This window comes from Geotrypetes seraphini, chromosome 1 (genome assembly GCF_902459505.1).
Source record: "Geotrypetes seraphini chromosome 1, aGeoSer1.1, whole genome shotgun sequence".
Taxonomy (NCBI): domain Eukaryota; kingdom Metazoa; phylum Chordata; class Amphibia; order Gymnophiona; family Dermophiidae; genus Geotrypetes; species Geotrypetes seraphini.
This window is the reverse complement of record NC_047084.1, coordinates 234,079,070-234,223,248: the sequence shown is the minus strand read 5'-3', so window position 1 is coordinate 234,223,248 and position 144,179 is coordinate 234,079,070.

Below are 144,179 nucleotides of genomic sequence, written 5' to 3'. Positions count from 1 at the left end.
GATTTCAGTGTTAACCACTTAGCTTCTACATCATCGGTCTCCGCTTGGTCCTACAGCGTCCGATGGACGAAATCTCCCATGCGTGCAAAGTCTGTGCCCCGGAAATTAAGTACCTTTGTTTTCATGTTTGATCTAGGGAAGCCTTTCCTAAGGTTGAACCATACTATGTTGTGGTCGCTGGAGGCTAGCATATCTCCTACTGAGACCTCTGAGATGCTTTCCCCGTTGGTGAGTACCAGGTCGAGGATCGCCTGGGCCCTAGTGGGCTCCGTTACCATTTGTTTGAGAAGTGCTCCCTTTATGGAGGTTAAGAGCCTCCTGCTACTGCTGGTTGTCGCTGAAAATGATTTCCAGTCTGCATCAGGCATATTGAAGTTAATCTACATTTTATTTATTTATTTGATACTTATTACACTGTTTTAACTAACAAATAGGGCAAAGTGGTTTACAGAGTAAATTATAAATGAAGGAAACGTCAGTATAAAAGTAGGAAAGTCAAAAATTCATCCTAGCAAACAGTATAAGGTGATGTCAAGTATATCTTAATCTGGCATAAATTCCATTGGCTTCCTGGAAAAAAAAAGAAAAGAAAAAAATACATGTTCTAATTCCAGCTTTCAAATGCTTTAAAATAGTTCACTATGTACTATAGAGTCAATGTAGGGGCAGCATTGAATATCTGGTCTATTTTTTGTTGCTAAAAATAGAGGCAGCCATGTTGATATTCAGCACTGGCTGGTTCAGTTAATAGCAGTCAAATATAAGTCAGCTATTTAAGTACCCAATTTGGTCACTCGACTTAGCCAGCCAGCGTTCTGAATTTGGTAGGCATTTGGTTCATAGAGAAAGAAGAACCGTTCATAAATTTCAAAAAGCAATATGAAATCATAATGAAGGCTGTCACGTGGAGTAGTTGAGAACATATACAATTGAAGCCACACGGCCCCTGAGGAAACTGAATAGTGGAATGGTTGGGTTACCATCGGGCAGAAGTTAAGTGCTCTTCTTGTATACTTTATTACACACATTTATACCACTGTTCTTCAACCGCCGGTCCATGGACTGGTGCCGGTCCACAGGAAATTTCTGCCGGTCCGTGCAGGGCCGGCAAGATTAAGGTGACCATAGGTCCCGTTTTCAGACCTCCTGTCCCATTGTTCCCACACACAGCTTCGGGAAGCTGAAATGTCCCATTTTCAGGGACAGCATCCCGAAGCTGTGCTCGGAGACAACGGGACAGACGATCATTTCCTGTCCCTATCTGTCGCACAAAAAAAAAAAGCCTCCCTCCTTCCTTTCACCCGGTCCGTTACTATCTTACCGCCCTGCTGCTGCTAAAGCTGACAGGAAATCTTCTTTCCGACGTCAATTCTGACATCGGAGAGGACGTTCTGGGCCAGCCAATCGCTGCCTGGCTGGCCCAGAACGTCCTCTCCGACATCAGAATTGACGTCGGAAAAGAGACTTTGTGTTGGCTTTAGCAGTAGCAGCAGCAGGGCAGTAAGACAGCAGCAGACCGGGGAAAGGAAGGAGGGAGGCTTTTTTTTTTTTGCGCGGCAGGGAGGGAAGGAGGTAGGCAGGCAAGTAGGCTGGCTTTGGCCAGGGAAGTAGACAGGCAGGCAGGCAGACTGGCTTCAGGGGTGGGGGTGGGACAAAGTCTGGAAGGCAGTGAGAGGAACATAGGAAGGAGGCACTGGGGGCACTAAAGACATGGGAAGGAGGCACTGGGGGCACTGAAGACATGGGAAGGAGGCACTGGGGGCACTAAAGACATGGGAAGGAGGCACTGTAGGCACTAAAGACATAGGAAGGAGGCACTGGGGGCACTAAAGACAAAGGAAGGGGCACTAAGGACATGGGAAGGAGGCACTGGGTGCACTAAAGACATGGGAAGGAGGCACTGGGGGCACTAAAGACATAGGAAGGGGCACTAAAGACAAGGGAAGGAAGTACTGGGGGCACTAAAGACATAGGAAGGAGGCACTGGGGGCACTAAGGACATAGGAAGGAAAGAGGGAGGGAATAGAACGGGACAATTCTTGGGCCAAAGTGCAGAAAGAAAGAAATAAAAGAAAGGATACACAGACAGAAGGAAACGCAACCAGAGACTCATGAAATCACCAGACAGCAAAGGTAGGAAAAATGATTTTATTTTCAATTTAGTGATCAAAATGTGTCAGTTTTGAGAATTTATATCTGCTGTCTATATTTTGCACTATATTTGTCTATTTTTCTATAGTTACTGAGGTGACTGAGCTCGCGGAGATGGGGCGGAACCGGAGTTTTAAAATTTTTAGTCCTAGTAGTTTGCCGGTCCACGGATGTAAAAAGGTTGAAAAACACTGATTTATACTACAGCCTAAAATTTTTTAAAAAAAACATCAAATATGCAATTGCCTAAAAGACCAATGATGAATGCACCACCCTAGTAAGGACACAAAATAAATCAAAGTAGTGCTTTGGGTGTATGAGATCTTGTGAAAAAGTTAGTTATATTTTATATGTTTGCTTTCTCCATATATGTGTAAAAATAGTGGCGGCCATGTTGATATTCAGCGCTGGCTGGTTCAGTTAAGTACAGAAATCACTAGTTCCTCTTTCTTCTGGTGCTAGGTTCAAAATGGTGCCAGCAACTCCTAGTGGAAGTCTTGCTGTACTACAGTTATGGTTCAAGCTGTGTAATCATGTACAACCTTATATAAATATTTATTATACTAGTATTAAGAACATTGTTTCCATGTAAAGTGCATTAATGGGCAAATAACATGGTTATAGCCATAACATACCTGAATAATTACCCCTTAAAAAAGCATACTTTTACAATAAAACCTGGTATAGACTCATATTATTACTTTAACAATCTGTAGGGATAGTCATTAAGGCCCTCTTCTATCAAACTGCACTAGCAGTTTTTAGCACGGGGAGACACGCTGAACGGCCCGCGCTGCTTCCAATGCTCATAGGAACTCAATAAGCGTTGGGAGCAGCGCAGGCCATTCAGCGCGGCTCTCTGCTAAAAACTGCTAGCACAGTTTGATAGAAGAAGCCCTAAGCTGCACAAAATGCAATATTTTTACTGCAGTGAAATTTGTTATGCAAGTAGTAACCTGCAGGGTTGAACTAGTAAGAAACAAAAATCCCCCGAGCTAGTATTTTGATACAATTCACTCCTGATAACACTGCAAATTCTTCTAAATTACAGGCAAATGTTCAAAAGACACAGTCTTATGGTCTCACTTCTACCTCCTTTATTGCTTTGGGTTATTCTTTATAAGTTAAGTTTCCTCCAAACTAGAATCTATAACCACCTGCTGACAGGCAATCACATATAAACCCACTTTCAATAGAGAAACAAACTTTTCCATCTGTGCTGCATCTGGTTACAGTTACTACGGACTTCAGCTCCTCTGGGAAGCATCTCTCTGATTTCCACCATTGCTTGGTTCTGAGACTGACCCCTCCTCTCTAGTCTTCCTTTCCCAGTAGCCTGCTTTGTGTTACCAAGCTCCAGGCAATTGTAGGATTTGAAGTCTTTCCTCTCTTTTTCTTCTTCCTTTGAAAACTAAAAGAGGAACCAAGAGAAAATGAAAAATAAGCATGCATGTTCAGTTTTGCAAACTGAAAAGACAGAAAGATCCTATATATATATATATATATATATATATATATATATATATATATAATATGTTGATTGAGTCTGAAGCCTGAATGCTGATGAGATATACAAGACTCTCAGAGATTCTCCCTACTAGAAAGAGCAGGGGGGGAAATTGAAATAGAGAAGATTTCAATGGTTTATGCTTACCTCTTGATTTCCTTTAGTTATATCCTCAGTTCTATGAGTCTATTTATCTATGTATTCAATTTTCTATACTGTTCTCCCATAAGAGCTCAGAACAGTTTACATGAATTTAGTCAAATACTCAAACATTTTCCCCTATCTGTCCCAGTTGGCTCACAATCTATCTAATGCACCTGGGGCACTGTGTGTGTGGGATTAAGTGAGGGGGGGGAATTAAGTGACTTGCCCAGGGTCAAAAGTAGCAGCATGGGTTTGAACCCACAACCTCAGGGTACTGAGGTTGTTGCTTTAACCACTGTGCCCCTCTCTCCCCAGCAGGGGCACCAGAATAAGTGCACACATGGAGGAGGATAGTTTTTTCTTCTTGTTATTTACAAGTAAAATTGATGCTAAAACAGGTACAAGAAAACCAAGCTTAAAGAAAGAAGAATTTCAAAGCCAAGACAGAAGAATAAAAGAAGATATGAAAGCTAGAAACAAAGATGAGTTAGAAACCAGAGCACATGCATGGACATTTATTTCTTCTTTTTTATTGAATTTTAAATACAACAATGTATAACAATAAAACAGTTTTTTAAATACAATAATAATATTTTTTTTTTTTTTAAAACCAAGGAAAAATGCTCAAGTACCTGAATAAACTCATGTAAACCGTTCTGAGCTCCCCTGGGAGAACGGTATAGAAAATTGAATGAATAAATAAATAAATAAATAACAATAATATAGTATTACAATACAAAAAAAACATTAAACAACAAAACAACAACAATAGCTGCATACAACTGGAATACAATAGGGTCAATTAGAGTTATCATTAATAACTTCATAAAACTTATCTAGAGGGGCCCACGTTCTAGTATAACTAGCAAAGTTATTTTGTTTGATTGCTATTATTTCCTCATACTTCCTAATGATGCACAGATGGTTCCACCATTCAGGAAAATTAATCTTAAGACTTATCAAGTTTCAAGTTTTATTACCATTTGATGAATCGCCTATACAAACATTCTAAGCGATGAACAATTTTAAAAAACAACAGTTTAGAGGACAAACATTTAAAACACAAGTAAAAAGTTAATATACTTATAACACATAACAAATTTCTTCATACATGTGGCTTAAGGACAGACATGATAAAGGAGGATAAGAGGGATAAAGTTACAATTCTCTCAGGTAGAAAAACATAAAAGAGGAAAGAACAAGAGGAAGGGAAAAATTGAATTCTGCATTAAATAACAGGTCTCAGAGGTTAATTGATAAAAGCATCATTAAATAAAAAAGTTTAAAAGTTTTTTAAAAGAGATAAGATCTTTTTCTTTTCTGATGTAGAGTGGCAATGAATTCCACATTTGTGGAGCTATAACAGAAAACATGTCATTTCTTCTTGTGCCCACAATTTTTAAGGAAGAGACAGTTAATAAGTCTAGTGATGATGATCGAAGAGAACGAGGGGCATAATAGGGAATGATCATTCTAGACATGAATTGAGGTTCATTGAAAGCTAGTACTTTAAATACCAGGAATAATATCTTAAAAGTAATACGGTGGCTGATAGGAAGCCAATGGGACTTGATTAATAGCGGTGTAACGTGGTCGTATTTTTTTGCTTTATGAATGTTTTATTGCAGTATTTTGGATTATCTGAAGTCTTCTTTTTTCTTTTTGTGATATATTGGCTAACAAAGAATTACAATAATCTAGTTTAGTTATAATCATAGAGTGAATGAGTATATTAACGGATTTAGGTTCTAGAAATGTTGAAATGGACCGTATCAAACGTAGTTTATAGAAACAGGATTTAACTATTTGACTAATGTGGTTATGAAAAGATAGATTAACGTCAATAATTACTCCTAAAATTTTTAGCATAGGTACTGATTCGAGGGGAATATTATCGAGTACAAATGAGGATCTTGGCGTTACGTCTTTTTTCCAAGTGAAAAACATGGTTTTAGTTTTTTGTATATTTAGTGATAATTTATTAAGGCTAAGCCAATTTTTTATCGTATCCAATTTAATATTAATTGTTGTGATTTCTTCGTCATTTTCCGGATCAAATGGGTGTAGAAGTTGAATGTCATCTGCATAAGAAAATGAAGTAAAACCCAAAGATTGACAAATTGTAAGTAGAGGAGAAAGGAAGATATTAAATAAGAGAGGCGACAGAATAGATCCCTGGGGTATTCCGAAGGATGATGAATAAGAGTTAGAATAATCATCGTTAAATCTAACAGTAGAGGAACGGTTTGAAAGAAAAGAGATAAACCAATTTAGGACCTGCCCACCAATACCCAGAGATTCTAACCGGTTAAGTAAGAGGTCGTGATCGATAGTATCAAAAGCCGCAGATAAGTCTAAAGAAAAAAGGGCAACCGATTTATGGTGATCTAAGTAATAATGGATATTAGTTATGAGACCTAGCATCGAATATTCTGTGTTATGGTGTTTGCGGAAACCAGTTTGGTTAGGGTGCAATGCATTTGAGGATTCGATAAAATCTGAGAGTTGTTCAAAAACCAGTTTTTCAGTTAGCTTTGCCAAAAAAGGTAAGTTAGAAATTGGTCGATAATTGGATGCATCTTCCTGACCGACTTTATGATTTTTCAGTATTGGAGTAACAATAGCTGTTTTCCAATTAGTGGGAACAGTGGCTGTAAGAAAACTATTTTTAATGAGTGACTGAATGAAAGGGCCAAAGCAGGAGAAAAATTTTTTCAAATAGAACGGAGGAATAATTTCTAAACGAGAACCTTTTATATTGATTCTTTGAAAAGTCCCTTCTATTTCTTTTAAAGATGGAATTCTAAAATTAATACATTTGGACGTAGGTATAGAAGTATTAATGCAATTATCTAAGGACTCGCCTGTTGTGCTGACGTCAAAAGTTTTTCGGATAAGAGCAATTTTTTCGCAAAAGTAGTCCGCCAGATCTTGTGCTTTTGAGATTGGATTTTAGATTAGAATTATTGTTTTTAGTCTCCGGTGTGATGGATTTTAGAATAGCAAATAATGCAGAGGTATTTTTAGCTTTATAGATTTTGTTGGAATAATAGGTTTTTTTTGCCTGATTGATTTTATTTTTATAGAGAAACGCCTTTTCTCTATAACGTTATAAATTTGTAGGTGTTTGGATGATCGCCATTTCCTTTCCAGTGAACGGAGTTGGGTTTTTGTCAAAGAGAGGTCTTCCGAATTCCAAGGGTTGCGTAATTTACAGAGGGAAATGGTTTTTGAGATCATTGGTGCTTTATTATTCAGAAGAGTTTCAAGTGAGGAATTCCAAAATTGTAATTGCTCATCAATAGATTCGAAATTGGGAATGTTTGTAGAAGAACTGAAAAAAGGTATGATTTCAGTGGTTTCTAATTTTAAAAATCCCTAAACATAATCTTTTTTTTGTGGGGTTCTGAAAAAGGTTTTATCATTGTTGAGTTGGAGTAATAGCAGTTGAGCGAGATAAAAGAATGATCTGAACAGGGTACAGAAGAGATAAGCGGTACTGAGTGAGTTATCAATCGAGATTTGGTTGTAAGAATCATGTCCAAAGTGTGTTTTGAAGAATGTGTGGGTTCCTGGATGAGAGTTTGCAGATCTAAAGTCTTAAAAAAGTTAAGTGTATCAGTTGTATATGAGTTAATTAGGTTATCAAAATGGATATTAAAATCTCCCAAAATTATAGGACAAGTGGAAGCTGAACAGAAGTCGAATATTAAATTATGGAGGGAAAGTAACTTAGTATGGTCTCTAGGGGGAGGAATATAAAGTAAAAGAAGGTCAGTTTTAAGATTCAGATTGATTTGAACATGTAGAAATTCAATAACAGTGTTATTAATGGATTGGTCACAGATCTTGACTAAGTTCTTTTGGAAAATAATATCTTTCCAGTTGCATATAATTTGATGAATGGCTAATGCAATCATGGAATCAAAAAGTTTTTTAAAATGATGTTGGTAATGAGACCTATGGGTTTGAAGAGTGCAATATGATCGATTTATAAGACAAAGGCAACAAATTATTATTATATGCAATATTGCTTGAATTCTGGACCAAACACTTGACCAATAAATTTGCATGTTGGGGCATGTGTAAAGAAGATGCAAGAGGGTTCCTGATTGCTGGTTACAATACCAACACACATCAGAAGACAAATGTAGTACTCATAGAACTTCACGATATTGCGGTATATAAGCTGTTATTATTATTATTATTACTCTAGACATCTTAGCAGGGGTCCAATAAGCTTTATGTAAAGTAAAATAGGTGGATTGACATATAGATGCCGACATAGTGAGCCTAGCTGAGTGAGTCCAAAATAATTTCCAATTCACCTCCCCTGGGTTTAAATTTAGGTTTCCCAACATTTATTTTTTCTAATAGAAAAAAAAACCCCCAAAAACAAGTGAGATCAGTGCACACACAAGTTTAAATGAAATAATTATGTTCGATTCTTATAGATTTATTGAAAAAATATAAGAAAGATTTAAATTGATACTTATCTGGCTGGTGCTCATTTTCAGAGCAGATGGACATTTTAAAATGCATAAAAAGGTTCATCTGTTAAAAATGTCCAAATCCTGGTTTTGGAAATTTGGAGTTTACATGTTTCACACTGTAGTTTGTCCAAATAGAAATGGGGCATTTTGGGGCGTGTTTTAGGTGGGACTAGGGAGGGCCCAATAGTAGGTTTTTCAAATGGGATGAAATGACCATTTTATCTAGACCTGCTTTAGTCACACCAAAGTTATGAAAAAATGTTCAAATTGGGCATTTGCCCACTGGAGGGATTAAGGCAAGACCCTCTTTAATTTGTTGTCACCTCCCTTCTCCCTGAAAGTGAAACTGAAAAGTTAAAACTAGTCAGGTATTATGGCTATTCTAAATAAAACAACAAACAAGACACTTTGGGCTCCTTTTCCGAAGGCGCGTTAGAGCCCTAACGCGCGGAATAGCGTACACTAGCTGCTACCGCCTCCTCTTGAGCAGGTGGTAGTTTTTGGGTAGCGTGTGCTATAGTGTGCGCTAATCTGGTGCGTGCGCTAAAAACGCTAGTGCACCTTTGAAAAAGGAGCCCTTTATTAATTTCTGCTATCCTGAGTTTAAAATCTATTTTTGTTGCATTTAAAAATAAGAAGGATGTGTTCAAGGTTAAGACAGTCTGTCCAGAATTCAGAGCTATTTAGCTGACCAGGAATGGCTTCTGGCCAGCTAAATAGCACATGGCTGCCTTAGCGCTAATTTTCAGCACAAGATAGCTGCTGAATATTAGCAGTTAACAGTTAACAAATAGCCAGCTATGTTGTACGATTTAGCCAACTATCTGAAAAATTCAGACCGCTGATTGGCTAAGTCGAGCGACCAAATTGGGTGCTTAAATAGCTGATTTATATTTGACTGTTATTAACTGAACCAGCCAGTGCTGAATATCAACATGGCCGCCTCTATTTTTACAAATATATGGAGAAAGCAAACATATAAACAGATCAAAGGAGTATTTTAGTGGTTAGGGCAGTGAACTATGACTCAAGGGACCCAGGTCCAAGTCCCACTACATCTCTTTTTTCCTTAATCTGTGAGTCTTCAAGAAACAGAAAAATGTCTACTGTACTTAAATATAAAGTATAAGACACTTGGAAGCCTGAAGGCTAATGATGTGATATATATTAAGGTACAGTAGGTATCTTTCAGGTCCTGGAGGGATCACATTTACCAAAAGAAAAGTTATGGTGCAGTTTGAACCCATGACCCTTGGTTTATAGGCTACTGCATTAACCAGTAGGATACTACTCTGCTATGCAGTTCGTGTTCCTATATTTTTGTCATTCAAAACTTGGATGTTTCACTTTGGAAAATTGTTTATTCATTTTGACGTTTTCAGTGCAAAAATGTCCATCTCACAGCCATAATCAAAGACACTTTATTAATTTGGAAATATTAATTGGGAAAATACATACTTTGTAAATGGGTCTCTATCAGAGCCTCTAATGTAAATATAAATACTCAAACTGATGAGGACCTTCAAGCTATGTCCACTGAGAACATTCTTTGAAAGTGGCCGGGGGTCCCGTCATCCCCATTCCCATGCAGCCAGCTTCTGTAAATACACTAATGGAACAGCCTATCTTCTCTCCTCTCCTGTCCTTTATACTTTACAATTGTAGTTAATTTTTCTACTTGTTTGTTCCTTTTACTATTTCTTATATAAACCACCTTGATGGCATGTTTAAGACTTTATATCAAATCAAATGGAACTTGGAAATTGAACATATCAAAAAAAATATGCCAAACTGTAGTTTCATTTTTCTTTTGGTCTTGGAGTCAGAAGAATTCTCCTTTGTTGTTGGAGGTGCAAGGCAGACTTTGTGATACATTTAGTTTAGGTTTTATGAGGGAAAATGTCATAGTTCAGGGCTGCTCAGTTCTGGCCCTCAAGGTCCACAGCCAGGCCAGGTTTTCAGGATATCCACAATGAATATGCATGAGAGAGATTTGCATGTATTAACTCCTTGGTATGCATACCTCTCTCATGCATATTCTTTGTAGATATCCTGAAAGCCTAGCCTGGTTGTAGACTTCAAGGATTGGAATTGAGTACGCCTGTCATAGTTTGTATAATACAAGACTTTATAATGAATCTGCTTTTAAGAAAACACATGCCTTTATTTAACACTTTTGCTATATCACAATAACATAACATAAAAATTCATTTGTATATCGCTATACCTTTCAGTTCAAAGCGGAGTACAGAGTAAAGAAAGTTGTACAAACATAACAAATTATAAACTAATTTAAAAAATGTATCAAATAAGTGTGTCTTCGGTATCTTTCTAAAGATCTGATAAGAACCAGAATCCTGTATTAGGTTACCAAAACTCTTATGCCAAGACGTCACTTGATAGGCTAGAGTTCGTTGAAAAAAAAAGAAAACCACAAGTGGATATGTCCTAATAAGATTGGAGAACATAATTAATTTCATAAAAGTCCTTTATTCATCAAATTAATGAATAGCTCAAACTCAATGACTCGACATGTAAAAAGGATTCCAAGAGGCTTAAGAATCACGAAGGAACCTCGTAAAGAATATAATATTGTAAGTTTATACAGTGATAATTTTCTTTCAGTAAAATTGAAATGATCGATAATATAATTTGGCATAAGGCCATACAACATTTAAAAACAGAAACATCCCATTTTAAAGAGTACCCACACCTTGACTGGCAGCCAATGCAACATCTGATAATACTTAGTCACATGCTCTGATTTTTTTTTTAACTTAAAACTTAATCGAACAGCTGTATTCTGGATAAGCTGCAGCCTTTGATATTCCTTTTATGGGAGGCTAAATAGATGATATTACAGTAGTCTAAAAGATTCACAATCAGAGATAGTACAAGAAGTCTAAATGCAGAAGAATCAAAATAAGCTCTGATTGTCCTAAGCTTCCAAACATGAAATAGCCTTTCTTAAACAAAGCCCAAAGCATTTCATCAGTTTTGCTATATCACAATAAATCATTCATATGCAGAACGTCTGTATTCCATCCTTTCAATTGTCAGTGAATGATTAACCGAGACAGAGACGGGTGTGAGTATTCCGTAGACATAGTCACTCCTCAATGTAGGTCAGAATAAACAGGTGACTGACATACCTGGCTCAGAGCATGCTGACAGGGAACTTTATAAAAATTTAAGTGCCTATGTAAAATGAGAAATATGTGTATATTTTCTTGAACCGTCCAAACCCCATTCAGAGTATGCAATATTTTAATCAAAGCATCCTGTGCCATCTGCATGTATAAACAGCAGCATTGGCAAATCTGAATTTATTCATATAATATTATTTGCACATGCTAGGCAATCCTTCTAAAATGATATCTTTAATCTATTAGAATGTTGGCATGCAGCTAATCTACCTTTCATTGTGAGCTTGCTTGACTAGCATCCAGGCTGTCTTGTATTTAGTTTTTTGCAGCATTACTGTATCTACATTTTTCTCCAATAAATCATTGAACTACTAATAGAGGGTGTTTTCCATGACTAAAGTAAATAGCATTAAATAAATAATACATTCAAAAACTGTACATCTTTCTATAGATCATTATTTTGGTACCGTACAGAATGCAGTAATTTTCATTATGTTTTTGCTTCATTTGGTCCTGTCGAGGTACATGCTTATAGAGAGGGAAGGAGTGGCCTAATAGTTAGAGCCACTGCCTCAGCACTCTGAGGTTGTGAATTCAATCCCAGCCTGCTCCTCATGACTCTAGGCAAATCACCTAAATCTCTATTGTCCCAGGTACCACAGTGAGATTGTGAGCCTGCCAGGACAGATAGGGAAATTGCTTAAAAATACTTGATTACTATTCAATGAATTGTAAACCACGTTGGTTGAATCTATTCATGAAAAGGCAGTTAATAAATCCTAAATTTAAAAAAGGTGTTCAAAATTTTCCTAGAGCACACATGACAAATACAAGGAGGAGGGGGGGGGGGTGTGCTGAAAAGTTCTCAGCTCAAGCAAGAAGAAAATGATGTGGATATGGTTCAATCAATGATCTGAAACAATGCAAAAACAAAGAATTTTGTTTCTGCAAATTGGCACTTAACAAAATAAGATAACTCTCTTTTCAGCTACAGTGGCATAGTAATACTCAGAATTTAGGAAGTTGGTTGGTTTAAGAAATTTGCAGTTCACCCTTATATTTATTTTTCAATTAAGTAATAGACCAGAAAAACACATGGAATAAGAGATTAGAATCATAAAAATGGAAGAGTGCTGCAGATAATGCTTTATGAGCCAAAAGTCAGATTGTTTCAGAGGGTTTCTCACTGCCTAGCTGAAACAAAACCCTTCACCCACCAATAGCCAACTCTACAGTAAGAATGTTAACCATGACAACCGTTGCCCTTAATTGCTGGCAAACAAAAAGGGAATGGGTTATTGCTGAAGTATTTAAATCCTAAGATGGGTAATTAAGTAATTAACAAAATATTTTCTAACTAGAGTTTGCTTATCAGCTGCACCTGTAAAAACCAGAGGAATAACTCAGCAGGGAGTGAATTAGTTGTATATAAAAAGCTCATAAAACTTAAATGCAAACTGCATTTACTTGTATAATGCAGACTATATTTCTACTATGTTTTAAGAGCAACTGGAAATAACAAACAAAATCAACCATTCTACAGCAGAAAATTAAACTTTCTAAACAACTACAGTTAAAAATGAAATAGATTTTTATTTAATTAATTTCTAATAAATTTGAAAATAATTTCAAAGGGATCTAACTGGCCAGACAAGGGCTTACCTTAGTTTAACCAAGGGACTATGGGCTATATTGGGACAGAGATTTGTTAGAGAAAGGGATATAGATGTATGCATTTTTCTAACCTATATATGAATTTTTAGTTCAAATATTTTGTAAGCAAATGCATAAAGAAAAACAAAACCAATACAGAGAATCTGTAGGTGGCAAGAATAATATTAATATCAGCACACTGAGCTCCTTTTACAAAGCCATGGTAGAGGTTTCTACTGTGGGCTGGCAAGGTAAATGCTCCAACACTCTAAAGAATTCTATGAATGTCAGATCATTTACCATGCTGGCCCATAGTAGAAACCTCTACTTAATCTTTGCAAAAGCCAGCGATTGATAGTTAATCTTGATAGCAAGATATTTTTCCATAACTTTCCATCCTTAAGGGCCAAATTCTATAAACAGCATCCTAATTGTAAGTGGTGGTAGGCATCCTTCCAGTGGCATACCTAGGGTATGTGGCACCCGGGGCCCATCATTTTTTGACACCCCCCATGAAAAAAAATATTTTTTGTAATGACCATGAAACGGATTAAATGGTCAGAATAGAAACAGGCAGTGAAAATTTTCTTTTATTGAACTTTATATATGTAACCATTATTCCAAACATAACATAACATTAACATAAATTATGTCTGAATTGTCATGACATCAGAAGTACATATGGAGTAGTTGCAGGTGATGCTTGGGACAGTTCTGATTGTATTAGTTCGGTTTTATGTGTTTTTTGAATAGAAGGGTATTTATTTCTTTTTTGAAGGTTTTGTAGTCTGTGGTCGAGGTCAATAGGTTGTAGAGTTAGGGGTCGAGTGTTGCAGCTCGAATGGCTAGGAGGTTGTAGAACAGTTTTTTTTTCTTTTGATGTTTTTGGTTGGAGGATGTGTGAATGGTGCATGAGTTCTCCTATGTCTGGTTGAGGTGGATTGAATTATTTAGCTGAAGAAATTAGTTACCCCCCCATTCCTTACACATTAATTTTCTTTCATTTTTGTTCCCATTATAAAAAACACTGATAAGTTCCCAGAAAAAAAATACATTAAAATAAGAAGTGAAAAGAAAGGCCCCTACAAATGAGAACATAACATAAGAATAGCCTAACTGGGTCAGACCAATGGTCCATCATGCCCAGTAGCCCATTCTCATGGTAGCCAATCCAGGCCACTAATACCTGGTCAAAACCCAAAGAGTAGCAACATTCCATGCTACCGATCCAGGGCAAGCAGACACTTCCCCCATGTCTTAATAACAGACTATGGACTTTTCCTCCAGGAATTTGTCCAAATATTTCTTAAAACCAGCTACACTATCTGCTTTTACTATAACTTCTGGCCACTTCATTTTTAAGTTTAGATCTTTCCTTCCAAACAGAAACCTTGCTAGATATCAAATACAGCACAAGGTAACTTCACACGGACTTAGCTGTGCAGAAAATGTAAATCTCCTCATACACCCACCATATAGTGCAAAAATGTGCAAAGGTCTGGTTTCTTCTTTCGATCACTACATAGCCTAATGCCACACAAGCAGCACTGTTATAAACATATTCTGAAGGTCAGTGCTAAGGTTAACAAAGTTTCCTTCCTTGGACCAGAAGGAGATACTGACAAACCACTGGAAGAGATCCCAAAACAACTACCCAGGAACAACACCCAAAGACCCACTCAGTTTGTGAACCAGTTGAGTGGAGTGGACTAACTGGGGAGGGGTGGAAATGGGCCCGGAGTTTGCTCAGCAGAATTTCCCAGACCACCTCTTCCTCTCAACACATTGACACGCTGCCACCACCACCACTAGGAACACCTCACCGGGTAGGCCAGCAATGCTATAAACTTTATAAAACACATTATTATATTTTCTTATAAAGCACATATTTTAACTGAACTCTCTGACATCCTCAGCCTTTCCATTCACACAAATAGAAGGAAGAAAAGTTCCCATTTCCTGCTGTCTCATGTCCCCAGCCTATACAATATTTTTCTTCTGCAAAAGTCTGACCAAATCCTCATTTCACTTGCATTATAAAGTACTGAGGATGCAATCTCTCCCCAATCCCAGGTCCTAAAGTCTAAGACAGTAGCGCAAACTAGTGCTGCCAGATTCAGGAAAAAAAATTTGATTCGATTCAGCCTATTGAATTGGTTTATCGATTCCATTTTCCTGCCCAATTGGGTGTTTTTTTCAAATATCCTGGTGGGTTTATTTTATAGCTTTTTCACCCCCCTTTGGCTTCTCCTAACCACACTGGCGCTGTGGTGTAAATAAAATAAAGAAACAAAAAGGACTTTTCCTCTCTCTGTTAAATCCTAGCTCATGTTTGCGGTCTAACACCAGCTCTGGCAGGATACACATTTCAAATCTGTCATATTGTAATCACAAAACAGAAAATAAAATTAGTTTTTCTACCTTTTGTTGTCTGGTTATTTTTCAAATCTTGTTGGTCCAAGGCTCTGGTTGTCTTCTGATAACTTGCTTGCCAGGGTCTCCTTCTTTCTTCTTTCTCCATGCTAACCATTCATCTGCCATCTCTGTTCTCCCCTTCCATTTCCCTTCCCTTCCCCGGATGTCTGGCATCGTTCCTTTTTTTTGTCTCCCTCCACACATCCACCTTTTCTTAACTATCCTTTCATCCAGCATCTCTCCCTCCTTCCCCACCACCAAAGGGTCACCATCTCTCCCTTTCTTTTCCCAACTACCCTCCTAACCAGTATCTCTATCCCCCCTCCACACCATCCCTTGTGTCCAACTTCTCTCCCTTTCTGTTCCTTCCCTCCCTAAAACCCATGGTCCATCATCTCTTCCCCTCTCCTCTATTTTCAGACCCATTATTTCTTCCCACCCAAAGTCCGGCATATGCACGTCTCTTTGAACTCCTCCCCTTCCCTCCGTGTACTTCTACACCAGAGCCCCCCTCCCCTGAAGGCCTGCCACCCCCTTAGAGGTCTGCATCCCACCCCTGAAGGTCTGCACTCCACCCCAAAGGCCTGTCCCCCTCTTGAAGGCCTGCCTGCCTGTTCCCCTTGAAGGCCTGCCTGCCTGTCCTCCTTGAAGGCCTGCCCTCCCTTGAAGGCCTGCCTGCCTGTCCTCCTTGAAGGCCTGCCCTCCCCTTGAAGGCCTGTCCCCCCCTTGAAGGCCTGCCTGCCTGTACCCCTTGAAGGCCTGTCCCTCCCTTGAAGGCCTGTCTTCCCCCAAGGCCTGCCTACCTGCCCCACCCTGAATGCCCCCCGAAGGACCACTCGCCCCCCCCCACCACCTCGAAGGACCGTTCGCCCCCACCACCACCACCACGAAGGACTGCTCATCCCCCCGGCCTCCCCGCACCATTTACCTGGGGAAGCAGCCTGCAGCAAGATCGCGGTGCCAGGGATCTTTGGGCTGCTTCGGCTCTGTTTCTTCCGCCACGGTCCCGCCCCTCCTCTGATGTCAGAGGAGGGCCATGACCAAGGCGGAGGAAACAGAGCCGAAGCAGCCCAAAGATCGCTGGCATTGTGATCTTGCTGCAGGCTGCTTCCCCAGGTAAATGGTGCGGGGAGGCCAGGGGGGGGAATCCAGACGCGAGACCCGGACGTCGGGGGCTGAACCTGACGCAGGGGGGAACCGGACTGGGAGCATCCCCTCAGGGCTTGCACCCGGGGTGGACCACCCCCACGCCCCCCTCTTTGGTATGCCACTGCATCCTTCCACTGTCAAACCAGCCAATTGGGACACACAATTTTTTAAAAAACGCCCTGAGGCAGGCTGCCTACACTGTAGGTATCTGTCTCGGTTGAAGGAGACACGTAAAGATACATAAGCTCACCCAAGGCTAAGCATTGGTGTAGTTTCGCTTGGAAGTGACCTTGTATGAGCTTAGGCGGCCCTAGGTATCTCCCTAGGGCCCTGATAGACATCTGAAATTTAGAGAATAGAAATGCTAGCCTACATTTCAATTAGATGCAGCCGCTAAATTGATCATGGCAAGGAAATTTCCCTGCCACGATCAGCTGAGTGGCCGCAGCTGCGGCAGGGAACCTGTCCTCCTTGTGAAGTTGGCCAGCAGGAGGATGCCCGCTCCCTCCTGCCACCACCCTCCCAAAGCATTACCCCCTAAAATATCCCCAGGCAGGAGGAATGCCCAATTACTCCTGCTGCCACCCACCCAAAGCATCACCCCCAAAAGCATCCACCAGCCATCCTGCAACCCCCTCCCCCTTCCAGGGCCCCAACCACCCACCCACCTGAAGACCCCACCCAGCATCCCCCTAACAGGAAGATCCCCTCACACTCCTCCGTACCTTTTAACATGAAGGTCTGGCTGGAGGAAGGCATACACCCTCTAGCCAGCAGGCCCGCCACTGCAAAATATGGGCCTTCACCTTTCCGGTGCATTCTGGGATACACTGGGAAGGAGCCTAAGGCCATGATTGGCTTATATGCCTAAGGCCATTCCCATTGGGAGGGCCTTAGGTACCTTAGCCAACCGGAGTCTTAGGCCTCCTTCCCAGAGCATCCTAGGATATACTGTGAGTGGCCTAAGACTCAAATTGGCCACATACCATGGGGGAGGGTTCAGGGGCTTCCTGCTGCTGCCACTGAGCTGATCAACCAGGCATGTGAGCTCCTCCCCCTATATCCCGTTTAAGAGATCAATCTACCTGCTTTAAATATCAGCAGCAGTAGAAAAACAACTGCTTTTACATACAAGCAGCAGCGAGACCTACCGCAACCACCAAGAGCCCACAGACCCGATCCTGCCAGGAGTGTGAACTCCTCCCCCTGCAGTCCATTGGAGAGATCAATCTGCCTGCTTTTAAATATCAACAGCAGTGGAGATCAACTGCTTTTACACCTAAGCAGCAACGGGACCAACCACAACCACCGAGAGCACACAGACCAGATCCTACCAAGAGTGTGAACTCTTCCCCCCATGCAATCCGCTAAGAAGATCGACTGTCGGCTCCAGGCGGCTTTCCCGCAGAGGAGAGAATCCTGCATTCACCGTGGGCCTCATCTGGGGCAGCCTCCTTGGAGCGGCTGGGGCACGGGCAGTGTGTCTGGGAGGGAATGCATGGATGGGAGAACATCGCAGGGGAGGAGACATAGGGATCCTGGGACTGTCTGCCAAGTCTCTTCCCTGAAGAAGCCCTTTCTGGAAATGTCAATCGCTCCTCCTAAACTTACTTGCTCCACTTCATCACTGTCGCTGAAACCGTGGATTGAAGACAAAGTTTTATTTTATTTTTCTTTCCAGCTTATGATTTATCTTTAATCTTATCTATTGTTTTGCCTTTTGTCTTTGTTTTGTTCTATTTCTATCATTTAAATTTCTCCAGAATTCTACTGTTCAACGGCTCCCCCTTCTGCTTCTATTCCTTTCTCTCCTCTCTTCTACCTTCCAAAGTATTTAGATCAATGCTGTCTTGTTAAAATGTTTATTTTATTTTTATTTTTCCTCTAACTCTACTTTTCACTTCTCTATTACCCTCCAGGTACTTTAGTTAGATTGTGAGCCTTCGGGACAGTAAGGGAATTTTTCAAGTACCTTTCTTATTTCTAATCTTAATGTATATTTTCTGTAAACCGCTTAGAACCTAACGGATGTAGCGGTATATAAGAAATAAATTACATTACATTACATTACATTACATCATTGCAGGGAGATTCCCTTGCTGCAATCAGCTCAGCAGCAATGGTAGCATGGAATATTGCTACTCTTTGGGTTTTGGCCAGGTACTAGTGACCTGGATTGGCCACTGTGAGAATGGGCTACTGGGCTTGATGGTCCATTGTTCTGACCCAGTAAGGCTATAATGTTATTATATTCTAACCGGTACCTGTGCCGGTTAGAGGATTGGGGTGGTTAGGTGTTTGTCCTTTAGGACAGATAGAATTCTGTATAGGACGCCCCTGTGTGATTCTTAAAAGCAGCTTAGGCGGCTTGCTGAGACTGGGTGTCCTATACAGAATCAGATCCTAAGGGGCTCAGAATAAAAAAAAAGTCTAAAAAGTAGCCTAAATGGGTATTTAGACAATCAAAAAGTTTGATCGTCTAAGTACCCATAACCAAAGCTGGTTTTAGATGTATCTAAAACCATCTTAGGCCTTTCCCCTGCCACTAAATGCATAGAGCAAAAAGAGGCATTTTTAGAGGAGGGGAAAGGGTGGGAGGTGAACCGACCTAGACATAAGCGTACAGCAGATATAACCAAAACTTTAGGCAGGTTGCCTAGTCGGCATATATATGTTTTGACTTAGACCAAGTCAAAACAGGTATAAGTGCTGAAAAAGGGGACACTAAGCTGATGGCAGCTGCTGAAATTAGCTCAGCAGCCCAGCAACCTTCCCACCCCCCACCCCCAGCAACCATCTCATCTCCCCTACCGCGATAGTGATACCACCAAGTGCCGCCAAATGCGGCACTTGGCTATCGCTATCTCAGCAGGAGAGATGAGCTATCTCTCCTGCTGTGATTCACTCCCTTCCCCCTCCTGACAATGATCCAGGCAGGAGGGAGCCCAAGTCCTCCTGCCCCAGCGATCACCCTACCCCGCAGATCCAATCTGGGCAGAAGGGAGCCCAAACCCTCCTGCCCTGGCGTTTTTGCAGCATGTAATATTGTCACCCGCACTCTCAGGGCAATGGGTCCCGGACTGCGGGAGCAAGATTTGTATCCTTGTGAGCCGCGGAAGGCTCCACAAGGAAAGAAAAAGACACTAGGTTTAGAGCAAGGATTTTGCCAAAAGTCAGGTAAGTTTTCTTGCAAATCAGGGATGGACTTTATTCTGCTGCATAGCAGTAAACAAGAAACAAAAACAAACTTTTCATCAGGATTCCAAACAAAAATCATGCAGTCTTCAAAAACTCAATTTCAATATTATCTGATTTAAAGTTCAAACTCACAGCTAAAGTGGGAAGGACTCTGTATTCATGAGTCTCAGCTTTAAAGTTCTTACCAAAACAAAACTAACCAAAATAAAGTCTCTTCCTTTTAATAGAAACTGGTCTAGAGATCAGTGACACAGCACTGTGCTCCTGCAGCAAATGAAAATGCTGGCCAGGTGGTGTGCTCCACGTGTTGTAATATTTGCTACACAAACGAGCCCTCAATCCCACCTCAAAAACGTGGGGCTAAATCCCCCACAAAACTGGCTGGAAAAAGGATTATTTTCTCCAGAACAGGAACAAGCATAACCAACAAATGTACTTAGGTTCATTCAGTCACAAGACTCAGTGCTTCCCTGCATCAACTCAAAAAGCAGAACAAAGCACAGCTTTACTCAAAAAAAGAAAAAAAAACCAAAACAGTTCAGCAAACTTCTTAGCAATGGAAATCTTCAATAGGTAGTTTCCTTACTTGGCATGGAGTAACATATTTCCATGGGTTGTGTTTCCAGCGGTACCTCTGAACACGGTTCCGGTCCCAACTCCATGGCTTGTGGAATTGCAGAGATGTCAGGAGTCAGGTCAGTATCAGCTTCAGTAATCTCCATGCATTCTGGGCTTTGAAGATCCTGCAGAGCTCTCAGTCCTGAGCTAGACTGCCAGTGCTGTTCCTGTGACCTTTCTCCTGCTCTACAGTTCTCCCTCTGCCTTTCCAACTGCCCAGCTCTGAAGTTAAGCAACTTACAGCCCCGCCCAACCTTCCCAGGTGCAAAGCATTTCCGGTCATCAACCTTGGGAAGGTGAGGGGGAGGGGAAGTCTGGAATTCAACCCCTAAGCTCCCTCTGCTGGATTTAGTGGGAATATCAGGCAAGAAGGCAAAATGTTCTTTATCTTGAACAGCATAGGGATTACCTGCTCTAGGCATGGGTTTTGTACTAGGCCCAATCTTAGCAGGCTTATCTCGCATACCACAATATGTAATGTTTAACTGATCAATTGATGTTTTTTGATTCATACACAGACCTGTGAGACTCCTGAGGCAGACCATTTAGGCCGAATCATGTGCATGTCGAGTTGATGTATGTTGTATTATAGGAATAAAGGATTTTGTGGAATACTTAGAGTTCACCAGTATTTTTAGGACTTATCCACTCCTTCATGTCTGAGTGTTGTTACTGTGGATTTGACTCTTCTGTGTTTTCCAACCAATTTTGGTACACATATCAATTACTATCTGGGAAAAAGTATTGTGGGATGGGAAGGGGTGAAATGTAAAGAATAATAAAAAAATACAAATATTGTTTTGACCAATTGTGTGAAGTTTGGGGAATGATGTCACACTGTGCTGTGCTGTCACTGCTGTAACAATGCATCCAAGGAAACTTAATGTAATTGGCCAAGTGCAACCAAAGCTACATCTAGAGCTTCAGAGGCAGTCCAACAGCATAAGGCCTGACTATAGGATATGAAAGAGAGAGCTGCTACATCTAGAGCTTCAGAGACAGTACAGCAGCATGAGGCCGATTACATGATATGAAAGAGAGAGCTGCTACATCTAGAGCTTCAGAGACAGTAAAGCAGCATGAGGCCCGACTACAGGATATGAAAGATAAGTGTCTAATCCAGAGGTGTCCAACCTTTTGGCTTCCCTGGGCTGCATTGGCCAAAAAAAATGTTTCTGGGGCCGCATAAACGCGCAAATGCTGCAGCAAGACAGACGAGGGAGCCAGCAAGACGGTAAACACCTGGGGGCAGCAGAGGAAAACACTGCATCGTCCTTGACCGGTGCCACAAAAATACTTCACGGGGCCGCAAGTTGGACACCCCTGGTCTAATCCATAGTTTTGGGGCTCACTAAGTTTATGTACAAGTTCAGCCCAATAGAGAGGGCCATTCTTGCTGCTGAGATTGGTATATCCAGGATTGGGATTGGGATTGGCATATCTGGGATTGGAATATTGGGGCAATGCTGGGTGATCAGCTAGTTGAAAATAAAATAATTTTTCCTACCTTTGTTGTCTGGTGATTTCATGAGTCTCTGGTTGCATTTCCTTATGACTGTGCATCCAATATTTCTTTCTTTCTGCCTCCTGCATGCTTCCTCTCCTCTAGACCTCATTCCCTTCCCCAACCAACATCTCTCTCTGTCCCTCCATGAGTTCAACTTTTCTTCCTCTCTCTCCTCCATCCTTATTGGCAAAATGTCTCCCTTGCTCTCTCTCTCTCTCTCTCTCTCTCTCTCACTGTCAATCTGTCTTGAGAGATCTAGGCATCTCTCCCACCACCTCTACTGTCACATCGAACATTTCTCCCTCTCCAATCCCCCGGATCATATGCAGCATTTTTTATCACTGCCCACTTGGCCATTTCTTCTTCTTTTACCCCTCGCCAGCATAATGCCACATATCTCCCTCCATCACTATGTCCAAAATTTCTACCCCTTGCATCTGCTTCAATCTGTCCCTCTGTTTCCTCTCCACCACCATATCCAACATTTTTCCCTCTCATCCTATTCCCCATGCATCTCTACCTCACTATTCTCTTTGTCTATGCCCAATTTTCCTCTTTCTTGTTTTTCTCATGTGCATCATCTCTTTGCCTCTCACTCACACACTCATGCCCAACAATTCTCCCCTTCTATTCCCTCCCTCCTATGTCCCAAGTTAGTGCCCTCTTCCTCCCTCCATTCTGTGTCCTATGTTCATGCCTCTTTCCTTTCCTTCTGTGTCCCGAGATTGTGCCCCCTCCCGCCGAGCCTTCCAGCCTTTGTCCCAAAATTGTGCTCCTCCCATGTACCAATGCATTTTCCCCGCTTTCTCCCTTTGTCCCAGATCATGTCCACTTGCTTCTTCTGCCTTCAGTGACTGTCATTGCAGGGATGCACAGGCAGCAATTATGCTACATGTAGCTGACCCACACCCTTCCCTCTGATGTGAACTCTGACATTGGAGAGAAGGTTTCTGCGTCAGCTACATGCAGCGTGTGAACCTCAGTCTGTGCATCCCTGTAAAGATAGACACTGAAGACAGAAGGAGGTAACTGGGAACCCCCTCTCCCCACTGACCCAGAAGGCTTTCCTCCAATGTCAGCATTGACATTAGAGGGAAGCCCTCTGGGTCAGCTTTGGTTGGGGGGCAGGAAGCAGGGATCCCCGGCAGTGGCTTTGATGGAGGGTGTTGGGCAGGAAGGAGGGATCCCCAGTGCAGTTTCGACAGATGGTGGAGGGCAGGAAGGAGGGAACCCCGGTGGCGGCAGCTTCAAGAGGCAGGCAGGCAATATCCTTGGCGGCAGCCAGTGCCATATACCTCCAATAAGCGGCTCACGTAGCCCTAAGGGTACGTCTACTATGTGTTGAGAAACACTGGTATGGGCCAAATGCCAAACTGCCCATAGGAATAGAAAAGGCAGCTCAGCAACACAGCTTGATAAAAGAGGAGGATATGCATGTTCTTTATCTTGAATACTATGAATATTTTACTTCTACTCTTTCTAAATATTTATTGAAATAATTGGAAAAGTAAAATATTTAAGGAAGCTAGTGCATTCCTTGCCGATTGCCACATATTCTCTTCCTATAATTGTTAATTTTGCTTTTTCTGTTTGTATCTATCAGTTTCTCAACCTTATCTAAACATTTTTCCCTACCTCCGCTTCTTTTGTATTTCACAGCTCTTTTGAGCACTGAAAACAAACACTGATGTTGCAAGCCAGCCTATAGTTTACTAAGGTATTCATGCAACATCATTCTTTGTTCATTTTACATTGATCTAATAAAGGGAGTCTATCTCTTGAAAACTAAACACAAACGTATCGTTAGGCCAATAAAAGAGATCACTGATGGAGTGTTTAACCTTTATTTCTACCCATCTAAGCAACATAGCAACCATACTACTCCATTACGGTTCACTGACCTGCCTTCCTATTCTCCTTTGTGCACACACATATCTTTTTATATAATTTCCTATATATTTCTTCTGGATTTCTCAAACAGGCCTATTAGAGGCTTGATTCAGTAAGGCTATTCTTTCATTTTTTCTCTACAGGAAATTAATGATTTGGGTCTTAATTGTCTTACAGTATAGATTTTCTTTTAGAATTTATTTTTTTAATTTGGCTGATTTTTTTCAAGGCATTCTGTAGGTAGAAGGATGGAGAAATTGTTTTACTGGAATCAAAGAATGCTAGCTTCCTTGTTATCTGGCAGGTGATCATGCATTTTTGCTGCAACTATGGTACTCAAGATGAAATCTGGAGGTTTAAGACATGATTTTCATTCAGGGAGGGTACTATTTAAAATAAAACACCGGCCCTAGCACTTATATTATTCATTGGCATTATCTGTGTAGTATTGCTGAATATATACAGTATGTAAGCAATGATTGTGCCAGCAATTCACTGTTTATCATTACTAAATGAAAAGTTATCTGTGTCCTATATGTGGTAATTTGATGTAGGATGGGCAGGGGAGGGCATCAATGGGATATCCACTAACTTGGAACATGAGGATGTTACTGGCCAGACTTTATGGTAGATATCCTGCAAACAGGATGGTTGGATAGGCTGGAGTGAGCTTGGACTGCAACTTCAGCATTTGAAACCTAGGACAATACCAGGAATATCAATAAAGAGACAAGTTAATTTAATCATGTATTTTAATGGATATAACTAATGGACAGATCGGATGGAACATTCAGATCTTTATCTGCCGTCATTTACTATATTACTATGATAGAAGTACAAATAGAAATAAAACCTATTAAAACTATTACATCTATTAGGCCTAATACATCTACTTCTGTTTCTTGTGCATATCTTAACATTAGATCTGTTAGAAATAAACCTTTTTAAATTAAGGATTGGATCATCAGTAGGCAAATAGCTTGTCTTTTCTTAAACCTGGTTGTTGCCTGACGAAGATCCAATCATTAATGATCTTCTGCCAATTCATTTTAAAATTCATATGCTAAATCAAGATGGCAGAACAGAGAGAGGATTGGCAGTTGTTCTCAAGGAAGGATTTGAATTTGAATTATTAGATTCCAAAATGACCAATCACCTGGAAATTTTAGCTTGTAAAATTAGCAATAAGGAATTAGAAGACTCTCTTTCTTGTATATTATTTTATGTTCCACCGAAAAACTGGACAAAAGCTAGAGAAGAATTTTGCGAATTTGTTTTATATAACTCAATTACTTTTTCTTACAATATTATTGCAGGAGACATAAATTTACATTTAGATGAAGAGGATAATACAAATGCTAAGGATTTTAAAAACTTTTTATCTTTGTGTAACTATAGTCTCCCTTTACCTACACAAACACATGAAAAAGGCCATCATTTAGATGTGGTAGCTATGTCCACAAAGGAGATTTTACATCCTTCAATCTCTCTATCTGATGGTATTTGGTGTCATGATATTTGATCTGACCATTTTACATATTATTTTAATTTAGTTTGGAATCATTTAAAATTTAAAAATCATCTAAGGGTAAAAAAAGAACATCTCATAAGGGGTCACATTAATCCAGAGGAATATTGGTCACAAAATGAGTTGTTAGCGGAGGTAGGAGAGGGGGTTGATTTCTGGACGAAAACAAGTACATCCATTTTAGATAAAATGGCCCCTAAACAAAATAGTAAAAGCTGTTCAAATAAATATAATAAGTGGTTTGATAAAGAACTTTTAAAAATGAAACAATTAGTAAGACGATTGGAAAGGATTTGGCAAAAAACAGGGAAATTATTAGACCGGAATAACTAGAGATCTAATATAAAAACTTACAAACAATTGATAAAAGAAAAACGTAAAGCATTTTATTCATCTAAAATTGATTCATCTAATATTGGTTCAAAGGGTATCAATACAAAAGAATTGTTCAATTTGGTTACAAATTTATTTGACACCACACGCTACACTCAGTCCATACATAATATTAAGTTACCTTCAGCAAATGATGTAGCACAGCATTTTGATTCAAAAATTAAAAACTTAAGGAATAATTGTTTGATAAATGACATATATGAATATCAAATATTTAATATGCAAGGAAGTGTAATACAAGTGGGTATGATTTGCTTTCATGATCTAGAATGGAATAATTATATCAAATTATATAACAGGTATGCTAAATCATACTGTGTTTTAGACTAGTGACCTCCAGAAATTATGAAAGCAGCTCCATTAGATTTTAAACTAAATTTGTTAAATTATTTGACTGATAACCTAAAGAATGGAAAATTCCTCACTAATAATGGTCACATTATAATAACTCCAATTACAAAAATCATAAAGAATCATTAGCATTAATAACTAATTATAGACCAGTTGCATCCATTCCATTTTTTGTAAAAATTATGGAGGGATTGGTACATTTTCAACTGATGAAATATCTTGATCAGTTTTCTCTTTTAAAAAACACAAAGCACACTGTATGCATAAAAAATGTTAATTATCATTTATATTCAGGATTTTTTTTTCAAAGAGGTCAAGGCAGATGACTTTAAAATATTCAATGTCACCTCACTAAAAATTATACAAAAATAGACAAATTTACTAAACTGCAATTTTACTAAACCGCAATAGCTGTTTTTAGCGCAGGGAGCTGCGCTGAATGCCCCATGCTGCTCTTGACGTTCATAGGCTCCCTGCACTAAAATCTACTACTGCGGTTTAGTAAAAGGGAGCCATAGTGCAAAATATAGACAGCAGATATAAATTCTCAAAATGGACACATTTTGATCACTAAATTGAAAATAAAATCATATTTCCTACCTTTGTTGTCTGATGATTCCATGAGTCTCTGGTTGCACTTCCTTCTGACTTGCATCCAATATTTCTTCCCTTCTTTCTGCCTCCTGCATGCTTCCTCTCTTCCAGACTTCATTCCATCCCCCAACCAACATCTCTGCCCTTCCATGAATCCAACTTTTTCTTCCTCTCTCCCTGCCTGTCCCCTGCCACCCGACACACTCCATTCCCTCCCCCAACTTTTTTCTTCCTCTCTCCCTGCCCTCTCCCTTTTCTTTCTTTCTATTCCTGCCCCATCTCCCTGCCCCCTTTCTTTCTTTATTTCTCCCTGTCTGTCTTTCTGTGTCCCTGTTCTGCCTCCTGCCTTTCTGTCTCCCCTTTCTTTCTCTCTATCTGTTCTTTCTTTCTCCCCATCCACCACCGGGGATATCATCTGGGAACAGGCCTCCAAGTCGCCGTTGCCGCAGAGTTCTCTCTGTTTGCCGATGCTGCAACAGGCCAGCAGCAACTGCAGAAGCGCCGTGCCCACCAGCCTTCCGCCCACCCCCTCAACATCAATTCTGACATTAAAGAGGAAGTTCCGGGCTAGCCAGGCAGCGATTGACTGGCACGGAGCTTCCTCTCCAATGTCAGAATTGATGTTGGGGGAGGGGGGGAGGCTGGTGTATCTGGCACTTCTGCAGTCACTGCTTATCCGTTACAGCATTGGGGAAGCAGGGAGAACGCAAGGCAATGCAATTCTATCGCGGAGGCTGGAATGGGCTCCGTGATTGACTCACGTTGCCTTTGTGATCTACTGGTCGATCGCGATTGACCTCTTGGGCACACCTGATATAGCCAATCCAGTCTGTATATCCATTCTATCTTTTTGTTCTCTCAAGTTTAGGTGACCTGCTTAAAAACTGACTTCCTAGTTTTTCAATTGGAATTTGGTATGAGCAAGTCATAGAGGGTTTTTTTTCTTTATAAGTTGGAAAAATAAGAGGTAGATTAGCAAATTTTCTGTGCTAAAGTTTAGGTAGCTCAAATTTTTCAGCATTTTCTTTTGTACTTTCTAATTCACTTGGAATTAGAATATATGATGGACAGCTGAAAAGTTCTCAGACCAACCAAAAAGAGAATGATGTGGAGCCATGAAACCTACAAGTTATTCCACACTTGTCTTGAAACTTTTCATTTCAATGAAATGAAGTGAATCAAGAAAAGTGAATTATTCATATATTCAACTTGTATTTATTAATTTTTCCCTCATTAGAATTGCATACTGAGACAGACAGAAGGTCCATCAAGCCCAGTATCCTGTTTCCAACAGTGGCAAACCCAGGTACCAAGTACGTAGCAATATTTCAAGTAGTAAAACAGATTTTATGATGCATATCCTAGGAATAAGCAATGGATTTCCCAAGCCATTTCAATAATGGTCTATGGACTTCTTTTTTTAGGAAATTATCCAAACCTTTTTAAAACCCTGCTAAGCTAACTGATTTCACCACATTCTCTGGCAACAAATTCTAGAGGTTAATTAAACATTGTGTAAAGAAATATTTTCTCCAGTTTGTTTTAATTCTACTACTTAGTAGCCTTCAACACATGCCCCCCAGTCCTAGTATTTTTGGAAAGAGTAAACAAGTGATTCACATTTACCCTTTCCACTCCACTATAAACTTCACTTCCTCTAGCTATTATGGAAAAAAAATGTAGTACATTTGTAATTATAACAACCTTCTTTTTACAGTCAAGTGTGTTAACATGCTATCAGTAACCTAAATGAAAGACCAGAAAGAAATCCTGTAATGATATAAATGTACAGTACGAGGATAGATAAATGTATTATTAGAAAATAGACATAAATCATTAAAGTACTGCAAGTTAAAACAAAATATGGAGACAAAAGCTTGAGAAACTATTAAAGACAAATGTATTAAAATCATAGATCTCAGAACTGCAGGTTGCAAGAATATATGATAATATTGAAACAAGATTTAATAAAGTAAGAATTGTTTGTAATAAAATAAAATACACCAGAGACCAACAGGAGAGAAAAGAGAACAAGATTTGATTTCTCAAATGAAGGATATGACCCAGTGTTTGCATTTCTAATGAATAGAAAGGTCTGAGGTAATAAAGATATGCTAGACAGAGAAACAAATTGGAGTATTATGGTTGAAAGGAAAGCATGAAGCAACATGACTATGATTATTTGTAGATTTAATGTTCTCTGCTTTGTTATAAAGTACTGAAATGGTACCTCTGTGTGGTGCTGTAATTCAAAATTATTTGCAATCATATATAAATATAAATGCTGTGTATTCATCTACCTTTCAAATACTTTCCAATGGTACCATAACGTTTGAGGTAGTAGCAATTCATGGGTTCATATAGTGGTTTCAATTATGTTATCCAAATATCCATTTTAAAGTAATACATCTAAGATGTGGTAATACTTTGAACTCTGACCCAGTTAAAACTGCTCTTCTTTCTGAATTTTGGGAAGAGGCAATGATCCAGGCAGTAAAGGTGTTTTTTTTTTTCCCGCTTAGCACTACCGGTATATTTTTTTCTATTCTATATTGCTTTCCACTGTGATGTCTAGAACAAACAAAGGGTTGAGTTCAGTACGAATTTTCTGAGTGCAACAAAAATGCACTATTTGTGAATTTTTTAAGGGGACTTGCATTCTCTGATACAAATAAATTACTTAGAAATATGTTAAATCATAATAAAAATGTGATATGTGGAAGCAACAATATTTATATAAGACTGGAATCAAAATATGTATTGCACTATGAAATATGCATTCCTATTTTATTTTCATTTAATTTCTTATATACTACCTGGAAATCCAAAAGCTATCAGAGTGGTATACAATACACCTATTCATGTAAAGGATGTATTTTGGATGGCTCTCAATGGAAGAGTCCCTTTTCTATAGTGCATTAAGCACTTACCCACAGATTCTGTAACTAGTGTCCATGTCAGTGTCCGCCTTTAAAAGCAGCCACCGATCGTGTGTCAATTATGCAATAGTGCCAGTTACACAATCGCACCTGATTAAGCTAGGCCTATATTTCAGCCGCCTATCTATGTCGTGGGATCCTAAAGTCAGCCCACAGCTGCCTTAAGCTGATCAAGGCAAGGGAATTCATTCCAGATCAGCTGAGTCAGCAGGAATCCCCAAAGCCATGGCTTTGGGCAACTCAGTGAATCAGAAGGAAATTTTCCTGGGTGTGATTGTATGTGATGATCTTAAGGTAGCCAAAGAGGTTGAAAAGGTGATGGCGAAAGCTAGAAGGATACTAGGGTGTATAGGGAGAGGTATTGAAAAAGGAGGTATTGATGCCCCTTTATAAGACTCTGCAAGACCTCATTTAGAATATTGTGTACAATTCTGGAGGCCGCACCTTCAAAAAGATATAAAAAGGATGCAGTTGTACCAGAGGAAGGCCACTAAAATGGTGCAGTCTTCATCATAAGGTGTATGGGGACAAACTTAAAGATCTCAGTCTGTATACTTTGGAGGAAAGGCAAGAGAGGGGAGATATGACAGAGACGTTTAAATACCTACGTGATATAAATGTGCATGAATCGAGTCTCATTTGAAAGGAAGCTCTGGAATGAGAGAGGATAGGATGAATCTGAGAGGTGATAGGCTCAGGAGTAATCTAAGGAAATACTTTTTTACAGAAGGGTGGTAGATGCATGAAACAGTCTCCCAGCAGAGATGGTAGAGACAGAGACTGTCTCATTTAAAGAAGACCTGGGATAGTAATGTGGGATCTCTTAGAGAGAGGAAGAGATAATGGTTACTGCAGATGGGCAGACTGGATGGGCCATTTGACCTTTGTCTGCCATCATGTTTCTATGTGTATGGAATATGTATGTGTGTGTGAGAGAGAGGGACAGAGTGGCTGTGGGCAGGTGTGTCTGTGTGCGTGAGAACTTGCCTATAATGCCCAATCAGATTTTCATATTTCATTTTCCCAGAGAAAAGATGAAACTGTATTGGACACTAACGGCAACTTTTGTTGAGGTCCTCCATTTCTCCTGTTCTTATAAAAAGGGCCTTTCTACGATAAGTGTCACTGTTCATTTTCACTCCATTTTTAAGAATGACACACCACCTGTCAGGGGCCAGTTTATAAGACTGAATATAACAGATCATGCTAAGTATGCCTTAGTTTGTATGCCAGTTTCTGTGACCTGTATTTGTTATGTATGTTGTCTAGTTAGTTACTATTTATTTTAAAAATTTCTATACCATTTATAACTAAACAGTTCACAGTGTTACATACATAGTTTAAGAACAAAATCATCATGACATACAGATAATCCTAAAGAAAGCATCTACAAATAACTGTGTCTTGAGTAATTTCCTGAACATGCCTTTTACACGGCAGTTTCGTATTTGGCCCACAAGGGAGTTCCATTTTTTGACTCCTGCACAGCAAAAAGTCATTTTACCAGTCTCAACAAACCTTGGGTTTACATTCATCTTCAGTAAAGCTAAATTTTCAGAATGTAATGATCTGTTTGGTGTGTAACTGGACATATTAGTTTTAAATAATTCTGGGATGTTTCCATACAGGAATTGATGACAGATCATTACTGTTTTACATTGTATTCTAAAGTCAACTGGAAGCCAATAACATGTCAATTTCAAAATCTCTGCTACACAGAGCTCGATCTAGGGGACACTTGGCTTGAAGAAGTTGGGAAGCACTGCTGTTGTGATAAAAGTTGATAATGTCATAGATTTTGCTCTCCGATCTTGTGGTTATGCTGATGATTCCTACCTTCACACCAATAATTTTTATTTACACTGTATCCCCTGAATTCTATAAGAAGTGCTAAAAATTGTGCACACAAATTTGAGTGCATGTCTAATTTGCACATGCAATTTAATTGAATAACAAATCAATTAGTGTTAATAATTAATATAACAATCAATTTATATACCACAGGACCAGTGGCGTACCTAGCATATGTGACACCCGGGGCCCATCATTTTTTGACACCCCCATCTATATGAAAAATATGATTTTTAGTAACAATCCACATATCGCACCACAAGAGTGTACCTAGGAAAAGGCAGCATCTTAAACACTGCAGTGAGCACTAGAACACCAAAACATATATTGTAAAACTAAACAAGCCAGATCCCGCACAGTCAATTGATCCTGCAGTTAATGCCAACTGAAAACTATGTCCTTTTCATATACACAGAACAGAGATACACCCTCGCCCAATATGGAATAATCACAAACTAAAAATAGAAATATGTAGACAAAAGTTAAACTGAACCGCCAAGAAACCAGACTCTGCATACAATGCAACACCACAACACCACAAAAACAGTGACACATGTCCCCTAATACTGTGTAAAATATAAAGACAGTAGATGTAAATTTGAAAAAACTGATACATAGCAATCACCACTTTACAAATTAACAAATAAAAATAAAACAAATAATGAGAAATAAGAAAATACCATTTTATTGGACTAATCCATTTTTCAATTAGCTTTCAGAGGCCAAATCTTTCTTCAAAACAGTACAGTATACTGCTGTTATGGTATCCTGTCCTGACCTGAGGAAAGGAGTTTAGTCCAAAAAATTACATTATTTCCATTTCCTATTTATAAACTTTTATCAATACAGTTACAATAGTACTTGATTCTAAAAAAAGCAACAAAAAAAACTTTCTACCTTTTGTTGTTTCTGCTTTAATCATCTTCTCTTTGCTCTCTTCTTTCTATACAGCATTTGTCCTCTCTTCCTTTCATGCAACATCTGCTCTCTCTTTGCCCCTTCCACCCAGCTTCTGCCCTCTCTCTCTCTCTACCCCTTCCATCATCTACTACCCACACTCTCTCTGCCCCTTTTATCTACGGTCCACCCTCTCTCTCTTCCATATGGTATCTTCTCTCTTTCTATGTCCCTTCAATAAACTGTATATCCTGTGTCCCTTCACTCCTTTGCACATGATTCATTTCAGCTTCACCCCCTCTCCATTTTTCTGTCTCCACCCCCTTCTCTATGCTTTGGCATCTCTCTCTTTCTCTTCTCCTTTCCTTCCTTCCTTCCCACTCCACACCATGGTCTGGTATCTCTATCTCCTTCCCTTCCCTGCCCCCATGCCATGGTATCTCTTCCTCTCCCTCCATGGTCTGGTATCTCCTTTCCTTTTTTCCTTTCTCTCCTTCCCATGGACTTGGCATCTCTGGTTCCCCTCCCTTGACCTCCTTCTCCCTCCTTCCCTCTCTCTCCCTAATTGGGTGCTGCAGCAGCAGCATTTCTCTCCCCCTTTCCCTGTGCAGCAGCAGCATTTCTCCCCCTTGCCTGTGCAGCATTTCTTCCCCCCCTTGCTTGTGCAGAAGCAGCATGTCTCCCCCCCTTGCTTGTGCAACATTTCTATGCCCCCCTTCCCTTTTCAGCAGCAACATTTCTACATTCCCCCCCCCACACACACACACACACACACACACACTTCCCTGTGCAGCAACAACAGTTCTCTTCCCTGCCCAGCATTTCTGGCTGGTTCCCTTGCTCAAAGTCGCGGGTGTCTACACCTCATGCGATCTGCAGCTGCGTCTGAAGCCTTCTTTCTGACGTCGTGTTGTCAGAGGTAATGATTCCGATGCAGCTGCAGATCACACGAGGAGCCGACGCCTGCGGCTTTGAGCAGGGGAGATGGCCAGAAGCTTAATGTAATGTAATGTAATTTATTTCTTATATACCGCTACATCCGTTAGGTTCTAAGCGGTTTACAGAAAATATACATTAAGATTAGAAATAAGAAAGGTACTTGAAAAATTCCCTAACTGTCCCGAAGGCTCACAATCTAACTAAAGTACCTGGAGGGTAATAGAGAAGTGAAAAGTAGAGTTAGAGGAAAAATAAAAATAAAATAAACATTTTAACAAGACAGCATTGATCTAAATACTTTGGAAGGTAGAAGAGAGGAGAGAAAGGAATAGAAGCAGAAGGGGGAGCCGTTGAACAGTAGAATTCTGGAGAAATTTAAATGATAGAAATAGAACAAAACAAAAACAAAAGGCAAAACAATAGATAAGATTAAAGATAACTATGCCGGAGTGAGCACCCACGGACACCCCTGTTTACTGCCACTGCTGCAGGTTAAGGAAAGCAGCAGCAGCAGAATAGGGAGGGTAGCCAGCTGTGTACCCCCTTGGGGTATGTACCCAGGGCAGACCGCCCCCTGCTCACCCCTTGGTACCCCACTGCGCAGGACCATGAAGTTCTATGCGATTTACAAAAAGTAGGATGTACAATTAGTTTGAAAAGTTAATTACCCAAATATTTGGAAAATAAGTGTGTTTTAAAATGCCTCCTAAATTCCAGATAAGAATTGGAGGACATGATCAAATGTTCCAAATCCTTGCCCCCATAAAGCTGCCTGGCACGACAAAAGATGTTAATGATTTTTGATTTTTTTTTTTTTTTTTAAGTTTAAGGCGGAAAGACAAAATTCAAATGCAAACTTCTCCTGTGTTTATTAGTTGCAAAATTGAAGAGATAGGTTAAATATTTAGGGGTAAGACCAAATAAAACCTTGAAACAAAAACAACCAAACTTAAACTTCACCTGCACCTCCACTGGCAACTAATGTAATTTCTGAAAGAAAGGTGTTATATTGTCATATTTCTTCAGCAATTATTATTCACACTAATTGGTTATATGGGGATCTGTACCTAAATTTTACACATGATTCCAAAATGGGAACAAGGAAAAGGGAGGGCCTGGGTGGATTGGGGATATTCCTTCAAGTTATGCACATAGTTGAAGAAAAGGGTGAGGAGGGAATCTGTACTTAATTTACGAGTGGGGATTCATACCGTTTCCATTTGTGTAAATGGCTTTATCTAAATTTAGACACAGTTCCCAGCACTGAGCACTTTTCCATATAAAGGGCTGCTAAAAAGTTCTCAGCCTAACCAAGAACAGAATGACGTGGGGCCATGAAAAATACAAGCTATTCCATACTTTTCTTGACACTTTTTGTTTCAATGAGGCAAATGCATCTAGTAAATGGGCACAGGTATAGGGAAACCAAGCCATTATGACGTGACAGATGAGGTTGGCTCTTAGGCATTGGTGAAATTAGTTATTATGACATCACAATAAGAGGAGCCACTGAAAAGTTCTCAGCCCAACCAAGAAGAGAATGATGTGGAGCCATGAAACTCACAAGTTATTCCACATTTTTCTTGACACTTTTTGTTTCAGTGAAATGAAACAAAAAGTGTCAAGTGGAATAACTTGTACGTTTCATGGCTCTATATCATTCTCTTCTTGGTTGAGCTGAGAACTTTTCAGCGGCTGTTCATAAATGGTGCATAACTTTGAGTGTTTTTTATAGAACAGTGCTTATCTTTTCTTTTGGTCCCAATTTTTTTTTAGGTACCATATATAGAGTCTAATTCTATATCTTTCCTCACGCATTGTAAGGGCAAGTTATGCATTTTTATCTTTAGGTTTATCTCCACCTATTTAGTTTTTATGGGGGTGGGGGTCCCCATGATTGTATTTTTCCCCCATGATTGTATCTTTCCAAAAATGTTGATTTACATGTTGGCTTGTCCTGCTGTTCTAAGGAGCAAGTATTGTGGTAAGCCATTTGTTCACAATAAGGCAGAAGGGCTAGTGATACATTGAATCCTTTAGGACGCTGAAAATTTTTTTTGCTACCCCAATAGTTGGGTTTGTCATAGAGCACATAGAGCAGTATAAGTAGTGATGGACAATAAATCTATAATATACAGTATTGTTAGAAAAGAGATTGAAAATGTTAAAGGAGATGTGGAGGGACATTTTCAATATGACATCTAAATCTGATTTTGGACATTTTGGGAAAACATCCAAAAATCCATTAGAGAAAATGACAATTTTCAAACCAGGAAACCATCCAACCTTTTTTATTTTTTAATTTGAAAATGTGTTTGTTCTCAATTTATCTATCATTTTGACAAAAAAACAAAATAAAAATGCTAAAAAAAATCAACCATTTTATTCTTAGCAGACTGATCCCACATACTTGTACATCCCAATAGAGCAGTGAACCTCACATAAAAGGCCCCAAATACACATCTCACCATAACACCCTTACATTGTATGAGGAGCCCTCCAAAATTCACCCCAAATCTACTATATCCAACTTGGCACAAGTCCATCACTAATACTAGCCTTGTGCCAGTTAAAACCCCTAAGCATCCAGACCTAAAGATCACCAGAGCTGACCAGTGCCAGAGTCAGACTGCTACTCTGTGTCAGAGCCAGACTCCTATCCTGAGTCAGAGATAGAACAAGGGATTGAACAGGATTCTGTGCTAAGAATAGAATCCCTGATATAACAGCAGTTGAATGTATATAGGAAATTGCTGGCTAAGCAGGGGAAGAACTCAGGATAGCTGAGTTTCAGCCCTCCCCCATGCAAAGTTGGGTGTGACCCCTGAACACCCAGGCAGGTTTAAGAATGGAAACTTCACTCAGAGGGGGAGCAGGCTGAGGAAGCAGCCTCTCTTGTGGAAGCTCCTGAAGCAACACAGCCAGAGGACGTTAATATGGTGGCGTTTGAGGAATCTTTATTACCAGAGCAGGGGAATTTTCCTGAACCAATTGAAGTTATGGACACTTCTGAACAGCCTAAGTTAGAAGCCAAGAAAGTGAGTTGACTTTTTTTTAAAAAAAAGTTTTTCTTTTCTGCTGTGATGGGGAAGTGCAGAGCATTTGTTGGACTTTAATGGCTTCATTACATGTCCAGGAGTTGTGGGAATTTTGCATGGTATTGAGGCAGACAAGGATGGTGTGCCTCAGGAAGGCTGAAGATTTTTTTTTAACTTTTTGAGGCTTATTTTTTTTCTTTGTGCTGTGGAAATGGAAACAGGACCTGCAAGTTTGCCAGGCTGGAATAGTGTAAATCCTGAACCAGGGCAATCAAGAGACTATTTGCTTTACTCGTTGGAAGGTTTTGTTTTTTCTTCTTTCATGCAAGTCTCTCAGGAGGCAGTTGAGAATTATGGGGAGAATTCACCAACCATCTAAAGTGTGGGATTGTGGAGAGGTTTTGGAAGCTGCTGATACTGAGGTGAATTTGCCAATTCTCCCTCCATCAGCTCCCAGGAGCTGATGGCCAGCTGGGATTATTGCTGACCAGCTGGGAATGAACAGTATGAGAGGCATGTGTTGTGGGAACTATAAAATATAAAACCCTGAAGTTTGTTTTTTATTTTACTAACTGATGCTTCTTCTCGGGAAAGAAACAGAAGCATGAACTATTTTGAGAGTCTGTTAAGGAGAGGCCTAGCTGTGCAGGCAGCCTAAGTGTTTTGACCAGGCCTGAGAAGTCTTCAAGGCCCTGATAAGCCAGGGTTCTGGAACTGTGTAATATAAACTTGTTTGGAATTGTACAATATAAATTTTGTTTTTGGTTTCCCCTTTTTGAGCAAAGACCAGAATAAAATACATTTTCCTTTTTGGGGATAAATAACCACAGGGACATTATGTTTGTTGTGCTAAGAAACCCTAAGCAGGGTCTTCCCCCTTTTTGAGGAAGCACGTGGGCCTTGTTAGTGGTGCCAGCTGTGCCTTGTCAACACCTCAGGGACAGCTGTGCCACAAACTATACCACTCCAATAGCCCTTATGCCTTCAGGTGTCACCTATATTTTGGTACTGTAGGTTTTAGGTATGTTTTGGAGGACTCACATTTTACACCTGAAGTGTAATAGTTAAAGTAGAATATGAGCCTGGGTCCTCATTTCTATAGTCCACTGCACTGACCACTAGGCTACTTAAAGGACCTGCTTGCTTCTTTTAATAGAACTGGTCAGATGTTAAGCTGTCATACGGGTTGGTATGTACTTTTTCATTCACATCTACAGTATGTGGGTGGGAGGGGATCAGTGACCACTGGAAGATTTAGGGGTGGCCATGCATTCATACCTGCAGTGATCATCTGGTCAGTTTGGCCATCTTATTGGCACTAATTTATTAGTGAAACAGATCAAATGTCCAAGTTTTGCCCTGGATATGTTCTACAATGTTCTATTATTACAGAAGAATGTCCAAATCATATGTCTGCACTAATCCCACCCAAAACAGGCCCCAACACCCCCCCTTGAGATTTAAACTACTCTCCCCCAGCCCTCTTCATCTCACAGTCTGACATCGCTTAAACCTATCTGACATTATTAATCTCGCTTCTCAAAACTGTACCACAAATCTAACCCATCTTGCTGTGTGCCACAATGATTTCCTGTTGAAAATTGTGGGATATAAGAAATTGTATTTTATTGTATCATATTAATATGGTTTTGAAAATGGCAATTTGAACATTTTAGCAAACAAAATGTCCAAATGTCATTTTATGTCATTTTGGGGGGATGTTTTTCTCTTTTGAAAATCAATTCCTTATTGTTACTTCACAGGAATAGAGTAGAATGAGCTTTAGTGTGTTTGTTCAACATTATAGGCAGGGCCGGATTTTCCTATAGGCTAACTAGGCTTCAGTCTAGGGCCTCAAGATCAAGAGGGGCCTACATTCAAATTGTTAGCAAAATTAAAATTACACTATTCTAAAAACAGTGAACACTAAAACACTGAACCGAAAATAAGGAGAAATTCTACGCTTCGGGATCGGAACCGGCTCCTGCCGCAACGGGGCGCCGACTCGGCTTCTCCCTTTCTTTTTCTCGCCCTGGGAGGAGGATCGGGGAGGGAAAGACGTCAGTCTGGAAAAAGCTGGACAAAGCTGTTCTTGACTTTTTTTTATTTATTATCCGTGTCACATTTTTTATAAAGGTTAGTATCAATAACAACATGTTTCATTTAACATATTGATATACGTCACAGTAATGATGTATTTTATTATCTCTCATGTAATTTACAAACTTAAAAATGGGAGGTGAAAGGGCCTCATAAGTGGAATAGCCTAGGGCAGGGGTGTCCAATGTCAGTCCTCGAGGGCCGCAATCCAGTCGGGTTTTCAGGATTTCCCCAATGAATATGCATGAGATCTATTAGCATACAATGAAAGCAGTGCATGCAAATAGACCTCATGTATATTCATTGGGGAAATCCTGAAAATCCGACTGGACTGCGGCCCTCGAGGACCGACATTGGACACCCCTGGCCTAGGGCCTCTTTTCATCTAAATCCGGCCCTGATTACAGGGCTTCTCATCATTGGATTTTAGAACTCCATTGGTCTGCTGTTTTTTCTCATCTTCAAAAAGAGACCAAACACATTGTCAGAATGACTACAGAGTTTTAAATACTGGCATCAAAGATTGCTTACAGTATGAATTAAGCTGAGGTTTTTTAATGGTGTTGTGGCAATATTGATTCCTGCTGTCTGCTGAGAAACCATTTCCAAGACAAGAAGGAAATGCTTTCATTTTAAATATTGCCAGCCAATTAAATAGCATCCCATTGAACTAATTTGCTAACTGCCACATCTCTCAGTATACTTAATTAATGTTCCAATCTGTACTAGAACTGAAGCAGTTGATCACTTTGCTTTGTGACATACAGCTCATTGGGGCAGCAGTTTTGTTTTCTTATACAGGTATAGTACTTCTTGGGTGGCATGCAACCTAAGACTTGATTTGTCCAAATTAAACAGGACCACTGAAGGACAAATAGAGAGAGAGAGAAAAAAAAAGCCCAAACAAAAGTAAAAATGATTTAATAAAATGATATTTACAAGCTTTTCAGCAAACCCTACCTCCACTTCCACCCAAAAAATAAATCAGTAAAAAAATAAATGGAACTTATCAACCTTCTGGCCTGGAAAAGAAAGTAAGATATAGTCAAGTTTTGACAGTGCACTAATTAACCCCCCTCTCCCCCCAAAAAAAAAATTAATAAAATAAAAATAAAATTCCTCAGACTCAGGCGATGTGGCAGTGGTTAAAGTTACAGCCTCAACACCATGAGGTTGTGGGTTCAAATCCATGCTGTTCCTTGTGATCCTGGGCAAGTCACTTAATCCCCCCATTGTCCCAGGTAAATTAGATAGATTGTGAGCCCACTGGGACAGACAGGGAAAATGCTTGAGTACCTGAATAAATTAATGAAAACCATTCTGAGCTCCCTTGGGAGAGCAGTATAGAAAATTAAATAAATAAAAATATATACTGTCCAATATAAAGTGCCACTCTATTCATGTATCTTCCATTATTTGATATGTGAGGAATTGCACTACCTTTAAAAATAACCATCTGAAAAAGACATTACCTATCCTTATTCCTCTAATCACATAAGAGTCTGTTCTTGTCTATAGGAAGATATATAGGGAAATTGCTACTGACCCTTACCATAAATGACCCCACCTCTTTGAGATACTTGCCTGCCTTATATTTACCCCTTTTCTCAAACTGTGTGACACAGTGGCAGATTATCTCAAATGCAATCATTACATTAGAAAAAAAGATGGTGACAGAAACAAAGAGGGTATTCAGGGGAGACATAGAAGATAGCCTCACCTCAGTCAATGTGGATTTGGACATGATATACTATCAGATTGACAAACTAAAAAGTGACAAATCCCCTGGAACGGATGGAATTTACCCAAGAGTATTAAAGGAGCTTAAGGTAGAAATTGGAGAACTATTACAAACCCTAGCTAACATGTCAATTAGAACCGGGCAAATACCAGATGACTGGAAGATAGCGAATGTCATCCCAATCTTCAAAAAAGGATCAAGAGGAGAACCAGGCAATTATAGACCTGTGAGTCTTACGTCGGTTCCTGGGAAGATGGTCGAAGCACTAATCAAGGATAGCATAGTGCAACATCTGGAAAATCACGACCTGATGAGAGCTAATCAACACAGCTTCAGGAAGGGGAAGTCATTTTTGACAAATTTACTTCAATTTTTTGAGAAGGTGAACAAACTAATCAACAGAGGAGACCCTGTGGATATAATTTATTTGGACTTCCAGAAAGCGTTCGACAAGGTCCCACATGCAAGGCTTATGAAGAAACTATAAAGTCACAGAATAGAAGGGGACGTGCTTAGATGGATAGAAAAATGGCTAGAGAACAGATTGCGGAGGGTAAGCATAAATGGGACATTCTCGGACTGGGAGAAGGTGACTAGCGGAGTGCCCCAGGGCTCAGTTCTTGGGCCCATCTTATTCAATATCTTCATAAATGACCTGGAAGAGGCAACAACAAGCAGCATAATCAAGTTTGCAGATGACACAAAACTATGTCGGGCAGTTGGGTCACAAAAACTAAACTAAACTAAACTAAACCTTGGGTTTGTATACCGCATAATCTCTACATTCGCAAAGCTCGACACGGTTAACAAGGGTTAGGGTAGAAAAGAACTCCAGTGAAAGGAAAAGACAAAATGAAGAGAAAATTTAGGACAGAGTAACCAGAGAGGAAGAGTTACATTTTTGAAAATAACCAGGTTTTCAGATGTTTACGGAAGATTTGGAGGGAGCTCAGATTCCTAAGAAGGGAGGTAAGATTGTTCCAGAGCTCAGTAATTCTGAAAGGGAGGGAGGAACCTAGTTTTCCTACAAGGGAAACGCCTTTTCGAGAGGGAAAGGAAAGTTTCAGTTTTTGGGTAGATCTGGTGGAATTGGGGTTAGAGGAATTCCAAGAAAGAGGAAAAAAAGGGGTGAGAATGCCGTGTAGGATCTTGAAAGTAAGGCAGGCACATTTGAAGTGGACTCTGGAGATTATTGGGAGCCAGTGGAGCTTGGACAAAAGTGGCGAGACGTGGTCGAATTTGTTTTTTGCGAAGATAAGCTTAGCAGCTGCATTTTGAATCTGCTGGAGTCTTTGAAGGTTTTTCTTTGTTAAGGCTTAGGTAGATAGAGTTGCAATAGTCCAGTCTGGAAAGGATGGTGGATTGGACAAGGACAGCAAAGTGTTTTTGATGGAAACAGGTTCTCGCTTTCCTTAGCATGTGAAGGCTGAAGAAAAAAATTTTTATTAGGGAGTTGAGGTGATCATTGAAGGAAAGTGTAGAGTCAATGATGACTCCCAGAATTTTACTTGAGTATTCAAGATGCAGGGTGGGGCCAGAAGACAGTGGGATGGAGGTGGGCAGTTGGTCCAGTTTTGGGCCGAGCCAGAGAAGTTTTGTTTTGGATTTGTTCAGTTTCATCTGCACAGTGTGGGCCCAGGATTGAAGGTTCGCTATACATGAGGATATGTTCGCAGAGAGGTTGGTGAGGTTCCAGTTGGTCTCGAGGAGAACAAAGATGTCATCTGCGTAAGTGTAAAGTGTTTCAAGTGGGAAGAGATGGAGGAGTTTAAGGGAGGACATGTAAATGTTGAAGAGGATAGGAGAGAGAGGTGAGCCTTGTGGGACTCCACATATCGGGTTCCAGGGGGAGGAAGAAGTGCCCTTCATGTTGACTTTGTAGGAGCGGGAGCGTAAGAACTTTGAGAACCAGTCAAGGACTGTGGAGTTAATGCCTATCTTGGTGAGTTGGTAAATTAGGATATCATGATGGACGACATCAAAAGCTGCAGAGAGGTCGAATTGAAGAAGGACGGCGAACTTGTTGCGAGAATGGAGATGTTGAACTTTTGAGATTAAGGAGGTCAGAAGGGATTCGGTGCTGAAGCTGGGACAGAAGCCGTATTGGTAGGGTAGAAGAATGGTGAATTTTTCAAGGTAGGAAGATAGTTGAGTGGATATGATGGATTCTAGCATCTTGGTAAGGAGAGGAATGCTTGCTATTGGACGGTAGCTGGATGGTGTGGAGGGATCTAGATCAGGATTTTTCAGTAGTGGAGTTAAGGAGATATGGCCCATTTCTGGGGAGAATAGACCCGAATGGAGGGCGGAATTTATGAGAATGGTAAGAGATGAGAAGGCCTGAGGGGGAGTGTTCTCGTAAAGGTAGGCGGGGAATGGATCTAAGGTACAGTTGCAGGATTTCAATTTGAGGCAGAGATTATGGACCAGGGATTCAGAAACTAGTTCGAAGGAAGACCAGGATCTGTTGGGATAGGGGTCAATTGGAATCAAATATTTGTAGGAGATTGCAGGTGGGAAGGAGCGCCTCAAGTTGGAGACCTTATCGCTGAAGAACTTTGCTAGAGAATCGGCTGAGGGGGAAGATGGAGTCATTTTTGGAGGTTAAGGAATGCCAGATGTTAAATAATGTGCTACTCTGGTTGTTGGATTTGGAGATTTTGTCACCGTAGAAGTTTTTCCTTGCTTTTCTTAGAACAGTATTGTAGAATTTAATATTGACCCTCCAGGAGTGTCTGTCTGTAGGGGATTTAGATTTTTTCCATTTTTGTTCCAGAGCTCGGCCTTTCTGAAAGGACAGAGATCTCCAGAAGGATCTAAACCAGCTGGAGGAATGGGCAGAAAAGTGGCAGATGAAGTTTAACATAGACAAATGCAAGGTGATGCACCTGGGTAAGAAAAATAGGGAACATGAATATAAAATGTTAGGTGTAACATTGGGCACAAGCGAACAAGAAAAGGACCTGGGGGTGCTGATAGACAGGAACCTGAAGCCGTCAGCTCAATGCGCAGCAGCGGCAAAGAAAGCAAACAGAATGTTGAGCATGATAAAGAAGGGGATCACGAGTAGATCGGCGGCCGTTATAATGCCGCTTTACAGAGTGATGGTCATACCACACTTTGAATACTGTGTCCAACACTGGTCTCCATACCTAAAAAAGGATATAACCCTGCTGGAAAGGGTGTAGAGGTGAGCCACGAAGCTAGTAAAAGGTATGGAAAATTTGAGCTACAAAGAATGCTCGGAAAACTGGGATTGTTCACCCTCGAAAAGAGGAGACTGCAAGGGGATATGATAGAGACTTTTAAAATACTAAAAGGATTTGACATAACAGAGCAAGAAACATCGTTATTCACTTTGTCAAATGTGACATGGACAAGAGGTCATGAACTGAAACTGAGGGGCAGCAGGCTCAGGACAAATGTCAGGAAGTTCTGTTTCGCAAAGCGAGTGGTGGATGCTTGGAATGCTCTCCCGGAGGAGGTTGTGACGGAGACTACCATTCTGGGTTTCAAGTGCAAGTTGGATGCACAGCAGGCTCAGGACAAATGTCAGGAAGTTCTGTTTCGTAAAGCGAGTGGTGGACGCTTGGAATGCTCTCCTGGAGGAGGTTGTGACAGAGACTACCATTCTGGTTTTCAAGTGCAAGTTGGATGCACACCTCCTTGCAAAACACATTGAGGGATACGGGTAATCAGGTTCTCCATCTGGGAGCACTTGACTTGGCCTCCGCGTGTGCGGGTCGCCGGACTAGATGGACCTAGGGTGTGATCCGGTGAAGGCGTTCTTATGTTATGTTATGTTATGACACACAAATTATTTGCATCTAGAAATTTCAAAGATAATAGGAGGAAAAATGAAGCTAAAAATTATTTTTAGATTCAAAGAAAAGATGTTGCATTACTCAGTGGTATAGAATTAGATGTTAATATGACCAAATAGGTTGTTGTTATTGATTTATTTTCATGTTATCGTAGATTGTATTGATTATTCTACAGTTAAAACATATTTTAAAATCCATTTAAAAATTAATTTCAAGCTATTTCTACTTAGCAAAAAAATAGCAAAAAAATACTCTTAAATAAATTCAACTGAATTTTTTACATGCAACCTTTAAATAATCTCTTGACTAGAATACAATTTCCAATGCATGCAATTGTTTCATAGAAACTTAAATCGTTTCCAAGACCATAGAGCCATTTTACTGTTATATTAGGCACTTACACACATAAATTGCTTAATGTAGGATGTGCTAAAGCCTTCTGCACTAGTTTTGTGATCTGCACATGCTAAGCAAGTATTATTTTTTAATGAGTGGGGCATATCAGGAATAGAGAATAGGTGTGGATGCACTAATCAGCATATTGACATTACTGCTATACCAACTAATTAATGCATCCATAATGTGGGATTCCTTAGGGTAAATTCAATAACCAGTGCCAAAACTTAGGTGTTAGTAAGCACCCTGCTGATACTTAAGTTAATTGAAAACGCCATCAGAAATGGCAAAAAGCGGCAGTGTTGAAGTGCCTGCCAATGCCTAAATAAAAGGCAGGTGGCATTGTGGCTTGATAGCCGCTTTAGGCTGCAGACCACCAAAGCAGGTGTGGCCAATGACAAAAGTAGTGTTAGGCAGGCTAAACAGCTACCTAGCTGTGATTCATGGCAAAATAGGCAACTGAAATGTAGGTCCAGAAAATCCTGGCCTATATTTCAGCTTCCTATCTATGCCATCACTGGATCCTAAAGGCAGGCTACAGTAGCCTTATGCTGATCGTCGTAGGGGAAGTTATCCCCGATCAGCTGAGCCAGCAGCGATCTCAAAAAAAGCCATGGCTTTGGGGGTTCTACCAGCTCAGCTGATCAGGAAGGAAATACTTACTGATCGGAGGGAAAATATCAGCTGATCAGGGGGAACATAAGAACATAAGAATTGCCACTGCTGAATCAGACCAGTGGTCCATCATGCCCAGCAGTCCGCTCATGCGGTGGCCCTCTGGTCTAAGACCAGCACCCTAACTGAGACTAGCCCTACCAGCGCACGTTCTTGTTCAGCAGAAACTTGTCTAACTTTGTCTTGAATCCTTGGAGGGTGTTTTCCCCTATAACAGCCTCTGGAAGAGAGTTCCAGCTTTCTACCACTTTCTGGGTGAAGAAGAACTTCCTTACGTTTGTATGGAATCTATCCCCTTTCAACTTTAGAGAGTGCCTCTTGTTCTCCCTATCTTGGAGAGGGTGAACAACCTGTCCTTATCTACTAAGTCTATCCCCTTCAGTACCTTGAATGTTTTGATCATGTCCCCTCTCAATCTCCTCTGTTTGAGGGAGAAGAGGCCCAGTTTCTCTAATCTTTTGCTGTACGGCAGCTCCTCCAGCCCCTTAACCATCTTAGTTGCTCTTCTCTGGACCCTTTCGAGTAGTACCGTGTCCTTCTTCATGTACGGCGACTAGTGCTGGACGCAGTACTCCAGGTGAGGGCGTACCATGGCCCGGTACAGCGGCATGATAACCTTCTCTGATATGTTCGTAATCCCCTTCTTTATCATTCCTAGCATTCTGTTTGCCCTTTTTGCTGGCGCCGCACATTGTGTGGATGGCTTCATCGACTTGTTGATCAGAACACCCAAGTCCCTTTCCTGGGAGGTCTCTCCAAGTACCGCCCCGGACATCCTGTATTCGTGCATGAGATTTTTGTTACCGACATGTATCACTTTACACTTATCCATGTTGAACCTCATCTGCCATGTCGATACCCATTCCTCGAGCTTGATTATGTCACGTTGCAGATCTTCGCAATCCCCCTGCGTCTTTACTACTCTGAATAACTTCGTATCATCCGCAAATTTAATCACCTCGCTCGTCGTACCTATGTCTAGATCATTTATAAAGATGTTAAAGAGCACGGGTCCAAGCTCCGAGCCCTGCGGCACTCCACTGGTGATGCTCTTCCAGTCCGAGTATTGTCCGTTTACCCCCACTCTCTGTTTCCTATGCTCCAGCCAGTTTTTAATCCACGTGAGTATTTCACCCTCAAATCCATGGCTTGCAATTTTCCGAAGTAGTCGTTCATGCGGAACCTTGTCGGATGCCTTCTGAAAATCCAGATATACAATGTCGACCGGATCGCCCTTGTCTATCTGTCTGTTTACTCCCTCAAAGAAGTGCAGCAAGTTCGTCAAACACGATCTGCCTTTGCCTCATCAGCCCGTGTCCGTCAAGGTGATCAATGATGCTGTCCTTTATCAGTGACTCTACCATCTTTCCCGGTACCGAGGTCAGACTCACTGGTCTGTAGTTCCCCGGATCTCCCCTCGAACCTTTCGTGAAGATCGGTGTAACATTCGCCACCTTCCAGTCTTCTAGAATCTTTCCCGATTTGATCGACAGATTGGCTATTAGTTGAAGCAGTTCAGCTATGGTCCCTTTCAGTTCCTTGATGACCCTCGGATGGATGCCATCCGGTCCCTGGGATTTATCACTCTTAAGCCTATCAATCTGCCTACATAAACATAGAAACATAGAAATAGACGGCAGATAAGGGCCCACGGCCCATCTATTCTGCCCACCTTAATGTCCCTCCCCTACCTTTGCCCTGTGAATAGATCCCATGTGCCGATCCCATTTTGCCTTAAAATCAGGCACGCTGCTGGCCTCAATCACCTGTAGTGGAAGACTATTCCAGCGATCAACCACTCTTTCAGTGAAAAAGAATTTCCTGGTGTCACCTCGTAGTTTCCCGCCCCTGATTTTCAACGGATGCCCCCTTGTTGTCGTGGGATACCTCCTCTAGACTGACCGTCAACCCTGTCAGCTTTCCGTCTTCATTTCCAGCATATAGCCTGATGGGTTCCGGTATGCTGTGTACATCTTCTTCGGTAAATACAGATGCAAAAAATGTGTTCAGTTTGTCAGCGATTACTTTGTCCTCCTTTAGTGCTCCCTTTATTCCATGGTCATCCAACGGTCCCACCATTTCCTTTGGAGGGTCGTTTCCCCTTAATATATCGAAAGAACGGCTTGAAGTTCTTCGCCTCCTTGGCTATTTTTTCCTCGTAGTCTCTTTTGGCCCCTTTTACCGCCTTATGGCACCTGCGTTGATGTTGTTTGTGCTTGTTCCATTTTTTATCCGTTTTTGACCTTTTCCATTCCTTAAATGAAGCTTTCTTATCTCTGATCGCTTCCTTCACCTCCACAATGAGCCACGCCGGTTCTTTGTTCTTTTTCCTCTTGGATCCCTTGTTGATATGCAGTATATATAGATTTTGCGCCTCAGTGACTGTGTCCTTAAAAAGGGACCAAGCTTGCTCTAGCGTTTTTACAGTGCTTATCCTCTTCTAAATCTTCTTCCTTACCATGAGTCTCATCCCTTCGTAATTTCCTTTTCAGGAGTTCAGTGCCGTGGCTGTCGTTTTGGTCCGATGTTTCTCCCCTGCGTCCAGATCAAAGCGGATCATATTGTGATTGCTGCTTCCCAGCGTCCCTTCTACTTCTACATTTTGTGCTGGTCCTCGCAGGCCATTTAGAATTAAGTCCAGAATTGTATTCCTCTAGTATTTTCCTTGACAAGTTGTTCCAGGAAGCAATCAACTACAGCATCCAAGAACTTGGTCTCTCTAATGCAGCCGTAGGTGCCTAGGTTCCAGTCTATTCCCGGATAGTTGAAGTCACCCCTGATAACTGTGTTGCCTCCCTTGCAGTTGCGTTTATTCTCATCTGTCATTTCTCCATCAATTTCTTTGGACTGCCCTGGGGTCAGTAGTAGATGCCGATCTTCGTTTCCAGGCCATTTGTTCCTGGAAGTTTGACCCATAGAGACTCTAACTTATCTGTCAGTTGTGGCGTGTTCTCTCCAGCAGATTCAATTTCCTCTTTGACGTATATGGCAACGCCCCCACCTTTTTGAGCCACTCTGTCTCTGCGGTATAGTTTATATCCTGGTAGCACAGTGTCCCAGATGTTTTCCTCAGTCCACCATGTTTCCGTGATGCCTATGATGTCAGCATTATCTTTTTGTGCTATGGCTTCTAATTCACCCATCTTATTTGTAAGGCTCCTTGCGTTTGTGTACATACACTTGAGTTTGCAGCTTTTTCCTTTCTTACATTTCCTTCCCTCTTGTGTCTTTTTCGATCTCTCTTGCCTGTAATCCGGTTAGTCTTTCCCTCTATCTTCTTGCACGGTATCCTCTGGGTATACCGGTTCCCAAACCATCGACTCTCTCTCTCTCTGTCGACTGTTGGCTTTCCCCTTCTTCCTAGTTTAAAAACTTGTCCACTTCTCTCTTGATGTTGCTTGCAAGTAGCCTCGTTCCGTCTCTGCTGAGGTGGAGTCCATCCTTCCTGTAGAGCTTGCTCTTCCCCCAAAACGTTGTCCAGTTGCGCACGAAGCGGAATCCTTCCTCACACCAGCGCCGCATCCACGCGTTGACTGCTTGCAGCTCCATCTGCCACTATCTTGGGTATCTGGCCAATCAGAGTCTTAGGCCACTCTCAGTGCAACCCAGAATGCACTGGGAAGGAGGCCTAAGACTCCAGTAGGTACAGATGCCTATGGCCTCTACTATGGGAGGGGCCTTAGGCACCTGGGCCAATCAGGGCCTTGGGCCCTTCCCCAGTGCATCTCTGGATGCCCCAGGAAGGGGAAAGCCCACCATTGTGAAGAGGAGGTTAGGCATCTCTCCGGCTGGCCTTACAGCCAAAAGTACTGGGGGTGGGGTTTCAAGGGTATCAGCATTTGGAGGGTCATGGAATCAAAGGGGTTGGGTTTTTGGGGGTGTCAGATGTGCGTTTTGGGGTATCAGCACTTGGGGTGGGTTTAGAGGGGCCTACAGGCAAGAGGGAATGGGCATCCCTCCTGCCTACCACAGTTGGGGGGAGGGGTGATTCAGTGGTTCAGAGTGGGCATTCTTCCTGTTTTGGGACTTCGAAGGGTTCAGGGATTACAGCAGAAGGGAGTGGACATCCCTCCTGCTGATGTTGTGGGTCCTCTATCACACTTGCTCAGCTGATCACGGCAGATGTATTCCCCCCCCCCCCCCAACAGCTGAGACAGTAGTACTCCCTGAAGCTTTGGCTTTGGGGAGTTCTGCTGGCTAAGCTGATCGGGGATAACTTCCCTGCCGTAATCAGTTTATGGCTACTGCTGCCGCCTAATTTTAGGATCCCATGATGGCATAGATAGGTGGCTGAAATGTAGGCCAGGGTTTTCCAGCTGATATGCTGAGCTTGTGAAGAACATGCTGACAGCATATCAGCTAATGGGTGCCAGAATGTTACTTAAAATTATCTTCTTACATTCTCATCTCAATTTCTTCCCACTCAATCTTGGTGATGTCAGTGATGAGCACGGGGAAAGATTTCATCAAGATATCAAGGTGATGGAAAGCAGATATCAGGGAAAGTTCAAACCCAGTATAATGGGAGACTATTGTTGTTTCTTAATAGGTGCCACCTGCAGTACAAGCATAAAAGCAAGTGTCTCAAACATTTCTGAGCATGCTGACATCATTTTTGTGTGAGTTAAGCGTGGTATAAATATATTCTGTAACATGTTTCCTTATTGTCATCATGTTTGTTTTCAGAGTAAACTCCTTAACACAAGTTTGGTAGGACACAGTTCATACTCACAATATTGTGCCAATATGGCAAACTGTCTAAACAATCAGTAACATGTATCTCAGAAACCTGAAGTGCTAGCTGAATTTCAATTACAGATCTGAAATCAGTGTCATTAAATTAACTAAGAACACTTCTTAAGTTCTCAGTAGCAAAGAAAAACTTTTGTTTTTGTTGACCAGTGTTATTAGATGGTGGGGGGAGAGGGGAAGGAGAAGGGGTAGAAGATGTGAGGGAATATATTAGGTGATATCCTCCTTTCCGTGTGTGGTGATGGTATATTTTTGGTTAAAAACAAGAATAGTAGCAGAATAGCAATGATCATTTAGATACATCCGTATTACTGTGGTCCTTTCCTTTAATCTTTTTTTTATTATTATTGTAATTTTTTAGCCAGTCATAATAGAAGATATTTTGTTAGCCCCATGACATCTTTGCAAAGTAATCAACTTACACAAAGGACAATCAACTTTGGTTAGCTTATAATAATTTGTAAAAGAAGAAAATGACTCTTAGACTGATTTTATTGAAGGTCATTTTTGATTGTAATAGATTATGTATTCAAGCTGTACCAAAAGGACCTTTAACACTGAAGGGAATGTGCTTTTTCCATACACTAAGCAGCATCTGCAGAATCCACTAATTTCATTGTACAGGGCTGAAAATGACATGTAGTTCAAATCTCCAGTTCTCAAAGAAGAAAAGTTATTTGTTGACTTTGGGAGCAAAAATGCATTCAAGGTTTAAAAACGTAGCTTAGAGATCAAGCACATCTCATAAATGCTAAAGAAAATCCTTTTATATGCGAAAAAGTTAAACTGGCCACTACTCAGAACTATATATTGCATTATCATTTTCAATGTAACACACCCTATCCCCCCCCTTTTACAAAACTGCGAAAGCAGTTTTTAGAGCAGGCCAGTGCGCTGAATGTTCTACGCTACTCCTGATGTTCATAGGAATTCTATGAGGGTTGTGAGCAGTGCATAACATTTAGTGTGCTGGCCTGCGCTAAAATAACTCTTCTTAGTTTTGTAAAGGGGGGGATAGAGTGACTATATAAAATCCACAAGCCCTTGAATGCTTTTCACATGTTGTTCTGTCAGAGACATAGAGATACAAGGGGCCACTGAAAAGTTCTCAGCATAACCAACAAAGTTGGGGCAGTCTCCATCGAGGGCTATATACATGGAGGGACATAATCAAAAGAAATATCTAAGTCCGTTTTTCTCTTAAGTCGCTAGTCACCCAAAGTTGGCTAAGTAAAATGTCCATTCCTGAAAAATACATCCAAAATATATTTTTTTAGAGAATCATCTAACTGTACTTCCAGCCGTTTGATTACCCAGACTGCTAAGTCATCTATCCTTATACCCGATTCTCATCCAAGTCAAAAACACCCAGAACAAGACTTTTGGGCATGGGCAGGGCCAGCAAAGTGATGGGCTGTTTTACTATTTAAAAGGGTGTATCAAAGACCTTCGGTCACTGTCCTCACTGGGAAGAATACCAGGAGTTCAAAATAGTATACAAATTAGGTTTTATTACATATATATAGTATTTCTAGCCATAATCATTAATTAAGTACAGAGTTTGAATCAATACGTTACCGGTTATTGCATCATCACTCCGTCGGGGGACCGCGATCAGGAGGCTTATTCAATATGTCATCACACAGCTCGTCAGCAGTGGAAAAGTCCCTACCTTTTTTCAGGGAAAGCACCATTTATATTGTACTTTTTACCCATCCCCTCATTGTGGATTGGATAATCGGACGCGTGCTACTTGCATGCCGAACTGATGTTTACCAATCAGTATGTGTTAAAAACACCTAGCCTTGCTCGTGAGCTGAGTACCCATCCCCTCATTGTGGATTGGATAATCGGACGCGTGCTACTTGCATGCCGAACTGATGTTTACCAATCAGTATGTGTTAAAAACACCTAGCCTGGTTCGTGCTAATCGCATGCTTAGCTGATGTGCTTCTGTGATCACCAATCAGTATGTGTTTACGACTTGTTTTCATAGTACTTGTGTTTTCCCTGTAACAACTGCCACGTATCCAAGGCAATCTCACTCAATATCAATATTCCTCACTTTCCATTTGTTTCTCATTTGTATCACATTCGGTCCTTATTGAGTGATATTGCCATAGGATACCATCGTAGGCCGGGTTGGTTTACAGCATAGTCCATAAACCACATAACAATTCCACAAGGACAGAACAAGTACTACTATGGTCAGAATAAGTAAAGGGTGAATTAACCAATTCAAAGTGGTAGTGGCTGATGGTGAATATCCCAGAAACACATCCCACCAGTGATGCGATGTCGCATCCGCAATTGTGGATCCAATATTAATAATTTGTTCTGCTACAATGGTGGTACTATCTGGTATACTCTATTATACTTTTGTTCAAATTCCTTATGGACTGATTTATCATACGGGACCTTTGTATTATTGCTTTTAACTTTTCCAACTTCAAATCCCAATTTGGAACGGAAAAGTTGTTTTCCCAGAGTAGATTTGTTCTAAGTCCTATATCAGGTGTTAAAACATAAGTTTGATTCTGCCAAAGAAGTGTTGACATATTGTGTAAGCATCCTGCAAAGGGTACTATCATTTTTTGTATTATTGGCTCATTAGTCACCACACATATTACGCGTGGTGCTATTTCAATCATATACTGATAAGTTATCGGTAATATAGTCCATTCACATACATTTACAGTATTTTGTAGTAAACATGGTTCATATACTATTGATTGTAATTTACAAATTCGCCCTTGCAAAGTGGAGTCACAAAATGTTAAGTCATGAGTTTTGTTATTCACATCAATCATTTGTCCATTAAATTTAGGTGCTCAGAAAAATTGCTTCTGAGGTTCCCCTAGTATGAGGGGTAACACTACATATTTACACATAATCATTTTTTTTGTAACATTATACATTTTAAACATTCCTATGCAGCGAGTATCATTACATTGTACTTCTGGTGCTTGAAATTGTATCCAAAAGGTTTTTGGTATAGTTTTATTAAACACGGTCCTCCATATCTGCTCATTTCCAGTCATTAACTTAGATTGAAAAATTCCTTTTTGTTGTTGTTGCTGCATTGTTTGTAATGTACATAAAGTCCAATTAATTTCAATATCTGCTGTGGCGTTTGCTAGATTAAGTAATTGATTATCAATCCCTGTCTGTAATAAGGCAGATTGCCATATGGTAGGCATCCATTTAGCAGCTACAGTCAAAGCATCGTTAATATTACTTCCCGCCTTACGTAATCTATTGGCCAATGTTTCAATATCAAATGTGTTTAAGGTACCTGTGATGGTACCATATCCCCCCATTAACGTATCATACCATGCTCTCCTTCCTCGGTATGAACACTGAGAAGAGGGAGGAAATGATATTTCAAACATCACATTAATTTTTTGTGCATGTTGACCTACCATTTCACATGTGGATGGTAATCTCTTTATTTGTCCCGGATCTACCTTTGCCGTATCATTTTTTATGAATACCACAAATTCTACCCACATTGATCTGTTATAAATTTCCGTGGCATTAGTACATACTACATAAGACCTATTTACAGTAATATTCATTTGTGTTCCATTGTAGGTAGTACAATTGTTCGTAACAAAATACCTCTGGGCCGAACTGTTCCATGTCATAAAATCTTCTGTTTGACAACACAGGACTATCACTTCTGCAGTTATATTCAAGGTAGTGTTTAGTCCCTCATATAATACGTATTGGGCGATTGGTCTGATTTGTTCATTGCTTTTAATTTCTGTAATCCATGTATGGTCTCTTATTTTCACATTTGCAATGATACATCTGGAATTAGCACTTCAAGTGAAGTTATCTTGCTTTCGATTCATTGAAGAATGCTTCCATCTCCATGACGTAACGACCCCTTCTTTAATTGTAATATGTTGCCCTGGGGCAGCGCCTCTTACCCCATACCATATTCCAAGGATTCCAAGGCACACGTATATCTGCAAGTTTCAGAAAACATTATTACTCTCTTAAATAACATTTCTCCTGAGGGACATATTCCCATTTTTCCACTCCCGGTTTCATTACAAGGAGAGCCTTATCTTTCCCGATTGCAATCACCTCCGCTGGTTCCGGAGGTCCCCTAGGATTACTAATCCAGATTTTGGCTCCTACGTTTACGGTATTTGTAGCTCCAAACCCCCCTTCCCCTCTTACAGTCAGCTGAGAAGGAGGGGTTATTTCCCTAATTGGCACGATATAAATTGGTATCAATAACAATTGAGCTACTCGTTCCCCCTTCGCAATTATTACATCATTTTCTCCTAAATTTATCAATATGACTTTAACCTCCCCTTGATAATCAGCATCAATTACTCCCCCTAAAGTGATAATTCCTCTTATAGCAAAACTGGAACGGGTAGCTAATTGCCCATAATGCCCTGTGGGAATTTTCACTCCTACTCCAGTAGGAATAACTTTTACCGATTGGGGATTTATAACCAATGTATCCATACTGTACATATCTAATCCCGCAGCCAATGGCGTGGCCCGGTAAGGAATATTGGCTTCAGGGTGTATTTTCCAATATTCCATGGCAGCTATGGACAGTTTCCCAATTGTCAAATTGGGGGTTAACATTCTCATTAACGGGGTGGTTGATTCCGTTAAAGGCCTATTGTTCAATTTTTGTAATGCTGTAGATACATTATCCCTCCATTGCCCATATTTGCCATCTGTAGTTAATTTTTTAAGGGCCTCCTTCAAAAGTCCATTCATCCGTTCAATTAATCCCGCCGCTTGGGGATAATAGGGCATGTGATATACCCATTCAATATTATTTTCCTTAGCATATTCTTTTATCTGCCCTCCCGTAAAATGTGATCCATTATCAGTTTGTATTTGTAAGGGCATACCATAATACTGAATTATCATGTCTAAAGTTCTTAGAGTGCTCCATTGTGACGCAGAAGCACAAGGGAATGCTAGTAATAATCCTGAGTATGTATCTACAGCAGTACACATATATTTACATTTGCGACTTTCGGGTAATGGTCCTATGAAATCCATTTGCCAAATCTGGGCTGGCAACCGCCCCCTGCCTATGTGCCCCATTACCGTATGTGGTACTTCCCGTTTCTTGATATGTTGACACACCGGACATTTTCCGATCACATGTTTGATCACATCTATCGTCAAAGGAATCCCTCGTTCCTGAGCCCACCTGTAAGTAGCTTTTTCTCCAAGATGTCCACTTTTCTGATGTGCCCAAATGGCTGTACCTTCCAACCATTCTTCCACCTTAGGAATTTCATTAGTAGTTGTTACAGAAATGGCAGCTGCAGCATCTGCTTGGGAATTAAACAATCGTTCCATTGAATCAACAGGCATATGTGCATCTACATGAAATACTGACACTGTTGTTTCCTGTACAATTTCTTCTATGTCTTGCCACAATTCTTTACCCCACAGTTCCTTACCATGATTTAGCCAATTATGGGACTTCCACCCCATTAACCATGTAGCAAGACCATTAGCGACCGACCAGGAGTCGGTAAAAAGATAACATTCCCCTCCTCTTTCTTTCCTTAAAGCAGTGACTACCGCCATCAATTCAGCGTATTGACTGCTCATTCCTTTTCCCTCCATCACCAGGGTAGTATCAGTTTTAGGGTTATAGGCCACACTTTTCCATTTCCGCTCTCCCCCCACATATTTGGCAGACCCATCTGTGAACCAAGCATGTTTTTGTTGTTCTGGCGTGAGATTATCAAATCCCACTCCCCATTTCACTGGGGATTCATGAGCATATACTGGTTTTATAATTTCCAGCTCTCCGTTAGGAATATTAGCTATTTTTTCGTGCAAAGTAGCTACCCCATGCTCACCTATTTTAGCTCTTTGGGAAATATACCATTTCAATTTAATAATACTTTGTTCCTGAGCATGTCCTACTCTATTTGTCTTGGGATCAGACATTACCCATTGCATAATTGGAATGTGGTCTCAATAGTACTGTATGGCCTAATGTAATCTGTTCGGTCTCAGCCAATGCCCAATAACATGCTAAAAGTTGTTTTTCGAAGGGAATATATTTTTCACCTGCTTCCGGGAATTTCCTGTTCCAGAATCCTAATGGTACCCGCTTTCCACTTTGTTTTTGCCATAATGACCAATTAGCATGCATTTGATTAATAGATACATGTAATTCCACTTCCCCTTCTCTCATGGGCCACAAATCTACAGCTGTCTGTATGGCTTGTTTAGCATTTTCAAAAGCAACCTGCTGTTCTTCTCCCCACATAAACTCATATTTTTTACGAGTTACCTTGTATAATGGGCTTAGTAGTTGACTCAAATGTGGAATATGTTGTCTCCAAAATCCAAATAAACCAATGTATGATTTCATCTCCTGCTTATTCTTTGGAGTAGGAAAATCTAATATTTATTTTTTTTTTTTTCGTTTTACTTTCTCTGTGATTTCTCTATGTCCTCTATTCCACTGAATTCCTAAAAATTTTACTGATGTTGCCGGTCCTTGTATTTTTGTTGGATTTATTTCCCATCCCTTCTTTTTCATATGGTCAATTAATAAATCCAACTGCCCTTTCTTCCTTATGTATCTGTTAGTTTGCATGTCAATATGTCAAACTCATGTAATTTACTATAAATAAGTATATGTGTACACCTTTTATTTTTATTTGTAAATCGCTTAGCAAATTATAAACTTGAAACTTGAATCTCACAAATTTCCATATTTTTCTTGCTCTATCTGTAAAACTGATTCTGGCCCCTGTATTAATTAACATTGGGGCGGCCGTAAGTGCCCAAAATCAAAGGTGCTACATACCTCAAGCTGAATTCAGAGTCTGACTTCTTTCCCTTATCCTGCGTCTCCAAAATTGAGTCCACAGGAAAGTGATAGGAGTCCGGCAGGGCTGTGAAGGTTTGAGTGACCTTGGTATTTAGATACAGAAAGTCAGGACATCCCTATGCACTAACACTGTTTTTTTTATATATTGATCCTTCTCTCCTTCTTTTTCATTATAATTTGTTTTGTTTTTTAAATATATGCCTTTCTGACTGTCTGTTTTAATAATTACACAAATGTATTTCTACCCTTTTTCATTTTGTTTCGGTAAGTTCCCCAAACAAACCGGAAACCTTATTTCAGACAATTTGTCTGTGTATCAAACAAGCTGCTGAAAAGTTCTCAGCCGGCCTACAAACAGTGCTGAAAACTAGTTAGCCTGCTTGTCACTACAACAAAAGAGAAGAAGGGGCTGCCCTCCTCTGACGTAACTTCTCTTCCCGCCAAAGACTGCCACAGAATCAGAATCAGATCTCCGACTCCAACTCAACCACTTCACCCATTTCATATCTCCTTCCCCACTTCTTTGCCTAAATCTTCCCAATATATCCACCTCAGCCTGAGTGAAATCCTCTAAACTTTCTCTTGCTTGCACATGGGGCACCAATTCAGTCTCATACATCACCTGATCCCCCTCTGCTGCGGGTGTCCCATCCACATTTAATATTACACCATCCCTATTCCGTACCGGGATTCTTTGTCCATCCCCTCCTCTTTTATCCTGCCTATCTGGTCCATAAGTGGTCTGATGTTTTCGTCTAATTACTGGTTTTACCAATGGGTTACTTACACCAACGGGGGGACCTATTTCTGGATCAGGACACCGAGGTCCTCCTTGACAATCGTCCCAATCCCATCCATCATCCGAGTCAGTACTATCCCAAACATCCCCATCTCACTTACTAGGGTCCCAATTTACTGTAGCGGCCACAATATGTTTCTGCACCTTTATCCTATTTACTTGACCGCACCTTTTCTTATATTTTGTGGCAGCAATATAAACTGCAGATTCCTCAGCTATCTTTTGATAGTAATCTAACTTATCTCTTAAAAGCTTACCACTACATTCTGCAACCGCATGTGCACTATACGGTATGCAGAAGTTAACACCCAGCTCTTTCGAGCCAGAGCAACTACATCACCCGATTTATCGGGGCATTTTTCTAAAGCTTGTACAAGATCAAGTGGTTCTGCCCTTCCCAGAACCCAGAGCAACTACATCACCCGATTTATCGGGGCATTTTTCTAAAGCTTGTACAAGATCAAGTGGTTCTGCCCTTCCCAGAACCCAGAGCAACTACATCACCCGATTTATCGGGGCATTTTTCTAAAGCTTGTACAAGATCAAGTGGTTCTGCCCTTCCCAGAACCTTTTCCCATGACTCTGCTAATCCATGATTATTGGCTAGTTCTTGTGCTATCAAATTATACGGTGCCTCGGTCCAGCCGGGCACCTCTATAGGTTCTTTTGAGGATTTCTCATTTTTCTTGAACATTCCTGTATCACAAGAGCGTTCAAGTTTTCTTTCGAGAAATCCTGCCGACTACGCCAATTAATGTATTACTATTTAAAAGGGTTTATCAAAGACCTTCGGTCACTGTCCTCACTGGGAAGAATACCAGGAGTTCAAAATAGTATACAAATTAAGTTTTATTACATAAATATAGTATTTCTAGCCATAATCATTAATTAAGTACAGAGTTTGAATCAATACGTTACCGGTTATTGCATCATCACTCCGTCGGGGGACCACGATCAGGAGGCTTATTCAATATGTCATCACACAGCTCGTCAGCAGTGGAAAAGTCCCTACCTTTTTTCAGGGAAAGCACCATTTATATTGTACTTTTTACCCATCCCCTCATTGTGGATTGGATAATCGGACGCGTGCTACTTGCATGCCGAACTGATGTTTACCAATCAGTATGTGTTAAAAACACCTAGCCTTGCTCGTGAGCTGAGTACCCATCCCCTCATTGTGGATTGGATAATCAGACGCATGCTACTTGCATGCCGAACTGATGTTTACCAATCAGTATGTGTTAAATACACCTAGCCTGGTTCGTGCTAATCGCATGCTTAGCTGATGTGCTTCTGTGATCACCAATCAGTATGTGTTTACGACTTGTTTTCATAGTACTTGTGTTTTCCCTGTAACAACTGCCACGTATCCAAGGCAATCTCACTCAATATCAATATTCCTCACATTCCATTCGTTTCTCATTTGTATCACATGGGCTGGACACCCAAACATTGCACCAGAGCAGTGAGGTACCTTAAAGGGCACTGCTGTGAACTTCACAAAAAGGGTGCCACATAGACATCTCACAACAGTCTTATAGGTCATGGTGTGCCCCCTAAAACCTACTAGACCCACCTGTGTACCACCTCAATAGCCCTTATGGCTGCAGGTGCATAAGGCACATATGGCAGTACATAAGGGTTTTGGGGGGAGCACATGTTTTACCATGCATGCAGTGGTTAGAGTAGCTTATGGGCCTGGGTCTTCCTCTCTATGGTTCATTACCCCCCTCCCAACCACTTAAGCCAACTCTGCTACTAGGCTTTCCTATGCCAGGTGCTGATGTTCTAGAGGCAGATATGTGACTTTTTTACGATTTTCTTTTTTGGGGGGGGGGTCAGTGATTACTGGAGGAGTGTGAAAGGGGTCTGTACTTTGTCCCTGCAGTGGTTATCTGGTCACTTTGGATACCTTCTTGTGACTTAGACCTGGTTTCAGATGGCCTAAGTCACAACGTCCAAGTTCCGTCTAGGCAGTGTTAAACTTTTGGTTATACATTCAGTACGACTAAGTCTAGAACGGCCCACGGCCCGCCCAAATCTCGCCCTCACCACTCCTCCTAAAATGCCCCTTTTAGCTCTGGGCGTACTGCAATACTGTGAAGGCCTATGTCATTTTTAGATACATCTAAAACCCGGTTCGATTATCGTCACTTGGATGACTTGTCTCACTGATCGTCAAAGTGCCGATTTAGGCCAGTTTTTAGACGTATTTCTGTTTCAATTATGAGCCCCTTAGTCTAGTGATTTTCTACTTTTTTTTTCTATTCTGTTGGAATAATATGGAACAAAAAGTGGAAATTTGCTGCTCCAACTTTGTTGGTTGGGCTGAGAACTTTTCAGTGGCCACTCATATGAGTAGCCAGTACAGTGCAAAAATTGTGCCCAATTCATAGGTTTCCCTTCCTTGGCCATGGCATAGTAGACAGGGTGAGATTCCTTGGGGTATACCGCACAAGTCATGTTTCTGGGTCACTATGTTCCAGATCAGAATTGCATACATTTAAATGAGTGTGTTTATTCTTACTCATCAACACACCAGCCCTTTAATTCTAGGTATGGTGCTCAAAATTGTGTGCACAAATTTTAGTGCACGGACAACTTGCACAGACAATTTGATTGTTTAGTGTGCCAGTTGGCAATAATTGAAATTTACATATGCATCTTTATAGTTGTTATTCTATAAAGATGCATGTGTTAATTTGTCTATGCAGATTTGCAAAGGGGCATGGGCTGGTAAGGAATGTTTTTGGAATTTTTGTGCAGTGTTACAGAATAAATCCAATCTGTGCCTAATTTAGGCAAAAGGGTTTCTACCAGGTTTTACTTAGCATAAATCCTCTCACCTAAAATTTGGTGTGGATCCCGGTGCCAATCACAATTCTATAAACTCAGATTATCTTTTATAGAATAGCACTTAGCTCTCATTTTCTTTCAAACCATCTACAGAATTTAGCCCCATAAGCCACACTCTTCAGGGAGTGTGGATATTTTATTTAAAAAGAAAGCCCAGAAACAAAAACAAACTTACAATGATTAGATAAATATCCAATCCCTTGAGTCAAATGCTCGGTGGAAGTACCTGTGGCAGCTTTTACAGCAACTGTGATTCTCTTAGAATAGGTATCCATCTAGATTTCTTTTTTTTCAACATACTCCCTTATAAAACTGTTCATAGGTTCTTTAAGGAACAGCAATCTTTTGTCAATATATAGATTTTTTATTGCATTGAGGTCATGTCTCTAACTGGGTCATTCAAGGACATTTAGGTCCAAATTCTATAAATGACACTGTATCACCTCCTAACTTAATTGTTAGAATTGGCTTTAATCGCAATTTGACCATGTTGTTTAAAACTAATTAAAACTGAGTTTAAAAAAAAATTAGGTGCTGGGCTGTGTCAACAGTGTAGGCACCATTATTGCATCTACAGCAGGACATCTAATGGTGCCTTACACCTAGTGTAAGAGTGGCAGAGTGGGTCTTAGGCATGATTCACTAAAGAATTCATACCGTTATAGGAGGCACCTCTTCTAGTTTCAGGATAGAAGCACACACACATACACACAAACATACATCCCCCCACCCCCACCCCGCAGTGTCTTCCTGAGGGCATGGTGCTTAATCAGGCCTCTAAGCCCTAGATGCTGGAAGCCTGTGCTTCTTTATACCTCAGGGACTGTCAGGGACCCACATAACAGCTATAGCTTCCTAACATGAGGGGCCCCAATGATGCAAGCCCCCACTAGCCCTCTAACCCTCTCAACAAGCAGCCTGCCATTATATGTCTAAGGCCATGTGTAGAGCATTGCACTCCATGTCACAATCATGTATGTGAAGCCAAGAAGGCCCATCACCTGGTCCCGTTCACCAACTCCTGTTTTGCAGATGCTTCGGGATCCGGGATCTCAAGTCCTTGAGGTGCCAGTTGGAGCAGAAGAAGAACCCAGGCCTTATCTGGCTTATGAGATGGCTTCTCAGAGCTCAACGTAAGTACGCCATACAGAGTAACCCTGCAATCTCCCTGGTCCTCTATCATGTCCTAGATGTGATATGCCTACCTCTTCTCTGCATCTGCAACCCCATGGACCTCAATGAAATGACTTGGGAAGGATTGGGATAGGGGGAAAGTATATATCCACCAGTACCCATCAATGCCAAAGGATATATTCTCCCACATACTCATATATTGTTCATTGCTGCAGCTGAGGATAAAATAAACATGGTTACCATAAACAGTGTGATCAGTCAGACTCTGTGTCTGGCATGTTCCCAGCTAGAAACCCCAGGAGAGACAGAGACAGGGCTAGGGAAGTTGTTCCAGGAGTACACTAGGGAGGAATCCACTGAGGATGAGGTCCTATCTGATTATTCAGAAGCTGAGGACATAGTAACTCAGCCCAGCTCTGCTAGGTTTGCTCCTAAGCCTGTGAATATTAGGTTTAGGCAAAATGACCCTGTGAGAAAACCCTGCAGTTACCACAACATCCACAGGGGGAGCCCAAGAGAGCCTCAGAACAGCACAGGCACACTGAGAGCAGGGCATGGCTTTTCCCCCTGAAAAGCCAACTGATTTCCCTTCAGAATCAGAGAGGCCAAAGAAGGGAAAAGGTCCTCTCTCCTGGGCTCAGCAGCCAGCCAGACCAGAGCAAGTGGACAGCCTGGAGCCGATGGAAGTGGAGAATGTAGCTCCTTGCCAGGAAGCTGAGGCCACACCGCAAGTGGAACAAATGGAGGTTTGTAAGCAGTTAGTGCCAGAACATGAAGCCATGGAAATTGGTGTAGCTTGCAAGGTTAGCAACTGAAAAACTGTGTTTCCTTTTTTTTTGATTGTGAAGCTTTTCCAGCAAGCTACTGTTTTGAATGGAAGTATTTTGAATGCTGGTTTGTAGTTTTGCTTGGACAATAATCAAGGCTTGTGTTGCAGCCTGCAGCTTAGGAAGGAAGAGGGTTTTTTTTCTGCTACCTGGGCTCACAGCTCTAGTGAGGCCCAATTCAGGCCCCAGGTGGGGGCAGGAATCTGTGGCTGGGATGTTATAAAGCAGTGTTTTTCAATGGACTGGCAGAAATAAAAAAATTATTCTGTGGACCGGCATCGGTCCGTGGACCGGCTGTTGAAAAACACTGGGCTAATCATGGGCCAGACCCCGCCCATCTCTACCCAATGTCCACCCCAGACCCTGCCACCATAATAGTACTAATTGCACCTTGCACGTCCCTTGCCTCATCTGGAAGCCTACCCTCTGACATTGCAACATCGGAGAGAAGGCTTCCAGTTCAGGCACAGGATGCACGTAGGAGCCACTGCCAGTGGCTTTGTGCATTGAATCAGTTAGGAAGAGGGAGCTGGCTCGAAGATAACGCCACATCGATTGCACCGTGGACCGGTGGTTGAAGAACACTGTTTTGGGCCTCATGCACGTGCTGGCCCTGTGGACCGGTAGGAAATATCTGTGGACCGGCACTGGTCCATGAACCGGTGGTTGAAGAACACTGTTATAAAGGACTGTTGCTTTTATAGTTTGTTACACTGAATAAATGTTTTGTTATTTTTGAACTGCATTGCTTGTGGGTTTGAATGCAGTGACATACAGGGTCTGAAAACCGTTCTAAAGAGGGAGAAGTTTGTCAAGACCTCGGGTGGGAATATTTGAATATTGCATGATATTGGAAGACAAACTTGACAGCTCTCCTGCCCCAGCTAAGGAGTGGAGCTGAGGGCCTCCTGAACTTTTCCTTTTTCACTTATGTTCTGTGAAAAACCTGGCTTTTCCCTAGCATATAACTTTCTCTCCTTCTGTCTACATCCCCTCTTTTTATATGCTTTTGTAAACCCTTCTCCCCTCTCTTCCTATTTTTTAAGCTTTGTAAACCGTGTCGAGCTCCACTTCCGTGGAGATGATGCGGTATATAAACTTAAGGCTTAGTTTAGTTTAGTTAGTGATAGTTGACCTTAACTCTCTTTTTGTGAAAGGCCCAATTTTAGGGCCAGAACAAGGCCAAGGCCCCAGGTGAGGCCTAGCTGCAGAAAGCTGTGCTGTACTGCTGGGGCACCAGACTGTTTGTATATCCTGATTTGCTGTCCAGGATTTTCCTTTTTGTTTCTTGTTTACCATTCTATTTTTGTTTTGTGGAATAAAGAACCCTGGATAGGATTTGACTAATTACCTGGTTTCCTCTTGACTGCTTTATCTGATATTTGGCCTGTAGGGACTGTCTCCTTATTCCTTATGGGAAATCCTAGTAGAGCAGCAAACAGGTGTCTGGAGTAACCTGGTGGACAGTGGTGACTGAGCGAGCCCAGAACACTTCATTAGTCTTTGAGTGAATCCAACTATTGCCAATCATCGACAATGGACACAATAGAAACCATAGACAATTACCACATATTCCATAATATCCAGTCCACTGATCCCGCACTGTTGGTTGAATTATCAAATGTAACATTTCTTCTATATTTCTCATTCTTTGATAGGCAAACATAGGTGGTTTATCAAATAATCTAATAATTGAAGTATATGCCAATGGCACAAAATAATTTGATCAAAAAGGGGGTGGATTGAGGATTATATGTCTGCACATAAATTAAAGTTGTAATATCATGAAATATGTGGTAATTATCAGTGGTGTCCACTGTCGATGATTGGCAATAGTTGGACTCACCCAAAGACTAATGAAGTGATCTAGGCTCGCTCAGTCACCACATGTGACACTATGAATGTGATTTATGCAATTCAATGTTTGTGTGACAAACTGTACGTAGGGCAGACAGTTTGATCGATTAAGATACGTTTTACAGAACATAAATCCAGGGTGCACACAGACACAGCACCAATTGTGAATCATTGGAAAACTATGAGAAAAACTTTAGGTGACATCAAGGGCTCCTTTTCCGAAGGTGCACTAGCGTTTTTAGCGCACGCACCAGATTGCGCGTGCTAGCCGAAAAGCTACCACCTGCTCAAGAGGAGGCGAAAGCGGCTAACACACACAGCATTTTAGCGTGCGCTATTTCGCATGTTAAGGCCCTAACATGCCTTCATAAAAGGAGCCCCAAGTGGCGCATAATAGATACTATTCAAGCAGAGTGGGAGGGAGGTAATATTGAATATTTTCTAAATGTTAAGGAGAAACATTCAATTTTTCAATTAAGTACCTTGGTGCCGGAGGGACTCGATAAAGAGATTGACTGGATGTCCTTATTGTGAAAATTCCTCCAATGGAGGAGCAGTACATAAGAGTGAGGTACTTATAGTTTAAATCATCTGACGTCAGATGCCAGGAACAGCAAAGACGTAGTGCGAAGTCAGGAAGTCAATCAAAACTTATCTCTTTGACAAATTTCTCTGACTCCACCTCTGCCTTGATATATTCTTAAAACACTCCCAGATAAACTCGATTAATCCTAACATGCTAATGTAATTTCAAATGTTTTTTTATATTATCGCTGTCTGTATACAGTCTCTTCCTCTGTAAACTGCTCTGAACTAGTTGTGATATTGCAGTATATGAAAATAAAGTTGTTATTATTATTATGAATGAAATAAACATATGGGGATAGTTAAGCTAATGGTAAAATGGATTTTCTATACCCTGGACTAAGTACAGCTGAATGAGACTGTGAGAACTGGATTCCTCATAATTTTTTTGTTGGTCATTTTTTTTAGAACAAAATCATTATATGTGAGGTGCCTTGATTCTGGGGAAGAATACTGAAACATGATCATGTCACCCTAAGGAAGAATATTGAAACATGGTTATGTCAGGAGAGGTGACCTTTGTCAGTGCCAAAATCAGATAAGTGCTTAATAAATATTAAAGAAGTAAAGTAGTTGAAGATTAATTAAATAGTAGATACAAAATTTAATTTTTAGACTGATGATGAAGTAGGCTATGTTTTGAGTATTGAAACATTCAACTAAGCAAGCCTTCTGAAGATCAATGATATTAAAAAAATATATATATAAATATATATATATATATATATATATATAGTCTGACATCGCATTTGAAGGGAATGGGCAGTACTTGAGCAGCCATCATTGTGGTATTAACTAATTGTAATTTAAGATAAAAGTGCATAACCATGATGGTTGAGAGATTTATAATTGCAAGGTTTTTTTTTGATTTTTGTTTTTGCTTGCCTATCATTTTTTGTGTTCTTTTGCTTTTTCATTTGTCCTGATATTTTTTTCTGTGTCTGTATGTGTGGAATCTTACCTTTTCAGTACAAACAGAAGTACTGTGGTGGTATCTATTATTTTTTTCTGTGTAAATCAATGGGACACATTTCAAATATGTTCGTGTATTGCTCAAAGCACTGCTTTTAAAGTTAACTTGTAAAGAGTTTTGACCTTCAATACATAAAAGAGACTGAAAAAATGGAAACAATAGAAGATTTTATCCATGTTATTGGTGAAGAGAAACTGAGGAGAATATAATACAAGGTGAAATGCACTCAGCATGACTTTATGTATACGTGAGAAACAATTCCTGCTAAGAAAACTTCAATTACAAAGTTTCCATAACCCATTAAAAGTAATAAAGGGTTGGATATGAAAAAGGCCTGCAAAGAAAATAATATACAGTTTAAATTAAAACTAAGATCATTTTATGCTGTTGTCTATCATTATTTCTGCTTGGATATACATCCTTCTATATAGTATAATGCACATCTCATATAGGGTAGAGAGATGATACTGATAAAAATCAAGTAATCTAAAGCTGTTGCTCTAACCTACAGGATAGTTGTATGTAAATATTAGAACTATTTCTGAACTAAGTTACAGCAACAAGTCTGAAAGCCAAACTTTTCAGGGTCCCACTCGTATAAAAGAGGCACATGACTGCATGAGCTCTGCAAGGACACATGGATGTGTAGGAGAGTGAGTCTTGTTAACAGAAATGATCCAGATATGAATACAAAGAGGAGGAGGAAAAGGAATGGAAAAGCAGGAGATAATAATAATAATAATAATGACATAATGGTTTGGGAGGCCTAATTAATAAGCCTTGAATTATAACAATGTGCTGATCTTCAGTACATAGTTCCTTAATGTACTTGCTGGAAAGCAATTTTACTTCTGATGAAGTAATGACATACAGTACACGTTACTACAATATAAAAAGAAATACTGTCATGCACACTGCCACAGTAATGTGAAACCATGTTCTACATTTTGCAAAAGCTTTTATTCTTTCTTCTTTCTTGCCAGTGCAAACCAACCCTGGTTCAGAATTCAATACGATACAGGAATTATCTCATCCACTGATAGGAAAGAAAAAGAAAGATGACTTCTTCCATTTAAAGAAGCTATCAGGTTCAGAATACTCCTGGCCTAGACATCCAGGGCATGAAGGCTTTTTAGCATACCGGCCCCTACATTTTCAACATATGCATTAAAATATCCTCAAACTGCTGTATCCTTGTAGACCAATAATATTTGTCTTCTTATAAAGGATCAGGGATTTGACATACTATCTTCTGTTGTGCTTTCAAAGCAGTCTACATTTATTATTTTTATACTGCACATTTGAAAATTGATGGCAACTGGCCTCTAACGATATAGAAACATAGAAACATGATGGCAGATAAAGGCCAAATAGCCCATCCAGTCTGCCCATCTGCAGTAACCATTATCTCTCCTATTTGCCTATCCCACGCTTTCTTGAATTCAGACAGTCTCTGTCTCCACCACCTCTACTAGGAGACTATTCTATTCATCTACCACCCTTTCTGTAAAATAGTATTTTCTTAGCCTATTAACTTTTAACTTCATCCTATGCCCTCTCATTCCAGAGCTTCCTTTCAAATGAAAGAGAATTGACTCATGCACATTTACACCACAAAGGTATTTAAACGTCTCTAACATATCTCCCCTCTCCCTCATTTCCTCCAAAGTATACATACTGAGATCTTTATGTCTGTCAACCATGCACCATTTTAGTAGCCTTCCTCTGGAACAACTCCATCTTTTTTTATATAGAAATAGAGAAACATGATGGCATCCTTTTAGCTTTTGCCATTACCTTTTCAACCCATTTGGCCACCTTAAGATTATCACATGCAATCACACCCAAGTCCCGCTCATCTGTCGTGCACATAAGTTCTTCAACCCCTAAACTATACTGTTCCTTCGGTTTTTTGCAGCCCAAAAGCATGACCTTGCTTTTATTAGCATTCAGTTTTAGCTGCCAAATTTCAGAACATTCTTCAAGCTTTCTTCATGTTATTCATACCATCCGGAGTGCCTGCTCTATTACAGATTTTGGTATCATCTGCAAAGAAGCAAATCTTACCGAACAGCCCTTCAGCAATATTGCTTATAAAAATGTTAAAATGAACATGCTCAAGAACAGAACCTTGAGGTACATCACTGGTAACATCCCTTTCCTCAGAGCGATCTCCATTGACCATTACCCTCTGTCGTCTTCCACTCAACCAGTTTCTGACCCAGCCCATCACTTAGAGGCCCATCCCGAGGGCACTCAGTTTATTTATTAGATGTCTGTGTGGAACATTGTCAAAGCACACTCCCTCTATCCAATTCTCTGATCACCCAGTCAAAGAAATTGATCAGATTTGTCTGACAAAACCTACCTCTAGTGAATCCATGTTGCCTCCAGTTCTGTAATCCACTGGATTCCAGAAATTTCACCATTCTCTGTTTTAAAGGCATTTCCATTAATTTGCTTACCGCAGAAGTGAGACTTATCGGCCTGTAATTCCTTATTTCTTCCTTACTTAAACTTTTGTGTAGAGGGACCACATCCACCCTTCTCCAGTCCTCTGGTACTACTCCCAACTCTAGATAAGCATTGAAAAGTCAGTCAGTGAAGCCACCAGAACTTTCCTAAGTTCCTTCAGCTCTCAATGTTTCAGCTGTGAACATAGAAGGTTCAGAGGAGAGCGACGCGACTGGTAAAAGGTATGGAAAACCTTTCATATGCTGAAAGATTAGAGAAACTAGGGCTCTTTTCCCTGGAAAAGCGGAGACTTAGAGCGGACATGATAGAGACTTACAAGATCATGAAGGGCATAGAGAAAGTGGAGAGGGACAGATTCTTCAAACTTTTGAAAACTACAAGAACGAGAGGGCATTCAGAAAAATTAAAAGGGGACAGTTTCAGAACCAATGCTAGGAAGTTCTTCACCCAAAGGGTGGTGGACACCTAGAATGCGCTTCCAGAGGGTGTGACAGGACAGAGTACGGTATTGTGGTTAAAGAAGGGATTTGATAATTTCCTGAAGGAAAAGGGGATAGAAGGGTATAGAGAGAGGATTACTATACAGGTCCTGAACCTGATGGGCCACTGCGTGAGCAGACTGCTGGGCATGATGGACCTCTGGTCTGACCCAGCAGAGGCACTGCTTATGTTCTTATGTTAATATTTGTTAAACAATTCAGCCTTTTTTTAATCAGCTTCTCATAATGCCACTTTTGCACTTCTTCCTATCACTGATACAGCTAAAAAAAAATTATCTCCCCATTTTAGAGTGTCAGCTGTTTTGTCTTCCATTTGTATCTTTGCTTTCCTGACTACTTGACCAGCCTCTCTTAACTTTTCCAGATATTTTAGAATACGCTGTTAAGGGTCGTACTGTATTTGGCTGGCTGACTTTTATTGGTACATTCCATTTTCTAAGATGGAGACAGGATTGAGAGACAAAGTGTGAGGAGATATGTAGAGACCTTTTGGGTCAGCAAAGATCCTTTTAAGAAGATGAGAAGGGTCATTTTGCAAACCTGGCAGCTATGAAATAAAAGCAAGTGGGCATCACTATTACCACAATAGACACCAGAGATCCCTAGTAACCACTGGAATTACTTCAGGTACGGGAGGTAGGGCTTGAGCCTAAGAGCCATTCCATAGCACTTGAAAACATACCACTCCCTACTGGTAGCAATACAGTTGGAGGACCCCCATTTTACTTATAAGAAGCAGTGCCCCAGATCTTCTGATATCACCTGACCTCCCAACATGAACTCAACATTACACAATCTTCATACCCTACTAGCAAAGACACCACTTGAGTTCCCCAAGTGTGAGCACTAGCCAAATAAATAGCAATGTCCTCCAGACTCCCACTGTCCCAGGGCCTGTAGTTTATCAAATAGTAAATGACAGCAGATAAAGATCTGAACATTCCATTCTATCTGCCAATTAGTTACACAAATTATAAATTCATGATTATATTACATTTTTCTTTGTTTTTTTTCTTTAATATTTCTGGGCCATAGACCATAAAGTCCTTCAAGTACTGACCTTTAGGTTCCAACTACTGGAGTTGCCATTAAAGATCTCTCTAGTCTATCCAACCATCTTTTTGTTTGTGAGATACTGTGAAGTCTGACCAGTAATGTCCTCATGTTCCAAGTTACTGGAGTTCCCACTGATGCCCTTCCCAGCCCATCCTAAACCGAATCGCTAAATGTGCATGTCTGCCCCAGTACCAGCCTTAGTTCTTCTATTTATATCATTCATTATCTATTTAGAGATCCTCTGTCTTATCCCATGCTTTTTTGAATTCTGTTACTGTTTTCCTCTCCAACACCGTCCTCGAGAGGGCATTCCAGGCATCAACCACCCTCTTCATGAAAAAGAATTTCCTAACATTACTCCTAAATCTATCACCCCACAACCTTAATTCATGCCCTTTATTTTTACCATTTTCCTTTCTCTGGAAAAGATTTGGTTCTATATTAATACCTGTCAAATATTTAAACATCTGAATCATATATTTTCTGTCCCTTCTCTCCTCCAGAGTACTACTACTATTTATCATTTCTATAGTGCTGAAGATGTACTCAGTGTTGTATATTCAACATGTAATAGATGGACCCTGCTCAGAAGAATCTAATTAGGACAGAGTATATTTATTCAGGTCTTCCAGTCTCTTCATGTACATCTTTTGGCGCAAACACCTACCATTTTTGTTTCTTTCTTCTAGATCACTGTTCTTCAACCGCTGATCCGCGGACCGGTGCCAGTCCGCAGGAAATTTCTGCCAGTCCGCACAGGGCCGGCAAGATTAAGACCTCCTGTCCCGTTGTCCCCACACACAGCTTCGGGACAGGCGATCATTTCCTATCCCTACCTGCCGTGCAAAAAAAAACCCAGCCTCCCTCCTTCCTTTCCCTCGATCCACTGCTATCTTACCGCTCTGCTGCTGCTGCTAAAGCCAACAGGAAGCCTTCTTTTCGATGTCAATTCTGACGTTGTAGAGGACGTTCTGGGCCAGCTAATCGCTGCCTGGCTTGCCCAGAACGTCCTCTCCGACGTCAGAATTGACGTCGGAAAGAACACTTCGTGTCGGTTTTAGCAGTAGCAGCAGCAGGGCGGTAAGATAGCAGCCGACCCGGGGAAAGGAAGGAGGGAGGCTTTTTATTTTTTTTTTTGCGTGGCAGGGAGGGAAGGAGATAGGCAGGCAAGCAGGCTGGCTTTGGCCAGGGAGGGAGGGAGAGAGGTAGACAGGCAGGCAGGCTGGCATCGGGGGTGGGGGTGGGACAAAGTGTGGAAGGCAGTGAGAGGGACATGGGAAGGAGGCACTGGGGGCACTAAAGACATGGGAAGGATGCACTGGGGGGCACTAAAGACAGGAAGTGGCACTAAGGACATGGGAAGGAGGCACTGGGGGCACTAAAGACAGGAAGGGGCACTAAGGACATGGGAAGGAGGCACTGGGGGCACTAAAGACATGGGAAGGAGACACTAGGGGTACTAAAGACAGGAAGGGGCACTAAGGACAGGGGAAGGAGGCACTAGGGGTACTAAAGACAGGAAGGGGCACTAAGGACAGGGGAAGGAGGCACTGGGGGCACTAAAGACAGGAAGGGGCACTAAAGACAGGAAGGGGCACTAAGGACAAGGGAAAGAGGCACTGGGGGCACTAAAGACAGGAAGGGGCACTAAGGACATGAGAAGGAGGAACTGGGGGCACTAAAGACAGGAAGGGCCACTAAGGACATGGGAAAGAGGCACTGGGGGCACTGAAGACATGGGAAGGATGCACTGGGGGCACTAAAGACAGGAAGGGGCACTAAAGACATGGGTAGGAGGTACTGGGGGCTCTAAAGACATGGGAAGGAAGCACTGGGGGCACTAAAGACATGAGAAGGAGGCACTGGGGGCACTAAGGACATAGGAAGGAAAGAGGGAGGGAATAGAAAGGGACAATTCTTGGGCCTGAGTGCAGAAAGAAAGAAATGAAAGAAAGGCTACACAGACAGAAGGAAACACAACCAGAGACTCATGAAATCAATCACCAGACAGCAAAGGTAGGAAAAATGATTTTATTTTCAATTTAGTGATCAAAACGTTGTCAGTTTTAACATAGTAACATAGTAGATGACAGCAGATAAAGACCCGAATGGTCCATCCAGTCTGCCCAACCTGATTCAATTTAAATTTTTTTTTTTTTTTCTTCTTAGCTATTTCTGGGCGAGAATCCAAAGCTTTACCCGGTACTGTGCTTGGGTTCCAACTGCCGAAATCTCTGTTAAGACTTACTCCAGCCCATCTACACCCTCCCAGCCATTGAAGCCCTCCCCTGCCCATCCTCCTCCAAACGGCCATGCACAGACACAGACCGTACAAGTCTGCCCAGTAACTGGCCTAGTTCAATCTTTAATATTATTTTCTGATTCTAAATCTTCTGTGTTCATCCCACGCTTCTTTGAACTCAGTCACAGTTTTACTCTCCACCACCTCTCTCGGGAGCGCATTCCAGGCATCCACCACCCTCTCCGTAAAGTAGAATTTCCTAACATTGCCCCTGAATCTACCACCCCTCAACCTCAAATTATGTCCTCTGGTTTTACCATTTTCCTTTCTCTGGAAAAGATTTTGTTCTACGTTAATACCCTTTAAGTATTTGAACGTCTGAATCATATCTCCCCTGTCTCTCCTTTCCTCTAGGGTATACATATTCAGGGCTTCCAGTCTCTCCTCATACGTCTTCTGGCGCAAGCCCTCATTTTCGTCGCCCTCCTCTGGACCGCCTCAAGTCTTCTCACGTCTTTCGCCAGATACGGTCTCCAAAACTGAACACAATACTCCAAGTGGGGCCTCACCAATGACCTGTACAGGGGCATCAACTCCTTCTTCCTTCTACTGACTACGCCTCTCTTTATACAGCCCAGAATCCTTCTGGCAGCAGCCACTGCCTTGTCACACTGTTTTTTCACCTTTAGATCTTCGGACACTTATCACCCCAAGGTCCCTCTCCCCGTCCGTGCATATAAGCTTCTCTCCTCCCAGCATATACGGTTCCTTCCTATTATTAATCCCCAAATGCATTACTCTGCATTTCTTTGCATTGAATTTTAGTTGCCAGGCATTAGACCATTCCTCTAACTTTTGCAGATCCTTTTTCATATTTTCCACTCCCTCTTCGGTGTCTACTCTGTTACAAATCTTGGTATCATCTGCAAAAAGGCACACTTTTCCTTCTAACCCTTCAGCAATGTCACTTACATACATATTGAACAGGATTGTCCCCAGCACCGAACCCTGAGGGACTCCACTAGTCACCTTTCCTTCCTTTGAGCGACTTCCATTAACCACCACCCTCTGGCGTCTGTCCGACAGCCAGTTTCTGACCCAGTTCACCACTTTTGAGAATTTATATCTGCTGTCTATATTTTGCACTATATTTGTCTATTTTTCTATAGTTACTGAGATGACCGAGCTCGGGGAGATGGGGCAGAAACGGGGTTTTTTAATTTTATTCTTAGTAGTTTGCCGGTCCTCAAAATAATTATTTTATTTCTGCGGGTCCACAGGTGTAAAAAAGTTGAAAAAGACTGTTCTAAACCACTTCAAGTCTTCTTATATCCTTCGCCAGATAAGGCCTCCAAAACTGGCAAAGGATATAAGAAGACTTGAAGCGGTCCAGAAGCTAGTGCTCACAGAAGGGGACCTCAAGGCATATCTTTGCTTGTAAGGTATGGGGAATGTGTAATGTTGGTGGGGTCTTGAGTTTATATTGGGAAGTCAGATGGTATCAGGAGATCTGGGTCACTGTTCCCTCTAAGTAGAATGGGGGTCCTCCAACTGAATTGCTATCAGTAAGAAGTGGTATATTTTCAATCACTATGGACAGGCAGGTTCCCTACAGTCCTGCACAATTTGCCTGTCCCTCACTATTGAAAATGTGCAACAGCACCCTTCTAGTGGGACTGTAGATGGAGGACTCCCTGTCAGCTTAGAAGGAACAGTGGATTTGGGGGTGCATGGTGGGGAAGTAGGGACCAGGTGATATCAGGAGGTCTGGGGTTCATGTTAGGTGGTGGGGACATGATCAGAGAAGGGGACACCTTGTGGAGAACAGGCACATCAGGATTTACAGCCGCCCCTACATCAGACACTTACAGTAGGTATGCCTCAGAGGAGATGCAAATCTTAACATTCAGGTTTCCCAATGCAGATGTGGCTTTCCTGTGTGAAATAGGGGATACATATTTGTATTTTTTCACATACAGACCTCTTCCTGTCCCATTGCTATCTGGGCAAAGTCAGTTTCCACAAATCTTAATGGACTCAGTTCTGAAATGGTATTTAGACATCTGGGCCTCTCCAGATGTTTAAATGCTAACATGTAGACATGGGGATACCTCTATAATAAGGACCTTTGTCTCTCAGCTATGGCCTTGTCAGTGTGTTTTTTTTACTTCTTGATGATCTAATAGTCTTACTAACTCTCCTAGGCTTTATGTTTCTAATATATCTGATAAAGTTTATTTTCTTTGAGTTTCTGCCTCTACAGCAAGCCTCTTCTCAAATTATCTTTTCAATTTTATTTTCAATAATTTTTATCACTGTTGCCAGTGTGTTTCATACTTCCTGTTTTCTTCATTTTTATTCTATTTTTTCTATTTTTTGAAAGATTAAACTAGGGCACAATTTAGAATGGATATGCTAGCTAAAATCTTATTTTTGACTACTCTATGGCTCTACCAATTAACTAGGCTAAAATAATTTTAAATTGTTTTAACATACTAATAACTAATGTTTGCTTTTTTTAAGACATTAAAACACATTTTATTAATAAACCTACAACATTTCTTCTATCCCTAACTTAAATCATCAAGTCTCCCAGCAAGTCAATATTCACTCTCCCAGAGAGGCTTTTTCTTCTCTCAGAGCTCCCTCACTTTCATTTTATTTGTCCTTATCAAATTCAACGGAGCATACAATTTAATAATATAATAGCAGGGTTTTCCATCCATTTTCAGTGAAAATTGTTTAAAACATTCTGACAGGCATTTGAAACAAGAGGCAACAGCAAAACAAGTCATGACAATAAAAGAAGGACAAAGGACACTTAGAGCTCCTTTTACTAAGCTGCGGTAGCGTTTTTAGCGCGCGCTGCAGATTAGCGCACGCTAAGCCCCACGCTACACGGAGAGACTAATGCCAGCTCAATGGAGGTGTTAGCGTCTAGCGCGTGCGGCAATTTAGCACATGCTAAGCGTGCACTAAAACCGCTAGCGCAGCTTAGTACAAGGAGCTCTTAGAGTGGCAGGAAGACTACAAAACACCATCAGATGAGGAACATAAGAATGCCCATACTGGGGCAGAGCAAAGATCCATCAAGCTCAGCATCCTATTTGCAACAATGGTCAGCCCAGGCACCAAGTGCCTAGCTAGATCCCAGGTGTATTCAAGGAGCCTTGAAATGGTCTACAAAGTCTTCCACAGCATGGTACCAGCCTATATAGCCTCCAAACTACCACCATATACCTCAAACAGGCAACTTCTCTTGCAAGAAAATCCTACACACACCTTTAAGACACTCCCTCCTCCTTGAGAATGCCCAGAAAAGATCCTACTCACATTACCTACCACACCTCTGGCACCAATTACCACCTCGCATCAGATCACTAGAAGGGAAATACTTTTAAAACCAATAGGAGGATTTTTTTTTTCCACTCAGAGAACAGTTAAGCTCTGGAACACGTTGCCAGAGGTTATAGTAAGACTGGATTGTGTAGCTGGTTTTAAGAAAGGTTTGGACCATTTCCTGGAGGAAAAGTCGATAGTCTGTTATTGAGAAAGGCATGGGGGAAGCCACTGCTTGCTCTATATTGGTAGCATGGAATGTTGCTACTCCTTGGGTTTTGGCCAGGTACTAGTGACCTGGATTGGCCACCGTGAGAACGGGCTACTGGGCCTGATGGACCATTGGTCTGACCCAGTAAGGCTATTCTTATATTCTTACTGAACTTCAGGAAGGCATTGCAAACTCATATCTTTCTCTAACCTTCTATGAAATAGCTCTAGTTGAAATACAGTACCATTGTCTAAGAAACAAGATTAACCGTCACTGATACTAACATGCCCTTCCATACATTCCATACCATATCATACCCAACACATATTATCATGCGTCATTATGTATTATCTTGTCATGCCACAAAAAACAGGGAGGAATGGAGGGAAGTATAGTACAAAAATTCAAAAATATCACTCCAAAACAAAAGCACCACACAAGCCAAGAAAGCTAGCTTATTACTTAAGGGAAAGAAAAGCTTCAAACAAACGGAGAGGTGTACCCACACTCTTCCACCAAAGCATCATAGGCAAAAAACTTTCGCACAAGTTTAAAGTTAGCAGGTGGGAGCAAAAAAATAGCCAAGAATGATTAATGGTAAAAAACACTGAACACAAACAGGCCAGGCCGACGATCGTTTAGTGGCCGGTAACCACTGCTGCAGGGCCTTAGCGCCAAATCCAGTTAGGATCTGCATACTGATAGCCTGGATTTGGCGCTAAGGCCCTCGTCGGCCTGGCCTGTTTGTGTTCAATGGTTTTTACCATTAATAATTCTCGGCTATTTTTTTGCTCCCACCTGCTAACTTTAAACTTGTGCAAAAGTTTTTTTGCCTATGATGCTTTGGTGGAAGAGTGTGGGTACACCTCTCTGTTTGTCCGAGGATTTTCTTTCGCTAATAATAAGCTAGCTTTCTTGGCTTGTGTGGTGCTTTTGTTTTGGAGTGATATTTCTGTATTATCTTGTCATTGTCATTGCTGACACTTCCACACTTTGCCAGACATTTCATCCTATACCATACCTAGCACATATTACCATTCACAGTTATGTATTGTCCTGCCAGGCCATGCACTGTTATGTTCCAGTCATGCTCTTATATGTATTGTCTGTCATAATATGTACTGTCATGCATCTTAATGCTGTAACAAAGCGCCCAGCTCAATATGCTTAATGGGGCTGGACCCTGTTCACTTTTGCCTTCACTCCTGCGTGCTTCCAAAAGGTAGGAAGTCCTGCTGGACCCTTCTCCATACAGGGAACAAAAAACAATCCAAAAGAATCAGTTCCTGGTACTCATTCAAACGATTTATTGAGCACTGGCATGTGAGTCTACTTGCATCCAGTTCAGACTCCACACTATCCAGTAAGTCCAACAAAAACACAAATATGTGGCTGCTACAAAAAGGTATAGCACAGCCCACACCTTCATTCAGGTAGGTCAAAATCCTAACCAAACTCAAAAGTTAATATTGTCCAAGTCAGCAAATGAAAGTCCAAAATTGCTGTTGCCCTTACAATTCACCAGGACAACAAGATTCCTGATAGCACTCTTAACGGTGCTGAGTTCAAGCCCTCAGATTAGACCGGCTTGTTCCCCAATCAGCTCAGGAAAGCTAATGGGGGGAGGGGAGCAAGTGAATTCATTATTACACTTTCTGAAAACAGAATGCCAAGAATGGCCCCACTAACCCAACCTAGTTGTTAGTGAATTCCCCCACCTGCTTAACTTCCCTCAGTTACATTCTTCAGCAGAAAAAATATATAAACTTCATGCTTTCATGACTCTTTAAAGTTGAAAAACAAAAACGTTTTTTTTTTTTTCTTTTTTCTTACTTCAGCATAGTACAGCAGCACCAGACATAAACAATCCCAAAAGAACTTGTTTAAGGAACAGTCAGAGTACTACTGCTACCTTGCTAATCACCCAGCCCAGGTACTTAGCTTAAATCCATGCCGGTATCCTCAGTCAGTTCATCTGGTTGGGAACATTCCATCGGCTCTGGAACTGCTTGCTGGCTGAGCCCCAGGTCAGTATCTGCTTCAAGCATTTCAATATCCTGGGAATGAAGCACTGCCTCAGGTGAGCCCTCTCCTGTAGCTGGCTCAGGGAAGACTAACTTTCTCCTTCTGAGAGCAGCCTCTAAATTGCAGAGCCGCCCACGCCCTGTTCTCACAGGAGGAGGAGTTAGTTGCACTGCCTGCTTAGGCTTGACTGGTTTCCTGCTTATCACCTTCAGCTGGGGAACAGTAGAGGAAGAGGCATGACTCAAAGGCTGTTCTAAGCTGTTCCTCTCTAAACCCTCCACCCCCTGCCGATTGTTTGCTTCAGGGTTAAAGGAGAAGTTCAGCATTTCCCTTCTACTGGGATTACCCTTATCTCCCTGGTTAGCCCTTTGAACCAATGGACTAGCTTTTGCACTAGTAAAGCTTGGCACGAGCCCAGCTCTAGGGCTAGGTTCGTGACAATGCCCTGCCATGCCCTGTTATATACTGCTTTACCATACTTTGTACTGTTAGGTACTATACTGTAATGTACTGTCAAGCTCTATTAGTTACTGCAGTGTTATATCAAACTCATAACATCACCACCCCATGCTATATAAGGTCTTGTCCTGTCATATCCTCTTAAGTATTGCCCTGATTTTGAGTACTATCATGTTCCTCTATGTATTGTCCTATCATATCATAATCTAAAATATACTGTCATGCTCTACAATACTTTTAAGAATTCAACTGCTCTATCTGAAGTTTTCTTAAAACGCCCTAGGCTGAATGCGATAGATTCATTCCTATTTTCTTTCTTGTCTAGACTCAGCTAACATCCGGATGTACAGCTAATTCTAGCTTATTTTGCAAAGGCACATACAGTAATCTATCTTCCAGCAAGTGCCACTAACGTGAGGAATCAGAGGCTGAAGCAGAACCAACTAAGCACAGGGGTATTAGGCTGTCAGGTCAGGAGGTCAGGGCTCAATAGTGAGAAGAAGTGAAAACTCTTTCGCAGGACAGAATAGAGAGGCCCTGGGAGGAGAAGAGCTCCTCTGCTTATGTGTAAACCACTAGAAGCCAGCTAAAGTAGGCCAAGCATTTGTCTTACATAGGGTCACCAGATTTTCCATTTGGAAAATCTGGACCCCTGTAGACCCGCCCCCAGGCCTGCACAGTTCCTCCCATCCCTGCCCCCATTACATCCTACCTCATCCCCGCCCCATCCCACCTCAACCCGTCCACTGCTGCCTGCTCTCATCAGGCAGGAGGGCTTCCGCACATGCGCGGGTGTTATGCAATGACATCACATGTACACATGCATCCACGTGACATCATATCGTGGCATCTGCGCATGCCCTCCTGTCCGACAGTGATTTGTTCCAAGCTTTTCAAAACCCAGACAAAGTGCCGGGTTTTGAAAAGCCATCCAGACCCCCAGACATGTCCTCAAAAGGAAGTCTGGTAACCCTAGCCTAATAAGAATCCTGTTCTAGAGGCCTCACTAAAGCCAGATCTGTGTTTGTGTAATCCTTCAAGTAGCTGTATGTACTATGGCTTTGAGCCCAGTCAGCTACAGGTCTAAGCAAAGGTTGCCTCGGAAGTAAAAAAAAAAAAAAACACCTTAATTCTTCATTTACTGTGCCTGTGAGGTAACAGACTTCAGCGTTTGGTTAATAAAAGAGGATTTGTTTCATCTGTGTTTTACGAAGGCTGCTCTACCACTGTATGCACATTACTGTATAAGATTGCAAAGAACAATAAAATCTTCAGTATCAGTTGAATGACTTGAGTAGAGCTAGGTCTTTAGCACCAGGAATTCAGATTAGTGTTTGGGGCAAGATGGTCATTGAGTCAGACATGGCTAAAACTCTGCAAGCTTAAAATTTATGAATTGTGTTCTTAAATTCTTATGGTGCTCCTTGTATGTTTTTTATGAGTTTACTGCATTGTTAATGTGGCACTGCTTTGTTAGCACATGGTAAATAAGTGTAGTTTTCTCCGATAAACAGACACCATAGTTCTATATTGGGTACTCACATTATGCATGCAAATATAGGCATTTACTCAATTTGCACATGTAAATTAATTAACAAGCCAATTAGTGCTAATAATCTATTATTAGTGCTAATTGGCATTAATTGAAATTTGCTCATACATTTTTAGATGCTGGGATCTGTGTGTAAATTTTACTTGCAGATCCAAAAAGGGGGTAGATTAGATGTTCCTGGAATTTGTATGCAGTTTTTTTTTTTTTAAATTCTTTATTAATTTTCACATTGCATTCAAAAGTGCATTAAATTTTACACACAAATATTATCATAAACAGCACTTATATTCAATAAAAATCAACACAAAATATACATCCCCCCATTTCATTATAACCAATCAAAAAGAATACAAAATGCCATTTCCCCCCCTCCCTCCCTGGATATGTGTGCAAAACAGGTTATAAATAAAACAACTGCTTTGATTAGTCACCCATCAGCAATCTATAAATCTTTGTATATATAAAAAATAAACACACAAAATATGATACGCGCTTAATAGTGAACGCTCAGACCCACAACTATATCCCAATGAAATATCACAGAGAAGCTGTGTAAAGAGACCATCATTGCTTGTTCACAGTCTCACCCACCATTACTATATAACATAAGGTCTAACGACATCCACAGCTCCTAAAAAAGGAACAAAAACTACTTATCTTAGTAAGGTGGTACTGTAGTCTTTACAGCTACTCCGGGTACATTCTTAATCACCACTGCTGCACAAAATGCATGTTCACCAACCCACCAACCCAGGTTTCACCGGTTGGCGTCACCAGCCGATCCCTCCCATAAAAGGGGAGGAGCCAACAGCATGCAGCCGTTCGGCGCGCGGCGAAGGCGAGCGGCAAAGGCGCTTGCCTTAGCGAGAGCGCCTTTGCGAAGGAGCCTTGAGAAGGAGCCCAGGCAGCCCAGCAGCAAAATCTAACTTCTGAAAAATACAACAAAGGTACTTTTCTTCTCTTCTCATTCTTCTTTCTCTCTCTACTCTTTCAGCTAGCTGCACGCCGGGCACCACTTCTGCACACCGAGGGACCATAGGAACAAGGAAAAAGAAAATGGAGGCTGCAGGAACCCAGTGGAGCTACCCAGTGTACTGCACCGAGTATCATATGTATGACTACCTCCCCTCCGGGAGGCAGGCCTACATATGCGGTCGATACCAGGAACTGGATAGCCTGAGGAGGGAGGTCGGGAGACTGCAGGTCAGGGGTCAGGAGCTGGAGGGACTCTGCACCATAGAGGAACTGTGCTGGACAACTGAGGATACCACCAGAGAGAGTCACATCACGGAGCAAGTTAGAGAGCTCGAGAAATTCATCGAGGAGGCCTGCAGGATGGTGGAGGCACAAGACCACCAGCAAATCAGAAGGGAACCAACAGTTGGAGGACAGAATCCACCAGACGCCATGGGAGTAGGACCTTGCGGAGGATCTGGACAGGCAGAGGAGGTGGAGACCCAACAGAACCCGGAGGAAGGATTAGCAGACCGCACCACTGATACAGACCTGAGACCAGAGAGACAACTGAGGAAGGGGAAATCTGCAATTGTAGTGGAAGACTCAATCCTGAGAGAAGTGGACAGTCACATAGCAGGAGGGAGAGAGGACCGACTAGTGACATGTCTCCCGGGGGCAAGAACGAAGGACGTCATCGACAGAATTGAGAGAATCCTAGAAGGAGCTGAGACGGAGAAGACAGCAGTAATAATCCACGTTGGAACCAATGACGTCAGCAGGAGGAACTACAACAGGATTACACTAACTGAGCAGTTTAAGATCCTGGGGAGGAAACTGAAGCTAAGGACAAGGAAGATAGCCTTCTCAAAGATCCTGCCAGTACCGAGGGCGGATGCAAGGAGGCAGACCGAGTTGCAAGCAATAAACGGTTGGCTGAGGAAATGGTGCAAAGAGGAGGGTTTCTACTTTGTACAGAACTGGACAACTTATTTGGGGAAGAACAAGCTCTACAGGAGGGATGGACTGCACCTGAGCACGGCTGGGACGAGGATGCTGGCACACAACGTCCATAGCGGCATAGACTTGGCTTTAAACTAAGAAGAAGGGGAAAGCCGATAGTCGATCTGACCTCGACACATCGGACCAAAGTATCAAACAAGGGTACTAAACCAGGGAATTGTAAAAAAGGGCTCGGGACTAAGTGGGAACTTTTGGAAAAAGGACCCAAGGACGCAATGCAGGGGCCCAAAGCACAAATGATCCTAGCAAGCAGGACTAAGATAGAACAACAGGAGCCAGAGGGGCTTCCAAACATGGGGAAACAGGCTGAGGACGACACAGACACACCGCAGGATGGGGATGAAAGTAACAAGGCTCGGGGGATGGTCCCGAGGGGGTCGGCAGGAGCACCAAACCACGAGGAGAACCAGCGAGGAAGGCAAGCAACCGGGACTTAAATTGCCTATACACTAATGCTAGGAGCCTAAGAGCTAAAATGGGAGAGTTGGAAGTCATAGCCAGTAAAAAGGACCTGGACATAATTGAAGTCACAGAAACATGGTGGACTGATGATAACAAATGGGATGTGGTCATACCAGAGTACGAACTCTACAGGAGAGACAGGACACACAAGAAGGGTGGAGGAATAGCGATATATATAAAGGACTCCATTCCTTCAACCAGGATGGAAACAACAGTAAGGGCGGACGGCTTGGAATCACTATAGGTTAAGCTACAAGGGGGAACTGGAGCAGACATCAAATTGGGACTGTACTATCGCCCAACTGGACAACCGGAAAAAAATCGACCAGGACCTGGAGGCTGAATTGAGGGAGGTATGCAAAAGCGGAAGTGTGGTGGTGATGGGGACTTCAACTACCCCGGGATAGACTGGAGTATTGGACACTCAAACTGCACGAGGGAGACCAAATTCCTGGAGGCTAAGAGGGACTGTTTCATGGAACAGCTGGTCAGAGAACCAACACGGGGAGATGCCACTCTTGACCTAATCCTCAACGGGCTAGGGGGACCTGCAAAGGAGGTGGCGGTACTAGTGCCACTAGGAAACAGCGATCACAACATGAACCAATGCAAGCAAGAAAGTGGGTCATCAAAGGTGATAAGAACCACAACGACAGCACTCAATTTCAGAAAAGGGAATTACTATGCCTTGAGGAAAATGGTGAGAAAGAAACTCAGCGGCAACTCAGGGAAGATGGGGACCGTAGAAAAAGCCTGGTCCCTACTCAAAGGCATGGTGCACGAGGCACAGAACCTGTACGTCCCCAGGTTCAGGAAAGGGTGCAAAAAGAATCTAACAAAAAACCCAGTGTGGATAACAACTGCAGTGAAAAAGGCAATAAGTGACAAGAAAGCGTCATTCAGAAAATGGAAAAAGGACCCAACAAAGGACAACCAGAAGGAACACAAAAGACACCAAAGAGAATGTCACCGAGTGGTTTGGAAAGCAAAAAGAGAATATGAGAAGAGACTGGCGAGGGAAGCAACAAACTTCAAATCGTTCTTCAGGTACGTCAAGGGGAAACAACCGGCCAGGGAAAAAGTGGGACCATTGGATGATGGAGACAAGAAGGGAGTGGTAAAGGAGGGAAAAGAGATAGCTGACAGGTTAAATAAGTTCTTCTCGTCGGTCTTCACGAGAGAGGACACATCCAATATTCCAGAACCCGAGGATATCATAAATGGGGATCAGGATGAAAAGTTGGTCCAACTAGAGGTAAGACAAGAGGATGTCCTCCGACAGATAGACAGACTAAAGAGCGACAAATCACCGGGTCCGGACGGTATCCACCCAAGGGTACTCAAAGAGCTAAGGAACGAAATAGCGGAACCACTTCGCCAAATATGTAACCTATCCTTAAAAACTGGGGAGGTACCGGAGGACTGGAAAATAGCGAATGTCACGCCCATCTTTAAAAAGGGTTCAAGGGGTGACCCAGGAAACTTCAGGCCGATGAGCTTGACCTCGGTTCCGGGAAAGATGATGGAAGCACTGGTTAAGGACAGCATCTGGGAGCACATAGAAAACAATGGACAGCTGAAGGCGAGCCAGCACGGCTTTTGCAAGGGAAGGTCGTGCCTCACAAACTTGCTATACTTCTTTGAGGGAATAAACAGCCAGATGGATAAAGGGGAATCCATAGACATCATTTAACTTGACTTCCAAAAAGCCTTCAACAAGGGTACCCCACGAGCGGCTGCTTAAGAAGCTGTGGAACCACGGGGTGCAAGGGGATGTCCACCGATGGATCAAAAACTGGCTGGCAGGCAGGAAACAAAGGGTTGGAGTAAAGGGCCACTACTCGGACTGGCTATGGTCACGAGCGGAGTTCCGCAGGAGTCAGTGCTAGGACCGCTCCTGTTCAATATATTTATTAACGACCTGGAGGCGGGAACAAAATGTGAAGTTATAAAATTTGCGGATGACACCAAACTCTGCAGCAGGGTTAGAACCACGGAAGACTGCGAGGACCTGCAAAGGGACCTAACGATACTGGAAGAGTGGGCAAAAAAGTGGCAAATGAGCTTTAACATAGAGAAATGCAAGGTCATGCATGTAGGGAAAAAGAATCCGATGCTCAGCTACAAAATGGGGGGGATCACTGCTAGGGGTAAGTAACCTTGAAAGAGACCTAGGAGTGATGGTAGACATAACATTGAAGGCGTCGACCCAATGCGCGACGGCCTCAAGAAAAGCAAACCAAATGTTGGGTATCATTAAGAAAGGTATCACGGCCAGGACGAAGGAAGTCATCATGCCACTGTATCGTGCAATGGTGCGCCCGCATCTGGAGTACTGTGACCAGTACTGGTCGCCATACCTCAAGAAGGACATGGCAGTACTTGAGGGAGTCCAGAGAAGAGCGACTAAACTGATAAAGGGTATGGAAAACTTCTCATATGCGGACAGGTTGAAAAATCTGGGGCTATTCTCCCTGGAAAAGCGGAGACTTAGAGGAGATATGATAGAAACCTTCAAAATCCTGAAGGGCATAGAAAAGGTAGACAGGGACAGATTCTTCATACTGTGGGGAACCACAAGTACAAGGGGGCACTCGGAGAAATTAAAAGGGGGCAGGTTTAGAACAAATGCTAGGATGTCTTTTAGACTAGTTTTAGGTTTCTTGTTCAAATATTCAGATATTAATTTATACCACTTGGCGGCCTGATGCCCTAGCAAATCTGTCTGGAAGCATAGGCCAGGCAAGCTAGACTGAGTTTGCATATGTAAATTTAATTAACAATCCAATTAGTGCTGATAATCTATTATTAGTGCTAATTGGCATTAATTGAAATTTGATCATACATTTTTAGATGCTGGGATCTGTGTGTAAATTTTACTTGCAGATCCAAAAAGGGGGTAGATTAGATGTTCCTGGAATTTGCATGCAGTTTTCTAAAATAAGGGAGATCAGTTTATAATTTGGGCATGAGAATTTACTTCAGGTTTTACTTGGTAGAAATGCTTGTGCACGACATTGCTCATGGATCTGGCAACCAACTCTGAACTAGCAGAACAAAGAGGGAAATAAAGTGCAAGCCACACAGAAGGAAGAAAAAAGCAGAAAGGATCTTCAAGTCCAGTCATCCATACTTATACCCCCTTTTATCAAGTCACAGTAGAGGGTTTTAGTGCAGGCCAGCAAGGTAAATGCTCTAATGCTTATTCAATTCCTATGAGCGTTGGAACATTTATCTTACCGGCCAGCACTAAAACGCTCTACTGTGGCTTGATAAAAGGGGGCCTTAATTTATTAAGACCCGACACGGGCTGTGTTTCAGCAAGTTTGACTGCATCAGGGGTCTGCAAAGAATAAATAAAGATATGATAAACATAAAATCATACATTAATAAGTACATACAAGGTGGCATGTTGTCCATTCAGCTAGAGATATTTTTGAAATATGCTTTTTTTAAAAAATAAAAATTACATTAAAATATATTAAATTTTAAATTAAAAACATTGAATAAAAGTGATTATCATTCCCCCCCACACACACACACATCTTTTACAAAGTTATTCTAGCAGCTGCCATGTGGGAAAAGCCCCGAAGCCTTTTAAATCTTTATGGGCTTTGGGGCAGTTACCGTAGTAGCAGCCACTAGCGTGGCTTTGCAAAAGGGACGGTATATTTGATAGTGAAAGTGAGAATAAATCTAATTGAGGAGCTTACAGTTTAACTGAGCGAACCCAATATAGTTTACAGTGGACTAGGGGGGAATTAGGGAGTTGGAATGTGCGATTTTGTATTAGGAGCTAGAGGGTGGCAGGGATTGATTATTGGGGTGGTAAAGAAAAAGGATTGGGTGCTAGCAAAGGGAGGATTTTGATTGGTAAAGGAGCTGTGGTGGGATTGAAGGGTGATTTTGGCGGGTTAAATTCATTTTTGGGAAGGGTGGGAGTGTGGGAAGAGGTGGGTAGGTAGGGTTAACTTTTTTCCCTTCTCGCCCTCCCAGTTTTTTGGGTAGTTTGGTTTTGGTGGATTGGAGGATGGGTTGGTCACAGCTTTTGCGGAAATGTGTATATGGGGGTGAATTGTGGACAGTGTAGCTTATGAAGTTATGTATTATATGTGCTTATTCTGCTCATGTGCATAACCGCCATGGGTGGCCGGCATGACTCTGCGACACCATGAGTCTTGCTGGGGGAAGTGGGGTTTGCTGGAATGTGATGAATTTGGTGAGATGGGCTAATTTGACACCGATTTAGCATGAAGGGGTTTGAGTTTTGTGAGTTGAGTTAGTTTGACACCGAATAGCTCAATGGTTTATGGTTGTTAAGATACACTGAATTATTTATATATGAAAATGTTATTTTTATATGAATTCATTGTTGGATAAATTTAATAAAGCTGCGGCCCGTGCTTTGCCATTACTAAGTGTTATGTGTCTTTATTTAGTGATGATTATATAAGGAGTGATGCAAATGCCAGTATTATAGAAGAGTAGCTAGGGATCATTGTTTATTTGTACCCAAACTTGAGTGCCATAATGGGGGATAAATAAGTCAAGCCCTTGGATCATAGGTTCTCTTTGTCAGGAAAATATCTACCTTACCTGAATATAATTCAGCTACCCATGAAAAAGTGCAAGCTAAAAAAAAAGGAAGACACTCTGGCCCGGATACATAATTGGGCCTACACCCGCCCAAACTAAACCCAATTCTGTAACTAACGTCCATGTTGCAGACGCCGGTTACAGAATTGGGTTTGTTTAGATGCTATATAGCCCATTTTGGCCTGTATAGCAGAAAATGGCCTATATAGCAGAAATTGGCCTATATGGCAGAAAATGGGCTATATAGCAGAAAATGGGCTATATAGGCCATTTTCTGCTATATAGCTCATTTTGGCCTATATAGCCCATTTTCTGCTATATAGGCCAAAATGGGCAAAATAGCAGAAAATGGCCTATATAGCCCATTTTGGCCTTTCTAGCAGAAAATGGCTTATATAGCCTATTTTGGCCTATGTAGCCCATTTTCTGCTATATCGGCCAAAATGGGCTATATAGGCCGCGGATGCTGCGGGGCAAGGATTCCGGATGTGGATACGATGCAGAGGAAGGCGTGGCCTGTGCTCTGCGGAAGAAGATCTGTTCTTCTTTCCCAGCATGCATCAATCCAGCCCTAATCAAGGATCTTTCCCATGCATTCATATAGTCACCGTGGGACACTGGGGAGATAAGGGGGTTCTCGAGCAATAACAAATGAAGTAGGCACACTCACAACTTGTCCCCTTCACTGGTATAGCTTGCTGCAGTCCAGGCTAGAATCTGCAGTTGTGGGAGGTGCCACGCTGTGCAGAGTATCGGAAGATAGCCACCGCTGTCCCTGTCCTGGCTCAGATTCAATCCGGCTCTGTGTCGGAGGCTCCCGCTTCCGGGTGACCGGCAGAATGTTCCCGATGGTCTGGGTAGGTCGGCTCAGGTGTCCTCTGCTGCAGTGCATATCTTGGAGAAGATTTTTCTCCACTGCAGCAGAGGAGCTTATAGTGAGTGCGGCCGCTCTCCTTGGCTCCGCCCCTGGAAGTCAGAGTGTCACGTTGGCAGCGAGCCAGATGTAGCCATCAAAAGAGCCACATCTGGCTCACGAGCCATAGGTTCCTGACCCCTGCCTTAGGCCCTATTGTGAGGGACAAAATAGAGCAGCTAGTGCAGTACCGCCTAGCTGTGGAAGAAGCAAGTTGGTATTATAATGTTACAGTTGTATTAATTAATTACTTAATTCATGTGTTAATTTTTTTATTAAAAGATTTATTATCTGCCTAAAATCTAGGTGGCTTACAATAAAACATTCACCATCACCAAGAGACATATATAAAATTCAAGAACCATCAGTTTCATAAATAAATTTAACAGAACATCTTAAAGATTGATTTAATATTCAAATCTTCCAAAGTACAATCAACTCTCACTACAATAAAATGCCTGGACAAAAAGATATGCCTTCAATAACTTCTTAAAACCAAGCACATTTTCACAGAAGCGCAAATTTCCAGGAATGCCATTCCACAAAACCGGACCAGCAATAGAGAAGGAAAATTTTGCTTTATCACAAAATGCGCATTACCCCTTATTCTAATATCCAACAACATAAATTTCTCAGACCTTAATGTATGGCCAGCCTTGTAAATCTGTAAAATCTCACCAAAACTGCCTTTCTGAAAAGTTTTCTTAGTCCTCTTAGGATCTAAAACAGCCTCATTAATATGGACTAACATATGATTTAAAGATGTATTTTCCTCTTTTTTTTTTTTTAAATATCTTTATTCATTTTTAATACTTTCATTAAGTGAATACAAGAAAAATACATTTTACACTTTATACATCACTTAAAATCCTCTTTTTTTTAATGTTGACTGTATGCTTGAATCTATATTTTTGTAATTTGTTATTGGTGTAACAAATGGATAAATAATTTTAAAAAATAAAAAAAAACCCTGTGGAAGTTTCAGTGAAAGTCTGTGGTAGACTGCTCTTTATCACTCACCATCTTTCCTCATTCCTCTATCCTTTGTTTTGCTCCAGCTATCTAGAAACCAGCCCCTTATCCTTTTTTTTTTTTTTTCAAATTATGTTTATTGAAAATGGCAAAAGGTCCAGACTGTATTTCTTCCAGTCCAAATAATTCACTCCTCTTCCTTCAGGATTAATCCTTACTTTCTCTCTCTGTTTCCTTGTGTTCTGACCCTGCATTCTGGGTCCTCTTGTTCCATCCCCTACCCCCCTTTAAAAAAAAATTATATATTTATTGATTTTCAAATCAAACAACCAAGAATAACTTGTATAGAAAGCAAGATTGGTAACTATAAATACATCAAGAAATTAATACAATAGCATAAGAAATAAATCTTAGCTAATTAAGCTCAAGTCCTCAATTATAAGATAAAAGATGTTACAATGGTGAGAAATAAGAAGAAAAAAATGAACAAAATGTACATTCTAATACATGATAATGTGTATAAGGCTGAGTAGAGGAGCTTAAATTCTTTAATCCTTAGGGCTTAAGATTTTTCTACTTCCAAACTGGATAACGCTAAAAAAGAAGTCAACTGGATAGGCTCAAAGAAAACATATTTAATAGTGCGGTGATGTACTATACACTTACAAGGCTGCCGTAAGTAAAATGTGGCACCTAAAGATACAACCCCAGGTTTCATCAAGAGAAATTCACGGCAACGCTTTTGGGTCTCCTTTGAAAGATCAGGGAGCATCTGTATTTTAAATCCCATAAATTCTTTCTGTCTATTTTTAAAGAAAAGTTTTAACAACCAAACTTATCAATAGAAAGAGCTACAGATATACCGGTAATCAAAGTACTTGGCACTGCTGCCTATCTGATTTCTCCAATAACTCTGATACATTCAATAATTCTTGGTCTGAGGACTTTTTTTGAGATTGTATTATTTACCTGATAAAAATCACTCTTGATAAGGGAGGTAACAAATCTTCCAAAACCCCCAAAACTTCAAGAAGGTACCTCTTAAACATTCCATAGGTTTTACCAATGTTAACCTAGGGAAGTTGATAAGTCTTAAGTTGTTGTATCTGGAGTTATTTTCCATCTTTCTCCTGAGACTAATATTGTCTTTCATTAAACTTTCCTGTAATTGTCTGGAAGTCTTTATTTCCTGCTCAAGTTTCTGAACAGAGGAATTAGAGGCAGTTATTTCACTTTTCAAATCTTTCAACTCTTTAGTATGTTCAAGCAATTTCCCTTCAATTACCTGAAAATTAGGGCTTATGGTCTTCACTAGGCCGGCCATAAGATCTCATAGTGAATCCATAGCTACTTCTAAAGGTTTTTCCAATGAAATTAAAGGTTTAGTGAAATAGTGCTCAACGGACTGTTGTACTTCTTGTCGTTGTCCCTGTTGGCTCAGTCCACCCTCCGATGTTGAATAATAATAATAGTTTATTTTTATATACTGCCAAACCATCAGTTCTTGGTGGTTTACATAATAGTAATTACAAGAAATAATTAAAATGCAGATCCAAATAACAATGTCTTATAAAAGAAAATAACAATTCAATAAAAGATACTGACTAACAAAATACAACCCTAACTTATTCAAAGTAAAATATGCACAATACAGATTATTTATATTAAAATAGATAAGCGACTGTAAACATTATTCCATAAAAATAATAAAAAATCTGCTTATCATAATAATTTTTAAATCAATTAAATATTGTATTGTTTAAATAGATAAGTTTTAAAATCTTTCTAAAATTGATAATAAATGAGGGCTGGAGTAATAAGAGCATTCAAACATGAATTCATTACTCCTGCTTGAAATGCCAGAGTCCTATCTAAGAATTTCTTAAAGCGGCACGTTTTCGCTGAAGGAAAATAAAACCAACTCTAACCTCGAATGGCAACCAGTGAAGTTTTTGATAATATGAGCTGATGTGATCATGTTTTTTTTAATTAAAAATCAAACAAATTGCTGTGCTTTGAATTAATCTTAATCGACTAGTTGTTTTTTTATGAGCACCCAAATAAATAACATTACAGTAATCTAATATTGAAAGAATTGACAATTGAACCAGTATTATAAATGATATAAAATCAAAATATTTTCTAATGGTAAGCAACTTCCAAAGAGTAATAAAACATATTTTGACCAATAAATCTGTATGAGTCTTAAATGATAAAGTACAATCTAATGTAACTCCTAATATTTTTAAAGTAGGGACTATTGGATAGGTTTGACCGTTTACAGTAAGCATTGTTTCAGTAAGATTATCATTAGGGCTAGCCAGAAAAAACTTTGAAACTAGAAGTCCAGATTTAAAATTTCAGGTGTAAACACAGAGATTATCCCAGACTCTTCAATAGGGCTCACACTAACATGAGCTCCTAATACCAGACTCTCCGATGTACTGCATGCCTCAGGAGAGTGAAAACCCCCAACCTCTGAGGTTTCCATGCCCCTTGAAGAACTGGAAGTCTGAGGCTGCGGGGGCGGCGCCCCTACGTCGGGGCTTAGAGTTGTTTTTAGCCCAGGAGGAACTACCACGGTCTCGCTCTTTCCCTGGGTCCTCAGCGGGCTGTTCTCCGATGTCGAGAGAGCTCCTTGCATCTGCCTGAAGAGCTCTTCAATATTGCCTACGACAGGGGTATCGGTGTGCTGCGAGGCATCAACGGCACTCAGACCTCTCCACTTCGGCATCAGGTAAGAAGAAAAAAGAAATTCACTGCAAACTTGGTTAATTAGAAGATAAATTATTCGGAGCGGTTCCTCAGCACATTCAGCCAGATGTCATTTTGGATCTGGGATACTCCCCCTATCCCATTTTTCAGGTTGAAGAAAAAGGAAATGTAGCTCAAAATCATCATAATTGTTTTTCTTCTGTCCTCTCATTTCACTGGCAAGAGAATTGGGCAGCATTTAACCCAAGGAATTCTCAAATTCCTGTTTTTGGAGGGAATTCATATTCATGATACCTTTCTATTAGTGTGTTTTGCAAAACAGATTTGGCATCCTCACATTCAATAAAAAGGTATTTTGCAATGTCAATAATTTCCCTAGTCTCAGCTGTAAATAACCTTGAAACTTCTATATTCAACTAGCTGATGCCCCGGCGTTGCACGGGTATTTAATTATAGCAATAACACTGTAAATGGATTCAAATAAAGATACTTTATAGTGGTGAATGAAAGTATTTTTTTACAGCTTAATAAAAAGTACAATATTCAAATTATAAAGTGAAATATTTGACAAAATGAATACAATACAACTAACGCAAAACGTGATTATAAACAACAATTTTAGTTTCACCTCCTGGAGCAAGAACATATAAATTCTTGGGTGAACCCACCCTTGAGCAAGCAAAATAGAGTTGTGGGCCGTGAGACCCCCAGAACATATCACCCCAGGTAGTGAGGGATCTGCATACCAAGTTTCGTCCAAATTGGTCACAGTGAGAATGGCAGCTTTTTACATTTTTTTCCATTGACATGAATGGGTGAAATCTGATTTTCTGTTTGTAGCTCCGCCCACGTGTGCAGGGGGGCCGGGAGACACCCAGAACATATCACCCCAGGTAGTGAGGGATCTGCATACCAAGTTTCGTTCAAATCGGTCAAGCCGTTTTTGAATTACTATGAGAATGGCAGCGTTTTACATTTTTTTCCATTGACATGAATGGGTGAAATCCGATTTTCTGTTTGTAGCTCCGCCCATGTGTGCAGGTGGGCCGCGAGACCCCCAGAACATATCACCACAGGTAGTGAGGGATCTGCATACCAAGTTTCGTTCAAATCAGTCAAGCCGTTTTTGCGTGATCGCGGCACATACACACACACATACATACACACATACATACCTCCGATTTTATATATATAGATAGATGAAGAGAAATCTCTTTAAACTAAATTAAATTTCTAGTGACAGAACATACCTTAATTTTAGTTAATAGTGACAAAAAGTCCTTAGCAATTATAAGACAAAATACTAGCAGACAGAACCTGTAGTTAAATGAAGGTCAGATGTTAATTAGTGCTTTAGGTTTGATACTGAGACAATGTTTCTGAGTTTCCTGAGATAAATTAGAGTTCCTTACAAATGGCTGTTAAACTCCAAAGACAGAGGTCCCAATTCTGCAAAGTGCGTCCCGATTGTAGGAAGCCTACATCGAGCTATATCGGGCCTACACCCGCCCAAACTAAACCCAATTCTGTAACTGACGTCCATGTTGCAGACGCCGGTTACAGAATCGGGTTTGTTTAGATGCGGCCGCTATACTTAATTCCAGCAAGGGATCTTAAGTATAACGGCCGCATCTAAACAAACCAGATTCTATAACCGGCGTCTGCAACATGGACGTCAGTTACAGAATTGGGTTTAGTTTGGGCGGGTGTAGGCCCGATATAGCCCGATTTAGGCCATTTTCTGCTATATAGCCCATTTTTGTCAATATAGCCCATTTTGGCCTATATAGCAGAAAATGGCCTATATAGCAGAAAATGACCTATATGGCAGAAAATGGCCTATATAGCCCATTTTCTGTTATATAGGCCATTTTTTGCTATATAGGCCAAAATGGTCTATATAGGTCATTTTCTGCTATATAGGCCAAAATGGGCTATATAGCAGAAATGACCTATATAGCCCATTTTGGCCTATATAGCAAAAAATGGGCTACATAGGCCAAAATGGGCTTTATAGAAGAAAATGACCTATATAGCCCATTTTGGCCTATATAGCAGAAAATGGCCTATATAGCACATTTTGGCCTATATAGCCCATTTTCTGCTATATAGGCCAAAATGGGCTATATAGCAGAAAATAACCTATATAACCCATTTTGGTCTATATAGCATAAAGTGGCCTATATGCCAGAGAATGGGCTATATGGGCCATTTTCTCTTATATAGCTCATTTTCTGCTATATAGCCCATTTTGGCCCATATAGTCCACCATACTGACCTTTCCAAAATAGTGAGATCTTTAAGGGCTAGATTAACAAACCTGCCCGATTGGGACCACTCCGTATCCGATCCGGGCAGGTCCGATGGATTCTTCAACATCCAATATGCAGATGGGGGCAATCAGAGGAACATCCTCCATCTGTCGGCTTGGTTCGCTGGTGTGCGCATGCCCGTCCGAGCTGTGTCTTTTTTAAAAAATTTAAACTTTTTAGCCCAGCGAGCCTGTGGTTTTAACCCGCTTTAAACCCATGGGTTAAAACCACGAGCTTGCTGTACAGGGAAGGGCAGGAGAGATTTAGGGTGGCAGGCAGGAGAGATCCTGGGACGAGCAGGACGGCGATTCTGGAGAGAGCAGGGTAGAGATTCGGGGCAGAGAAAGCAGGAGAGATCGGGAAAGAGCAGTGGGGCAGCAGGCAGGAGAGATTCCAAGCAGCAGAGAGCAGGGCGTGCAGAGAGCAGGGCTTCAAGGGAGCTAGAGAGTCATAAAGACATTTGCGAATGGTCTCTAGCAGTTGCTTATTTGCCAGCCCAGCCCAGTTGGTTTCAAAAATTTGTTTGGTGAATTGCGTCCTTGTCTACTTTGCATGCGTTTCCCCTCATTTGCATGCACTTATCGCAGGAGAGGTTAGTGAATTGGGCCGGAGGGAAATCTGGTCAAAATGGGGTCGCAAACAGATCGGTACACAATCGGTTTGCTTTGTGAATCTAGCTCTAAGTCTGCCCCCATATCCCTTATGATGAAGACAACCAACATTTTAATAGCATTCTTCTGGACTGACTCCATCCTGTTTATATCTTTTTGAAGATGCGCTTTCCAGAATTATACACAATATTCTAAATGTCTCATCAGAGTCTTATACAAAGTCATTAATACCTCTTTTTTCCTACTGGCCATACCTCTCCCTATGCACCTTAGCATCCTTCTAGCTTTTACTATTGCCTTTTCAACCTGTTTGGTCACTTTAAGATCATCACTTACTATCACACCAAAGTACCGCTCCTCTTTCGTATGGATCTGGATCCTGATTAACTGCTGGAACAAGCATGGAAATGACTATAACCTTAGCGCAAATTGAAAGCTCTGAATGTTTTAAAAAAGTAAATGCTCCACTTCATTGTTTCCACAGAAACAATGAAGTGGAGCACAAGGAGGTAAATTTAAAATCTGTACTTCATATTATAATGTAAAAGAAAAAATCAGTATAAATAAATGGTCTGTTTTTATGGATAGAAAATTATAGATGAACTCACCCATGCTTGAAAACACTGAAATGGGGACAAAAGGAATGAAATTGGATATAATTAAAATACCTAATCAAGTGGAGACCATTAGAGCTTTTGTGGCTTCTTCTATGGTAAAATAAAATATATTGATTCAATGGCAGAATGAGATGCTATCAAACAGAGTTAAGCAAAATATTTCAGGATTATTAGATTAGCTGAGGAACTAAAGAAAAATTTTGAGTTCATTCTTTTTATTTGCTCATATTCTTGAAAGCAACTCGATTAACCTTTGAACATAGATAAAGCATACCGGTTCCTTTTTTTTTTTTTTCATGTACAGGGCCTTTACATGCTCTCTCTCTCTCTCTCTCTCTCTCTCTCTACCTTTTCTACATATAAGATATGTGGAGGTAGATTTTAGATACAGAGTTGACAGTGACCCATCTTACCTTTGACCCATAACCCGCGCTGCATTTTCCCAGCTCCAGATGCAGTGTCAGCAGATAGGACTACAATTGATGAATTGCTAACTGACACTGCATTGCTAACTGCCAAACTAGTTTTAATTGTGACAGTAATGGTGCAAGTTCTCCTCTTGTTTTATTTTTATTATTAATTTTTTATCATTATTTGTACATGTGAATATACTCTTACTTTGTAAGCTCTCTGCAATTCTGCATTCCACTTTATTTAACTTAACCACCAGTATTTTAATGGATAACTGCAATCATAGGCAGCGGAACGCTTTTTGGTTGGGGGGGTGACAAAAGCTCCGCCCTAGACCCTGCCCCAAAACTGCCCATGCTCCTCCCCAGACCTCACCCCATAATAATAGTACTAATTGTAAACACAATTTCTTTCATTCATTTTTTATATGCACACAATATAATCTTATCAATAATACACAATGGTAACCACAAAATTAAACTACACAAAGTGCACTCTTTTCCCTTCCCCACCACTTTACAGCATTTCCTCCTCTCTCCTCCACCCCCATGTGCAACGTCTTCTCTCTCTCTCATTCTCTCCCTTGCTGCAAAGGGAGTGGGGAAAGAGAGAGAGATCCAGGGTGCCTATCTCCCACCCCCTCTATTGCCACTGAGTGCAGCATGTTTTGCCCCTGCCCACCAGCTCCATGTCCAACATTTATGCTTCTATCACCCCTCTCTAGCTCCATGCCACATCTCTTCCTCCATTCCCTCCACCACCATGTCCAACATTCCTCCCTCTTGCATCCATTTCCATCTGTCCCACTGTTTCCTCTCCACCACCACATCCAACATTTATCCCTCCTATCTCTCTCTACCTCATGCCTTTCCCAACACCATGTCCAATAATTCTCCTCTTTCTACCTTTCCCCATGTAAAGTACACCATCCTTCCATCCTATGTCCCAAGTTCATGCCCCCTCCCAAGAGTGTGTACCTGTGTTCTGGCTGGCTCTAAAACATCCAAGTAGGTCTCCTCCTCATTCTTTCCAGCTATACTTCTTTTTTTCATAAAGCCAAAGGCAGCAGCAGAGTATAGCCAGAGGTCCTGGTGTGCTCTCACGTCTCACAGTCCCCAGTCCATATTGCCTCCGTCTTTTCATAGCCATGTCTGCTTTCCCTGAGTTGTCCATCTATCCCTCCCCCTTCCGTCCACTTCCCGAATCTCTCTCCCTCTCCCCATCTTGCCCCTCCACATCTGTTTCTCCCTTCCCCCTGCCTTCCCTCATGTCCATCTCTACTTCCTTTGTCCATAGCTCTCCCTCTCATTTGTCTCCTCCCCGAATCTCTCTCTGTCTCCCTATCTTGCCCCCTTCACATCCATTTCTCCCTTCTCCCCCTCCCGCCTTCCCTCATGTTCATCTCTCCCTCTCTTACTTCCTCTGTCCATCTCTCTCTTCCCCCAGTCCCATATGCTTCTCTCTGGCTTCTCACTGGCTATCGACTATCAGTCAGTGTGCCTGCTGGTCAGCACTCTGTAATATGCCCCTGCCAGCATCTACTCTTCCCTACAGCTTGCTCACGTGCCCGCCATAGAAAAGTGCTGTGCGGCGCTGCCGCTGGCCTCAGCGTCTTCTCTCCACTGCAACCAGACCTAGCGGAAACAGGAAGTTGTCAGAGAGGGCAGGCTGCAGCAGAGAGAAGATACCGAAGCCAACGACAGTGCGGCGCAGCACTTTTCTATGAAGTTAAACGTGGCGGGCAGGTGAGCAGGCGGGAGGGAGGAGAGAAGTAGATGTAGCAGGGGCGCTTTAGAGAGGCATGCTGGCCAGTAGCAAACTCCCAGCCTCGCAAGAAGTAGCGGGTTTTCCCCCCACTGGATCACCTACAAGAGGGGCAATTTGGGGGGAGGCCATGGCCCCTGTGTCCAACCCCCCGTTCTGACGCCTATGACTGCAATGACATTATATTGTCAATAAAATGTTGTTGGTTCATTACACACTTTAGAAGCTTAATGCAATTTCCATGCTTTCATAAACAGCAGAAAGACACTCATCACAATTGTAATGGTCACAGTCTACTATGTGCGAGTCGTGTGTCATGCAACTGTGACTGCAATAACAAAGACTATTACATGTACTGTCTGTCACTGTTCCAAAATGACTTGATCAGCTTATTTTTGTACCCCTCAAGCATGATCAAAATAGCCTCAACAGTTTCAAGATACATGCTATTGTGTTGTGATGTAATTATATTTCTAGCGTTGAATGCACTTTATGTGTCTCTCACATTCAGCTGAAGATGCTAGAATTACATAGAGTCATCTAGTGATGTCTGCTACAGATACATTTTATTTGGGTCCGTGGATCATTGACACTGACTCATGACCCACATGACCCATGATCGTCGATTCATTGTCAGGTCTGTTTATTTTATTTTATTTTTTTTAATTCTTTATTCATTTTTGCAACTTACAAGTGTAATCGGAAATAACATTTAAACTTACAAACATCACTTGAATTTCTGTTACAATCATTTTAAATTAATGAAATTTATCCCCCTCCCACCCTTACCATATCATATGTAATCACGTATATCATATAATATATTCTTTTCTACTAATCCAAACAATTAATATAAGATCAGAACCCCCCCACCCTCTCATTTGCAATTGTATAATTAAGGGAAAAATATTATTTACTCGTTACAATAATCTGTTAATGGTCCCCAAACATCCTTGAATTTATTAAAATGTCCTTTCTGTATGGCTAATATTTTTTCCATCTTATATATATGACACAAAGAGTTTCACCAGAAATTAAAGTTTAATCTATTCCAATTCTTCCAATTAAATGTAATTTGTTGAATGGCTACTCCAGTCATAATTAACAAGAACATATTAATTTTTGAGGATATTTGACTCTTTGACCTCATTGACATACCAAATAAAATAGTATCATATGATAGGGCCACCGGATTCTCCAATAAACTATTTATGTGGCCCCATATTGATTTCCAGAAATCCAAAATAAATGGACAATAGAATAATAGATGATCTAGAGTCCTAGCTTCGAGACTGCAATGCCAACATCTATCAGACTTAGAGCTATCTAATTTATGTAAACGAACAGGGGTCCAAAATGCTCTATGTAACAGAAAAAAACAAGTCTGTCTCATAGATGCAGACACTGTACATTTCATCCTCCAAGACCAAATTCGTGGCCATTGAGACACCGTAATTTGATGCTGATCTCAATGCTCCAAATGTCAGCTCTGTTTAGATGGGTCATGGAAAGGGGAATTCTCAGTTTTTCAGATCATAAGAACACGAGGAAAGGGATTTTGGATTTCATTCACACTTTTTTTTTTCATTTGTATCTGAAGGCAAGATACATTCAGGTGCCATTGGTACTTTCCTGCCCTTAAAGGGCTTGCGATTGTAAGGGGCTCTTTTACTAAGCCGCAGAAAAAAATAGGCTTAGCTTATACTAGAGTGGGACTTTCCAGCATGCTGAGACTCTTTTTACCATGGCTGTAAAATAGGGCTTTTTCTTTTTCTTTTCTTTTTTTTGTTGAGTATCATAGAAAACATTAAAAAATGACAGCCGGTGATGTCCACATTTAATGGACCACATGGACCATCAAATCCACCTAACCATTCCATCTACTATCAATTCCTTATCCTTACATATTCTGTGCACTTCTAACATGCTTTCTTAAATTCAGATATAGTTTTCATCCCCACCACTTCAAAACATCATTTGGCTCTGAAGCACATGGCAAACAAATCAACTCATCTATCTGTCACTTGCGATATAGAAATGACACCCAAACCTGTGGCAAGCTGACATGTCTCCAGTAGTCAACCACATTCCATAACTCTTTTTGTAAAGAAATACTTCCTTAGATTTCTCCTGAGTCTAACCCCTTTCATCTTCATCATATGCTCCTTTGTTATACATTTTTCAATTAGCTTTCAGCGGTCAATTCCTCCTTCTTCAGGTCAGTACAGTCTACTGCTGTTATGGTATCCTGTCCTGACCTGAGGAAAGGGATTTAGTCCAATAAAAAGACTGCCTTATTTCCATTTCCTGTTTATTAACTTTTATCAATACAGATACAATTCCACTTTATTCTAAAGCAACAACAGCAACAAAATGTTTCTACCTTTTGCTGTTTCTGTTTTAATCATCTTCTCTTCACTCTCTTCTTTCCATACATCTGTCCTTTCTCTGCCCTTCCATCTAATCTCAGCCCCTTCCATCTAGAAGAATAAAGTTATTATTATTATCTTCCCTCTCTCTCTCTCTCTTTCTCTTCCATCCACTGTCTGTCCTCTCTCTCTCTGCCCTTATATCTACTGTCTGGCTTCTCTCTCTCTCTCTCTCTCTCTATGCCTTTCTATTCACTGTCTTCTCTATCTTTTCACATGGCATCTTCCCTCTTTATGCTTCTTCCATAAACTGTCCTGTGCCCCTTCTCTCCCTTGTACTTGATTCATTTCACATTCACCCCCTCTCCATTTTCTTTTCCATCCCCTCCCCTATGCTCTGGCACCACTCTCTTCTTTCCTTCTTTTCTTTCTACTCCTCTGGTCTGACATCTGTATCTCCTTTCCTTTCCTTCCCTTCCTTCCCCCATGCCCTGCCATCTCTGTCCTCTCTTTCCCTTCCATCTCTCCCTCCCCCTCCATGATCTGGAATCTCTTCTCCTTCATTTCCTTTGGTATGGCATCTGTCTCCTTCCCTTCCCTCCCCCCCCCATGCCCTGGAATCTCTCTCTCTCCCTCCATGGTCTGGTATCTCCTTTCTTTCCTCCCTTCCTTCCCCATTGTTTGGTATCTCTCTTTCCTCTTCTCGCCCTTCCCTGGTCTTTCTTCTCCTTTCCTTCTTCTCTCTCCCCAAATGAGTGCAGCATTTTTTCCCCCTCCCTATCTCCTCCACTCTCTCTCTTTGTCACCCCCTCCATTGGCAATGCAGCCTTCACAACTTGCACACCTACACACCTAGAAGAGATGCCAACCCCCCCCCCCCCCAGAGAAAGAATCAGTTGCAGCAGACAGAACCTGGTTTCACTTCTCACTCATACAATGGTCAGATTTCAACAAACTATATAATAAATACAGCCACGCAGAATGTAATCTTAACCACTGCCCCCATACTTACTGAAAACCCCTAGTACTCTATTCTGCACCTTACTCCTACAATGGATACAAACTTTACTCACAGATGGCCTTTTTCCACAAAACCTCAGCGAAATCATCATAACTCCAATCCTAAAAAACCGCAAAGGAACAACGGACCAACCATCCAACTACAGACCCATAGCCTCAATCCCACTTTACATCAAACTAATGAAAGGCCTCGTAGCCAAGCCCTAACCTCATACCTAGAAAACAACAACATAATTCGCCCCACACAATCTGGTTTCAGATCAAACTACAGCAATGAGACCCTACTAGGAACACTCATGGACACTGCTAGACAACATCTTAGCACAGGAAAAAAATGCTGATCATACAACTAGACCTCTCCGCAGCCTTCGATCTGGTAGACCTTGACATCCTTCTACAAACACTAGACTCAATGGGAATCTCAGTCAAGGTACTATCATGGTTTAAAGGCTTCCTACAATCCAGAACTTACAGAGTCAAAACAAACAGGGAAAAATTAGAACCATGGTCCAACCCCTGCGGAGTACCCCAAGGATCACCGTTATCCCCCATACTCTTCAACCTATACATTGCTTCCCTTAGCTCCTACCTAGACAAACAAGGTCTAACCTCCTACAGCTATGCAGATGACATCACCATTCTCCTCCCCTTCGACCAACCAACAACTACCATGATAGGCAAAATATACAAAAAACTTGAAATAGTAGCTACATGGATGACAGAACACAAACTAAAACTTAACCCTAATAAAACAAACTTCATCCTCCTAGAAAACAGCAAAACCCCAACCATAACAAACCTAGTAATCAACTCGGTCTCATACCCCATTCAACCCAAGCTAGAACTCCTTGGAATACTGATTGGCAGAGGCTGTACCATGCAACCACAAATCAACAAAATAATAAAAACATCATTCACAACTATGAGAAACCTAAGGCAAGTTTGAAAATTCTTTGACAGAAAACAAATCAAACTTTTGGTATAATCTCTCATCCTAGGCATAATAGACTATTGCAACATACTATATCTTCCCTGACCAGCAACCATGATAAAACAACTACAAACAATACAAAACACAGCCTTAAGACTCATCTACTCACTGAAAAAATACAATCACATCACAGAGGCATACCACGACTCTCATTGGCTCCCTATACAAGCAAGAGTACACTTCAAATTCCACTGCCTACTATTTAAAGCCATAAACAGAGACAGCCCAACCTACTGGAACAAACGACTAACTCAATCCACCTCAACCAGAGACAGGAGAACTCACATACCATTCATATACTTGCCAACCAAAAATGTCAAACAAAGAGAAATGTATGACAACCTACTGGCCACCAGAGCGCAAAACCAGTCAGACAGTTCACCGATCTGCTATTTTTCAACATAGACTACAAAACCTTCAAAAAAGAAACAAAAATCCTATTCTTCAAAAAACACATAAAACCTACATAACAAAAACAGATCCTCCCAAGCATCATCTAAGTTATAATCTACTTCTTAGCAAATTAAAAATGTTAAAACCACTCCTTAAGTATCTCCTAATATCTTGACAATTCTCATGGAATCCACTTTATGTATTCTGTATTATCATGACAATCGCATGTAATCCTCCTTGAACCGCAAGTTAATGGCGGAATAGAAATCACTAATGTAATGTAATGTAACTTGCAACTTTTACTGACTTCAGGTCTTCCTCTCTGCTGGGTCCTGCCTTCATGGAAACAGAAAGTAGATGGGACCCAGTAGAGAGGAAGGCCTGATGCCAGCAGAGCAGCGAATTGAGAATCCTGCAATTGCTAGATGAAAACCACAACACTGGCCCTCAGAGCACCCCCCTTATGGGCTATACCTGGGGTGGACCACTCCCTGCCTGCATGCCCACCCCTTGGTACACCACTGACCCTGAGTCCAATATCAGGCACTGTTACGGGAGTAGCATCATGCTGCCAGCCAGCCTACTTGCTGGTCAGCTTTCTCTGCCACTCCCCTTTCCATCATCTAATCCTTTCACCATCTCCCCCCTCCATTGGCATTTTTTTCCATCTCTCCCCCCCTCCCCCGTGTCTACCTTTAGATTTGTTGCAAACGTTTCCCAGCGGCAGTAGTGATTCACAGAGCAGCCCTGCTGCTGACCTTAGCGCATCTTTCCACTGTGGCCCGCCCTCTCTGACAACTTATTGTTTCTGCTGGGGAAGAACACAGTGGAGAGAACCACAGGGGTCAGCAGCAGGGCTGCTCTGTGAATCATGCCCTTAGCCGGGCAACCTTTGCAACAAATCTAAAGGAAGACTCGGGGGCAGGGGATGGGAAAAATGCTGATCAAAGGAGAGAAGGGTGAAAGGATTAGATGCTGGGAAGGAGAGCGGCAGAGAGAGCCGACCAGCAGGTAGGCTGGCCTGCAGCAAGATGCTATTCCCTCAAGTATGTCACCTGAGGCTGCCACCTTAGTTGGCCTCATTATAGGGCCACCCCTAGATAGATAGATATCTTTTTTTTTTGTCTAAATACATTTTTGACGAGCTTTGGAGGGCAACACTTTCTTCTTCAGATCAGAAATTAGCAAATGATCGCAATTATTAGACCAATCAGAGAAAACAGGAGATTCCTCCTTCTCAGATCAGGGAAGGCAAAGAAACAAACAAAGAAGGTGACTAGTTGGTGCTCTATCTCCTTTATTAGATAATGACACTGACTTGATACGATCATGTTTCAGCCTAAAAAGGCCTGCCTCAGGAGTCCGATTTTATGAACTGAGGAGAAGGGTATTGGGGATTCACAAATGTGTGACACTTCACTTTTTAAAAAGTCTATTATTTATTCACCTGTCAGCAAAAGAAAGATGATATAATATATTATTTTCCCCCTATACTGTACAAAATATAAAGGGGTGCTTTTACTAAATTGCATTAAGCACTAATGCATTTGAGTTCTTTTCCTGTCCCTGCCCCATCCCTGCAAGCTCTGTCCACATCTGCACAAGCCCAAACACTTTAAAATCATAAGTGTCCGAGGCCTGTGCAGTTAAGGCAGAGCTTACAGGAATGGTGCAGTGCAGGGACAGCGACAAAACCCGCAGGGATGGATCAGGGAAATTGTGTTCCTGCGGGGATGGGGAAAAATTTGTCCCCGTGTCATTCTCTACACTGCACCACTCCAGAAATCAAAATGTAATAAAAGTGAGACAAGTAAAGGACAAATAAACCATTGTGACATCACTGAAGTTGGCTCTTAGGCATTGGTGGGATGAGGCATTAAGATGTCCCAATACCAGCTCTGGTTATCAGAGGATGAAACTTTTCACACTAATTATTCAATTTTCTATACAGTTCTCCCAAGTAGAGAAAGACACAGGAACAAATTTTTCTCCATCCCAGCAGGAACTCATTTTCCTGTTCTGTCCCGCAAGTTCTTTTCCTGTCCCATCTCTGCAAGCTCTGCCCTCATCTGCACAAGACTCAAAACACTATAAAATCATGTGTTCGAGGCTTGTGCAGCTAAGGCAGAGCTTACAGGAATGGGGCAGGGACAGCAACAAAACTCACACAGATGGAACAGGAAAATTGAGTTCCTGTGGGGATGGGGACAAATTTGTCCCTGTGTCATTCTCTAGGCTGGGATGTATCAGAGAGTTCAATTACATTTAAGATCAAAACAGGTTCCATGGCAGCAGATGTACTCCTGTTTGTTGTAGACTTTATCACTTTCTTGCCTTCTTGGAGCCGTAGTAGGCAGACAGATGTTGGATCTAGGGATGGAAGGGAACATCAGCAGTGGCTAAGAAATCTGGGGGGAGGCAAATGCCCCCTCTTGCCCACCTACACCCATGTCAATTCATGATTCAACTGTGATAGCAACAGTAGCCTAATATCCTTGATAATGAACCAATAAAAATCTGCTGATTCTGACAAGCTCCTGTAATTAGCACATGCTTCATGTAGAGACTGTAGGGGCAGAGTCTGGATACTTCTGAATGGCAAAACATCTTACCCTTTGTGCCTCATAAGATCTTGGTTCATAAATCACAGCAGCATTCTAAGTTCCCTTCACAAGAAAACTAATTAGGCCACTGCTATTGCCATGCTACTGAAATAAATCCAAGATGGTAACCTGAAATGAATTTAGCCAGTCTGCTTTATGGTATCCAGCAGAGGATAGAAAGCTGCATACCTCAAAGCCTTAATCAAGAGAAAAGGAGCAAAAAAAAAATAAAAAAAAGACTGTGGAGAAAACAGATGTCCAGGTGCAGAAAAAAGAGCACAATATGAGGAGCCAGAGTCTTCCTTTACCAAGTGAGATATATGATACAAGCCTTATATGAAATATGACAGAATTTATCTTCAAGAAAGCTCTCAGATTGCTGTGGCTGGCCTAATGAACCATAGTTTGGGGATTACATCAGCGTGGCAAGTACAGTGTTTATAGAAGACTCAACAGGGTCTTAGATTTCAGTTCATGCTCAAGGAAATGCCTGGAGCTGACACAGAACCAATGCATGGGGATATTCCTTGATAAAGCCCAATTTGGGCAAAACATAGTTGCTATGTCGGAATGCTGTCCCCACCCGCATAGACTGAGATGAGTATCACTATATGCTAATTTAAAAATAAAATTTTTCACTATTAATCTGGTGTGACTGATTTAGTAGCCATTGGTCTGTATGCAGGAAGTCTGTCTCATGCAGTAGGCACTATTGAAGTCTGGAAAATTGAGAAAACTTTATATCAAGACTAATCCATAGAGACCATATATGATAATAAGTTTATTGTTGGACTAACAGGTCTCCGGACATACCAATTTTGAGTAAACTTGGTTTAAGCTAGATGCCTACATTAATTACCTAAATGAGCTTTAATAAGTTCATAATTGGGAAAAAATAATTGATCAATAGGCATGGACCTATAAAAGGTGCCTAGCAGTACCTAACGCCTAAATTGACATGTTTGGGGTTGGAAATAGAGATAAGTGCCGCCAGCGTGATTCTCAAGAGAACTTAGGCACCTCAATGTAGGCCAGTAAAACCCTGGCCTACATTACCGGTGCCTAAGTTTTGTGATATGCACCGTTAGACATGATTCTGTAAATGTTGCCTAAGTGTGATTGACACACAGCTAGCCCCTGTTTTCAAGGCTCATGTTTGTTTTATGTGCCATTTACAAAATCCATCCCTATATGCGTTATGTAAGAATAGATAGATTCACTTTTGCTAACTGGAAAATAGTGGATGCATTTTGAAACAGACTTGTTTTAAATCTCTACAATGAATCACTAGATGCTGTTTTCATGAATGTATAGAAACAGTGCAACCATTTCTTAAGAGTTACAATTGAAGGCACTGTTTTATTTTCCTGCTGAGAATGAAGTGGTTTAGTTAAATATATGCCCATTAAGTGCTGACCTTATAGAATAACTGAGGGTTCCATTAAGTGCTGGTTATAAATGTATACGTTTTTATTTTAGCCTTAGCATGCTTCCTGCACAAAGAGAACACATCCTTCTGATTCTCCTCTTAACCAAAATGATTTTCTGTCATTCATTAGACAGATTGAGCATTTGGCATTTTTATACTCCTCTCCTGTTTTCCAGTATATTGAATGATGGATTTGAGCTTAGCAAACACTTACAATGCATTTCTTGCATTTCCTTGAATTCTGCCAACCACTCCATTTGACCAATGAGCCAAAATGAACTGAGGAAATGCAAGCATGCACAATATATTTCTGGTAAAATCTTGCTCAGCACAAAGTAGCAATTAAATATTGCTGAGTGCAGTCTCCTCGAATCGTTTCAAGTGGTGGAAATAAATACACAGGGAAGGGGCCATTATCTTAAGACGACGAGGAGTTTTAATTTCAAAAGCTGAAATGTGATACAGTGGAGAAATGTTAAAAATACAGCTGCTTAAAGCCTCTGTGAAATATCCACTCTGTGGGCCTAATATATCTCAGTGGGGACACAGTTAACAAACACCTCTCATTAAGATGCCTGTTGTGAATATGATCAGTGAATAATGCCCTGTTTGTCCAGGCTTTTATTATGTGTGTGCTTGTTTCCACTGAAAGCAATGGAAGAAGGTCAGTGATTATAGTTCCCAGTGGAGATAAAATGATACATTTTCCCCTATGTGCATGACAGAACAAATCCTACTTAGCTGATGTTATAGTTTCCTCAATTTGAGTAGTGGGGAAGGGAGGGAGGAGAAACAATTTCATTTAGAATCATGGACTAGTCTAATAGACTGTTCACACCTGTTTTAATAAATTTACCTTCAAGTCATTTACTCCTTTAAAGAAAACTGTGATATTTCCTGCAAATATTCATTTCTATTAGTAGAAATGCCGTTAATACTAAAAACACTTTACTACTTTGGACAGTCGATGACTTTTATGGCATTACTGTCTCATTTTCTGTGGCATTTCAATGTATATGCCCCCAAGGTAGTTTTGATGTTTTATATAAGCATAATATCTTTAAAATCACATTTGGGACAGGCAGGCCAAGGAGGTGTGGAAACATATTGTGTAAAACCAACTGAAGGAAACATATTTCAGCTGCCAAACATTTTCTCCACCAGTAAGCACAATCAGTACAAACATGTATTCCAGGCATTTAAAAAGGTATCACTGCAACTTCTATAATGAATCGTGTGTAAGTAATATGTGGACTAGAAAATATATCATTTTTGGGAAGTAGTATTTTACTTTTGCCAGTTGACTGAAGGATGGGCAAGGTATACTTGTAGCTGGAACAAAAATGATAATGAATGTTTTGAATTTCTTTTTAAGATTGTTTACCCATTTTGCAGTCACATGCATTTTAGTAATTGAAAAGTACAGGTCTGCAAGATTTTTACCAGAATACGTCAGCAACATGGAATGAAACTATTTGTAGCATCAAGGCAGAACACTGGATATTTACTGGACAATGTTGCTAGAGTACAGAGTATATTAAACCATTAAAAAGTTTAAAATAGAATGGAAAGGTTTATTATAGAGGTTATGGGACGTATAATCAAAACTTAAATACATCTAAAAACTTGCCCAAGTTGGCACTTGGATGATCTAAAAGACAGGTTGTTCAAGTGCCGATAATCAAAACGGCTTTTTTGGATGTATCCAGGGACATTTTAGGCCTCTGAATGCCACTGTGCACCCAGAGCTGAAAGGGTCATTTTTGGAGGAGTGATTAGGATGGGATGTGGGCCGACCTAGGCTTAGTCATCCTGCAGGGATAATCAAAAGTTTGACGAGACTACCTACGCAAAACATATACGTTGTGAGTTAGACAATATAAAGACAGGTATAAGTGCCTAAAAGTTATCAAAAGTGACCAGATAACCACTGCAGAGACAAAGTAAAGACCTACACACACTCACCCAGTGTTCATTGAACCCCTCACATCTCCACAAAGGTCAGAATAAAAATGTACATACCTGTCTCCAGAACTCAGCACCTAGTATAGGTAAGCCTAATTGAGCTGTACACAGATCTCTTAAATAGCCTGGGGGATGGGCTAGTGAACCATAGAGAGGAAGATTCAGGCCTATAAGCCACTCTAACCACTACCTTTATGGTGGAACATGTGCGCCCACCCCCCACCCCCAAACCCTACTGTACTGTTATATAGGTGCCACCTGTAACCATAAGGGCTATTGGGGGTTGTAGACACATGGGTATAGTGGGTTTTGGGGGGCTTACCATAACTTATAAGGGATTTCTTGTGAGATGTTTTATGTGGCACCCTTTTTGTGAAGTTCACAGCATAAGGTGCCCCACTGCTCTGTTGCTATGTATGGGTGGTTAGTCCATCATAATACTGACCCCTCCCATGTCCAAAAGGTCTTGTTCTGGGCATTTGGGACTTGAACACATTTTTGGTTGAGAATGTGATATAAAGATAGATGTAGTGGTGTTCTGGACAATCAACGATCTGGACATACAAATAGACGATTTTGAAAAAAAATATATTTTGGACATAAAAAAATATATTTTGGACATATGGACGAATGGACATTTTGCTGCTGCTGACTCTGGGTGACTAGCACCCTACATCCAAATCAGACTTAGATGTATCTTTTGATTATGCCCCTCTATATTTATATTTTACTGGAAGGCTGAGACTGTTATATGCTGTCTGGTGATTTCATGAGTCTCTGGTTGTGTTTCCTTCTGACTGTGCCTCCTTTCTTTCATTTCTTTCTGTCTGCACTCAGGCCCAACAATTGTCCCTTTCTATTCCCTCCCTCCTTCCTTCCTGTGTCCTTAGTGCCCCCAGTGCCTCCTTCCTATGTCCTTAGTGCCCCTTCCCGTGTCCTTAGTGCCCCTTTCCATGTCCTTAATGCCCCCAGTGCCTCCTTCCTATGTCTTTAGTGCCCCTTCCCATGTCCTTAGTGCCCCCAGTGCCTCCTTCCTATGTCCTTAGTGCCCCTTTCCATGTCCTTAGTGCCCCCAGTGCCTCCTTCCTATGTCTTTAGTGCCCCTTCCCATGTCCTTAGTGCCCCCAGTGCCTCCTTCCTATGTCCTTAGTGCCCCCAGATCCAGTGTCAGTTCTCATTTGTACCTTGGCCCCCTCACTGCCTTCCAGCCTTTGTCCCACCCCCTCCTACGAAGCCAGCCAGCCTCCCTCCCTCCCTGCTGCGCTAAAGCCAGCCTGCCTCCCTCCCTCCCTCCAGCGCCAAAGCCTGCCCCCCCCCCCAAGTCTGGTCCTCGCTGCTGCTTGCTGCCCGCTGAAGCTTGGCCTACTGCTGCTTAAAACCCCTTCCCCCCTAGGGCAGAATTAATTTTTTGAGGGCCCCTAGGCACACAAGTCCAGTGAGTCCACTGTCCCACCCGACCCCCTGTCCCGCCAAGCCCCGCCACCTGCCACCTATCCAACCCAACCTCACCCTTTTCTTCTCTTCTATATCTCCCTCCCCCTTAATGATCTGGCATCTCCTTTCCTTCCTTTCCCTCTCATCTGGCATCTGTCTCTTTAGTTTCCCTTCCCTACTCCCATGCCCTGGCATCTTTCTGCTCTCCTTCTCTTCTATCTCCCACTCCCCCTCCATTATCTGGCTTTTTCTCTCCTTCCTTCCACTCCCTCCTTTTCCTTAATCTGGCATCTGTCTCCTTCCCTTCCTTCCCCCTCCATGGACTAGTATCTCCTTTCCTTCCCCTCCCTCCCATAGTCTTGGCATCTCTTTCTTCGCCTCTCCCTTTCCTGGTCTTCCTTCTCCCTCCTTCCCTCAAGCTCTCACCAATTGGGTGCATCAGCATTTTTCTCCCCCTCCCCACCCCCCATTGGGTGCATTAGCATTTTTCTTCCCCCCCTACTGCCTAGTAAGGTCAGCTTCCCTTTTCAGAATTAAAACAACAAGGAAGGCTGCAACATAAACATATTAAAAGCAATAATATAAAATAAATACAATCTTATAGGCAAAATCCAATTCAGTTTGTTGGGATAGGGATTAAGAAGTTATAAGAAAAAAAAATCCTTGCCTTAAAGTAGTTTGAAAAGTACATATTAGCAAGGTCTCATCCTCATTCAGTGTCAAACACCCACTTCAGTTCATTTAGACTTCTACTATCGTCCTCCTTGAGTCGCCTCCCTCCCCAAGGCCATTTGTAGGCAGTGACAAGGACCCGCTCCTCATCTGCAGGCTTTCTCCCTGCAGGAACCTCCCTGCACCAGCGCAGTCTTGGCCTAAAAGCAGTGCATTCGCTTCAGCTACCTCTTCCTTTGCTCCATGCCCAGCGGGCCCATGCAGAGCCGGGGCCTTCAGGCAGCCGCAGGGAAGGCTCACTGCCCTGGTCAACTGCCCCGGCTCCGTTCCCATCCATAGCCCAATATCCAGCAGCCCTGCCTTCCCATGGTTTATCACCAGCCTAGCTTGTTTGGCTAGTTTGTTGGGTTTTTTTACCTGGCCACTCTGCTTCCTGCACCCGGTGGCAAGTCACGCTACAGACGCCTGTGTAATACCACCCTGAAGTTGCGCTTATGAGAGAGAGAGCAGTGAGGGAGTAGGAGGGAGGGAAGCTGACCCGAACCTTCTTCCCGACATCAGTTCTGACGTTGGAGAGGAAGTTCCTGGCCAGCCAGGCAGCAATTGGCTGGCCCAGAACTTCCTCTCCGATGTCAGAATTGATGTCGGAAAGAAGGTTTGTGGCCAGCTCCTGGACCTTCCTTTAGTTGCTGCGAGTGGCAGCAACGGTGGCAGTGGACCAGAAGGGGTTGAAGCGGAAGTAGGCTTCGGCGGGTAGCAAGCAGCAGTGGGGGGCCGGTCTGGTGTGGGGACAGGCTTTGGCACTAGAGGGAGGGAGGGAGGCAGGCTGGCTTTGGCACGGCAGGGAGGGAGGGGAAGCGATCACCTGTCCCATTGTCCCTGCACACAGCTTCGGGATGCTGTCCATGAAAACGGCCTCATAAAACTGGTAATATTGATCGCTTGATGTTTATATCCAGCATTAAAGTCAATATATCTTTAAATGTATACAATCTGGATAGAATAATGCTCTTCACTCTATATCCATTTTTTTAAAGGACACCTCAGCCCCACCACTCCACCGCTGTAATGATTTGCTACCGCGGGAAGAATTATGTGATGCCTCATCATTGGCTGTCCATTTTGTTATAATTTATTATATTTTATAGCATATTTCAAAAATATTCAAATGTTTCTTCAGTCACAGCGGTGGAGTGGTGGGGCTGAGGTGTCCTTTAAAAAAATGGATATAGAGTGAAGAGCATTATTCTATCCAGATTGTATACATTTAAAGTCCATGAAAACGGGACATTCCCTGTCCCAAACCTGTGTGTGGGGACAATGGGACAGGGGATCTAAAAACGGGACCCTACCACCCTCCACCACATTTAGTCCCAGATTCTCAAAACTTTAACATGGTCACTAAACTGGTTTCCGACGGTTTAACCTGCACACATTTTATTGGTGGATTATCAAAACAGCTTATCTTGGCCTTTAGCTAGCTTTCTAGCCGTCTCTAACACTACCATACAAATGGGCTCTTCAGCATTGAAATGAGCACTCTGGTGGATTCTTCAAAATCGCTGAGCCATTCTTCAAGAGCGGCGTCGGTTTTTAGCAACAAAAATCAGTGACTGGTCCAGGGGTGCTGGTACAGTGACAGCACTGTTAAAAGTGCATCCTGTGGTATGTGTTTTGACTGCATTATAGCCCCCTTTGGCAGCGGGAGAGATGCTGTCTCTCCCGCCGCCAACTGACACCCCCTCCCACACACACACCCACAAAAAAATTTTAATGCAGTAGCATTGTTCAACTTTTTCTGTCATTTTGTTAAAAATGAAAATCTGATGGCACTCACTTACACTTCCTCACTCATTGGCGGTCTGCAGGCGACTGACAGCTTCTGTAGGTGGGAAAAAATTCAAGCATACGCATTAGGGTCGTCTACATATGTGCACCAAACCACGCCTCCCTAGCTTTATTTGTTTACGCAAGAAAGGTCTGAAACTTTTTGAACAGCCCTTGTATAAATAGATTACTCACTAAATCTATATGGCTGGGAAATGCACCTAGGATTGTTCTGGCAAAGTTACAAAAAGCCAAAGAGTTGGGAGGCGTCAACTTTCCAAAATTCAAAATATATCACCGTGCTTACATTTTAAGACAAGGGATGATTTAGATATTACCGGAATTATATGAACAGATGCCTTATTGGTTACATTTAGAGTGTGCTTTAATGTCACCATTCCATCTTAATCATGTGCTAAGTATACGAATTCCATACATATACAGAAATAATGAGATTTTCAAATCTACATGGAAGATTTGCTTATCACTCCAGTTAAAAACTCTACAAAGATATACTTATGGCTAAACCCTGCAATTAGTATCAATGGTTCCATGATTCTTTGGAAAATGTGGATGAAAGCAGGAATCAGAACCTTACAAGATGTGAAGACTCAAAGATGTTTGGTATCCTTTCAGACCGTGCAACATAATTTTGCCTTACCATTCTTGCAATGTTTCAAATGGTTACAACTTCAGCATGCTATTAAGGCTGGTTTTCCATCACTGAAGAAGCAACCAAGTTTACCTATATTTTGTAACACTGTGAGAATCATGAAGCATCCAGCTGGTATAAGCTATTATGTTCATAACTACTTAAGAAACCTCTTTCAGGTCTTCAGTCTATTTGGACCAGTTAATTGCAATGTTCTATTCCACCTGAGAACTGGAAGAAAATGTGGACCCAAAAGATACGAGGTATGGCTTCTGCATCTTTACGACAGACTCTTTATTTTATGCTTCACAGAACAATTTGGACACCGGTTAAGTCACAGAAATTGGATGCCAGTAAATCTAATGCATGCTGGAGCTGCAAGAAAGAAGTGGCCTATCTTTTGTTTTACTGCCCAATCATTCTGGCAAGAATTTTGAGTCACAATACGAAGTATATTGGAAATTCGTATGCCTTTATCATATGGCTTGGTGATATGTGGAACACGTCTTACATCAACAACTTTATTGACAGTAAATAAAATTAAATTGTTGTTGATACTGACTGGAGTGGCATTGCAATTGATAGTTAAGAACTGGAAAGACTTTACACTTCTAAACTATCACTTTTGGTGGGAGACAATGGAGCTCAATAAAAATAAAAAAATAAAAAGTTAGAAAAATGACCTAAATCAGTACTTGGACGATCAAAAAGACAGATCATCCAAGTGCCTCTGAAGTTGGTGGAGTGTCCAGGGTTAGAGGGGTGTCCGGGATTAGGAGGCCTGGTTAGTGGGAAGGGGCATTCAGGGGTTTTTTTTTTGGGGGGGGCGATCGGGGGGTTCAGGGGATATAGGGAAGTACGCCCTGAGCAGGAGGGCCTGGGATCCCTCCTGCCCATATTTGAGGGGGAATGGAGGTGGGGGGGGTTCACCTTCCAGCAGGAGGGCTTGGGCTCCTTCCTGCCGGTTTAGGGGGTGTTCAGGGGAGTGTTTGGGGGGCACCTCTGTAGGAGGGCTTGGGCTTCCGGCAGGAGGGCTTGGGCTCCCTCCTCCAGTATTCGCGGGAGGGTTAGGGTGCCAGCAGCAGGGCTTGGGATCCCTCCTGCAAGTATTCAAGGGGGTGCACCTTTGGCAGGAGAGATTGGGCGTCTCTCCTGCCGCAATCGATGTGTGTATGGGGAGGGGGGGAATTCTGTAACCAGTGTTGTTTTTTTTTTTTTTTCAGTTCAAATATTTTCTCACACCGAAACCAGCGGGCCGACCTGACTGCACGAGCCCCGCTCCAGCAAGGCATTTGAGACTAGCTTCGCCCCTCCCCCGATCCTGCAGGGAGCCCCTTAAATTCATCTGCGGCAATGGGAAGCCTCCTTCCCGCACCAAAACCAGCGGGCCGACCTGACTGCACGAGCCCCACTCCAGCATGGCATTTGAGACCAGCTCCGCCCCTCCCCCGATCGTGCGGGGAGCCCCTTAAATTCATCTGCGGCAAAGGGAAGCCTCCTTCCCGCACCGAAACCAGCGGGCCGACCTGACTGCACAAGCCCCACTCCAGCAAGGCATTTGAGACCAGCTCTGCCCCTCCCCCAATCCTGTGGGGAGCCCCTTAAATTCATCTGCGGAAACGGGAAGCCTCCTTCCCGCACTGAAACCAGCGGGCCGATCTGACTGCATTAGCCCCGCTCCAGCATGGCATTTGAGACCAGCTCCGCCCCTCCCCCAATCCTGTGGGGAGCCCCTTAAATTCATCTGCGGCAATGGGAAGCCTCCTTCCCGCATGAAACCAGCGAGCCGACCTGACTGCATGAGCCCTGCTCCAGCAAGGCATTTGAGACCAGCTCCGCCCTTCCCCCGATCCTGCGGGGAGCCCCTTAAATTCATCTGCGGCAAAGGCGCGTGTGCCTTAGCTCGCGCCTTTATGAAGCATCTGAGTGGAGCTCCAGAAGCCTCTTCACTGGCCAAACTGATAAGTATTTGCACGACCAGTCAACCTAACTATTTGCACGCTTAGATATCCTAAGTCTGTATTACCTTATAAGCATATAAGTCTGTATATAAGACTGTTTTACCAAACTGATAAGAATTTACATGATCTCCCTCCAACTCTTCCGAAAACATTTAAAAACATGGCTTTTCTCTATAATGTAATGACCTCTCCCTCTTCGATATACTAAGTCTCTCTAAACTTCTCTGTACCAAGTTCTTCTACTTTTCTTTGGAGTTCCTTTCTATATCAATTCCTATAAACCGTGCTGAGCTCTACTTCTGTGGAGATGATGCAGTATACAAACTTAAGATTTAGTTTAGTTTAATTTAGTTTAGACCAGTCAACCTAACTATTTGCACGCTTAGATTTCCTAAGTCTGTATTATCTCTTAAGCATATAAGTTTTACCAAACTGATAAGAATTTGCATGACCAGTCTTCCTAAATATTTGCTCACTTAGATAGCCTAAGTCAGTACTTTCTCTTAAGCAATCGCTCTTTCCTCCGCCCAGTAGGCCTTGTCTCTTCTTCTTTTCTTTCTCCTTATCCTTGCTCCAATATGAACAACCCTACACGAAAGTTCATAGCCTGTCTCCTCCTCTACCTACTAGGCACAAGAGGTTGGATCTTCGAACATTACATTACATGGAATAGAATCTCAGGGCCTGAAAAATCTCTCCGCCCCCATCGTCTCCTTCATGATTGCACAGAAACATGCCCTTTCCCAATCTCCGTAGTCAATGCCTCCCGCCATTCTTCCAGACCAACACCCAGAAGAAAACGATCCCTAAAAAACTTACAATTACTGAGCCTCCACCTCCTTTGGAACAATCCATTTTCTCTGGAGCGTATCTGAACATCCGCTCGGTCAGGAATAAAGCCCAACTAATCAAAGACTGGCTGGAAGAAACCCACCTAGATATCTTACTTCTAACAGAAACATGGTTAATTTACGATCAGGATGCAATCATTGGGGGAATACTACCATCAGACTACAAAATCATCCCCCTATCAAGAAACTCAAAAAGAGGAGGTGGCCTAGCTATAATTCTCCTCTCACCTCCAAAGATGTAAATGAAAAAATACATACCTTCTTGTATGACAGCTTCCAGATGTTATGGCCTGTCCTATTAGAGCAGCAAGCAGGATTCTGGAATAGCCTGGTGGTCAGTGCAGTGGACTGCAGAGAAGTGGAGAGTGTGAGCCTACCAAATCTCACCCAAAACATACTATACCTAACTGTACACCACAACATAGCCCTTATGCCTGCAGGTGTCACCTATATGATGATACAGTTTTGGGTGGATTTTAGATAGGGTTACCATATGGCTCCAGAAAAAGGAGGATGGTTTAAGACATCCAGGTTCTACTTCCATTGCTTTCAATGGAAGTAAAATCTGGATGTCTCGATCCATCCTTCTTTTTTTCTGGAGCCATATGGTAATCCTAGTTTGAGAGGGCTCCCCAGATACTGTAAGGGGGCTTGTTGAGATGTGTACCTGGAACCTTTTATGTGAATGACACTGCAGTGTCCCTGAGGTACTCTGTTGCTCTCCTGGGATGTCTGTGTGCTCAGTCTGCTAAAAATGTTGGCCGCTCCTACATCCCAATCACATGTTTTCTGTGTATGTTTGGGAGGGGGGGGGGATTGGACATGGTTTTTCTTTTTAATGGTTCAAAAAGATAGATGCATTGAGGTCAAGCATTCTGAAATGACCAATTTTTTTGAAACAGAAAGATCGATGTTTTGCTACTGGATATTTGTGTTTTTTCCCCAAAACATGCAAACTCTGATTTAGACAATTTAACAACTATTCCAATTAACAAATCTACAAATCAATCTATATGGTTGAACTCCAAGATTCAAATAGGCGGAGAAAAGGTCGCCTGGAAGAATTGGATGATAGTAGGAATACGTTTATTGGATGATGTTATCTCTAATGGTAAAATGCTTGTTTTCACAGTTGCAATATAAATATGGCCTGAATAAATCTGAAAGTTTTAGATGATTGCAACAGAAGCATGCCATTCAGGCTGAGTTCCCTGAGTGGAAAAAGCTTAATAATCAATATAGTATGGAGTTCTTATGCTTTCAGGTGGACTTCCTGGGTCACCAGGCTGTCCAGTGGTATAAATTGCTGACTGGACTTATTAAAAAGAAACCAAACACTGGTCTGAGAGACATTTGGAGCACTGAGATCAAGCATCAAATTTCTGCGACTCAATGGACACAAATTTGGACTTGGAGGATGAAATGTACAGTGTCAGCATCTATGAGACAAACATGGTTTTTTCTGTTACATAGAGCATTATGGACCCTGTTCGGTTACAAAAATTGGATAGCTCTAAGTCTAATAGATGTTGGCACTGTCATCTCGAAGCAGGGACTTTAGATCATTTATTATTCTATTGTCCATTTATTATGACTTTTTAGAAATCAATTTGGGACCAAATTAATTGTTTATTAGACAATCCAGTGGCATTGTCATATGATAGATTTAATTCCTAGTCAAAAAAACGCCCCCCCCCCCTTCTCATTCTAAAAAGCTCTCATTCTTCATGCTGATACTACGTATCTTCATCTAACGGTATCCTGTTTTCAATGACTGTTCAGTGTCTTCTTCAACAATCATATTCTGTAATTCGCTGGCTCTCCAGCCCCTTTAATGTAACATGTTAAGTTTATACTGCAACCCATTAATAACTTTTCTTGCTAATTTGTAATCACTGACTGCTCAGTGACACCTTCACTATTTGTATACTGTAATTCGCTGATTGTACAGCTCTCTTCACTGTGAACTGCCTAGAAGTCACAAGATTATGGCGGTATAGAAAAATAAAGTTGTTATTATTATTAAATAAAAGTTATTATTATACTGTGCTGTTTGGTATGGCAATGAGAGCAAAAAGTCAGATTTCTTCAAATAATAACAAATTATTACTTATAATGACTGGGGTTGCCATTCAACAAATTACGTATAATTGGAAAAACTGAGGTAGATTAAATTATAATTTTTGGTGGAATTCCTTATGTCAAATTTATAAAATGGAACGATTTATTGCAATACAGCGAGGATGTTTCAGGAAATTTCAAGATGTGTGGGAGCCATTAACAAAATATTGTACTGATTAGATGACATTTTTCCCTTAATTTACAGGTTCAATTATGAGGGGTGGGTGGGTTAATTTTATTATTATATATTGTACAAGGTATTTGATTATATAAAAAGGGGTAGGAAGGGTAGGGGATAACAGCATATTATTTCTGCTATTGATGATTATTAAGTGATATATTTATGGATATTTTGTTTTAACATATTGATACACTTATTGTAAGTTTGAAAATGAATAAAGAATTATTAAAAAAAAAAAAAAAAAAGTGTCCCTCTATATTTGGCAATATGTACTGAACAGCAGAAATGTATGATCAATGTTGTGCTTTCCTTTGTCCCTATACTTTTCCAATTCTTCTTCTCTTTCCTATCATTATCCTCCCCTTCCCTCACATTCTCTTTTTTTTTTCTTCTCTACCACTTTTCTTTGCTCAAAAACATAAGGTTGGGGAGGCCTCACCGGGGGCTCCTCTCTACCCTCCCCCTCCCCCCTCAAAACAGAGACAGACACCAGGGTTAACTTTCCGCTAAGGAGTTTATTTATTTATGGCCGCAGCATGGTTATAACACAATAACATTGACCATAATCACATTTATGTTCATAAATAACATGATTAATATGATAACATTGGAATAACCATAACTTGTAAACATACCGAACTTGAAATCATCCTAACTTCTACTAGCCTCGCCCTCAGGGGAGGGGTCTACCACCCTACCAAGCGGGGCCCAAACTGGGGGTCCATCAGCACTGCATATAAGTAGGCACCGCTGTTCAAGCGAATGCTCTACTCCCACTTGGCCCGAGCCGCCGTCCAAGCATCCCGGGCCCCGTTGGCTGTCCCCCCTAATCGCCGTCCAAGCGATTGGGGGTAGCGATGGTCCATCCTCTGCTTGCCCCTCCGTCCAAGAGGGGTCTCTCATTCCTGAGGGGGTAGGAGCCCTCACTTTAGAGCGGCCAATCCTATCCCCCTCCCAACTATTCCCCCTCCCCGCTTGTGTTGGGTTCCTCCCCTTTTCTTAAGCACTATCCTTGCCATAACTCGCGGCAGTGACACCTCACTTGCTGTGAGTTACCCACCAAATGCCTCATGCTGTGGCCCCTCGCATTAGCAAGGTGTCAATCCCATCCTGCATGTTACTAATGAAAAGGTCCAAACCTATATCGGAAAGGTGCACCCCATCTGGCCGATATAAGCCAGGGCAATCTTCAGTAATTAATTTGTGCATTATAGTGATGTCCCTTAAGGAGTGCATAAATTTGCACATCCACTTGTTCAGTATTTGTCTTGTCTTTTCGACAGCTTTATGTGATTTTTTCATTTCTCCATACCCGACGAGGGATGATGTGGGACCACAGTAGCCTCGTACCCCTGCACATGTTGGCTATCTCCAGCATATCACGTTGCATCTTTTTTATTAGCTCAATACTGTGCGTAGAAGCGTTACCTCTGAGAAGCACAATGAGTGCCCATGGCTGAGGTTGGGTCATTAACAATTCAGAGATGGATGGTCGCAACTGGTCCCACCTCATGCCTCGCATTCCGAACCATTCCAGTGTGACACCAGACGCGAACAGGCCCAGTCGTACATCTGCATTGCGGGACTGTGCTCTCCTGCTCGCCCAGTGTACGTAGGAATGGCTGAAGATCCAGACTACTTTCCTTCCTAAAAGACAAGACAAAATTAAGACGTTTTTATTATGCCAGATGTAGTCTAACGTAAAGCTAGTATCGGTTAGACCTCCATCTGCCGATCTCTTGAATTGTGGTGCACGGTAAACCTGCTAGTCTGGCTGAGGTGGCTGCCCCAATTCTAAAGGAATGTGAGCTGTACTGGTTACTGCTCAGACCTATGTGCTCTAGAACTCTAGTGAGTATTCTTGTGAACTGGTAGCGCGTCAGTGGGAGTGTATTGAAATGGCACAGTAGATGGACTGTGCCTTTTGGGCGGACAGCCAGGTAGTCACCCAGAGCTCTAACAGGGCACATGCAGTTGCCCAGAATTGCCCGCAGAGTAATTCTGCACCCTCTTGCCATCTGGTCTGTCTTGGACCTACATATATGTATGTACAAGGTATCATGCTGCCATTCAAGATCGCCCAGCATTAGTCCTGTATTCTGTCTTGTATTGAGTGGGACCAGCTCGCCCTGCCTGAGGGCTCCAAAAAAGGCCAAGGTGAATGCAGCCTTAAATAACAATGTCTCCAACTGTGAGAAACATATTTCTGGAAGGTCTCGCAGCAGCGCTTCCAGAATGGCAAATGTAATGGGTCTCCTGACATCTGGGGGCCTGGGCTGCTGTATTGCCCAACCTTTCAGTATTTGACTTATGGCGAAGTGATTGGTGGGATTCCTGACACCTATTGCCTTGACCACAAACCCGATTCCCGCTAAGCGGGATCGCACGCTGGATACCGATGCTTCAAGCTCTTTTCAATAAAGTAGATATCGAAGCAAAACCTCGGGGGATGAAAAGGATATTTCATGCTGGTTCTCTGTGCAAAATTGTATGAAGGAGGAAATTCCCGCATTGTATTTTCTCTGTATTTTTTAAATAAAAAAAAAAGTGTCCCTCTATATTTGGCAATATGTACTGAACAGCAGAAATGTATGATCAATGTTGTGCTTTCCTTTGTCCCTATACTTTTCCAATTCTTCTTCTCTTTCCCATCATTATCCTCCCCTTCCCTCACATTCTCTTTTTTTTTCTTCTCTACCACTTTTCTTTGCTCAAAAACAAGCAAATGCTCCCACATACCCTTTCCTCCTTAAAACATAGTGGGTCACAGCGTTCACAATGAAGAGTCAATTTATTTATTTTGATACCTAGGTAGCCAGAGGTATACATGCATGACAATTGCTCCCCTGACAGTGCTTCACTCAAATTGAGTCTCTTCAAGGGGTCTCTCAGGTTTGCTTGTGCTCTACTTCCTCTCTTATGAGGACAGGGCTTATTTTTGTTCACACAGCACTAGGACAGGTCATGGTCCATCTTCCCTGTAATAGCAATTTTCCAGCCCTGTGTTCTATTTCCTCGTCTTTTCTGTCTGTGCTCTCCTACTCTGTTCTTCAACTTTCCTTATTTCTTCTTTCCATTCTCTGGTCATACCTTTCCCCTTTTCTGCTTCTGTTGTCCATCTTATCTTAACTCACCTTATGTAAATGAGGTAGTGTTATATGCAAATCAGAATTACAGGATCCATGAGAAATAGCATTGCATGCCCTCCATGCTTCCTATTTTCCATGGGCATAGTGAAGAGTTAAAAATATAATATCTGTCTCAGAACAGGTTTTAAAATTTTTCTATGCAAATTAAGGTATAAAATTCCCTAAAGGAACTGTCTGCTCACTTTAAGCTGGTCAGCACAGGGGAACTCTATGAATGCCGGGAGCAGCGCAGGCCATTCAGTGCGGCTGACCGTGCTACAAAATGCTAGCACAGTTTGATAGAAGAGGTCCTTAGTCGTCCTATAGCGATAATCTAAAGTTTAATGAGACTGTCTAGATGGAACTTATACATTAGGCTCAAAGATCTTCCACCACCCCCCACCGCCATAAAAATCAGAATAAAAACATACATACCTGCCTCCAGAATATTAGCACTTGGCATAGAAAAGCCTAATAGAGCTGCACAGAGGTGGCTTAGCAGTCTGGGGGTGGGCTAGTGAACCACAGAGAGGAGGACCCACCAAAACCCCCCAAAAGCCTACTATACTGCCATATAGGCGGCACCTGAAGCCATAAGGGCTATTGGGGTGGTAGAGAGGTGGGTCTAGTAAGTTTTGGGGTGTTTTGTGGGATCACTATGACCTATACGGGAGTTGTGGTGAGATGTTTATGTGGCAACCTTTTTGTGAAGTTCACAGCAGTGCCCTGTAAGTTGCCCCACTACTCTGTTGCCATGTCTGGGTGGCCAATCCAACACTTTGCTGACCCCTCCCACGTCCAAAAGATCTTGTTCTAGGCGTTTTTGACTTGGACACATTTTAGCATGAGAATGGGGTATAGACGACTTAGCGGTCTGGGCGATCAAATGGCTGGATGTAGAAGTAGACGATTCTCAGGAAAAAAAATATTTTGGACATATTTTTAGAGAATGGACTTTTGACGCTGCCGACTTTAGACGACTTACGTCTTAGTCCCAAAACGGACTTAGACTTTGTTATTTAATTATGCTACTCCACGATAACACTTTCCCCAGTACATACAGCATCTTTCGCCATTCTTTTTTATGTTTAAATATATTTATTGATTTTCAAATCATATAATCAAGAATACCTTGTACAGAAAGCAAATTAGCAATTCTACATACAGCAAGAAACATTCCAATAACATTAAATCATATATTAACTAAAATGCTCAAGTCCTCAAATTGGATCCAAGATTTCTTATAAAATAAAACCAAAATTAAAGAATTGAACTTAATGCACACTCTTTCATAAAGTTAGCTGGAAGGCTGATTGCTGGGATTAACCAATAGTCATAGAGCTTATGATTTTTCTACCTCCAATCGGGAGAGCGCTAAAAAAGAAGTCAACTGATTAGGCTCAAAGAAAACATATTTAACTGATCGGTGATGCACTATACATTTACAAGGGTGTCGCAAATAAAAAGTAGCACCCAAAGATATAACACCTGGCTTCAACAAAAGAAATTCACGACGACGCCTTTGCGTCTCTCGTGATAAATCAGGAAATACCTGCACTTTACAACCCATAAATTCTTTCTGTCTATTTTTAAAGAACAGTTTTAACAACCATACTTTATCAATAGAGAGAGCTACTGTTATAATCAAAGTACTCGATTCTACAACCTCTTTATCTGATTTTTCCAATAACTCTGATACATCCAATAGTCCTTGATCCGACGGCTTTTTTGGTAATTTAGTCTTATTAGGTAAATAATAGACTCGTGATAAAGGAGGTAATGAATCTTCTGAGGCCCCCAAAACTTCAAGAAAATATCTTTTAAACATTTCTCTAGGAGGTGTCAGTGGAAGCTTAGGAAAATTAATGATTCTTAAGTTATTGTATCTAGAGTTATTTTCTAAGTTCTCCATTTTTCTTCTAAGATTGATATTGTCTTTCATTAAAGATTCCTGTAATTGTTTGGATGATTTAATGTCTTGTTCAAGCTTTTGAACAGAGGAATTAGAGGCAGTCATATCTTTTCTCAGTTCTTTAAGTTCAGTAGAATGTTGAGATAATTTCCCCTCAATTAACTGAAGTTTGGGACTTATGGTCTTCACTAGTCCGGCCATAAGATCCCATAGTGAGTCCAGAGTTACTTCTGAGGGTTTTTCCAGAGAAATTACTGGTAAAGAAAAGTCATAGTGCTCACCGTCCAGTTGAATAACTTGACGCTGTCCCTGAAGGTTAACTCGCCTCTCAGATGATTCCCCCTCAGCTTCTTCAGAGGAACTCTTATCCATAAGAGCTCCTGTCAGCAGGCTCTGTGATGGACTACTTGCCTCAGGGGAAGCCAAGACCCCAACCTCCGGGGTTACCTTACCCCTTGGAGAGCTGCTTAGCTGAGGTTGCGGGGGCGGCGCCCTAACGTCGGGGCTCAGCGATGTCTCCAATCCCGGAGGAATCTCCACGGCCTCACTAACGCCGCTACTCCTCTGCGGGCCTCCCTCCGACGCCGAAAAAATACCCTGCATCCGCCTGATGAGTTCCCCGATGTCCCCAGCCGCGGGGGTGGCCGTGGGCCGCGAGGCACCAGCGGTGCTACGGCCCCTCCGTTTAGGCATCGGGTAAGTAAAAGAACCACTTGAAACTTGTTTGATAATTGTTTGAAGAAAAATCTTCAGAGCGGCATCTCAGCGCGTCCAGCCAGACGCCATCTTGGATCTCTCTTCGCCATTCTTAATAGGCTTGTTCCTCACCCTTGATACATCATCAAGGACATCTTTTTCTTCTGAGGCATTGTTGTACAGTGCATCAAGCACCCCTCTTTTTCTAAATAGGAGGTCCTGACCCTTTTGGACCAAGGTCTAGGTGGCATAATCTTCCTGGGCAGGATTTCAAAGTCTTCTTGCCTGAACTACAGTTTCTGTTGAATGAAGTTGTTAGTTTCCAAATTTCTAAGTTTCTTTATTCTTTGATATAATGTTTATCAAACCGGTACTTAAATGGTTTACAATTGAAACAGTTAAAACTAAATTTAAAATAAAAGAGAAAACATATTTAAAATTGATAATAATAAAATATAAAGGGGGCATAAACAAAAACGAGATGGGAGATATAATGAGGTAACTTAGTAATTACATTGAGATTGAAAATCAAAATAAAAGGGAGGAGAGAGGAGTGGGAGGAAGATACATTGTGGTAGGGCTCGCTTCAAAAGAAGTGTTTTATTTTTCCAATGTCCATCAAAGATGGATTTTATTTGAATTAAATAGGTTCAGAGATTATAGGCAGTGCTCACTAGAAAGGGGTCAGATAGTTTATATTTATGGAAGAAAGTTTGATAGTAACATATGGTACAGTGGCCCGTTAACTAAAGCTTACTGTGCACTAGGTACCATGTGACCCATAAGTATAAAATAGGATACTGTATGTAACATTTAGTGCAGGCTAATGCCCATTAGTGCATGCTAAACTTTAGTTTAAAAAAAAAAGCCCCTTATTCTGTAAAAAAGCATGAACTTAAATCTAATTCAGCACTTCTTTGCTCTGAATTTTAGACATCTTCAGTATATCATGTGCTGCCTGTGGAGAGGCATAATCGAAAGGGATGTCTAAGTCCTTTTACGTCCAACTCACAAGTCATCCAAAGTAAAAAACAGCTTAAGACACATTTTCGAAAAATATGTCCAAATTTTTTTCCGTTTTGAAAATCATCTAATTATACATCCTGCCAATCTGATCATCCATCGCTAAATCGTCCATCTTTATACCATATTTTCGTCCAACTTTTCGTCCAAGTCCAAAATGCCTAGAACAAGCCCTGTTGGACATGGGAAGGGTCTGCAAAGTGATGGAATGCACAACCAGACATGCCACCTAAATAATGGGGCACCTTACAGGACACTACTGTGAACTTCACAAAAAGGGTGCCATGTCTTCTCCTCACTACAGCTCCCTTATAGGTTACGGTGAGCCCCCCCCCCCCCCAAACCAGCTCCAGAATCCCCTAGACCCACTTATCTACCATCCCAATAGCCCTTATGGCTGCAGGAGCCACTTATATGCCAGTAAAAAAAGGTTTTGGGGGTGTATAGGGGAGTGCACATGTTTCAGTATCAATGCAGTGATTACAGGGGCTTATGGGCATGGGTCCTCCTCCCCACCCCCAAGACAACTTAAGCTGCCTCTGTGCTGGACGACTAGGCTTTCCTTTGCCAGGCGGCCAGGTGATGATGGTCTGGAGGCTGAATTTTCAAGTTGTGATTAATATTTTTATGGGGGTGGGGGGGGTCGGTGATCACTGGGGTAGTGTGTGGGGGTCTGTTTTATGTGTTTGCAGTGCTTATCTGGTGAGTTTAGGTGTTTTTTTGTGACTTAGACCATGTTTTACATGGTCTATGTCACATCGTCCAAGTTCCATCGATCGTGGGCTGTATAACTTTTGGTTATACATGCTGTACGACTAAGTCTAAGCTGGCCCACGTCCTGCCCAACTCCTGTCCTCGACACTCCTCCTGAAACCCCCCGTTTAGCTTTGGTCGTTCAGTGGCAATATGAAGGCCTAGGCCATTTAGAAATACATCCAAAACCCAGTTTTTAGTATCGGCACTTGGACATATTTGGGAAATGTTCGTCCAAGTGCCACCTTAGGCCGGTTTTTGGACGTTTTTCGATTATGAGCCCCATTGTTTATTTGGATTTTCAAAAGGCATTTAAGAAAGTACCTCATGAAAGATTTCTAGGAAAATTAGAAAGTCATAGGATAGGAGGTAATGTCCTATTATAGATTAAGAACTGGTTGAAAGACAGAAAACAGACAGTAGATTTAAATGATCAATATTTACAATGGAGTAATATATAGGGACTGGTTTATTTATGAGTTGTTAGTACTATTATATGGGTATCTTGAATATATTGAAATCAGGGGAGTGGGGGAGTGGAAATTATTCTTATATATTTCACTGATGGATATAAGCGCTGTTTTTTCAGGCAACTTGTTATGCAATTTTTGTATGCACTGTTTATAATATATAATATATTTGCAATGGAGATGGGTAAATAGTGCGGTTCAGGGGTCTGTGATGGTGTGGCTGTTTTGTTGGTGGGGGGCTTTAACCATATTTATCAATGATTTAGAGATGGGAATAACTATTGAGATAATTAAATTTGCTGATGATATAAAGTTATTCAAAGATGTTAAATCACAAGAGGATTATGAAAAATTGCAAGGGAGTCTTGTGAGACTGGGCATCAAAATGGCAGATGTTTAATGTGAGCAAGTGCAAAGTGATGTGTGTGGGAACGAGGAACTCGAACTATAGATAAGTGATGTTGGGTTCTATGTTAGGAGTCACTGCCGAAGAAAAGGATCTAGGTGTAATTGTTGAAGATATGTTGAAACCCTCATCTCAATGTGTGGTGGCGGCTAAGAAAGCAAATAGAATGTTAGGAATGGATAACAAGTATTAATGCCCTTATATCACTCTATGGTATGGCCATGCCTCAAATACTATGGGGCCATAATAAAAAAAACATAGATGTCCAAAAAGCATCCTAAATCAGCACTTGGATGCCCTAATTACAAGAACGTCCAAGTGCCAATAATCAAAACCATTTTTCAATATGTCTAGTGAGGTGTTCCAGCCTCTGTAGATTCAGAGCATGAGATGGACATGGTGGAGGTGTGTTATGGTGGGCTTTGGGCAGTCTCAAGAGTGAGTTACACATGGACGTCTTGCAACGATAATCAAACATTTTGCAAGACATCCTGGTCAGAACTTATACGTTTGCAACTAGACCTGTTTTAGAAGGGTCTAAGTGCCACAAAGGTGCCCAAACTAACCAGATGACCACTGCATGCATCAAGGTAAGACACCCTCACACTCCCCCAGTGCTCATGGACCCCCTCACACCCACAAATATCAGAATACAAATTACATACCTGTCTCCAGTACATCAGCAGTTGGTATAGGAAAGCCTAGTAAAGCTGCACACAGGTGTCTTAAGTAGCCTGGTAGGTGGGCTAGTAAACCATAGAGAGGAGGACCCAGGCTCATAAGCCACTCTAACCACTATATTTATGGTAGAAAAGGTGAGCCCCCTCAAAACCCTACACTACTGCAATATAGGTGTCACCTGCGGCAAAAGGGCTATTGGGGTTATAGACAGGTGGGAATAGTGGGTTTTTATAGGTGTTTTGGGGGGCTCAACATAACCTATAAGAGTTCTGGTGAGATGTTTATCTGGCACTCTTTTAGTGAAGTTCATATCAGTGACCTCTCAGGTGCCCCACTGCTCTGTTGGCATATGTGGGTGGCCAGTCCATTACAGGACTGGCCCCTCCTACCTCCAAATGGTCTTGTTCTAGGTGTTTGGGACTTGGACAAAATTTTGGTTGAAAATGTGGCATAAAGATAGTCATCCTGTCAGCCAGAGCATCCCAATGGCCTGGATGTCCTGGTAGAGGATTTTCAAAAAAAATTATTTCTAGACATATGGTGGTTTGCCTTTCGAAAACAGGCATTTTTTTACTGCCAACTTTGGATGTCTAGCGCATACATCCAAATCAGACTTAGACATATGTTTTTAAAAAGTCCCTCTCTGTATCTCAAAAAAGATATTGCAGAATTAGAAAAGGTACAGAGAAGTGTGACAAAAATGATAAAAGTGATAGGATGACTTCCCTATGAGGAAAGTCTAAAGCAGCTAGGGCTCTTCAGCTTGAGGAGAAATCGCGCAGGGGTGATATGACAGAGGTTTATAAAGTACTGCGTGTAGTGGAAAGGGTAGATGTGAATTGCTTGTTCACATTTTCCAAAAATAGTAGGACCAGGGGACATGCAATGAAGCTACTAAGTAGTGCAAGTTGACTTCACCCCACAGTCCTAGGTCAATCATTGACTCCCAGCCTGATGCGCAGACCTTAGCAGATTTCTTCCAAAACAAGATTTTAAAATTACAATTAGAAGTAAAAAAAAGTTCCTGCCACTGCCTCTATATCCATCCAACCAAATCATATACTTCCAAAATTGAACCCAGCAAACCGAATATGGAGCAACTTCCAGCCTTTAACCTAAACAACCACTGTACTCTCCTAAAAAAAAAAAAAAAAACAACTATTAATTTGAAGCATTCCCCACATGAATGATGCCCCAACTGTCTACTTGCAGAAGCCCCTGACCACATCACAGACTGGCTGACAAATCTCATAAACATTTTTCTTCATCAAGGCCAACAACCATCCCAAATGGGGCTCATTGCTCCATTGCCAATCCCCTAAAGCACAGAATGTAGACCTTTCTAACCCCTCAAATTATAGAGCCATAGTTGGAATCCAAATACTAATCAAACTTCTTGAAACACAGTTTAGCAAACAGGTCTCCGCCTACATTGAAGAACATTCTTGCCTCCATTCTACTCATTTGTATTCTGCTCAAATCACAGCACAGAGACCCTGTTATTGACATTAACCACCAAAATCAAGCAAAACTTGAGAGTTGGTCACCAGGCGATCCTCCTCCAATTTGACATATCCGCTGCCTATAATTTAGTAGACCATCAACTATTACTAGCCAAACTTAACAAAATAGACATCATAGGAACCATCCTGAACTGGTTCAAGGACTTCCTTTAAAACAGGCAGCCAATAACTTCCCAGGAATCTTCTGGATATGACCAGAATCTCAACCTTTTGTAATCCACCTAGAACTGCAAGGTATTGGCAGAATAAAAAAAACTAATGTAATGTATTTTCAAAAAAAAATAAAAAAGGCAAGCATTCTGTGGCGTACCGCAAGGATAACCGTTATCATTGATCCTCTACAACCTGTTCATGATCTCACTAGGCAGTATCTAATTTGACAACAAGGAATGCATATTTTTTACTTATCCCAATTAGCCATGACTCTAACGACACAACGCTAATAATATCAAATGGAATAGATAAAATACAGACCTGGGTCTTATTCAACAAACCTAAACTAAGTGCGGACAAAACCAAAATTCTGTGGTTTCAAAATGCTGTACACATGGTTCCTAATGCTGTAACTCTAACCTCAGGATCTACACTGGATATAAACAAAACATCCAAGGTACTAGGAGTCATTCTCAACTCTACCCTATCTTATGAATCTCAAGTATCCAATCTAAGGAAGAAAACCTTCTACAATAAGAGAAGACTAAAATTAATCAGGCATTTTTTTCAAGAGCGCCACTTTGACTGCTAACACAAATGCTATCCAGCTGGATTATTACAATTCCCTCTATGCGGGTCTAAACTCTACTCTCCTGAACAAACTACAGATGATTCAAAATATGGTGGTCAGACTAATATTAAAACTAAAAAAATTTGACTCAATCTCACCCCACTATAAGAACTTATACTGGCTGCCTGTCAAAACTCATATCACCTTCAAACTACCCTGCATAATGTTTCAAGTCTTATATGCAAAAACTGCTGAACCACTCAAACTTATTTGTCAGCTCCTGGTCTATATAAACCAGAAAATTGAAATTGCTTCAACTGCTACTCCCACATCCCAAAGAGGTTAAAAACAAACGTATATTCGACTTGGTCTTCACATATCTTGGCACCAAAACCTAGAACAACTTTCCAACTGACATTAGGATTGAAACATTCTACAACAGATTCTGAAAAAAATTAAAAATTATCTTCTTTGAAAACATACCCACAGCATCTGTTCCTATCAAAATATCTAATATCAATAAATCCTACCCTCTATGCAATACAATCAAAGAACCTTCATTTTCTCATCTCTATTACCCTATTCATAATTCTGTCCTCCTCAAACCACTATAATATACTATATTCATTCTGTAATTTGAAATATTATAAGTCAAATAGCAAAAAAAGAGGAATGGATGGAAAATATACAATATACTAGAAAACAAATCACTCCATTAAGTCAGTACACACCAATGCCAGAAAAAGTATTTTAAGGTGAAAGAAAAGCCTCAGACACGGAGAGGTGTTCCCATCACTTGCAAAAAAACTTTTGCATATAACTTATTACTGGCAGGTGGGAGCCTGAAAATAGTCAAAACTAACTAGAAAAAAACAAGCTAGTTAGAAAAGAACCAGACCTTAAAATATTTTTCTGGCATTGGAGTGATTTGTTTTCTAGTATATTAAATATTATAAGTCACCTTGAACCTGTTTAGGCATAGTATGACACAGAAATAATAGATTAGATTAGATTAGATTAGATTAGTAGATTTGAAATAAACCAGAGAAAATATTTCTTCACACAAAGTGTAATTAACTCTGGAATTCATTGACACAGAATGTGGTGAAATCAATTAGCTTAGCAGAGTTTAAAAAAAGGTTTGGATAATTTCCTAAAAGAGAATATGGGAAAATCCACTGCTTATTTCTAGGAAAAGCAGCTTAAAATTTGTTTACTACTTGGGATCTAACTGGGTACCTGGGACCTGGGTTGGCCACTGTTGGAAACAGGATACTAGGCTTGATGGGCCTGTGGTCTGTCCCAGTATGTCAATTCTTATGTTCTTATCAATCATATGAAAACAAGCAGTCCAGAATTTAAACTAAATAATGGTGGTAATTATAAGTTAAACTTATTTATAAAAAAAATACATGACGGCCAACCTGAGAAGTAATGCAGCTCAGAGCAGGAAGGATGACAAACATGTTCCTAACTACTGATACAGGGTCATGAAAGCACAGGAGTTAATTTACTTTTACTGACAGCAGAATTCAATAATGGCACAATTGCATTCCTCTGTCATAGTTCAGATCAGCAGAAATGGAAATAATACACAGCGGCTACCACTTGCATGTAAAAGGAAGCAGTGCCATCAGACATTTGAAATCTGAGAGACAGGAGATTAAGGTACAGTAAGGTATCAGTAGAGTATTTAAGAAATAAAAGAAAAAAACTGAAAAGAGAGGGTAGTGATAGCAGCAGTCACACAGTCAAACTTTCACAGAAAATATAATCCTTTTTGTAGGGATTGGAGATGTACTTTTAAGCGCTCTACTGCTTCAGAAGAGAAACAGAATGAAGAAATCCCATGCTGAAAAATCTTCAGAACAGCCAAGTTTAATCATGTCTTAAGGCACAAAGAAGCATCTTGCTTTTTTAGTTGATGTAAAGATTTCTTCTGATCCTTTAGGTTGCAGTATTGATTCTGGCTTTGTACTGCAAACATTAAAGTCCCAGGTCAATACTCTTAATACTGACCTAAAAAGAAAAGTCAATATATGCTTACTAGTAGCTAAATAAGACAATCGGTTGCTGATATTCACATTTTTAATGTAGCTGGAACATATTCTAGTAAAATATTATTTAAAATATAAATAAGAAAAGAGTTGGAGGAAGAGTTTACATAAAATGAAGCTACTTGAAAGATATATTCAAATCGGGCTATCTTAGACTTGATGGTGTTTTCCACCCACAGAAGCAACATTGACAACAAACCAAGATAGATTCATTGTTTTTATATGTTAATATAATTTTATTTACACCACAAGAATGTTTAGATACAATTACTAATTAGTGAATGCACTTCCTTGCCATAGTTGTATGTATGACAGGTAGCTGTTGACAATACTATTGGGTTCTTTGTTTTGTTTAAATACAAGGGTCCACTGAAAAGTTCTCAGCCCAACCAACAAAGTTGGGGAAGTCTCCATCAAGGGCAAGTTTTATAAACGGCCAGTTCAGATAAGTGAATGCTATTTTTATAAGAGCGGTGAGTTTTTTGTCAACTAAGAAGTGAAGTTTCATGATGGCTCCTACGGGTGTGTAGTTTTTTCTGATGACTTGCTGGGTGTGTGAAACATAGCACAAATAATGTCCCTACTGTCAAATTAACTGGGGGACCTAATATATTAATTACCTATCTGCAATGGAGGAGTTGGGTTTTTTTTTAAGACTGATGATGACAGTGGGCTGACTTTGAAGCAGCTATGAGCCATTTTGTTAATTCCTCTGTAAAACTTTTAGGTTTTTTTTCTCCATTGCTTTAGTAACTGATTGGATCTCACTGGTTTCTTTTGCAGTAGAAGAGAGTTGCCTTAATTTTTGTTATAGTGATTCTTCCAACTCTGTTCAATGAATTGAGTTATGTCTCTAAGGCACCCAGTTCTATGACTCCTTCAGTTTTTTAAAGGTATCAAGCAACACTAGTGGGTATTATCTCAGGACCCTTCACCTGAATTCCTGGAAACACACTTTTCAATTCTGACCTGTCTCTGAGCCTGGTCATTGTGGAGGGAATCATTCTACCCTAATTGATAAGAAGATCCTTTATCCCTCCCTGGTTCCCAGTGTAAGTGCTTCAGAAATATTCAAGCTCTGGACTTCTTAATAGCACTAAACAGGGATTGGACGAATTCCTGAGGGATAAAGGGATCGTGGGATACTGAGGGAGGAGCTGGGATGTAACACAAGTATAGAAAGCTAATAAGTATAGAAACCCAACCAGGTCGTGCATGCGCAAGACCAGAGGGTTAGGACTTCGATGGGAAGATGGGACTTCAATGGGAAGCCAAGGTGGCAGGGGAGCCCCTTCTGGTGATTCAGACAGGTCGTGACCTGTTTGGGCCGCCGCGGGAGCGGACTGCCGGGCAGGATGGACCTATGGTCTGACCCGGCGGAGGCACTGCTTATGTTCTTATGTTCTTATGTTTTATTAACTCAGCTAGCTCACGTGCCTTGCTAGGTCTAGCTAAATTCATTCATATGGTTCAAGAGCTTCACTGTGTTTCCCTTCAAACATATCTCAAGATCATCTTTTAACTGTAACACCATGAACTAAGTTAGCAGAGGGGTTTATTCACACATATCCTCTTAATTCATACTTTCCTCTGTGACCAAAGTCCATTCCATGTCCCATTCATATCCATCCATGTCAGGAACACTCTCTCCTATGTCCATAAGGATTTCCCCATCAGGTCACTGCTCCCCTTCCTCTAACTGTAGGGACAAATGTTTCTAGATAAATGTCCTCCCCTGGCTTTTCTTTCCAAGTTAGGCTGGGCTTCGAAGCTCTATTTCTTCCAGCTCTGTGTCCAGCTGAAACTGGACATTTGTGAGGCAGAAACACATGAGTCAATACTTCTTCAGAGAATTCTACTGCTTCTCTGTAGTCTATCTCTCTCTGCGTTCTGAGCTGCTCCTTAGTGCTCACAGCTGGGTCTAATTTATCCCAGCAGGGTTCACTTCCTGCTCTATCTCCCTTAGCAGCATAAGGTTTTGCATGGATCAGAACCTCTCTCTCATACCTACCCCTTTGTTTAACCTTTTTTGTGTCACTTTCTACTGTCTGTGGATTAAAGCGGGTTTGTTCGGGATGTTCAAAAAAAGGAATGTTAGGGAAACCTGACAGGTTGTTTAGGGTTTGTTGTGGTCTCCTTTATCTGCTGCATTTCTGCACTGTCACTAGCATTCTTGACTGGCTTACAGGCTCTGTTCCTTTCCTTATAAATTGGGGCAGATTCAACTTGTGCTAGGTCTGGAGGAGGATTTGCACTGGGGCTAGGCTCTTGCCTGTCACAGTACATATTATCAGACATTAGCATACACTAAGGGCCGTATTCTATAAACTGTGTTGTAAGTTAGGCAGCAGTAGATGCCCTACCACTGCCTAACTTTATTGTTTTAATTGGCTTTAATCAACACACTAATTACCCATGTCATTTAAAAACAAATTATAAATTCATTTAATAAAGAGGTGTCAGGAAGCGTCTATAGAGAAGGCACTGGAATCACATCTACAGCAGGATACCTAATGGTGCCTTACATCTAAGTGGGCAAGGTTAGGGTTAGAGCGTGACTTAGATACCATTAGGCATGATTCTCTAAAGAACTCAGATGCTGCAATGTATGCCAGTAAAACGCTGGCCTACATTGCAAGCGTCTAGGTTTTTTCTTAGGCGTTTTTAACCATGATTCTGTTAATGGTGCCTAAGCGTGATTGACACATGGTCGGTATCCTTTTTTGTAGGTTCCGCCAATTTAGGCACCAATTACAGAATCTGACCACAAGTATTAAGAGCTTCATTATATACCTATGGGCTTCTTAGAATTATTTTAGCCCATGCTAAGCTTTTGTAAAAGGGTTCCTGTATAATTTCTACAATGCAGCTTGTAGTGAACACTGCAATCCATATTAATGCCAGAAAAATAACACCAGCAGAAAATGGGTTATTTTACCATCCCGGGAGCATCAGGCCACAAAACTGTATCCCAGTGTTTCCAGGCTGCATCTTAAAGTGGTATACGAGTACATATCAATCACAAAATGCATCACTGCTCCCAGGCCTACCTTAAAAATGTCTGATCCCTAGTAAGGTTGGGCAGGAATGATCCTCAGTACAGAATGATATGGGGATAAATTTTTCCCCATCCCTGCGGGAACTCAATTTCCCAGTCCCGTCCCCATGAGTTTTGTTGCTATCCCTGTCCCATTCCTGTAACCTCTGCTTTAGCCATACAAGCCTTGAACACTTATGATTTTACAGTGTTTGAGGCTTGTGCAGATGAGCATGGAACTTGCAGGAATGGGGCAGGGACAGGAAAGGAGTTCCAGCGGGAACAGGGAAAAATTTATCCCTGTGTCATTTTCTAATCCTCAGTCTCTCCTGCTTTTGTCAGCATCAAGTTAAAAATAGCACTGATGACTCCTAGAGGTAGGTTTGCTATACTACAGCTAAGGGATCACATTTCTATATAATGCCTTCTTTATCCTTATATGGAAATATGAGTCCTAGTGGTAGTACTGCCAATAGCATTTTGAGCCAATTGTAAGAAAGGGCAGGGACAACTGATAATTATTCCTGCTTCACCCCACTAGAGTCCAGAGATAATTTAAGGTAGGCCTTTGGGAGGATTGAGTGGCCTAGCAAGGAAGGGTTTCAGACCTGGAAGAATCTCCCAGTGAAGGGGAAGCTTCTAGGAACTAAACTTAATTTGGAAGAGAAGACATTAAAGATGAAGGACTTTAGTTTGGGGGGCTTGTATTAAGGGATTTTAATTGGGAGAGGCTTCAGAAGGGGGTTTGTGCTTGACATATACTGCACCTTTAAGATGGTACTTGGTAGCATCAGGCCACAGCTTTACAATCTGATGCTCCTGGAATGGTGTTTTAAATACAAGGGTAATAAGCTATCATGTATTGCAGGTAACAATGTCTTATAATTCTTTATTCCCATGAATCCAGATTTAAATCCCAAGAGATCAAATTTAACAATATTTATTCATGCCTTCCAAAAATGTAGCATATTGGTGAGGCAAATTTCCCATTGCTGAATTTCATGTTGACTCAGATAAGCATTGGTTTAATAGTACTATGTGTTCAGTAACATTTTTCTTACAAATAGTTTCAACCATTTGTCCCAGCACTGATGTCAGTCTGTTATTTCCCAAGTCACCCTTGGAGGCCTTTAAAAAAAATTAGTATTACACTGGCCACCTTCTAATCTTCAAACAGCATAGACAATTTTAATGATAGGGTACAGATTGATAATGCAAAAACAGCAACTTCATTTCACTTCCTCAACCCCCCTCCCCCCCAATGCTTCAGTTCTCTTCCACTCAATCAGTTTTTCAGTTCACTATCTCACTTATTCTAGATTTGAAGACTGTGCATCTAAATGGCAGATGAAATTTAATGTGCACAATTCCAAAGTGAAGCACCTTTATTTATTTATTTCTAGCCCGTCATTCCCAAAGAGCTCAGAACGGGTTACAGGTTTAACATACATAATGTCTGTACAAGTTTACGAGACAAGTTTTTATCCTAACTTGATGCATGCTAGGGGCTAATGATAATATACAGTTTACTGGTTACAATTTGCTATGGTTGTCCTTATGATGCAAGGTTTCCAGTACAAGTTATACCTAATTTGACACATAGAAAGTTACAGTGTATGTTACAAGTTATCCGTATGTGACACATACTAGTTCTGGTACCAATATACATCTCTTTGTAGTCTATCGGTCAAGGAGAGGGGTTTAGGTGAAAAGGTATGTTTTTATTGCTTTCCTAAGAATAACTCAAACTATAGTACCAGTTCTAGATTCTACGTTATTCACAAAAAAGATCTACAGTATGTGTCACTGTAGACAATGCATTTAGAGAGGAATTCTACAAAATGGTGCTCAAAATTTGGCACATAAAAAATTGGTGTTCAGAATGATTCTATAAAGGAACACTGAGGCCCATATTCTCTAAACGGCACCTAACATAAGTGAAAAAAAAATCTTGTTTAAACTTCTACTTAAAATAAATTTAAAGGTGCCTGCTAGTGCCTAAAAAAATGGTGCTGGAATTAGAAAATGACACGGGGAAAAAAATTTGTTCACATCTCTGCCCCATCTCCGTGAGCTCGTCCCCATCCCCATCCCATCCCCATGAGCTTGGTCCTCATCCCCGTCCTGTCCCTGTGAGCTCGGTCCCCACCCCGTCCCTACAAACCATCTTATCCCATCCATATAAACCTCTAATAGTTTTATATTGAACTTGTTTTATTAAAGTATAAAAATAAACAATATTTTGTACAATTGTCATTTTATAAATCAAAGTTCTGGCTACCAAACTAGAAAAAGAAATCTTCAGCTGGCAAGGGTTTGTTAATAAATGTTTTATCAATACAACTAATATACTACTTTAGCCTAAAGCAAAAAAAAGAAAAAAAGATTTTTTTTTACCTTTGTTGTCTGGTTTCTGCTTTCCTCTTCTCCTCATTCAATTCCTTCCATCCACTGTCTGCCTTATCTCTGCCTCTTCCAAATGTTCTGTTACTGTGCCTCTCCCTTCCATCTCTCCTTCCCCCCTCCCCATTGGTCTGGCACCTATCTTCTTCCCTCCACTCCCCCCCATAGTCTGGCATCTTTGTCTTCTTCCCTTCCATCTTTCCTTCCCTCCACCAAGTGGATTTTAGCATCTCTCTCCTCCTTGCCTCCCCTCAGATCTGGTATCTGTCTCCCCAATCCAGCATGTGCCTTCTTTATCTTTATCTCCCTCCTTCCATCCAGTTCCCTTCAGCGTCTTCTCTTCATTCTCTCTTCCCCATTTCTCTTCAGCGTCTGTTCCTATCATCTCTCCCTCTCTCTCTACTTCCCTTCCCTTCAGCACCCTTCGTGCAGTCCAGCAGCCGCCTTCCTTCTTCCCTCCTGCTCGCTGCGGTCCAAGCATCTCCCTCCCTTCCCTTTACCTTTGCTGCCGTAAATTTTAACAGCCATCTCCTCTTCCTCCTCCTACCCCCACCACTCCTATAATTAAAAGCCCTGCAAAGCAAGCATGTTACTGCCTCACCCAGAGAAAAGCCACAGAGCTCAGATGCTGGCAGGAGACAGCTATAATTTAATCCAGGGAAGTAAACACAGATATAAGGTGAAGCAATAAGGTATTTCAACATCAAGAAGTGGCAAGGTGGATTGGTCCCGACTCTACTCCTGCAGCTTTTCACAGTTCCTTTGCTCCAGTTTCTTTAAAAAGCAGCATTAACAGCAAGGCACAAGGAATGAAGAGAGAGAGAAAAGAGCAAGAAATATGGGGAAAATAACTAGAAACAGCCCCACTTCCTTGAGGAGACAAAAAGGCTTGGATTCTACAAGGCTGGAGCAAGCTAGTGGGCTCTGTGGAAACTATAAAAGGGCTTACTCCTGGCAGAGTACTACAAGTGCAGAATTTCTCCTCTCCTCCCTCTCTCCTTCTCCCCCCTCCACCCCCCCCCCCCCAGGATGCATGGAATTCTGCACATAGAATTCAGTGTAGACTTTTATTTTTCTTTCAACAAGCAGAAGTCATGTATGGCTGCTGGAAACTTCTCTGTCACAACTTCCTGTTTACAGTTGCATTAGAGGAGAACTTTCTGACAGCCACACATGACTTCAAAGCTGCTGCCGCTTGTTGAGAGAAAAATAAAAATTGCCAGAGAAGGGGAAGGGAATGGAAGGAGGTAGGGAGATGCCCGGACTGCAATTGGGAGGAAGGAGGGAGGGGGCTGCTAGACTGCACAATCGGAGATTTTGTTTGTGTTCCCTCAATTAACTGCGGGGATAAGGTCATTCACCATTTCCTCGTACCCGTGGCAACCAGGTTTTTTTTTTTGTCCCCATTTTGGCAGGTTACCCATGGCTAGCAATGGGTAACAGTCACCATGTCATTCTCTAGCTGGAACCATGCCACAGGAGGTGCTTACTAGCACCTAAAGCCTCTGTAGGTTTGGCTAATGCTGGAAGTGGCATTAGATACCCATAGGTGCCTTCAGAGGTGCAATTCATGTTAACTGTAAGAGCCGGAAATTTAGGCCTTGAAAACCCTGGCCTACATCTCTGGCACCTACCTTTGCCAGAGCCACGACTCTCTAAATGGTGCTGTTGCAGGATTGAAATGCAATCGGCGGCCATTGAGAACATCGCTGTTTAGCGAATCCGGGCCTTAGTGCCAATTTCCGTAACTAAATTTGGGCCCCAGAATTACTCATGATGAAATGTTGGTCCCCAAGTTAGGTGTGCTGAGGCAGTATACTGTTACTACTTGTGCAACTTTTCAGAATGCCCCTAATAAACTCATGACCGCATGCCTTTTGAGCTATGTGCTAGTAGAAATAAGTGCTATGTTATATAGAATAGCATGCTGCCAGATGCACCTGCAAAATTTAATGAGAGCCAAATAAATTCAATAATTGGTAGCTAAGATTTAATGCTAGGAAACACAGGGTCATGCATTTGAAAGCAAAAACACAAGAGAACAGTATAGTTTAGGGGGTGAACGTTTGTACATGAAAGAGGAGCAGGACTTGGGTGTGATTGTATGTGATAATCTTTTTTTTTTTTTAGTTCAAAACTGTTTATTAAGTTTTGTATTACAAGAGAAAGCAACGATGAATACAGAAATTTGAATTCAAGGTGAGGTTCACAGCAGTCACATGAATACACTGATGTAAATAGTATAATGAAATATAGCATATACAGAAAGACTGGCTATAGAGATTTACATAAGTGGCCTACCTGCCCATGTACAAAGACAGACTATAGTAAGGGTATATGTTGTATCAAGCAAGCAAATATACAAAAGCAATCAAATGCAAAGGTTAAACATCACAGTAGGAGAGTAGAGGCTGCCACACATCTAAGTATCTGGACATAGCATTGGACTTTTCAGCATAAATTTTTTCAAATTTGCTGGTGAGACAGAGAGAGTTCCACCACATGTGAAAATCTAGTTTAGTGAAATCTTTCCAGCAAAATAGTACAGACTGTATGGCAAGTGATATCATTATGATAAGCAGACGGGCCTTGTCTGAATTTAAAGGAGTAGTGATAGCTTGTGACATTATAATTAAGGCGGGGTAAGATAAGGGTTCTTGCAGACCAACTATCTCTTTAATCACATTCCATACCTTACGCCAGTATTCCTGTAGAAGTGGGCAGGAGAAAAGAAGGTGTTCCAGTGTGCCATCAGAAGAGCTACATGACCAGCATGTAGCAGGTACGGCATTATTAATTTTATGGGATAGTACAGGAGTCCATACCGCTCTATGTAATAGGAAAAATATAGACTGTAATAGAGAAGCTGAGCGGATGGTTTTGAAAAAAAACGACCATACAGTTTCCCAGTCTATAGCATCAGAAGGTAAGTTGAGATCTTTACACCATTTCACCTCCAGTTCCAAGGGATCAGTAAAGTAAGATCTCTGTAATAGATGATACCATATGGATGCTTTAATAGAACCCTTAGGAAAAGATCCCATAAAATGTAGCAATCCAGGATCAGACGACTGTAGTCTAACATCATGTAAGGCTCTTTTCACACAATGCAGAAGCTGGAGCCATCTAAAGTATTGAGAGCCGGCAAGTCCCCGTGTAGACGATATGTCAGAAAATGATGACCAAGATTCATTTGTTCTAATATCCCCTACCACCCATATGCCACATCTTTGCCAGTCCTGCCATGAGACCGACGACTCTGCAATCTTGAAACGATCATTATTCCATAGTGGGATCAAGTTAGAGTTCTTCCATACAGATGGAAAAGTAGAATCTGCTTTGTCCACCGCTTGTTTGTATGCCAATAGTATATGATCTGATTTGTCAGATTTGGAGAGAGTGGAGCCAGGCAAATATCTAAGGCGTTGTTCACCATATGATGCACATTCAATAGCAATCCAAACTGGGGGATCAGTCAGCAGTGGACAATGATATCCTAAGGCCCATTGCTTCAAGATGAAGGCATGATGATAATGAAGGAAACAGGGGAAGTTCACCCCGCCTGAGACGCGAGGTGCTTTCAATTTGGCCAAGGCAATGCGAGGCTGTTTGTTCTTCCAAAGGAATTTAGAAAGAAGTGAATCAACCTGCTTATAGAATGTGAGTGGGAGATTAAAAGGTAACATGGATAATATGTAATTCACCTTAGGGGCCATCATCATCTTGATTGTTTCGATCCTACCCCACCAGGTTAAGGATAACGGGGACCATTTTGAGCTAGAAGATTTGATGATATTCAGAATATGGTCCATATTTAGTTGTTTGGTTTCCTCAATACTCGGCCCAAACATCACACCCAGGTATTTAATAGATGTGGCCGACCATTTCACACCATGAGCAGTAATATCGGCTTTGACCGCCGGGCAGTTGATAGGCATCACCTCAGTTTTGCTCATATTGAGTTTATAGCCAGAAACAGCTGAGTATTTCCCTATATCCGAGAGGAGATGTGGAAAAGATGAGGGCGAGATATACAGTAGGATGTCGTCTGCATACGCCGACAGTTTGATTTCCTGTGTCTGGCCAGGAATCTTGAATCCAACTATATTGAGGTTTGCACGAATCCCTTGAATGAGTGGCTCCAATGCGAGGTTAAACAGCAAAGGAGACAGGGGGCATCCCTGTCTAGTACCTCTTGTAGGGTGGAATGCTTCAGATAGAGTACCATTAATAAATGTTCTGGTGGTAGGCATGGAATATAATACTTTGATTTTATTGATAAAGTCCTTGGAAAAGCCATACCAGAGCAACGTGTGGAATAGAAAGGGCCATTCCATGCGATCGAAGGCTTTCTCTGCATCAAGTCCTACAACTAGCAAGTCCTGTTTCTGACTAGAAGCTTGAGCTAAAACATGAGAGAAGGTACGAGTGTTATCATTAGAGGAACGGCCAGTGATGAAGCCACATTGAGTAGGAGGAATGAGTTTAGTTATAACCTTCTGTAAGCGGTTAGATAGGAGTTTAGCGTATAATTTTGCGTCCACGTTTATTAATGAAAGCGGTCTGTAGTTGGTGAGTTGCCGTGGATCTTTGCCTTGTTTTGGAAGCACTATGATAGTGGCTTCGGTGAAGGATCCAGAGGCTTTCCCAGATAAGATGAGATGTTCAAAAAATAGAAGAAGAAACGGGATCAAGACATCTTGAAACGTTTTGTAAAACTCTACTGTCAGGCCGTCTGGTCCCGGAGATTTCTTAAGACCCATGGAATTTATAATTAGAGAAATTTCAAAGGGAGAGATCTGTTCATTGAGTCGTTCATTATCCACTTCATCCAATGTGGGATGCGGAATGTTGGCAAGATATTCTGAGATCTGATGAGGAGGACAGGAATCAGCGGTGTAGAGAGCTTTATAGAACTCCATGAAGGCTTGAGAAATGTTTTCTGGACACGTGATCTGCGCACCCGAGTCCAGCTCGATCGACGTAATATGAGATTTTTCTTCCCGTTTTTTAAGCAGATTAGCTAGTAAGTGTCCACATTTATTACTCTCGGCAAAATAAGATGCAGACTGTTGGAATACTGCATTAGAGGCTTTGTTGCTCAAAATGGAGTTGTATCGAAATCGAGACTTATTTAGGCGAAGTAAAAGATCAGTGTCATTAGGATTTTGTTGGTGCTGAGTTTCGAGACTACGAATTTCATCTTCTATCAGACGTTGATTCTCTTTCAGTTGTTTATGTTTGTGAGCCGTATGATTGATTATGACTCCACGAATGAAGGCTTTAAAAGCGTCCCAGCAACAGGACCAAGAAGTTTGATCAGGGGTATTGAATTGGAAATATTCTTGGATTTGGGCCCTTATCAACTCCCGAAATTCCTCATCTTGTAAAAGGGCATTATTAAAACGCCATTGTCGAGATGTCTGGGGTCGTCTAACACATTTGAGTTGTAGAGTGATGGCAGCATGGTCGGATACAGTGATCGGCTTGATAGAAGACTCAATTCCTGTGGAGCACAAGGACTCACTTACTAAAAAGAAGTCGATCCTCGAATACGATGAATGTGGAGGTGAAAAGAAAGTAAAGGCCAGCTCGTCCGCATGTAAATGTCTCCAAACATCCGTCAATTTCAGGTCTGTGATGAGGTCTTGTAGGGCATACCATGCTCTTGATTTTTTATACTTACAGCTGGATTTCCTATCCAATTTGGGGTTTAATACCATATTGAAATCACCAGCAACAATCATATTTGCCTTGACTTCATCCAGGAGCAATTCAGTAACTGAATGAAAGAAGTCCGGCCGGTCCAGGTTCGGGCCATATAGATTAAACAAGCAATATTGTTCACCTGCACAATAAAGCGTGACTTTGACCCATCGGCCATTGAGGTCAGTGGAGGAGGAAATGACAGAAATGTTGTTAGTATTCCTAATCAGAGTGATTACACCTCCTTTCCTATCAATAGCTGGAGAGTAAAATGGAGGTAAGGACCAAGGGAGTTGAACTTTAGCCGAGGCAGCATCATCCAGGTGAGACTCCTGTAGCATTATAACATCAGGTTTATGATTGTCAAGATATGTTAAGATTTTTTTTAGTTTGATTTTGTTATTGAGCCCCTTTGCATTTAAGGATATGATATTAAGGGACATGTAAAAGAGAGAAGGCACCTGGCAGGCGCCATTGTGCAGATGTATCAGACAGCCAGTGAGACCAGACAATTAAGTAATACCAAGTGTGCAATATATGACATATCAGTGAACTACTTGAGACAAAATTTTGAACAAGAACCAGTAAAGAACACCATGAATAAACAAGGGTGACAAAACGGTCACCTCTATACAACAACTGTGAGAGTGTGACTGAGAGAGCCAGAGGGCTAGTGAATCCCCGAACTCCCCTATCAACAGTAAGATACAGTCCACAAACATATTGATAATCATTCAAAGCACAGATAAGAACTGACAGTACTTACATTACTTCAAAAACAGAAGTATGGTGAAAGAAGCCATAAAGAGACAGCAGAAACAAGTGATCATGGCATACAAATGTTCAGACCTGATTAATTGGAGTGGGAGACTGTAGTTCAATGAATGAAGCCAGCTCGTCCGGATTAAGAAAGTCTTTAGTGGTGTTGTTCAGTGTCACCCTCATGCGAGCCGGGTAAAACATACCAAATCTGGCATTGAGTGACTTCAGCTGAGGTCTGTATGAGAGAAGCAATTTCCTTCGACGGGCAGTGGATTTACTCAGGTCAGGTACGAACATGATGGTGGCACCCTCATGCTTGATCGGAGCCCTTATTTTAGCTCTCTGCATAATGTCCAGGACATGTTGATACCTTAGCAGTTTGAGAACCACCGGTCTGGGTCGGCGGTCCCCCGCAGTGGTAGAGGAGGGAACTCTGTGGGCACGCTCGATTTCAAATTCACGTTGAAAAGAGAGATCAAGAAGCTGAGGGATCAGGGTTTCAAGGGTTTTAATCAACTCACCATCTCTGCCATTCTCCGGGAGCCCCAGAATACGAATATTGCACCTTCGGGACCTATCATTGCTATCTTCCAGGTCCCTTTCCAGTGCAGAGATGCGAGTGGTATGCCTCCGAATCTCAGCCATTTGCAACGTGGTCGCCTCCATCTTGTTTTCTAGCGTGCCCACTCTTGATTGCAGTTGTGTAAATTCCACAGTCATGTTCGTGAGTTTTTCGTTGATTTCATCAGTACTTGCCTTAGTATCAGCAGCAAGTTCCTTCAGCTCCCGTAGTTCCGCTAAAATCTCGCGATTAAATTCTTCAGAGGAGGGAGGCAGCGGCGCTTTGGAGGGAGAGAGCGGCGGCTCAGGTTTGTGCCGCTTGCTGACTTTCTTTTCCGCCATCGGGTCTGCAAAAGTTGTTAGAGCAGGGGAAAGGGCGGGAAGTTGTTAAATGTTGTCTGTGTCTGCGTCTCTTCGGCAATCCGAGTCCGTGCTTAGAGGCCGGTTTAGCGTCGATTCAGCGGGGCTGTTTGTGGGGATTAATCATAGCAGCGCGGGAGCTCAGGAATCACGCCGCCATCGCGCTCAAGCTCGGGAACGCCCCCGTATGTGATAATCTTAAGTTAGTGATGGAAAAATATAGAAGAATGTTTGGATACACAGGAAGAAGAATGGCAAGTAGAAAAAAGGAGGTAATGATGCCTCTGTATAATAATACACTGCTGAAACCTCAGTTAGAATATTGTGTACAACTCTAGAAATTGCAGGATGGAGTTGGTCCAGAGGAAGGCTACTAAAATAGTCAGAGATCTTCATCATAGAGTATATGAGGACTGACTTAAAAATCTCAATATGTATACTTTGAAAGAAAGGCCAGTAAAGGGAGACATGATAGAGATGTTTTAAATCCAAAAAATACCCAAATATATATATTACTCGCCAGAGATGGGCT